The 109467-nt window shown below is 44.7% G+C and overlaps 1 protein-coding gene across 1 annotated transcript; it reads right to left on the bottom strand.

The window, feature by feature from the left end:
• Positions 1-29001: 29001 nt before the first annotated feature.
• Positions 29002-91946, bottom strand: LOC142791139 (gonadotropin-releasing hormone receptor-like). The gene is made up of 3 exons (XM_075885435.1): positions 91657-91946; positions 38668-39656; positions 29002-29822 (listed from the first exon to the last, which is right to left on the bottom strand). Exons 2-3 carry the CDS (start codon positions 39481-39483, stop codon positions 29439-29441), a joined length of 1200 nt encoding a protein of 399 aa, XP_075741550.1. The 5' UTR covers positions 39484-39656; positions 91657-91946; the 3' UTR covers positions 29002-29438.
• Between the last annotated feature and the right edge of the window lie 17521 nt (positions 91947-109467).

The following is a 109467-nucleotide window of genomic DNA, read 5'->3' as shown; positions in this document are numbered from 1 at the left end:
ATCAAGTATGATTTGATGGGTCCACCAGAATTTCCATATATGATAGTGAAAAAAAAAGCTTTGAGGGTTTCTCGCGGAACAGCCATCATAACATGTGAGTGGGATGGTGAAAATTTATGCGCTGAGCACGCTGACGCTTGACAAGGCCCCTAAACTGTCTGTTCGCTGCCAATTTTTTACCTTTGAGATGCATAAAATTTTACGTACATCTATGAACCGGATTTACAGCAAATGTGAACAGTGCGTGACATTAAAGTACATGTGCGATATACGTTTTACCAGGCTCAGCTGATGGGTCCGCCTGTGACCAAGTGAGAAAATGACAATGATCTTCAGAATATTGCCCATAATTACGACCAGCGGCCAGAAACAAATTGTTAGTCAGTAGTGATCCGCATTCTATTTGAACATTCTGCCTCATCCTGAGTACCGTCATGTTGTGTGGACAAAAACCTGAATGCTAAAGAAAATGTTTCGCCTAAATGGACAATGGAGCAATTAGCCATGAAAAAAAATGATGAGTGATTTTAAGGGAGAGTAGAGCAGATAGTGTCAGGGAACAAACAGGTGTTAAAGAAGCGTCTGCCGAGGTCAAGAAGAAATGGGCATAGGCAAGGCATGTAGAGCAAACGCAAGACAACCGCCGGTAATTAAGAGCAGCAGACTAGATTTCGAGGGAAGGCAGTCACGTTAGAGGGAGGTCGAAAGTTGGGAGTTAGGGGAATAGCGGGACCGGGGACCGCAGCGAGCACAAGACCAAGTAATTGGTGACGCATGAAAAAGGGTTTTGCGCACAGGGGGCGTAGTGAGTATTATGATGATGATGATGATGTCAAGCTTTAAAGTATATTGGGTCATGATATCGCACAGGAAACAAAGACTACAGTTCTTCGATCAACGCAGCTACTCGATTCATTGATTGATATGTGGAGATTAACGTCCCAAAACCACTATATGGTCATGAGAGACGCCGTATATAGTGGAGGGCTCCGGAAATTTTGACCACCTGGGGTTTTTAACGTGCACCCAAATCTGAGCACACGGGCCTACAACATTTCCGCCTTCATCGGAAATGCAGCCACTACAGTAGGGATTTGATCCCACGACCTGCGGGTCAGAAGACGAGTGCCTTAGCCACTAGACCTCCACGGCAGGGCGACGCAGCTATTTGAGCTTCTAGATCAGCGACAGAAAAGCAGAACGCAAACACCGGCAGTTCTGTTCCCAATTGTTTTTGCACCAAGTGCCTGTGCTTTTCGAGCCAATCTCTTTGAACTCTTGTGAATCCTTACGAACTCCCTGAACTTTTGATCATTTTATAATAAGCAAAAGCTATGCCATCTTGGTTCAACGGTCTGCCTATCTAAATCGAGAGCAGTCCAAACTCGAAAATGCGCACAATGATTGCATGAAATTCAACAAGCCTAGTAGAACTACCGCTCAATAGGCTGCGGATGTCTGATAAATTTTTATTCACGAAATGACGCAGACATCTTCAGCAAGCGCTTTTCCGTATGTGTTTCTGGGCTTGCCAAAAACACGGGCGTGGTATTTCGCCGATTCCTTAAACTCTTGAAAGTTAGAACTCCATGGCAGAACAGTTTATTATGCGGTGGAGGCCAACGAACCCGCCAGTGGCGTAAAAGACGTAAGGTTCAAGAAATGTTTGCTGCCAGTCATCAGGAATTTCAATATCTACGAATCGCTCCACCGAAAACAATTTCTCGCATATAAAGCTTTTTGTCATTTGAAATCGCGCTGACAAAATAACCGGAAGATTGATTTTTTAGCTCTAGCTACTTGTAAGACATTGCTTTAAAGATTAATCAGTAAAAAGATATTCTACGCATATATAGCTTGCTTTCAGATCGATACCGTGTATCTATTATGGTTGGAAAAGTTATATCAACCAAGGTAGCCACTAAGAATGAACATTTCTTTTATTAGAGAACATTAAGAACCAGATGAGACCCTCCTTCAGTGGTGACGGTGGTGCGTCAGAAAGCAGAGTCAATATATAGTCTCTTTTTTCCTTTTCTTCAATCAGAGGGGCTGGGGATTTAAAGCTTCACCCTAGTGACATGCCAAAGTCTATTGAAATAGATGCTTTGCAGAGCACCTGCAGACCCTGTTACCGGGTGTCGCCTACATATGCCAGGATTTCACAAAAAGCCGATTATATAGTGAGATTGGGCTCCAAGTCAACGAAGCGGGAGTTCTAAAAATCAATGCCATGGTCGTTCGCCTCTCTGTGCCCAGTTAGGGCACTCCTCCACTCGCATCATCTCGGGGTAGTCGACTCACTCAGACTCAGATAAAGCCATGAGTAACAGTATGGGTGAGCCCGAGTGAGTAATATTTTTGTGAGTTTGAGCTCGAGTAAGAAGGGCTGAGGAAACCTTTGATGAGTCTCAGTCCGAGGGAGCCCAAAGCGCGAGGTATATTTCTTCAGTTAGTCTCACCGAGTTCCACTTATGTTTGCCCACCCATTGTCTTTTCGACTCATCTTCAGCATAACTATAAGCATTACCTGGATCCATGTTTGTACTCCCCTCTACGCACAGGTATTCCAAAGCGGTATCGTTCAACACTATTTCAATATGTATTGATCAAAAGCCGTGAGGCAAGTTATCTTTTCATCCACTTATTTTTCTTCTTATTTTTACATTACATTGGTTCTAATATGTTTCCCTATATATTCCTTGGCATTATTGTCAGTTAGATTTCATTAATATATATATATATATATATATATATATATATATATATATATATATATATATATATATATATATATATTGTAATGAATCTCAATAACGGAAGCTTTGCTGTTACTGAAGAAGACGATGACGATCGGTGGCTGTAGTAGTAGCTCGTGCACGCTGGTAGCCAGACCTGCCTCATGAAGCACCTTTCGCCAAGCTGCGTCAGGACCTTTCTCGACGTACAACACCTCTATTTTAAGTTATGGAGGAGCCGGGGTTCCCATCAACTTGGAACTTCGTAATCAGACGCTACCCTCACCGTTCACCATGACTGATCCTGGTCCTTCTCAAGCGGCCCCACCAACGACAGTCTTCTGTACTGGCGTGCCTCGGCAACGCGACCCACCTATTTTTCGTGGCGACGATAAACAAAACGTTGAGGACTGGCTCGTCGAGTACGAAATTGTAAGCGCTTCCAACAAAGGAGACGCCTGCGACCAGATACCACGAACGTGCCCTTTTACCTCGATGATGTGGCCAGCCTCTGGTTCAAGAACCACGAAGGCGAAATCACCAACTGGTCCGCCTTCAAGACCACCATCGCCACGGTCTTCGGTCGTCCCGCCGTGCGCCGGCTTCGCGCGGAACATCGTCTGCATAGTCGAGTCCAGCGCAGGGACGGGACCTTTACAAGTTACATCAAAGATGTCTTGTCTCTTTGCAAGAGCGTCGATGAATCTCTAACCAAACATGACAAAATCAAGCACACCATCAAAGGAGTTGACAGTGACACATTCCAGATGCTCATCGCTAGGAACCCACAGACTGTCACCACGTTGTCCAGCTCTGTCAGGAGTACAACGAGTTGTGTAAGCAGCGTGTCTCGACGTGCAGGGCCGCTGAAGATACAGCTGAAGTTTGCGCCCTCGTGCACGACGTCGCTACTGATCACACCGTCTTACTGCCCCACATCAAACAATTATTTCATGAAGAAGTTGCGTGTCAACTTTCTCTTGTGGCCGAAGCATCCGAGCCAGTGACCTCGTTAGACCCACGTCTACGCCAGGTCATTGAGACACAGGTCACGCAGGCACTGCCTTCATCTCCATCTGTCCCTACGCCGCTGACCTACGCTGTCGTCATTGCTAGACCCCCAGCCCCACCTGTTTCTGGCGCATACCGGTGAACCGGGTACTCCTACTTTACGACGCTGCCTACATACAAAGCACCCCATCCTACTTCGCCCCCTGCACCTTCTGTCATTAACCCATGGCGCACCTTCGATAACAGACCAATCTGTTTTGCATGGGGTTTTGTGGGGCATACAGCACGCTACTGTCGCCATCGAAACTTCCAGCCTCCGGACCACGAGAATTCTGCAAAATACCAGGCTGCCCAGAATCCCCAGAGACCATCTTTCCTTATCGCCGACTCGTTGTCCCCAAGATGCCCTGTCCCACGACGCCCTGTCGACTACCGCCGGTCATTACCACCCCGTCGCCGATTTGTATCCCCGATGCTTCGGTGCACGAGCCCCGCTCGAGAGCAAAACTGACAGGAACAGTTCCGGAGGCAAGAACTGCGTCGTTGTCGAACTTTCCGAGACCTCCTCTTTGTCCGCCCAACGAAATTAATGTGCTAGTAGAAGGTGTTGCTGTACGTGAACTTGTCGAAACAGGTGCCGTCGTTTCTGTAATTAGAGAATAACTGTGTTGCCATTTCAGAAATGTTACAATGCCGCTTACGAATCTTGCTCTGCGTACAGCCACCTCCTATTTCATCGTACCGACGGCTCAGTGCACAGCACGTGTTCTTATTCAAAATGTTTGGTACGCCGTCAACTTTGTTGTTCTTCCACGTTCATCTTACGACGTCATACTAGGATGGGATTTCCTTTCTACCCATCACACCCTCATCGACTGCACTCGTGCTGAACTCACGTTGACAAATCCGTGCCTTGATATCGACCACCACAGTCCCCCGAAAGTGTTTGCGGAAGCTAATGTCCGCATCGCGCCTTTGTCCGCCATCCTAGTGCCTGTGTTTTCTTCTGCTGCCACTAACTCGACGCTCCTGTTCCAACCAACTATAGCTAGTGCGCACTACCAAACCATCATCATCCTGTTTGCCACCATCAACTTTTCGAATGGTTCAGTGGTACTTTATGCGTGCAACGTCTCTGCTTGTCCGTACATCCTGCTACGCGGCGAGTGTCTGAGGAGCCTCGAGACCTTAGATTGTATTTGCGGAGACCCGATGTATCCAAACAAGCCATTTCTCCCGACTTGTGCCGTTACACCCGCAACTGACGCCAAAGACCCTATGAATGTATTTCGCAAGTCTATTGATTGCGGCCTCACGCCTCAGCATCAGGAACAGATGATCAAGCTCCTCCAGCGTTTTCGAGCCTCGTTTGACCATAATCAGCCTCCTTTAGGTCGAGCGTCATTTGTTGTTCACCGTATAGATACGGGTCAAGAGACATTATTACGACAGCGTCCATATCGTGTGTCAACTGCCGAACGCCACGTCATCAACGAACAGGTTGAAGATGTGCTGAAACGTGGCATAATTGAACCGTCAAGCAGTCCCTGGGCCTTTCCGTTGTGCTGGTGAAGAAGAAGGACGGATACATTAGGTTCTGTGCGGACTACCGACGTTTCAATCGAGTCACGTGCAAGGATCTATCCGCTGCCACGCATTGACGATGCCTTGGACTGCCTACAGGGAGCCAAGTTTTTCTCATCTTTAGATCTGCGCTCTGGATATTGGCAGGTACTCATGGCAGAGGCCGATCGCGAAAAAACAGCTTTCATCACGCCCGACGGGCCTTATGAATTCACAGTCATGCCCTTCGGCCTCTGCGACGTGCCATCTACTTTCGAGTGAATAATGGTCTCTGTCCTTCGAGGCATTAAATGGAACGTTTCCCTTTGTTGTTTAGATGATATTGTCGTCTTTTCAACTGATTTCGCAACCCATTTAACCCGCCTCGAGAATTTCCTTACCTGTATCTCCGCCGTGGGGCTACAACTGAAATCTTAATAGGTGCCGTTTCGCCGCTCGAAAGCCCACGATCCTTAGCCACGTGGTTTCGAAGGACGGCATTCTTCCTGACCCTGCCAAACTTACAGCCGTTTCAGCGTTTCCCAAACCAACCACCATGAAACAGCTCCGGAGCTTCATAGGCCTTTGCTCCTACTTCCGGCGCTTCGTCCGTAATTTTGCGACGATCATCGCTCCTTTCACCAAGCTCCATGTCGGCTCTAGGGACCTTTCGGCCTGGTCTGCCACCTGTGACAATTTTTTCAATGAACTGCGCCACCTCCTCACGTCGCCGCCTATTCTGCGACACTATGACTCATCGGCACCCAGAGATATCCACAGTGACGCTAGTGGTGTCGTGTTAGGCGCTATTCTTGCGCAGCAGAAAGACAGCTTCCAAGAGTACGTGGTTGCCTACGCAAGCCGAACTCTTACTAAAGCCAAAATCAACCATTCCGTCACTGAAAAGGAATGCCTTGCCATTATTCGGGCGATAGACAAGTTTCGACCTTACGTGTACGGGTGCCCTTTTGACGTAGTGATCGACCACCACGCCCTTTGCTGGTTGTCGTCACTGAAGGATCCAAGTGGTCGCCTCGCCCGATGGGCGTTACGTCTTCAAGAGTATGACATTCGCGTAATATATCGCCCCGGCCGAAAACATTCGGACGCAGACGCCCTCTCCCGTTTGCCCCAACCCATTGACCCGGCCTGCTGCGAAAGTCTCGACTGTGATGCCACTGCGGTCACTATCGCCCACATGCCATCTGAGCAACGCAAGGACCCTTGGGTTTCTCTGATTCTAGACATCCTGGCTGGGCAGACGCCTTCTTGCCCTAGTCGCACGTTGCGTCGGCAAGTCGAGCACTTCGCCACTCGCGACAGCGTGCTGTACCGGGAACTACGCACCCAGTGGACGTCAGTGGCTACTCGTGATTTCACATAATCTGCGATTCGAAATTTGTTTTACGTTTCATGAAGACCCCCAATGTGGCCACGCAGGTTTCCTGAAGACTTATTCTCGCATACGGCTCCGATATTACTGTGGGGCATATACCACTTTATACGACAGTACGTTCGGGCTTGCTCGACGTGCTAGAGACAAAAGACTTCCTCTCATCATTACCCTTAATTATTACCCTTACCATGCCCATCCCAACCATTCGGCCGTGTCGGCATTGATATTTATGGTCCCGTTCCGAACACTGCAGAAGGTAACCGGTGGATCATAATTGCCGTCGATCACCTCACGTGGTATGCCGAAACTTCAACCCTTCCCTCGTCTACAGCAAAAGACGTTGCGACTTTCGTTCTTCACAACATAGTATTACGTCATGGAGCACCTCGAGAGTTACTGAGTGATTGTGGTCGCGTATTCTTGTCAGACGTCATCACAGCATTGCTGCGTGAGTGCCACGTCGTTCACCGCACTAAAAGCGCCCATAATTTTCAGACCAATGCAATGACAGAGCACTTCAACCGCACCCTAGGTGACATGATGTCTATGTACATCTCATCAGACAACTCCGATTGGGACCGAATGCTCCCGTTCATCACGTTCGCCTATGATACCGCCATTAAAAGCACTACTGGGTTTTCTCTTTTTTTGCTCCTTTACCTTCTTGCACTATGGACACCATTCTTTCGTACAAACCTGACTCCTCAGAGTCCACGACTCTGTCTCAAGCCGCTATATACGCTGAAGAATGCCGCCAACAGGCAAGATAATTCACAACCCAAGACCAAAGACGCCAAAAGCACCACCATGACGCATCAAATAGCACTACTTCCTACGATCCAGGTTCATTCGTCTGGCTGCATGTACCTTCTGCTACACCTGGCCTTTCTACCAAGTTGGTCTCTAAGTATCGCGGCCCATATCGCATACTACAAAAAACGTCACCGGTGAATTTCCTGATCGAGCCACTGGAACCATCTTTAACCAACGTCGTCGTGGCCAGGAAATCGTCCACGTGTCGAGACTTAAGCCCTGCTATGACCCTCCCGTGTTTACTTGCCATAGGTCGCCAGGATGGCTCCTTATTTCGCGTGGAGTAATTGTAATGCATCTGAATAACGGACGCTCTGTTGTTACTGAAGAAGACGATCACGATCGGTGGCAATAGTAGTAGCTCGCGCACACCGCTCGCCGGTAGCCAGGCCTGCCTCATAAAGCACCTTTCGCCAAGCTGCGTCAGAACCTTTCTAGACGTACAACACCTCTCTCTCTCTCTCTCTCTTTTTCTATATATATATATATATATATATATATATATATATATATATATATATATATATATATATATATATATATATATATATATATATATATATATATATATATTGTATTTTGTCAACTCACAAGCAACCACTCACACCTCGTATTCGAACGCATTAATTAGAAGGTGCCAAGAAGAGCACCGCTTACGTCAGATATTGTCATAAAAAAGCATTGAAACCATTTTGTACAAAACTAATTCTAGATTTTGACTGATCACTCGGCTCACTCACACTCACAAAGAATCAGATCGAGCCGTGAGTCTGAGTGAGTATTTTGGTCTGCTTCAGTCCGATTGAGTCTGAAGAAAATTTTTGTGAGCGTGAGTCCGAGTCCAGTTCGGCAAACATTTGACGAGTCTGAGTCCGAGTGAGTTATAAGCGCGAAACAAAATGTATTACATTCGTGAGTTTGAGTGTGCTCTACAATTTTCGCTGACCTATGCTCCCACGTATGAAGCTCCACAGGGCGCACAAGGAATGAACGGAATCCCTCCCTGCACTTCATTATTGCGTGGTTCGTCTTTTCGGCGCAAAAATAACCGGCCAAGAGTGGAAATGAGATTTTTTCCACATTAATTCCTTGGTTTGGTAGAAAACGTGTGAGTTCTTCACTGGTGCTTATATATAGAAAATGCAGACCCATACACTCTTGCGAAGTGGTGACTTCTGAAAGGGGTCAACGGGGATTAGCCTGGTGGCTTGCAACCCTTTCAAAGAAAGCGTTTGAGTAACTGTTCTTTATAAGGTCGGATCCAATCATTCGCTCTTGCTCCTTTCGCTTAGCCTCAGAAGAACCAACCTCCGGGTACGAGTGCAAAGAAAAATATCACAGCATGCTTTCTGGAGGAAAGTAAGGTTCGAAACAGCGTCGAGGCAGTGACCGGCGGATGTTGTCTCTCGGTGCACTTAGAAAGGGAGTGAACCCCCGATTTTTGTACCGACGACACCTAGGAACGGCAAGCAGTTCTTTTTTTCTGTTCCACGTTGAGGCCGGTCCATAGAGCTCAAATGGGCGGTGATTGCGTCGACGCACAAGCTTTAGGAAGCAGAAACACTAACCGACATACCACAAAAATATCTTCGGAGAGGGGGCGGCTGCCTGCAGGGCTCTTCTTTCATAACGAGGTTTGCTGTTTTCACACTTTGGCACTGTGGGCGCCATGGCCACTGCTCGCTGTACGTGTACGCGTGTGAAGAGGAAAACCGTGTCGAAGAAAACAAGATATTCTTCATCGCAATCAGACGTCGAAGAAAGGAGTGCCACAAAATTCAAGAAAACATGATTTCTTTTCAACAGCTCCCATTTCATTCCTACAGGGGGCTTGAATATCAATAAACACGAGAACATTTAAAGCAATGACTTTTACATCAAGTAAATTGCTCGTCTAACTGCCTCTATCAAGCACGTGTGCTGTTTACGTCTGTACCTTTTGTCTCAGTGTCTTATGCTATAACCGGTATAAACTATACCTCTTGCAATCCCAGCGCTCTGAAGTTTAAAAGTTAGAAAGCAGGAAAAAAATTGGGGAACTCTTGAGCTTCGCCTTTACGATTTGAACGCGATAGCGATATTCTGTCTTCCAACACTTAGTGCATACGTTTTACTGTACGATGTTGCTCGAGAAGAGAGAGATATAGTATGAAGAAAGGCAGGAAGGTTTACTGGAAAGCAAGTATCTGGTTCACTACCCCGCACTGGGGAAGGGGGAATGGAAGACAGAAATGTAAGAAAAAGGGAATGAGAGAAAGAGAGTGGGAGGGAGGGAAGCAAGCAAGCAAGCAAGCATGCAAGCACTAACGCACGCACTAACGCACGCACTAACGCACGCACTAACGCACGCACTAACACACACACACACACACACACACACACACACACACACACACACACACACACACACACACACACACACACACAATTGTTCGACGAGGCGCATCAACTGCAGAAACTTCGGGAGGGCCTCCGTCACTTTTCGGCGTGAAGCTGGATCTTTCCGGCATTACAGAATTATTCTTTCAGAGAGCGGCTGGTCGACAAAATGTATGAACACTGCTGACAGCTACTGTTTCCAACAGTTGTACTGAGGGCACTGACACAAAATATGTTCGATGGTTTAAGTTGTGGTTTACTACTACGTAACCAATAAAGTTGAAAGTGGTTTGCGTCATTGATGCTTTCGCATATGGCTTCATTTTATTTATTTATTTATTTATTTATTTATTTATTTATTTATTTATCATAGTACCACAGCGCCCAAGGGCATTACAGGTAGCATGATTTAAACCGCAAGCGATTATGCGTGTATCGTGAACTATAATAAATCTAGTTTACTATATATGATAAGGAAATGTTTTCGAACTTGCTATACACAAACTACGTTGTCTTAAAGGGGCCCTGCAACACTTTTCGAGCATGGTCAGAAAACGCTGCCGATCGGAAGTAGAGGCTCCCGACAACACGTGAGCCAAATATTACAGCGCAGCACGCCTGCTGGAATTCACAATAAATTATGAAAATCAGCTAAAAATTACTTTCACTTCTTTCGATAAATTACACAAGATGCCCAAGGTTTACACGTAAAAAGCCAATCCATCAGCCATTGACTGATGTGAACATGGCGCTCTTGGTATTTACATGAATCGCCGTGGGAGGCCGTGACTTGTCCACGCGTGCGCGCGCGATCACACTGAAAAAACCGCGCATTCGAAGAAAAAAATGCTCAAGGTCACGAGGCGCGGGTGACGTAGTATTTTGCCCCTGCCATTTCTCCCTGTTTAGCTTCCAGTGCTTTCGACGGGACGAGAGAAGAGAGAATGAAATTGCAGCGTGCGACAAATCTTTGTAAGTTCCCTCTCACTGGACGAATTCTTAAAATTTTCCCGGCGGTGAGTTCATGAGGCAATAAGTTCTTCCAGTGAATTCATTTCATGGTTACTTGAAAAAGTGTTTCAGGGCCCCTTTAAGAGAATGCACGCGCTAACGTGTGTGCCTTTTGTAATGGGTGGTGACTTTAAACCACGAGGTCATTATGACAATCACATGTTATGCCCGCCGATGGCAATGCGCGCTTGTACTACGCAATATCACTGCGATATTACTTCTGTTGTGAAGCCTGTATAGTACGCGTGTGTTTGAAATGTACGAGTTATATTTTCCAAGTGATATTTTCAATGTACGAGTTATATTTCGAAGCAAACACGATGCTGCATGGTAGAGCACCTGTTTGCCACGCAATCAACATGGTATCGATGTTCACTCAGAACCGGAAACATTTGTTATTGATTTAATTTTGTGACTTTATTAATTTATCAGTCCCGGGCAAGATGTTTTTTCGTAAAGGACCAACTACTCCAACGCCGCAATTCTACTTATTTCCCTTTATTTTTCCCACTTTATTTCTATCATCCCTGCGTTTACTAAGAGGACTATGCGAACATTTCCTCACATCTCCCATTCGCTCACTCGCAAATCCATTACTTCTTGTGAGGACAGTCTGTTGTGACGTTGACTGCGCCGACGATCCGAAATCAAAGTTCGCACGAACTATAAATGCTATTAAAAAAGTAGGTGAATTGAGTAGGCCTATGTATGTCGCTTTTAAATTGGTGAATACCCTAGTTAACATTCTTTCCGAAGAAGCTTGTTGCCACTGCACAGTCTGACTGAGGTGGCCTACTCATCGAACATTCCTGAGAAGCAAGAAAGTTTCCCGTATCCTCCTTCGATTAGGCACCAAAGTACATTTGTCTTTTCCTATTACTAGGTATGAAACCCGCACGTACAAAATACAAAAAGTAGAATAGACCAATAGCAAACTCACAACGGTTACTAAAAAGGCACACAACGTGTACCCAATATTTAGGAGGTAAACATCAGAAACAGAAGCCATTAGGAAACAGTTGACAGGTTCGCAACACGTTGATTGATTGATATATGGGGTTCAACGTCCCAAAATCACCATATGATTATGGAAGACGCCGTAGTGGAGGGCTCCGGAAATTTCGACCACCTGGGGTTCTGAAACGTGCGCCCAAATCTGAGCACACAAGCCTAGAGCATTTTCACCTCCATCAAAAATGCAGCCGCCGCAGCCGGGATTTGATCCCGCGCATTGCGGGATCCGCGCGAACTGTGGAAAAAAAAAAAGCGAGGCGCTCTGAGCCCCTACTGACACCTAGCGCCGATTCGAGCAGGTAAGGTGAATTTGTCGCCATGCTTCCATGACGGCTCTTTAAGAAAGAGGTGGCGACTCGGACGCTGCGTGCCTTACGCTTAACAAGAGCGGCACTGTAGGTCAGAAAAATAAAAGCAACAAAATGACGAAGTCGCGAGAGTGATGAGCCAGTAGAAATATTTGCTGAGAAATATGCAAACTTTCCCCCCGGAGGCTCTCTTTTTTACATATGGAGCATACGAACGTACGTTCATGGTTCGAATCACCTGTGAGTTGAAAATAATGTCATGGTGCTTCTCACGAATGGTATAACTAACTATATGGTTCTTTATAAAGCCTCTCTTTTTGCAACAAGCAGCGATTGAGCCTGGGCCAGTGCTGTTAGCTCAGCGAGAAACTCGCTTAATTTAGCGTGTTTTCTGTCATGCTATCGACAATTCTATTTCCTTAGAGTCTCAGTGGCGCTTTTCGGGGTTCAAAATTTTAGGTAGAGTGTTCTAAAACAGACATAGAAAATTAGTAAACTGTGAGAACAGTGAAGTGCTCGGAACGAGCTTAAAAAATGAGGTCAATTCATTCAGGATTAAGCAGCTAAGGGCGCGGCTATCTTTAGCGTGCAATGTGACCGTTCCAAGCACTCCCTCTGTTCAAGTTAGAGGTGGGCAAAGTGGCTCCGGACAGCTCATGTTACCTAAATTATTTGAACCGGCTCATTTGAACGGCTCATTGTTCACCGCAAACAGGTAAACCGCAGCTGCTCACCGGTTCCCAGTGGCACAGTCCAACTTCATTTGCCACGATATAAACTCATTTGAAATATTGAGTAAATGAAAGTAAAAAAAACGAAAACCTCGGGAAAATAGTTTAGCAGCTTTTCACTGAAACTGACCGCTTTTTCGGAAGCGTCCTGGTGACTTTGCCAAGAAAAAAAAAAAAACTAACACACTGCCGTATTCTATGGGCTGCCGAGGACTTACAATATATGACACATTGTTGCCAAATTGGTTGCCTGTCCGCTGAGTGACGCTATGAAGCATACAGCACGTCAATGGCGAAGAAGTGTTAATATGCACAGATGTGCAGCTGATTCGGTGAAACGTAAAAAGAAAACATAGAGAAATGGGTTTTGTATGTTGACTAGCACATGCATTGTGCCATAAGGCGCATAAATTGCCTCGATCAAATTATCTTGAACGATAAATCCACATTGAAAATGCCGCTGCTCGTAACAAATTTTTTCCCCAACGGGCGTGCTTGTCCGCGACTAAGCTAGATGGCGCCAAGGCATCTCTTCCTCAAGGAAAGTTTTCACATGCGCTGCGGGAATCAATACTTAACGACGAAGCTAATTATAGCACGTCATGCATCTTGCTGGAACGCCACAAGTGCTCTGTGCGAGAAAGCTTGAATCGTCATCAGTGCTTGTGATGGCTGTCGTCACGCCAGAGCTATAGGTGAGAGTGCTGATGAATGTCGTCCTCGGAGCCAGCTGTTATTCGACAGGTGCATGAACACACACGACAGGTTCATCGTTGGTCGAACACAGTGAATGCCAAGTACAGTGTACTACATACGTAAAACTAGCGTGGCAGTCGTGGATGTATGTGCGTGTACACAGGTGTCTGTTTGATTTTCGGCATACCGTTCTTTAAAAAGCCGGCTTAGAGCATTAAATAAAGCATTTGTAAAAACTGTCCCCACCTTATAGAAAAAAAAGAAAACATAACGTTCTAGACCTCGAATAAAAAATTAAAGAAGATGAATGATACGTGAAAACTTAAAGAAAAATAATAGAAAAAAGCAAATGGAAAGCTTAATTGTACGTCTTCTCGGGTCCTAAAAAGCGTGTTGCGCTATTCATTTTGAATAGAGTGTAATTTTTTTAGTTACTATATATTTCGTCTGCGTTCCCTTCCTCGTACGTTTTCTCTGCCCTGCCGAAGATCTGCACCCTCATTATTTCCTATGTCCTCTTGTGTGACTACTACCACTATTACTATTATGATTACCACTACCACCACCATGACAACTTGTACTACTACTATTACCACTACCACCATCACTACTACTACTAATAATAACATTATTATTAATAATTAGTTTTGCAAGGTTAGATCATTCAAGCTGTACTACAATATTGTTTCGTTCCGTTTCGTTTTCCTCTTCCATAGTGCAAATATTTAGCGAGAAATTTTATGTACTTATTTATAAACTTATTATTCAATCACCATCAAAACCCAACGCTGTTTTTTCACATTTAAAGTCTGAAAACATTGTCGAGAAGATACATTTATTCACTTTTTCCCAACTTCATTACAATGCTAAAGTTCCTGCCGGCGCCTTTCGGGCATCTGTGGATCAGGAAAGTACATGCATTAAAGGGGGAAGTGGCTCGACGTTTCATCCGGCATCACAATGATGGCAGCAATTTCAATTTCGTGCCGCCGACCCTAACGCCTAAAGGGACGCCGCTTTTCCTCTGACGCGGGCTATGTATAGTGCTATCGTGTTACAGTTATACTATTGAAGAACTGCAATTTTTTCCGGCTGCTCAAAATGGTTACTTTTTTTGCTTACGTTTCCGGAAACAGAGTGAAAGGAAATTTGTTTACATCATTTCCGAAAGCAGAAAAACAAGAAAGACTGCAGGAAAGTTATAATAAAGGCAGGAAAGTTAAAAGAAGTTAAAAAAGGAACACACACACACACGCACACAGGCACACACACACACACACACACACACACACACACACACACACACACACACACACACACACACACACACACACACACACACACACACAGGAAACAACTTTGCTTTGCATGCATTATTTTTTTTCTTTCCCTGAGGTAGCTTTCATACAGCTTACATACTTGCCCTTGCTTCCATTTTCAGAGAGGATACCGGAAACTTTCTTTTTCTTTTTTACAAAACGTCGGAACGTTCTCGATGGCTTCCGCAATACACGCGTATCGTCTCGGTTGTTTCCTCAAAAGCGTATTTTTTTGTTTAAATATTATTGTTGCGATATGCCAGGAACAAAAGATTTTGCTTGAAAGGTTCGCGTCACATGTGGCTATGCGTCATACAACGTGGGCGCACCGCGGACAGACCCGGCACTATGCTAGCTATTCATAAGCTATTTTCAGAAAGTCCATCACACGAATGCAGATTTCCTTATACCAACGGGAACGAGGGAACCTTTTCATCGCAAAGCCTGTGCACGCTGTAAACGTTTACAACGACTGCAACGCAGCGACTGAAATAAAAGAGTTTACAACTTCTTGAAATGTTTATAGCTGCTGCAGACGTCCGACGTTTATAACCTTGTTTAAATTATTCGCAGCTTTCGCCAGCGTTGATGCTGCGGAAGAACAGCGAGGAAGTTTCCGAGTATGATCGTCTAAAAAAAAGAAAAAAAAACTAGCTGTTGTGTCGTGTAAGAATACAACCAATGAGCGAAGCTCTTCAGAAATGCATCAGAAAGGACTATGAGCCTGCTCTCACTGCTGGCTTTCATGAAAATGGTGGGGCAGGAAGCGGGTTGGGAGAGCGTCCGATGCACTCGGTGAAGGGAACAACTTAGCGAGTGAGTGTGCGGTGCGGCGTGAGCCACGTGACGGAAGCTTGCACCTGTTGTTTTGATATGCATGCTTTCCCGGCGCAGTGAGCTTCGACGGTGGAGTGCAGTCCTAAAGAACTGTGATCCTCAAACCAATTGCCAGATATTCCATGCATCGTGGGAATCGGTTTCGTGTGAATCAGTCAGTAAAAAAAAACAATAAGAACAGTGCGTTCCATGATTTATACGACTTTACGCCACAAGAAGTCGTTCAACATGAAATGTGGCTGGAGTCAAGGTATCGACTAGTGGACTTGTCTTCGTTAAGGCAGCCAGTGCCCTAAGTAGGAGTGGTTCTGTGAACGTCTTGCTCACTCCCTCCCAGCACCCGCAACGGTGATCTAGTCGTTATAGCGCTTGAGCGTAAAGACGCGTGATTAGGCTCATGTGCTTATAATTGGGCGCACGTTAAAGAAACCCAGGTGGTCGAATTTTCCAAAACCCTCCATTACGGCGCCCCTCAAAGTTATATGGTGTTGGGTTACAAAATCAGCAATTATTCTTCCCCCTAACACGAGCTGAAAAGAAGAAAAGATCAATCTTTTTTTTTCTTTGATTACTTTCGCTTTCAAGGAGTCCAGCTTTTGACATACTGGTTTTTTTAGCCATGCTCCCAGTTCCATGATTTCTGCTTCCATCAAGCCTCAATGTTACCCTGAACCTTGCTTAAGTGCCGAGCACTAACTTGAGGGTGTGCCACCTTTAGCGCGCCAATTGTAAATAAAAAAAAATACCCGCCAGGACTGCACGAAAAACGTAGGACTGTCACGTCGAGAGCTGGAAGAGTGGCATTTATAGAACGCGTTGTAAAATCTTCTTCGAATACTAATACGAGTACGGTTGTGTTATAATTCAACAATTGTATACAAGTACATTCACGTGGTATTCCCCCACCCCCCGATGCGACGCAAATACTCAAGTTCCCTCCGTGAGAAGATGCTGGCAGCCATTTTTAATGACCCTAGTCTTCCTTGGGGACCTTTGACACAAAGAGTTTGGTCCGTCCATCCGTCCGTCCGTCCATCCGTCCGTCTGTCTGTCTGTCTGTCTGTCTGTCTGTCTGTCTGTCTGTCTGTCTGTCTGTCTGTCTGTCTGTCTGTCTGTCTGTCTGTCTGTCTGTCTGTCTGTCTGTCTGTCTGTCTGTCTGTCTGTCTGTCTGTCTGTCTGTCTGTCTGTCTGTCTGTCTGTCTGTCTGTCTGTCTGTCTGTCTGTCTGTCTGTCTGTCTGTCTGTCTGTCTGTCTGTCTGTCTGTCTGTCTGTCTGTCTGTCTGTCTGTCTGTCGGTACATTTGTCTGATTGTCCACCCTTAACGGTACCCTAAATGGCACCAAAGTGGCCCAATAATACTCCAAACGGCCGACCCCATCCATGGCGCACACCAATATTGCTCAAGATTCAGCGTTAATGCTTGTGCAATTGTCAATTAAAAAGCAATTATTGCGCATATCTGAGGCACCATAACGACACGTCAATATTTTGTATGTGTGTCTCTTTCTAGAAAAGGCGTACAAAAGTAATTCTAAGGACCGTAGTGTATATCACGTGGCACTCACCATGCAATGCTTGCACGAAAAGGCAAGTGTTCCCAACGCTTTGCTAAGACGACATGGTGGCGTCACCTACCCGTCGCCTTGCGTTCGACACCTTATCACCTCCGAGACGGGCGCACAGGGCGCACCCGCTTCGTTCAACAAGATAACTGCCAGATGGCGCTCATGTCTCACGGTTGACATGATGCGCTCGTTCGCCTCCGCTGCACGTTCGAGGCACTCTAAAGCAGCGCCCCCAGAATACCATTCACCAATTTTCTTGCCCAGAACATCAAATAAAGTTTTGTTCACTCTCGCCAGACGCAAGACCATCGTCTTTCAACGACCATTGCAGTGTAACACACATATACGGGGCCATTTTTTTTTCTTGTCCCTCGACTGCACCATCGGCCCGTCGAATGCGGGCTCTTTCCTGTTTCCCTTTTCGGAGCTCTTCTACAGTTGCCCATGGCATACCTATGTGGCTTCAGGAGAAACTGTAGCGCGTGCACTCGACGTAACTTTTGTGACGGGGACGACGACATCACTCACAACGCAGCCAACGGCGCACGTGCTTGGGTACGACGCTGCGAACGACGTAACTCATAACAGAGCCAATGGAGACACCACTGCAGGATAGATTTTTCCACGCTATGTACAGCTTTTGCTGAAAAAAAAACCCATCTGGTCAATGGAAAGACATTTGAAAGACTTTTTCTGAGAAAGTGCACAAATTCTCACGATTTTTTTTTTACTTTGAGGGGGTCATACAATAGGAATACAGAGTTGTTGCACAAAGAAAGCGAAGGCTCATTCGTATGTCATCCTGCATCCTCCGCCCTTCACCACGTTTCATGTTTGTGGAGCTGGGATGTCCTTCCCTACATGTCTTGCCCGATCCCAGATTAGTTGCTCGATCTCGGCTCGCCCGGCGGGCAGACTCGTTGCGGCGGCTGCGCAGACTGTCTCCGTTGGTGGGTGCGGGGTTTTTTTCGAACGCGGCGAAAAGCGCCATGCATTCTTTGGCTGGCGCTTTTGGCGAGAGCATCTATTCTGATGAATTAAGCCTGCTGAAATAATAAAATGGGGCAATTATCTGTAATATGGTGATGCGCGCGCAGTCTGACTAGATATATTTATTCCTTTCTGCATAGTGAACGTGAAAGTAGTTAGTTTAGTGCCTGTCCTGTGTCGTTGTCATTATGTATCTTCTTCCCTTTGCTCTGAGTTATATATCCGTCCCATTGGGTTAGCGTCAACTGTAGTTAGGAGCTATGCGCCGAGGTTTATTTATGTAGCAGCGTCCAGGGCTATCGTCCTCGCGAGCACTAGCGTTTCGTATCAGCTTACCGCTTTAGGTGTTGCTAATTTCCATGTTGCTGTTGGCATCGCTACGCAGCTGTAAAAAAAACTAGTTGTATGTCTCCGCGCGCATTTGTACATTTGGCTTTAGCGTCAATTCGTAGCGGTACACTCAATAAAAAATTACAACATAGTCACCTTCTCTCCGTATGATATCGATTCCCAAAGAATATGCTGGATTCCCAAAGAATCCCAAAGAATCCAAAATTCCCAAAGAATCCGTAGAATATGCTGGATTTCCCCCTAAATTATAGTCTTCCCAGCTCAGGCATGATTTCCAAACGATGCGCTCTGACTGGGCGCCAGAGAAGTGCTGGTTGGTAGGAATAACAACTAGAGAGAAGGCAGGGAGGTTAACCAGACACATGCCCGGTTTGCTGCCCTACGCTGGGGGAATGGGAAAGGTGAGTATATGCGTGAGAAATTGGGTAAAGAGAACGGAATGACAGAAAAAAATTAACACTACATTGGCTGACGCGTATGCAACGGTGGTACTATGCAAATGTCAAAGGCGTCCACATAGGCCCGTTGTCTCCAGAAAGCGCAAGAAGGCTTTGACTGCCTTGTGAGCCGACGAAAGGCGAGAACGGTGCTCCAGCAGCGTCGGCACAGAGAGTGGCCGATCGTCTAATTGTCGCAACCCATCAGAAATTTTTTGTCGCTCAGATCGGACGAACAATCACAGCCTTGGCGAGGCATTGGCTCTCTTTCTTGGTCGCCGCTGGTGTGATACCCTTGTTTAAGAAGCATATCTAGCACTTGATGTGATTAGTTATTGATGAAAGCCCTCCTAAATACAATATTTAAGACGTTGTTCGTTTATTTTAATCAGTTTTGGAGTATTGTTAGCTTTGTTGTAGGTTCGTACTGACCACTTAATTTTGAGCGCGATCCCGCCACACAATATTTATACATGTATACGGCAAGCCAGGCTCCTAAAGCACCCAAAATGCTTCGCACTTGAAACGTCCCGTTGATGGCGGCCTCCGAGTGGCTACAGCAGTGACCTGTTCCGCTAGAGCTAGCATTTTCGATTGCGTCAGCAGTGACGGCATTCGAATGAAAATAAAAAAGGTAAAGTTAAAAATAGCGCTTATGCTCCTAAATATAGGCTGGCGTTGAAAAAAAAGTATTTTCGAGGCCCACAGGGCTTGATGTCTCGTAATCGTATCACGGTGTTTGCATGCAAATTGATTAGGACCGAAAAGCACAGCGCATGCTAATGACTTTGTGGAAAAACGCATTTAGGTAATGCAACCTGAGTGTACCCTCACTCTCTTTGCTATAACCCCTATGCCCACGCATCCACGCTAGCTTTCTGTCAACGCGTTTAGTCCTCGAACTTCACATCCGCCCCTCTCGTTAGGCACGGCGCGCATCCGGCATACAGGCGCCAACTCCCGACCAAACACTCCTCTTGCCTTCCCGTCCCCTTCCTGTGCCTAACGAATAACGTTAGCGTTACATTCTCAGTCGTGCCGGAGAGCTCGCGATGGTGTTCCGCAGTTAAAAACGGGAGCCAGTAAACGGAGTGTCGGTGATTTATTTTGCATGCGGGCACCCCACGGCAGGATGAAAAGCCCAGGTCTGTGAAGAGGGCACAAGTGTGCAACATGTCAAGGCCCTACGCAGTGCACTCGCGTCTCGGCTCAATGTGGCAGGCGACTATTTCCGAGATTATTGCTCCGAGAATGGTTCGCTAAATATAGCACGTCATGCATCTAGCTGGCACGCCACAAATGCTCTGTGCAAGAAAGCTTGAATCGTCAGCGGGGCTCGTGATGACTGTGGTTACGCCAAAGCTATAGCTGAGAGTACTGATGAATGTCATCCTCGGAGCCAGCTGTTATTCGACTGGTGCATGAGCACCCTACGTCGTCGGTCGAACACGGTGAATGCCAAGAACAGTGTACAATATACGTAAAACTAGCGTGGCAGTCACAGATGTCTGTGCGTGTACCCGGGTGTCTGTTTGATTGATCTGTGGAGTTTAACGTCCCAAAACCACCATATGAACAGGAGAGACGCCTAGTGGAGGACTCCTGAAATTTCGACCACTTGGTGTTCTTTAACGTGCACCCAAATCTGAGCACACAGGGCTACAGCATTTTCTCCTCTATTGGAAATGCAGCCGCCGCAGCCGGGATTCGATCCCGCGACCTTCGAGTCAGCAGCCGAGTATACATCTCTGCCACTAGACCACCGCGGCATGCACAGGTATCTGTTTAGCCTCCACTTTATGGACACAAAAAAATATCTGGTTCTTTTGCACATCTCAAAACTGCCGCAGCGATCACAAGCAAGGAACTCCGGCGGCATTACGGCCACCGTGGTTTACACGACATGAGAGATCCTTCGCAAACTTATACGTGAAAATTTGCGAGGCTTCGTTTACAACGGACCTGCCATATGCCGAAGCGAAACGAATAGGCATGTTGGCTTTGGCGTAGGTATGTGCCGCGAAAATTGGACGGGCTCACTACCCAGCACTGCATCAGTAAAAATTGCGAAATGCGCGCGGGGAAAAGCGCATGTGACAGAGAAATTACGTAAACTCGAGTACTCACCACTGCTCCACTGAAGCGTTCCGAAGCGAAGAATGCGGCAGAAGCACGCATGCTGCCCCCAAGGGATCCTCAAGGCCATGCACCAGACAGGACGACACATGTTCCACCGAAAATGGCGCATGACACACTAAAGGAAAACTTTAGGGAGCGTGCGCTACATTCTTAGTGGTCTTCTTGTGCATTTCATGAAAATGCTGTGCCTTTCGGCACCTATCACCAAAATTGAATGTCAACTCCGCACCGTATGATACACTGCTTTGCAAGCCATCCAGCTTCACTGAATGGAACGGCTTCGTGATAAACCCAGTGATAACATACCGGGGCCGCCCATTGCAGCTGCGCTGTTCAACTATCTATTCAGGGCGAGTGGGTGGTTATTTATCTCGCTTCTTTCTTTTGTCCTGATGTCGATTCGGTCATCGCGCGAAACAGTTCGCGGGAGCTTAAGCGCATGAAAAAAAAAAGCCTCGTTGAAGAATTCCCGCTTGTAAAGTGAGCTGATAGGTGGCTTCCAATGGTGTCTGCGCAAGACCTTTCGCCTAACTAGAATAAAGGAGTTAAAGGAGTTGGAGTTGCGTTGTACAAGAAGTACTTGTTCTATTTCATTTTTCAAATGCCGATGTACGCGGGCAATAAATAAGAACTTCCTTAAGGGCTCCTCATCGAGAGCGCGAAGAGTCAGATGCAGATGTTGACACAACACGCCAAAGAAAATTGTTGGCAACAAATAGAAGGATATTCGGCCGTTGGTTTTTCAAAAAATTAGTGGCCAGGTTTTTCGTTCAACCTTCTATTTTTCCCGTCATAAATTTATACAAAATTATGTCGGGAAAAGCACCACCATGAGGCTTCAATTAACGCTACTTCTTACGATCCAGGTTAACTAGTCTGGCTGCATGCCTCTTCTGCCACACCAGGCCTTTCTACCAAACTGGTCCCCAAGTATCATGACCCATATCGTATACTTCAATAAACGTCACCGGTGAATTACCTCATCGAGCCACTGGAACCATCTTCTGACCAACGTCGTCGTGGCCAGGCAATGCGTCTGAACCTTTTTTGACGTACAAAACCTCTATTTTAGATAATTGGCAACGGCATTTCCCTAAATAATGCTTACACACACAGTTTTTTTTTTCTACGTAAACAGTTGGAGACTGGAATTCACTGCCCGAGGAGGTTTGCGCGAATGAAAAGTTTGCTACGTCACTGGATAACCATCTATTTGGTGTTTAGTGTTCAAATGTGCTTTAATCGTGTTGCTATTTACCAGAGACTTTGTCTCTTTAGGCGTGTCTATATGAGTGTTTTGAACGATTAATTCATGTTTACGTATTCTTGTTGTTACAATTCACTTTTGCCCTTCCTTGCTGGACCAAAATCTTGGTCCACAGTGTGTCCAAATAAACTAATAAATAAATAAATAAATAAATAAATAAATGGGTAACTAAATAAATAAATAAATAAATAAATAAATAAATAAATAAATAAATAAATAGAACCTGCACCACATAGCTAAGGCCCAAAAACAACCTTGAAGCAAACACATTCGTCTTTAGAAGCATCCAGTTTTCCTGTTTCCAGCCTTGCGTGGTCTTGTGCAAAGTCAGTCTGCTTTTATTTTTTCAAAGGTCCCGTATACGACTCGACATGAGCTGTGGGCAATATAAAAATGGCAATGTGCGTAGAGTGCAAATGGAACTGCAAGTCTAGATTTATGTAAGCTCCTCTACTTTGATATCACTATGAATGCATTGCTTTTGGACAATAACTGATTCACTGTTTGACAAGAATAGTTCTTAAGTGTTTCTCCCGTTTTTTGTAACGTTTTTCGGACAAAGAATAACATCACATTTGTTAGGTAATAATCTTTGGCAACTGTTACGTTAGAAGGAAACAAGACAAAAATAACTCTCAAGATGCTTTCGATGGGAGGCTTTCAAAAAATAAATGAAGAAAATTTCTGCCATGTAGATGGTGAGGCAAAGGTTTAGAAGTATTAGCCTTGAGGAGAATCCTTACGGTATGATGTGCACATAAATAACTTTTCTGAAGCAGCGAATTGTACGAAGGTGTCTGAAGCAAAATAAGTAAATAATAAAAATGTAGTCCTTCTGGCTTTTGCAACATTTGAATTTGTGATGTCTTTTTTTTTGGGGCGGGGGGGGGGAGAAAAACAGGTGGTGTCTGGTGCAGACCTTTTCATGGCTAGCTTTCTTTTTGTAATACGCTGCATCTGCGCTTTTTATGGGGAAGCGTGAGAGATTCTTCGTATGACATCGCGCAGTGGAAGTTTCAACTTTTCATATATGCGTGAATTGCAATGGTGCCAGATTTCAGAGAAAATGAGTGCGCGCCATTGTCTTCTTTCTTGATACCGGTACATGGTGTTGCAAGGTTGTTAGGACTCTGCGACGAAGCAAGAGACGATCTTTTGCGGCAGGAACATGCTTACGAATGGGAACATGACGCTGATCTGCGTGGTTGCGGGCTGGTAATGCATCGTACAATTAGGCTGTATGAATGAATATACGCTGGAGATCTACGCAGCGTCAGTATTTCGCCAGCATCGCTTTGTACACCGAAGCTGTATACCTTAGGTTAGTTGGAAAAGTTCGTGGTGTAAACAGAAACCGACAGGTTAAAGGGCCTGTAAAGCACCAACAGACGCTCACTTGCTCTTTTGCTATAGACCAGAGACCGCCTATCTCGCACCCAGACAGCCATCTTGTTGAAAAATGCCAAGACATGTACCTGTGGCGCCAAGTTAACCACACAAGCGGCTTTTTTAGAGCTTTAAAATACGAGAAATCGCCTACTCACGCCGCTACCGCTAACAAAAAGTTGTCTAGACACCACTGTGCCGTCTTCTGATGCGAAAACAGTCAGCGCAAGAGAAAGATATGACTCAGCACTGTCTGTGAAGATATCAACACGACGCGGGAATTGTACAAGTGTGGTGTTTTCAGATTGCTGAGACTTTCATCTCAACACACACACACACACACATACACACACACACACACACACACACACACACACACACAAAGAAATGGCGAGCTCCGCCCCCTGTGGATATTTGCGACCAACAGGAAATAAGTACAAGCGCAGTAAAAGTGTACAAGTACCCGTACCACGTTTATTGAAGGGCGACTCTAGCTGTTCCCCTTTACAGCAGTGATTTGAGTGCAGTATGCCTGTAGTATGTGACACCAAATCATTGTCGTACTCTTTCGCAGGTCGCATAACAACATTAAGATATATTATGATTCACGCGTAGATGCACGCACGAGCGCGTTTAGCACAATTGTAACAGCCCACTATAGACTCGCTAGCTGGATTCCATGCCGACCGGTTGTGCCCTCGCGATTTCCGACGACAGTGCAGCTCTCGCCGACTGAGTTTGTCCTACGCTCCTTCCTGGCGCCGGTCCCCGATGATGACGCAGCATAGCTTTGGCCGACTGGAGTAGGCGTACGCCATGTCCTGTTGCCGACAAGAGCTCTCGCCAGTGGTGCCCCGTCCTCGGACTCCTACAACCGTGTTCTTCTTTTCTGTCTTCTCATTACTTCCGTCGCTCCCTGTCCATGCGCCTATCACTCCCTTTATGTGCCTTTTAATCCTATCCCTTTAATCCCTCATTATCCCCACCCTAGTGGCTTTCGAGTCAGTGTGGCTTTCGAGTCAGTGTGGCTTTCGAGTCAGTCGAATTGCGACGCGCTTTGACTGTTGCTAGGCGAGTCTGTGCTTTCAGCCGGCGTCACAGTAGCGCTATAACATCTTGTTCTGACTGGCACCTTCGCACCGTGTGTTTGCTTTTGGTGCCTAGAATAACTGGGAAATGGTAAATACAAGCGATGCATGAGCGCAACTCGGAGCTGGATACTTGCGCTATATTGACGCCAGTTTACAGCACCAATTCTTCTTTGCCCCAGCCAAGGCACGATAAAGTTTGACTGAGTTGAAAGCAGCGCTTGTCTGTGCCTACAGATGGCCTGGGCTGCAACATCGATCACGTGATCCTATTTGGCCAATGGGTAGTGACTGTATGTGAAGTTCGAGCCTACTTCACCGTAACAGTCACGTGGGTGTTCCGTTCCCCGGTGCAAAAATTTCGGTGAATCGGAGAACGGGCCTTTTCGGATGACGTCGAAGAAACACGTAGTCGTCGTTACATTAGGTAATTTCACATTTGGCAGATGAGTGCTGCTATATATCGTACGCTGTTAAACCTCTCTATCGGGATGTGAATTTATAAGGACGTCAAACGTCGAATGCATTCATACAAAGCTTTCTTGTGAATGCATCTACCCTAGAAATGTTCGTTTAGTTGGTAAATGTAGAAAGTGGCAAGTCTAACGGCTCACGTGTTACCCCATGAAAAAACAATACGGATATGTTATGGGTACACGAACCCATGAATAAACTAGCGCTCAACAGACACTCGTATTTGAAAACTTTTCTTTTACTACCATGTACTCAATTTTAGAAATAAAAAAATCTATTTATTTCAGCGAGTGCTGCCAGGTTTTCCCGCTAGCTACATTTTTGATGTCAAAATTTGAGGATGAATTTACATTTATCAGTTCCTTTCACTAAGCAGTTCATTGACACTACTTTTCATTATGCTTACAGGCCTGTTTATCATTACGACGAGTCATCGTGACGCAGGCACGTCATTTACTTAAGCCACCCTGCCAGCGCTTAATTGCGCGCTTCACCGCCCTATCACATTAGAAGCAGGAGCGCACCAGACCAAACATACCCTCCTTTCATGCACGGCCTGTTTCAGAGAACAGCAATCATGACGGTGCGCAAGCGAGAATTATCGCTTGCTTTCGTAACTTTTGGGCTTTGTCTAGGGCGCAGAAAAAATGAGTACGTAATGCGTAGTCAAAACAATCACAAAAACACTTTGCGCTAAATATCTTCACGGCAAGAACTTTCAGCCAATCCTGACGCTAGACACATCGTCCCTGAAAGCTGCTGGCCAATGAAAACAAACACTTAGGAACGAAAAGTTCGTGAACTCAGTCACAGAAGCGGGTCATTAAATTGTTACATAGAACGCTGTGCAAGAGAGGCCGTAAGATGAACGAAAGGAAAGGCAGGAAGGTTAACTAAGACCGATATCTGGCCTTGCTGAGCAAGCAGCAAGAAGGGTGGAGGTGGTAGTGGTTAGAAGAAGAAGAAGACGCCTAATGACAGCAGCCCGGTTGGGAGCACGGCGCGGCGCCTGCGGGAAAGAGGAATGGGAGAAAAGTGAATAGAAGAGAAAAAGGTTTAGTGAACATTGGCGCAGACGTCTTCAGCGCGAACAGCAGTCCAGCAGCAAAGATAGTGGTGGCAAGGGTCCTGTTCTCAGCAGTTAGATAGATAGAGCACTCTATCCTGTCCCCGTTCTTCCTTCTTTCTGCTTGCACAGGAAATCTTTAGTTTGCAAATAAGTGTTGCTGCGATTCTCTGCCCTTGGTGATGCATCAAAAGAATAGACAGATAAGAACCGGAGAGACACAGATGGAGCATGTGCCCGACACTACTGTCCACAGAGCAGGATGACACCTGGCAGTGTAACAGCCTTTCATGCGGAGTCGTTTATAAGAATCGAAATAATTCTTTTACAACAGACTGCTGCAATGTCTTGTGAAGCTGTTATTAGAAGATTATTTCTTTTATAATGGCCTGTCTTCGCTGAGCACCAGCGAAGTCAAGAGCGTTTGTCTCTATGATTCAAACTCATTCAAGTGAAGGCATGTTCAAGTAACTGTAAAAGGCTAAGCAATGGACCACGACTGTTACCAGCCTTAGCCGTCAAAGCAAAGTAGCATCCAGTTAGCCAAACTATTTTGCTTGGTAGAGTTTTAGCTTTAGGTTAGTCATATCGTCCGCCATGGTGGTGTAGTAGTTATAGTGCTCTGCTGCTGATTGGAAGGTCACGTGTTCGAATTCGGCCCCGGTGATCGCTTTTAGATGGTAATTACCATAGAAGCCCTTGTATACTGTGCCATATTAGTGTATTCTCAAGAACACCAGATTGTCGAAATTTACGGAGCCATCCCCTCTGGTGTCGCTCATATTCATATCATGGTTTTGGGACATAAAATCCCAGATATTATTACATTATTAGTTCATCATTGGTGTGTAACAAAAAAAGAAAAAAAGAAGGAACCAAATGCAGCTTCCCTCGCTAAACCTAAAGAAGTGCGTATCATAGTCACGCTGCTATTTTCGTTCGTACAGTGCTGACTGCTTCGTTTATCAAGGTGTCAGTGACGTTAATGCTTGAGCGAAGCATGTAGGTTGACCCCAGCCCTATAATTTATAGAATCGTGTTGTATAGGGAGTTCGCACTCCTTTTTACTGTGCTTTATCTAGTTATCTAGTACCATCTACAGCGAGTTCTTTGAGGTTATTTCACCCTTTCAGACGTAGCGGAGAAGTACCCGCGAAGTGCAGGTGGGAGGAGCAATCGCCCGCTATGTGAGGCGGCGACCGAACGCATCTTATTCAAGTTAGTTATTCTAAATTAATATTGCCTTTATTAAATATTGCTGTTGACTATAGTATTTTAGACCTTCTTTGTTAATGTGAACTTGCTTTCGGGCACTGATACTCATGTTTAGGGAATGTATTGAACGCTTGCCTCTAAGCGCGACCATGCCAGATGAGATCTATGAATGATTGAACAGATTGCCCCTAAAGTGCTAAGTACTTAAAAGCATGGTCACTTTCATCACACAAGAGCTAAAAGACGTAGTTAATGTGGTCTTTCTAGGGTGGTTTTGGATACTGCAGGACCATGCTGGTAAACTATAAAATATTTTCTGTATTACCAACTATTTATTGATTCTATGCGATACTAGAAAAAGTCGTTTCAGGCAACTGTTGAAAGGAAAGCAGTTGAAATCACATAAATAACCTTGCTGTTCAGACGCAATACAATGAAAGAACTCGTTTTGCACAAATTCCGGCGTCGGCGTCGTTGCTTGTGAGTGAAAAATCATCATCTAGTGCGTGACCGAGAAACCGAGAAAGATGCAAGTAAAAACAATTTTGAAAGATTCCGGGTCCGAGCGGGGATCGAACTACGGTCGTTTCCGTGGCAAGCGGGTGTCCTGCCACAAATCCACGCGTATTTTTTTTTCTGCTTGTGAAAGTAACTTTCATGCTTTACAAACACGCACCTCCTGTGTACATGCTTCACAGTAGAACATAAAACATTGAACCAATATTGCGTGGTACAAGCGTATATTGTCATTAGGCATCAGGCGCCACGTGAATATCATAATGGCTTCGCAATTCAAAGGTGGTCACCCACTACAAAAGTCTCACACGTTACTGCGCATATTTGTTTGAAGCCACGTACTGGGTGAACGGCAAGTTCAAAAAGATTTCATGCACTGAGTGCTTAGTACGCAATAGGGACATGATAACGCTATCGCGTTCAGCTTTTAAATGCGAAGCTTATGTATTCGATTTTTTAAGTATACTTGCAGGCACATTTCTTCTACGTGGTCCTATATTGCAGGAGTTGCATGAAAATGTGTCATTACGATGAAGTTTAGAAACAACATAGAATATTGTTGTTTGTTTTCCGCGTTTAACACTTGGAACGAAAACAATTTCAGGAATCTAGTGGCGTTTGCGATGATATCGCTTCTTGATCAATGGTTCTGGTTGTGAAGAACTTTCTGAAGACCACAAAAAAGAGGTGATTTTCATTTATATACGTAGTTCGTTTTATTTTGTATCACTCTCACAAATACATTTAGTCCGAATTAAACAGATATTATTCCTCATCTGCGAAGTTCTCCCTCAGAGCTTTCACACGCAAGCCAAAGCCAAGCTCGTCTGTTCAGTAAAGTAACCTGAAAATCATGCCGTGCAATGTGAAACCTTGCAGTTTGCATACAACGCCCGCTAGAACACTCTTCAGTAGCATGTGTATTAAGACATTCTTGACGTTATTATGTAGAAAAAATAACAAATGCGGCGGTCCTTCTTTTTATTTTTTCACGTAGATTAAAAAAAAGTGGAAACCAAATGCTATAGAATGTGCAATAAAGTGCGTGAGCATTACACTGTCCAACAGATTGAACCAACCCGGCCACAGCCCAGTGGTTCGCTGGCGTTTCATGGTACAAAAGTGCTTTCACGTGAAGCTCCTTCCCGAATATGACTCGGAGTTCACCGTGGTTACCGTCCGTGAGTGGCGACCAGAGTAAGTGAAGGTCACTGTTGCCGCCTTCGCGATACCGTTGTCGGAGCGGGCGATGCAGCGCTGGAGGCAGGGAACATGCTTCAACAAGGATGTCAACATGCCTCGCCCTCTGCGTCTGTGACGTTTTTGGAAATACAGAAAAATGTACGGGTTGATGGCGCTGTTCGAAGCAGAAATCACTCCCGACAGAGCTACCACGTTGGCGTTCAAGATATCGGGGTTTCCGAACGCCAATATGACCTCCTGGACCATATAGGGCACGTTTGTCACGAGGAAGGCACCGAACACGACGGCAGTCATCTTGAGCGTCTTCACCTGCACAAAAAAAAAAAGATGAAAAGTGGATTCAGGAAATTCGAGCTGTTCAATGGAGGTCAACACACACTTGCTCGAAAGTACATTAAGCGTAGATAATTTTAATACGCATAAAAGGCAGAAGATCTTGTACATTTGGCACATAATATTCATGTAGAATGACCCTTACAGTTACGTATTATGATATTTACACTCTCCACCCACACAGAAAACAAGCCCTCCACACTTAGAATTTAATGATGAGAGAGAGCAAAAACGAGCCATTTTCAAACGGGCACAAATTTAGCCCACGATTGTACGGCCACATACCTAAAAAAACGAAGAAGCTTTTTCCTTACCAGGACAACGCGTACAAGCAAAGCTTTAGGGTTGCGTGACAGAGCTGCCATGTTTTCTTTCTTTCTTTTCTTCTTTCTTTCTTTATTTATTTTGTTACTTATTTCTTGCATAGGCCCTTTCTCACCCCGGCAAATGCGAGACGGCTCTCATTGGTTGCGAACATGACGTAAGGGCGAGCCTACGTAGTCGGCATTGTGTTTATTGACCCACGTTTCGGCGCCGGTGACGGAGTATGACGTCCTGCGTTCTTATACAGGTATCTGTGATCTGTGTGAACGTAAAACAGCACTGATTGACTAATATGTGGGGCTTAACGTCCCAAAACCAGCATATGATTATGAGAGATGCCGTAGTGGAGGGCTGCGGAAATTTCGACCACCTGGGGTTCTTTAACGTGCACCCAAATCTGAGCACACGGGCCTACACCGTTTCTACCTCCACCGGAAATGCAGCCACCACAGCCGGGATTCCATCCCGTGACCTGCGGGTTAGTAGCCGAGTACCTTAGCCACTAGACCACCACGGCGGGGCAACGTAAAATAGCAAGTGAGCTTGATGAGTTTTTAAAGAAAGAACGTACAAATGAGCACGTGACAGACGCACCTACGTGAGTCACATAACCAGTTTGTTCCAGCGCCAGGTTTTTCGCGTATGACAACGCCGCCACTAAGATCTGTACCTTCTGTAACCCTAACTAGACATCGCTTAATATGTCAGATTATCAGGGCTATGTTGAACACGAATTGACGCACAGAATATCGAAGAAAATTGAGAGAGAGAAACACTGTAGGCTTACTCGTTGCGAGTGCCTTGAAGTTTACCCCGCCCAAACAGTTCACCAACAGCTGGCATCAAGTGTGCTCGAATGACGTTGGCAGAATTTGTTTGCTCCAAGCTAAAATCAAACTTTGACAAGCTAGTATGTTCCATCAACGTCACCTCGGTATTGCCTTTACTCCGTATTGATTATTCAAGGCTCTCAAAGATCAGTCGAACGTGATATATGAGCATCATGGCTACGTGTGTCAACTTAGAGCATCGAAGGCCTTGTTTACAGGTATTAAAGCAAATGTTATCACAAGGCAATAAAATGAGCGCCATTCGTCACATGGCCACTGACGCAGCGATAGATAATAAAAGTCCTACGATGTTTCGTAGAAACTCGCCGAACGGGGCTCGAGTGTTTTTTTTAAAACCATGTTACGTATGGCTATAATATACTGCGGCTTTTTACCGCGACACCATGAGTCAGCGCAGGTGAGGGTGTCGGTGGTGTTTCCGTAAGGAAAACATTCGGCAGATCGCACGCTTTGCGAGAATCTGTTTCATGCGATGCAGTCGGCGAATAATCGCCTACGGTATACTTTTTTGTCTTTGAAAAAACTTTACAAGGTAGATCGACGTGTTTTTGTAAGTGTGGTGGTTGTGCATTCGTCGTGCGCTTACCGCTAACGTCGACTACACTAGCGTTTAGAGGGTAACTTATGACTTAACGCAATTCCGTCAGAGCAAGGAAGTGCACTTTGAGCTGCGATGATAATAACTTCATACGGAACTTTTGTTAGCGCTTATTTCGGGGCTCAAAAATAATTGAATAAAGGTTGCTGAATCATAAGAACATAAGTAAACTCATGGTCGGACTGCTATAGGAGTGGAGCCGCCACTAAAGCCACAACTCTCGTTTATCCGACATGACAGCTTTATTATTTGTAACGCGATCTTTCATTCATAGCATACATACGTAATGTTGTTGATTTTTATGAAACTAGATAGCCAGCACTTAATAGACAATCGACGTTGCACTGTCACTACCATTACGCCTGCATAGGGTCTTTATCTAAAGCAGCTTCAAAAGCTGGCGTCACTCTGCGATAAAAGCTGACTGCCCCGCAGAATGCTCGGGTTCTATTACTACTAGGATTCAAGTTTTTATACTTCACATACATAGGGTCGACACTGGAATTATCAGCTTTTCTTATCACTCGATCATTTAAAGTACCAAGGCCTGTCCTCACTGTTTTCGGACAGGCACAAAATGTCAGTTTCCTTCGGCGCATACCAGTCGTCACACCACACCGCGTGAATTGTGTGCCGAGTAAGTGGTTTAAAGCTGCCTGATGTCCATCAGTCACAAAGGACTCAGCAAATACGCCACCACCACCAACGTCCCCACCCTCATCATTATCAGAAATAACTTCAATTAAGTGCGCAGCTACGTAAGTATTTGCATCAGGATGAATACGTACGTACGCGCATTGCCTTTCAGATGTGGAATCGGCACTTCACTACTTCTCAAAAGGGTGACTTATGGCGTTGTATAGGCATACTTCACAACTGTGTACTTGCAGTAGCTGCATTAAGAGGGTTTACAATGGAAAATGCTACACGCACAGACTTTCTTATTCTCAGGGCACGCATAAGGTGCCCATCAGGGAGTGAAGCATGACAAGCGAAAGAGAAGGCGACACTACCTGGTGATGAAACGCCATCGCTCACTACTCTGAAATGCGAAACGCAAGCGTCCTCTCAATTTTCGATGTTCTCGCAGGACACATTAAAATCACTTCCGTGACAGTTCTTCTGATACACTTATTCAGGTAGAGTTAGGAAAAGCATTTTGCAACAGCTCACCTGCATCATGTGCGAAATCTCGGCTGCCCCCCTACTACCCTCACCCCAGAATGGAAAAAAAGAAGGTACGGAATGAAGGGCAAAAAAGAAATGATGGTGTCCACTTTAAACGAACATCGGAAAAGGGTGAAAGTGAAGTCACAATTTGTAACCGAACCGAATATTTCAACATGCCGCGTACGGTTCTCTATTCAACAGAACTAGAAAGGCGGCTCCGTGTTCAGTTTTTTGCGTATACTTGCGTAAATGTATTCCGAACCATGTTATGGGAGCGTTAGTCAACGTCACCCGCAGTGATATGTATCTGCGAATGTAGAGTAAGGTTATTAATGAGTGTGCACCTTGAAGTAAGACACAAAAGAGTCAGACCAAGTTCCCGAGATCCGTTATTGTGCGCCACCTGAAGAGGCATTGAATCCATCGCTGACTACTCAATTAATTTAATAAAAATTCAGGAAATCCATGAGTCCAAATTTATTGTTAGATTTGCGTTTCACATTTCTTTACTCTCGCATGCCGATTTCGGGACGCGGACGCTCGTTCGTGGTTACCGCGAAACGGTAAGTACGGAGGAAAATGGAATCATCGTTGGCTTGCTATTTGTCTACCCTGCCAATGGGAGACAGATGCTTTTCTATCTTTATTCGTTTGTTATGACGTTAAACAAATATATAATACGCCACACACTAAATGAGGTGCCCGCAATGCAGCGGCCGTTTGAAGGAGACTTGATTGGATTAAATGTAATTTCAAATTAAGAAGTACACGCTGTGCGCTCACTAGGCGTAGCCTCATTTGCATCTACATACTTTCTTATTTTGTCTGAATTAAAAATGAATATGAAAAATAAAGGCAGCCTCCAATGAACGAGATGTATTTATAGAAATACCCGAGGGCAAGGTAGCTTCGAGTGCAGAACGTTTTCGCTGTTTTGGTCGTTGAAAGATAAGTTAAAAGAAATAACCGACATAGTGGATTCCACTGGATAGAAAATCTTTTGGAGCTGCAAGAACTCGCAGAAATTTCCAAAAATACTTGATAGGACGGGACGTAGTTGTGCTGAAGTAACGTCGCCTGCAATCCATTTATTGGTCATATTACTGAGTACCAACGCGAAAGAGCTGACGTTTTTCCATCTAATTTATAATATATGGACGTCCAGTTTTGTTAACGGTAGATCTATTTCTATGAAAGCCCTCGTGGGATGCACGTGGGAACATTCAGTGGGGCGAAATTGGTGAATAAAGCTTGATGACATCTCGAAAATGGAATGCAAGACATGACGGGAAAACTTCAATCAGCCTTGTACAGTGCATGCTCGCCAATGGACTTATTTCTGCCCTACTACTTTTTTCTTGGCACTGCAGAGCTTATAGAAATAGAGTTTTTGTGTTCATATAGACCTGAGCATTTCTCCAACAAGACAGTTATAACGTAACGTAACACAAGACAACATAACATAACATAAAATAGCATAACATAACAGCGCAGCTATTTTACGAATAACTTCAGCGCTTGGTGGGCCTTGTCAATTCGTTATTACGAAACATCATCACCGCAGTTGTGTTTTCGGTGCTACCTCGAAGAACAGGCAAGTTCAATCTGCTTCCACCCTACGTGGTGGAGACATCAGTGCACTCCGTAAACGAGGCGCAGAAAACGCTCCCAAAGAAACTCACTCTTTATTACTTGTGAAATATTAGTGCATTTTTTGGACTAGTTAATTTTTCGAATAGATTTATCACCCATAGTCGTGAACTAGCCTTAAAAATTGACTTCATAATGCCGCTTGGCTCACAGACGAGCAGATTGAACCAGGTTTTTTGACAAAAACGAGTGCCGTCAGCGAAAAGTTTGTGCTAGCCGTAATCAATAAACTTGTTTCCATCCACCTGGCCATAATTCTCAGTTTTTTTCGTTTCGCACCTCTTGTACATTCCTTCGATCCCTTTGTGCTTATCAAATGATTGGAAGAAAATCTGCTACGCCACAGAACTACCTCGTGTCATATTTCGTGGGGCATAAAAATATGTTAGTTGAAAAAAAAAGAAAGAAGAGTCCAAGCAAATAGGGGCAAACGAAAACGCTGTTATCAAGAGTTCAATCACTCAAGTACGTGCGCTTCAAGTGCAGGTCAGCATGTTTATTTTCTTTCTTTTTTTCAAACGCCTGGCTGCAACTTGCAACTCAGTTATCCTTCAAACATCAGAAAGAAAACGCTTAATAAACAGATTCCCGGGTGCTTTTTGAGAAACTCATTGCAAATGGCTTATGGATTCAACAGAGTGACTAGACACGCATGGATTAAACGAATAGAAGGAACATAACACATGGCGCTCCTTGTCATCTGAAGTTTATCACAGGGAGACATATAAAAAACCGCAGTCATGTATATGGTCTGTTAACCTTAACATGGTTCCCCCCTTTTAGGAGCGAAGCTCTAGACTAACCTTGTCGCTAGTTACGCGTAACCGAGAGAAGAAGATACGAGAAAGAGAAATAGATGACCATTTCTCGTCTCGTTTCCTAGATGGCATTACTCTGCCGCGACTCTCCGAAGTGCCGGTACTCTCCGATTGGCTGCTGCGCGCGCTTTGCCTGAGCGCGCGAACGAGTGCATTCCTCAGTCTCCTGGATAGTCGCCGAACGAGGCGAATTTTTCGTGGGGCATGGACGGAGCAGAGTGGTGGGCGCGTTGAAGACGTTTGCGCTCGGCTTCCTTGGCTCGCGTCTCGTCCGTGTTACCCGCGCGTCACCTGTATTCTCGAACGCGATCGGACGCATGGACGCATGCACGGGTGGAAGGACACAGGTATGGATGGACGAACGAACGCCTCGCCCCAGTCATCATCATTACCTTCGTGGTTAAGCTGTTACTTTTCTTTTTTTTTATTCATGTCTAGTCGCGCTGTTGAAGACACAAACCGACACACTCTCGATCGATTTTACGAGATATTCTATATGGTTGTCATTGTTGCTTTTGGCCAAGAATTCACCACTGACATTTATATGACATGTTGACACATGTTTAAAGTGTTGATCACTCAACGTTAAACACATGAAAATCATAGCGGAGTTGCCGTAAGGTTGTTACCGTGGAATATGGTAGACTCTTAAGGTAGAAAAGATACAACATGCGAAATAGAAAAAGGCAAGGGCATCAACCAGTATATAAAAAAAACTGCCATATAACCCTACGCTGCCGGAAGCGATCAGGGACTACTAAAAAGAGCTAGAAACAAAGAGAGAAAAAGAAAAAAAAGAAAGGGGAATCATACAAACGAGCTGTACGAGCGTGAGCGCGAAGAAAATACAAGCGCTTAAAGGCTGACTCCGGCAATTTTTTGACCATGTAAAAATAATGGTGATTTTACGTTTTTGACACACTCCTGACACGGCTACGATGATAGAAATACTGAGCAAACTAGAAATTATTTTTTTAGTAAGTCATAAAACGCAACACCGATACCAAACCCCAATCTAACAGTACTGTTTTCCCGTAAGTTGTAAGACGATAAAATTAGAAACCATGTAAGGCATGTCAGTCCTACCAATGCGGAGTATGAAATCTGCAAAAGGACGCTCAGCGAAATGGTGACCACGTTGCAAAAGCCGCACCGTGTCTGTGACTGACCGTGCCATGCTCAGAAGCTCCTCGGAGCTGTTTGACAATGGCGGCTGTCACTCGAACATATTTGAATGTGCAGTAGAAACCACACTTCTTTTCAATGAAGTCGAACACTGTTGTTTTTTGATATGCTTGCCTGGTTTCACTTTGCATCACCATATGGCACCACCTGCATAAGCTTCTCATGCTGAAGTTTATGGCTGCTACAGTAAGGTAAAATGGGAACACTGCGAAGTTTGCGTACGATCTAAACATTTATATCAGTAGAGAGTTTTAGTACTGCGTACGCTGCGTACGTGGCGGCGTTGCGCACGTAAGGACGCCACGTTCTGCGTAGTGCGCATGCACAGACCACAACGCGCACGTATCGCGTTACGTACACATGAGATGCGTATGTATGAGGTGAATGCGCCGCTCTCGAACAAGTTCGCGACAGCGCGAGACTTTGTTTTGCAAAATGGTGGCATCGAAGGCGAGCACCGACCGGCTTTGTGGCTTAAAATATGGCAATAATCTGGCTATAACACTTGGATTGGCTCACATTGGCTGTCAACAGCACGTGCTTCTATTTTGATCTACCAGATGACGCAACATGCTTCACGCTCGTTATGTACGCGGGTACTACGGCGTACTAAATGCCGATTAGTGGCAAACGACGCCTCGTAACGCAAGGCACTTGCGTGATGCGTACCAGTCCGCAGTACTAAAACTCTCTAGTGATATGTTAAGAGTTCATAAGTTCGAGGATAGCGGTGATTTAGCATCTGATCGAAAGGATTGGTGGAATATATTACAATCCAGGTTAGCGCTACCTATCACATGATGTGCAGCTGCCGTATACAGATAGATGCATGCAGTCAGAGTATAGACACGGCATACCTTTAGCATAGCCATGGGGGGGATGGGGGGGGGAGTTCAAAATTTTGTTTGAAAATTTTCAATTTCGCGTGCACATAAATGCAGTCACATACACCAACGCACCCACAAAATACACGGGATATAGTTGAACCTTTCCCTCTCCCTCATCCTTTAAACATTTCTGGGTAAGCGGCAGCTTGTATCCGTTACGGAAAGTGTTTACGTATGGCAAAGTTCACGCATGTCCATTCTTCACCTGGTACAGCACTGCCGCACTGTAGTAAACTGGCATAGCTTCTTAAGGAACTTGAATACCGAGACAACACCTTATCATTAGCAGCGAGCATTTAGCGAATGTTTTCGCAATAATATGAAGATTCGTGCACAGCCTACAACTGAGATTCATACGCTGAATTAACGACGCACGGATAAACACACAAGATCGTTGCCTTGTGGACAGCAGACAATGTAGTGCACCTCAGTCTCATCGCTTATGTGGCTTCACTTTATATGACGTCACACACAATGTTGTCAATGACTGTGGTCTGCTGTGTGGGTAATTTGAGGCGATTAATAGTGTTCTCTTGCAAACGATCTGCACTCCAACCCCGCCCCCCGCACCTGTAGTTTGGCATAAATGACGAAAACTTCCGAAAGAAGGCACGGAGTGAACTTTATTGAAATCAGCTGACTTGAAGTAATCGGCACACATTGGCCTTTGGGCATAAGTGATGTCAAAGAATAGAGGGCGGGAACATGCAAAAATTTCCACATTAGGACACCTGAAATTTTCGTGACCAACAATCGCTTGTGGTTTTGCTGTCACAGGTTACGTTTTTTTCCCTTTAGCATTTTATATGCAACCATTCTATATTCGACCTCCTCACTAGACAAACGTGCTGTTATTGAGTATTGAACGCTTACTTCATGCCAGTTTTTAAGAGTTATTGCATACTCATGGCGGTAGCAAAGGGTACCTCAAATTCTTTTGGGCAAAATATGTCGAGCAATGTTTCGAATGGTTGAATGAATACGTAGAGAAGCGAGTTAAATATGTAAGTGGTTAGAAGTATTGACAGGTTACTTTCTGTTAAAACCATGTCAAACTATTGACCAAGAAATGTAATCGACCCTAAGTTTTCCCTAACTTTCAAGCGTGACAATGGCTTGTTAAGTATTTATTAACATAAAAATGAGCTTGTACAATTTTCGTTTTCCAAAGTCCGGGTGAGTTTCATTTGCATTTCATCAAGTAGTGCTTCGTTAGAACATGTCGAAGGAGCAATTACATGTCTAAGGAGCATGTCTAAGGAGCAAGGGAATCCATCAGAACTTTTAGAACATAAAACATATGCCAGTGCGAAGCATGCTCACGAATGGTCGACCCACCTTTGCTCTTGGCAGGGACGAAGCTGTTTGCTGACCGACTTTGCCGCTACTCGAACTGTGCTTCCACATGGCCCAGAGTATTCCCGTATAAAAGGACACGAGCAGGACGAGGGGAACCAAGAACACCGCGAAGAAAATGAATCCCATGTAGATCTGGCGGTGAAAGAGGGGCACGCCGCGGTCGTAGAATATGGACGCGCAAAAGCACTTTCCCGGCGTCACTTCGACGCTGTGGAACACGTACACGTTCGGCAGTGAAGGCACGCACGATGTAAGCCAAGTGACGGCCGCCAGCTTCCACGGATCGGGGCTGGGGGCCAAGGGAGTGGCGATGGCGATGTGCCTGTCCAAAGCAATGGTCACTAACATGTACGTCGACGAGACGAGGGCGAACGTCTGTAAGAACTTGAAGAGGCGGCAGAAGGCGTCTCCCGCAATCCACGCCCTGCCCATCACCTCCCACACGACCTGCGATGTCATCGTGACGCAGGCCACCGAGAGGTCCGCCATTGCCAGATTAAGAAAGAGCACTCTGGCCTTCGAAACGCGACGGCGACGACGCCTGACGACAAGTTTCCACAAGACAACGCTGTTGCCCACGACGGAGGTGACTATCATGATGATAATGATGATGATGCGTGTTTGCTTGTGGTATCGAGGACCCAGCACGTCTTCGGGGCTGAAGTTTGCTTCCGTTACGTTATCGACGATGAAGGTGGTGGTGGTACTGGACAAGTAGTCGTCATTCGTAACGAAAGCGTCGCTTACTGCAACTTCCATGGCTCTCCTAGCTTTTAAACAGACCTTGCAAGCCATATTTTAGCATTTCTGTCGGTAGCGTTGCGCAAATAATGTAACGGCAAGGCTTCTTGTTCAGGATGTCTGAAGTCATGGTGCGAGCACAGTAGGCTCTGGAATGCAGAGACCACTGTTGGAGGGTTCAGCAGATCTCCTCTCGTGAGTGAATCTTTATATATTTCCACTTGTTTCTGTAAGTAAAAGTGAGAGAAAGAGAAAATTATTTCTTGTTTAGACATGCATTTTACTAAGTACAACAAAAATAATAGTGTCTCATGTATTGGCTGGTTGTCGTCCTTAGGTGCCTTCCCTAGAATAAAAGCTGTCATCTCTCACCAGACACAAAGGGGCTTCCCACTGAAAAAGTACCAATGCCCGCTAAAAAAGAAAGCACATTTTTAGAGAGAAGAAAGGACCTTTCAACAATTTTTCAAATATATATGAAATGGCTTAATGGAAGGAGCTCAATGCCTCATGCGTCGACCGCCGCAGAAATGTTTAGAATTTGTCAGGCGCAAACGGAGTTGCAGAGATGTGTCCCGCACTGTAATTGCTTTCTCTCTTCTCTAGTCCATACAAACCATTTGAACCTAAGGAAGTAGAGATGGCACAGGTGAAAAAGATTTGTCACACGCACCTCATGACCTTGAGCACTTTTAATGTTTTTTTTATTTGAACCTAATGCAGACTCCCAGTGTTATCTCATGCACGCGGGGGGGGGGGCACATATGGTGACCTGTCGTGGTGGCTGTAGTAACTAGGACACCGTCATGCTGAGATCAGCCAGTGGTATGGAAGTTTAGTATATGACGCCGCAGTTTTTAAGTATATAAGACCAATAGTTGGGAAAAGAAGAAGTGCTTTTTAGCCGACTTTCGAAATTTATTGTAAATATCCACCCGCACACTTCGGTATAATTTTTGGCTGACGCGTTCTTGATTGATTTGATTGATTGATTGATTGATATGTAAGGTTTAACGTCCCAAAACCACCATATGATTAGAGAGACGCCGTAGTGGAGGACTCCGGAAATTTTGACCTCCTGGGGTTCTTTAACGTGCATCCAAATTTGAGCACATGGGCTTACAGCATTTCGTCTACATTGAAAATGCAGCCGCAGCAGCCGGGATTCGATCCCGCGACCTGCGGGTCAGGAGCCGAGTACCTTAGCCACCAGACCACCGCGATGGCGCAGCTCACGCGTTATTGGGAGTCTCGATTACCAATCAGCAGCGTTTTCTGATTATGCTGAAAAGATATTGCAGGGCGCCTTTAAATACAAATTTTTAAAGCCATTACTGCTTATTATAAGTGAATAATACCTGAAAATACAATATAATAAATGTGGCGTAAATAAATGAAGGTGGTAGTAAGATAGACGAACTATTTTAAAATGAATTTGTTTTTGGGGAGGAGGGTAATTCATCGTGCGTGATCACTTAGTATTACCACATTTTTATATAAACATAGCAGTCTTAGCAGTCTCCGTCTGCTAAGAGTGCACTGCAAATACTGGATGCACTGAATCCAGTTCTTGCTAACTTGATTGATATGTGGGGTTTAACGTCCCAAAACCACTATATGATTATGAGAGACGCCGTAGTGGAGGGCTCCGGAAATTTCGACCACCTGGGGTTCTTTAACGTGCACCCAAATCTGAGCACACGGGCCTACAACATTTCCGCCTCAATCGGAAATGCAGCCGCCGCAGCCGGGATTCGAACCCGCGCCCTGCGGGTCAGCAGCCGAGTACCATAGCCACTAGACCACCGCGGCGGGGCTTCTTGCTAACTTCGTATAAGCACAATGGCTCAACAAAATCTCATCTTCCGCACTAAAGTTAAAAGTGCGTCGATTTTTCAGTGGAATGCCAGAGGCATGAAGTCCCGTATCTCGGACTTTCGCCAATTTGTTCGGGCCAATCAATTCTCTATACTTGTCATATGTGAACCAAACGTATCAACGCCTTATAGATTGTCCGGTTATGAAGCTTTTTGTTCAGCCGCTTGTGAAGAACGAAGCAAAGTAATTGTTTACATTTGCACAGACTTGACTTATCTTTCGCACCCAATAAGTTCAAATGACGACAATCAGTACGTGTGTCTTCGTGGGAAGAAGAATGCAGTTTCGTTCACGCTTATTGGTGGATATATATCTCCGTCATCGCGATTTGACTGCGACAGATTAAAAGACATCCTAATGAGAACCGATGGGCCTTGGATCATCACCGGTGACTTCAATGCCCATCACATGCTTTGGGGAAGCACTAGGATGAATGCCAGGGGCCGGAACCTTGTTACATTCGCTTCCGATTACGACCTTTCCATCATGAACGATGGTACCCCCACATATCTGCGGGGTCTCACGTATGGCAGTTGCCTTGACCTGACATTGGTGTCACGGTGCTTCTCTCACAAAGTTAAGTGGTTTTGCGATATTGAGACTCATGGGAGTGATCACATACCCATCTACGTGACGATCGATGGTATCATAAAAAAATTCTCTTCCGGTGTTGCAATTGGCACTGACTGGTCGATGTTTGCATCGCGTGTTGAGAACGCTTGCCAAGAAGGCCTCGCCTGCAGCCTGGAAAATACCATAGTGGAAGCTATGCAAGCGTCCAAACGCAAATTACCATTTCCGTCTAAAGTAACACAGTTTTACATCGAACTGGAAAAATTACGAGCTATACGAAGGCGTGCGGAACGACGATACAGACGCACAAGATCAATTTACGATCTGAGGGAAGCAAGGCGGCTCCAGAAAAAGATTCAACGACGCATTTACAAACTGGAGAGCGAACGCTGGAAAGCATTCTGCGAATCTCTAGACCCCCATAAACCGCTGTCATATATCTGGAGAACAGTTCGTGGTCTTCGCTCCTCTCCACAACAACGGCACCCTTTTAAAGCTTTGGCACTCCATCATGGAACAACAGAACTCGAGGTGGCTGAAGAATTTTGCACGAGAGTTGCTGGGAATATTATGAATGAGAGCATCGACGCCGTGATCATTCCTGAGACGCGATTACCAGAAATGGACACTCCGTTCACCATGGAAGAACTGGAAGGTGCGTTAGTCGCTTCTAAGCGCATGCCATCGCCAGGTCCTGATGGTATTACTTATAGTGCGTTGGGACACCTTGGACAAAACCTAGAAAAGAACTTTTAACATGCTTCAACAACTCCTGGCTCAGCGGCAGTGTTCCCCGAGAATGGAAAATAAGTCGATTAATACCACTTTTGAAATCGGGAAAATCACCATTGGACTTGACAGCGTATCGCCCTATTGCCCTCGCAAGCTGCCTCGGAAAAGTGATGGAAAGAATGGTTCTATTTCGTCTCGAGTGGTACTTGGAACGATACACCAAATACCCTTCTTGCATGGCAGGCTTTCGTCGGGGCCGCTCCTCCATTGACTGTGTCATTGATTTATCGACATTTGTTCAACAAGAAAAAAGTCGCAAGCGCATATCAGTGGCACTCTTTCTTGACGTGAAGGGTGCATATGATAATGTAGCTCACGATTCCATCCTCACTTCTCTCGCAGCAATGGGCATTGGTGGACGAATGTTTCAATGGATAAAAGACTATATAACTGGCAGGGGTTTCTTTGTGCAAATAGATGAGGGTAAAACTGCTGAACATTATACCTACTGCGGAGTACCTCAGGGAGGTGTTTTAAGCCCCACATTGTTTAATGTGGCCCTCATTGGTCTGGTGAAGGTTCTGCCAAAGTCGGTGTGCCTATCCATATACGCCGATGATATTTGCCTCTGGAGTGCTGCAGTTACTCGCCCTCTGGTGCGTGCACGAATACAGCGGGCAGCAACCCTCACAACAGCCTACCTTCAGAAACAAGGCCTAAATATATCAACTGTGAAGTGCGCGTTGATGGCGTTTACACGCAAACCAATGACGCCATACCCTGTTTACATCAATGGGCAGAGTGTCAAATATGCACGGACGCATCATTTCCTGGGCATAATTATCGACAGAAGTCTTTCGTGGAGCCCACATTGTGCGTACTTGAAGAAGAGACTGCTATCTATTGTGGATATCATGAAATTCTTGTGCGGTAAAGCATGGGGAACTTCTGTGGCCTCCATGCTACAGCTGTACAGGGCCCTATTTCTGGGTCTATTGCGCTACAGCTTGCCGGTGCTGACTAACACTTGCAAATCGAATACTCATTCATTGGAGAGTTTGCAGGGTCAGGCACTGCGTATCTGCCTAGGACTGCCCCGATGCGCTTCTACTTATGCCACAATCATGCTTGCCAAAGACCATCCGGTCAGGACATATATAGTTGTGGATTGCCTCAGAGCGCACATTCGACATGCTAGCCGTGTCCCCGACCACCACTTGGCCCTTCTACCTTCCGGAAGACCACGTGCTACGTTTTCAGACGTCATAGCCAAGCACCTAAACAGCATTCCATCAGGATATACGCCAGCTGCGAGAACGGCATGCCCTTTGTGGTGCCTCGACCAGCCGCAAGTACGTCTAGAAATTCCGGGAATCAAAAAGAAAAGCAGTCACTCCAGAGTAGCATTGAAGCAAGCAACACTGCTATTATTACATGAGTTTTACTTAGACCGAACGCAGATATACACCGATGGGTCCGTCTCATCCAGCAGCTCATCAGGTGCCGCTGTAATTCCGGCTGCAGAAATGACAATCAAGTTTAAGTTGTCGCATATGACTACATCTACGGCATCAGAGCTTGCTGCTATAAGGGCTGCTTTACAATATCTCGTTCAAGAACGTCCAGGAAAATGGGTCATATTCTGTGATTCGAAGGCAGCGCTTCAGAGTTTGCAGTCTACCATGCGTAGGAGGAGCCATGACCAACTGGTAGAAGAAATAAGACATTGCCATCATGAAGCTCTAGCACGAGGGCATGATATTATATATCAATGGCTGCCTGGACATATCGGTATTACCGGAAATCAATTAGCCGATGATGCAGCCCGCTCAGCCCATGAAGAAACCCGTGTAGTCCCGATTCCTCTATCAAGGAATGATGCAGCAAGACAACTTTACCTGCTGGCTCGAGATCTCACACGCACGTTCTGGTCGTCTACCACCTTCCAAAGGTGTCAATTTTATGAACTGGATCCTTCGCTCAAGCTAAAGCTACCATCACACCTTTCCCGCTCCGATGCGACACTGTTATGCCGCCTTTGGTTGGGTGTTGCATTCACAAAGGCGTACTCCTTTCGCATTGGTATGGCAGACACTCCTACATGTGACTACTGCGGAGATGAAGAGACCATCGAACACGTCCTGTGCAGCTGCGCTTGCTACGACACACAGCGATGCCAGCTACGGATGGTTTTGAATCGACTTGACCCCGGACCATTTTGTGTGCAGAAGATACTAGGACCTTGGGCATCTGCCTCAGTTGCGCAGAAAGCAACTAAAGCACTGCTACTTTACCTTAAGTCAACAAACCTTAGCGACCGCCTGTAAACTGTGTGTGCTCCCCGAGTGTGCTCGTGATTGTGTGTACCTTCTCATCTTTCTGCAACCTCTTTTCTCCCCTTTATCCCTTCCCCAGTGCAGGGTAGCAAACCGGATGTGCGTCTGGTTAACCTCCCTGCCTTTCCTTGCATCTTTATCTCTCTCTCTCTATATATATATATAAACATAAAGACTGACGTGAAACACCCTTTTGCCGATAATCGGCTGTTTCCAATTGCTAATAGATTCTAGCGAGAGATGCTTTTCTCCCGACTAGTAAACTATTCAGGGCCCGCATTGACAAAAAATGTGTTACGCAGCAGTTGGTCGTGCAAAAAATTTCGGCCAATCCCGATGTTATACATATAATCATAGAAGGCAGCTGACCAGTTCCCCAGATTAGTGCAGCACATAAAGCACCATTTATCGTGTTTTCATTAACTTCTTCAATGAAATATACTCAACCAATCACTTGCACAAAAAAAACACTTTCGGTTATTTTGGTGTAATGTTTAGGTGGTTTGACTATACACGTTGCTCCGCCACGCTGGTCTAGTGGCTAAGGTACTCGGCTGCTGACCCGCAAGTCGTGGGATCAAATCCCGGCTGTGGCGGCTTTATTCTCGATGGAGGTGGAAATGCTGTAGGCAGGTGTGCTCAGATTTCTGTGCACGTTAAAGAACCCCAGATGGTCATTATTTCAGGATTCCTCCACTACGGCACGTCTTATAATCCTATGGTGGTTTTGAGACGTTCAACCCCGCATATCATTATTCTATACGGTGTTGCCAGAAACGTACTATAGCAGTGGTCTACGTGCGGAAATATTGAAATTATAAGTGATAGAACTTTTGGTAACGATGAAGTTACCTAAAAGCATGAAAATCTATAACTGAGTACGAGGGCAGAATTTGAGAGCTCTTAAGCGGCAGTTATGGCTGTAAATACCAGCGTCCAGTGCCTTTGTCGTGCCATGAGCCTGAGTGAGCGTGTGTACTAGTCATGTATGAGTTAAATCAGTGACAGGTAATGTAGGTGCCATGGGAGCCGTATCTTTCTTTACTATATATATCAGAAAGCAACACCTTCTCCTAGGAAGATGACGCCATTCTGGTCCGAGTTAGTGGAAAGCAAACTTTTTTTTGTGTGCACTTCTTGCTTCCATGATTCACGCAGCTCTCCTTCTGGCTTTTGTTCTTGAGACCGACAGACGATCACATGGGGCTAGGTGGATGGCGTTAGAAGTAAGGTCATTCATACAGCATCAACGACGAAAACGTGCTAATAAACACTATGCAGCTCACGTCTAGCTACAACGAGCAAAAATGTACAGCCACGGGGGAGGGAAGCGACACCCACACCACATTTGTTTTTATTATGCATGTGTGCCTTTAGTATACAAGCACGAACAAACAAATCCTTATACCTATCCCTCCCCCTCTCTTGCAGAAAAAATTTCTAGCGAAGCCTTTGAATATATACTATTGAGCAGCAATACCAACGCAATCTAAAGTAGACATGCTTTGAACCATTATTCCGGCGTTAACTTTTTAAATTCCTTGCTGTGATGTTTGAGGAATGCAAACGAGTTCTGCGGAGACCCTAAAGGTGGCGAAATGATTAAGAAATGAAAATAGGACTACCGCACGTTTCGGCAACTAAGAGTTTTTTTTCTGTGAAATCCATACGGATTTCTTCGTGTCTTCGGGCCACAAGCGGATGGTTGTACAATTTTCCTTTCTTGATGTTCGAAGAAAAGGTAAATTAACGGGCTATTCTTTTCGAACGTAAATCGTTGTAGTTTTTTTGTAAGATCAGCTTGTATTTCTTGTACATAGCCACCGATCGAAACAATATACCTTGACAGGAAGCAATCTGCGCTATTCCTAGGCAGATCCGCCTGTCTCGGTCAATTCCAGTACAAATTGCATTCCTGGGAACAATGCTCACGACATCGTTTCTTAAAATATCTGTCGTTTTATTCGAGCTCTACTTCTCGAGTGACACTGTCATGAGCAGCAGCATATTTCGAATTCTTCGTAACATTGGAGAGGTTGACGAGAGTTTCGGGGTTTTGGAAGTTTCGTGCTATACTTCGATTTCTTCTGTTCTAGCGATAAGCTTCTATGAAGAATAAGAATAAGGTGCCTTCAACCCCGCCACGTACTCGATCCATTTACTGGCGAAACGAAAGGAGAATGCTATTTGCGGGACGGCAATCTATGGTACATCCGTACGGCTCCGAATCGTGCTCCGGTTATGGTTGCTAAAAATAGCGATTTTTCTTTCTTTCAAGAATGAACTCAGACTGAGTGAAAGCTGCTACAAATATGCGCTCATATTCAAGATCATTTTCTTCAACACTGGTGTAATGCCATAACCACGGAATACATCGAGAAGTGATTGCTTTCACTAAAGTGTGGTCAGTCATTCATAATGCACGCCAGTGAAACTGTTGAAAAGTATTTTATTCCCCAAAAGAAATTTCACTGGAAGCAACCTTTATATGAGGGGACATGTATTCGACTGTGCAGAAATGTCTTTCATTATTGCGTACTTATGACCAGTAAGGTTATTCTCCTTATTTCAGTGTTGGAAGAACAAAGCCACCAAACACTAACATGTCAGAGAGGAATACAATGCAAGGGAAACACCTTACTGGTATTGTAGACATAAAAATATAGGAAGCCGGCCAAGCGTGTGTCAAAAATGTATTAAGAGACGTTTCAGCTTCCACACAGAAGCCTTGCTCACAAAGCTGACAAGCCGAATCTTCCAGCTTAAATGCACTAAAATAACCACCTGAGGCATCTTGCATACATCTGAAGTAAATTGCTGGCGTTGCGGTTAAGCGTTGTCTGGATAGTTGAAGATTCCAGATAGTGCCGTTTTGTTACTGATGTTGATGAACGTCATAAGGTATCAATAAAGGGGTTGTAATTTTAGTGTAACCAACCAGCAATTTCAGCAAAATAGTTCATCTTTACAGTATTAGTTTTCCCTGTGCCATTCTACGGAAGCGTCCCCATGATCATCTATCTGCTGGTCCGAACTTTCACTCTCCGGAATTTTACTTTTCGATACTGAATCACTTTTGAGATATTTCACCTCTGGTGCTTCTCCAAACTCTTAACAATAGGAACACTGAGACTTATAAACAAGCTTCCTGAGTGTGATCCACCCCGCCCTAATTACATACATACATACATACATACATACATACATACATACATACATACATACATACATACATACATACATACATACATACATACATACATACATACATACATACATACATACATACATACATACATACACAAACACACACACACACAGACAATCCACCCATCCCTCCATCCATTCATCCATCCTTCCATCGTTTGACGAATAAGACGCGCTGATTATGACATGAATAATGTCGCAATCTCATCACGTACGTCGTCAAACACTTTCCAAAAACAATGGCACATACACAGGGGTGGGTATGTGCCACTGGTATGTGGGTATGTGCCACAGATGATGGACATTTTATATCTACCCAGGAACCACGTAGCTATCGGGAGGCGTGGCGCTGATGTTTTGGAGAATGTACTAACAAAATATTTTCACCTGGCATGGAGACAATACCGTACACCACAAAGAAAACTAAGCCGACCTCAGGCTCTGATAGTCAGGCTTCTTCAGGTCGGGGCGTACCCTAACCCCAAGCTATTGAACAATATTTATCCCGGAATACAGGTAACTAATACATGATCCTTCTATGATGATTAAGCTAACTTAGAACATATGTTCTGGTGGTGCCCCACGTTATGCTGTGAGGAAGCAATCATGCCGTCCAAATGAGAGGGTGTTCTTACAAGCTCCGGAATCGAACAACAGTTATGGGCAGTCCAACTTCTGCGATGCAGCAGAGAGACTTGGTCTTTCTGTTCCAACATGGGAGCAGCCCGCAACGTGCTGAAGCTCGTCCCGAAAGGCCAAATAAAGTTCATCTATTCATCCCGGAACGGTGAAAACACACATGGGTATTTTTAATGCTTAAGCGTGAAAAAAAGCTAACATAGGTAGCGTTGACCGCACGAATGCAAAAAATAAATTAGTGTCCAAGCAGAAATCAAACCCTAGCATTCTGCGTGGCAATCAAGTATTATACCACAGAGCCACATCAAGTTTCAGAAATACTTTCCAAATATACCCTAATATTTGTGAAACGTCAGTTTTGGTTGCAGTACTGAATATTAAATTTTATAAACATTACACATTTACTCCTATAGCAGCTGCCATGTCAGGTCATCGCCAATTGTAGTTAGGCGACATCCGCTTAGGTTGACATGTGTAGTAGTGTTGAGGGCTACCATCCTCGTGAGCCCCAGGGCAAACACCAGCGCTTCATATCAGCTTATCGTTTCTGGTGTTGCTAATATTCATGTTGCTGTTGCCACCATTACACTACAGCAAACACTTGCTAATATAAAACATGTGAGGCTGTTTAACATATGTGTGTACGTGTACTTGTACATATATTGGGGACCACTTTATCAAGTCTAGCTCAAATAAAAAAAATTAAAACTCATTCATCGTACGCCCGCAAGCTCCGGATAACATGGATTACCGAGGTACGTGGAATCTGCTGAATTTTTCTTCTTGTTACTCAACACTTATGGTTCATCTCCACTGTTACTACCTGTCCTAACTAGACGCATTACTTTAAAACCTCCAGTGTCCCACCACCTATCGCAAATCGCTGTTCTCTGCCGAGGTTGTTGCACATGGCTTTAGTTTTGTGCATAATAATTTTCAGGCCCACCCTTCTAACTTGCGTGTCCAGTTCAGTAATCACGAGAAGTAATTCATTTCCTGATTTCAATGCAATATCATCAGCGAATTGCCACTTACAAAGATATTCTCCATCAATTTTCATCCCAAACTTTTCCCAATTTGGGGCCCTGAAAACCTCCCGTAAACACGCGGGGAATAGCACTGGTGAGATCATGTCGTATTTTCGCCTTGCACCCTTTTTATTGGGACTCCTTCAGCTTCTTTTTTGGTCTTTTTGGTGGAACAGAAACCTGGGGTCTTACAAAGAAAGTTCAACTCAAATTGAAGACTACGAAGAGAGCGACAGAAAGGAAAATTATAGGTCTAACCTTAAGAGACTGGAGGAGAGTAAAGTGGATCAAGGAACAAACGGGGGTCAAGGATATCATACTTGAAATGAAGAAGAAATGGTCCCGGTCTGGTCAAATAGCGCTTAGGCAGAATTACCCTTGGTCATTAAGGGTCTGTGACCAGATTCAAAGAGAAGGCGGAGGCGTGAGAGGCAGACAAAAAGTTAGGCAGGCAGATGAGGTTAAGAAGTTTGCAGGCACAACAGGCAGTAGAAAGCCCAGGATTGGGTTGATTGGCGGTACATGGGAAAGGCCTTTGCCCTACACTGGGCGTAATCAGGCTGGTGATGATAATGATGATGAATACTCCAAACACACCGACACATGCTTTAACATGACCCATATTTCAAAACGTTCTTGCACAATGAGAGATCGTGAAAAAAAAAGAACAAAAAGTATCTGACTCTAAAAGCGTTCGTAAGAGAAAACATTTAAGCCAATCACGATGTCGGACCTTCTATAAGTAAAGTCGGTCGACCAGTAAAAAAAAGTGCGACTTACGAAAGATAAGTTTCGTGACGTCATGCTGTGTTTTCCTCATCAACAATGATGATGGCAAAATAAAGCTGAACGTACAGAGTTAGGAGAGGATGCGATTGATGTGCGGGGTTTCGTAAGCCCAGAAAACATTCGCTTTCTAGGGCGCCAGCAATCGGATCACCCTTTCCGCAACGCGAGATTGGGTTCACTTCCGATGCAGCAAAAGACGGCGCTCCGCGGCTAAGAAAAGGAAGCGAAGCCAGATGTTGCCGGCAGCCAATCACTGCCACCACTGACACTGAACAAAGAGCGGAAACGTGGAGAGGCGCTTGCAACGGGGCGCGGAAAAGTAAACTTGTATGGCATCAATTCTTCGTCTTATGTAATTCGGGTAGCACGTGGTGCTGCATGTCGTGGTGGTAACCCTTGTCGAACGGATGTTATATACAACGGGACGAGTGGTTAAGAGAAGAAATGCCTGAGCAGAGATTTCTTTCTATTCTGCCATTACGGAATAGAAGAAGCAGCAGTCAGGTGCTCCGTGAACTGTCTAATTACGTTTGCGTATATAATCACGAAATAAGGGGGATCGATGAACGGCTATTTTTTATCTTTATATTTGGCGCAGCGTGAAGAATTCGACATACACTGAATCCAGGTGAGACATAGGGTACATTATATGTCGCTATCAAACTGCACTGTACCACTTATGATATAGGTGAAAATGAAAAAAAGCGGACAAAAACCACTTTTCGTTGGTAAGGACACAGGGTGAATGCACATAAGACGAAAACAGAGAAGATGCTTGACGTGCACGAGCTCCGGCTTACAACCGTATTTTATTGGGAAACAAGCAACCACAGTTATAGATTAAAAAAAAACTTAAACAAAGGACGTGTGTGTCATCTAAACAATATTTTTGTCATGACGCATGAAGCCTAACTCCTTCGTAAAAAGAGATCCGTTGTTTTGCAACAAATTTGCCTCCTAATCACTCACCTAATGCCGCCACAATATTCAGCGGGGTTAACTAATTTCCTCATCTGCTCACAGGTGAACGCTCATTGTACACCGTTACAGTTCAAGATGCACAGTGTGCATGCAAAAGCACGGCTCTTCATTTCAGGAACGTTGTGATTATGCTCCTGAAGTCTATAGTATCATTCACATTAAACAACATAATTCATACCATATGCCGAAGACCACTTGCAAACTGTAAATATTGTCCACTCAGTGGAAATATTGCATTCAGTCTTAGGAACACACGTGCTAGTCAAATTTCATGAAAATCTAAATTATATGGTCTCTGAAAAATCAACTTAATCTCTTACACGTTCAGGATACGTTTTAGCCCATGCAAAAAACCGCAAACGCATGGAATAGCGGAGAAGTAGTTCCCTGTGGTAACATGCGATTCAGAAGGCCTTCAGCAGCACTAACGACTACATTAGAGGGATACCCCTCTCCCGTAAGGCGAAGTGCCTGCTCATTAAAAGTGTTGCTCCTGAGTTTTGGGCAAGACCTATACGCAAAGAATACAACAGACATAACTTCGCAATACTTCGTTTTACCAACATCGAATGGGCTGAGTCATATAGAAATAAAGGCTTATTGGCACGCGGCTACAGTATTTACAGTGCACAGCTTGGTCGCAGAATGAAGTTTAATGCCAAGATAGCGTAACTCTCCGTTAGATAATAAGTGATTAGTTAAAACGAAGTGTTGTTAGTCATGACGAGAAAGCTGTGTGCGCGGTACCAGCGTTTTGAAGCAGTCAGACATGCAATCAGTGAAAACTTAAAAATGATCCACATACCGGGATGTCCTCGTGATGCTAATGTCATGAAGGTGACCCCGAAAGTTTCCATACAGTTCAGCTAGCAATAATTCACTGAAAATAGGGGCAATGCATGAGCAAATGCACATCCCTTCTTTCCGTTTGTGCGGCTTTCCTCCTCACTGAATAACAGTCGATAAAAGGTGAGATTGGCGTAAGAATACACCAGATACATACTCCCACATTTATTTATAAAAGCAACATTTCCGAACCTATCGATGCAAACTTGTACGCATAAAGCAAACAAGATAGAGGTAAATAGAAAGAAACATATGCTTTAAATTTATGGAAAACCCTAAATGGTTCTTGCACGAGGAAGACCACAGATTATTTAAGAATGTGTTAGAACAAGAAAGCGGTCGCCATTGAGGAGTAGACTTGCAGATTTTTGAAAATTAGGTCAATATAGTTCTCTCAAGTGCCGTTTTTATAAAAAATGTCTTCCAAACGGGCGTCAATATAATGTGTTTATCTCGAAAAAACACTTCGAGGTGGTTTTACTTTCTCACCTCCATACATTTAATATGGACACTGTCTAGTTTGAGCCTTGTACGCAGTTTTTTTTTGCTTCTGATATTTGTTAAGCAATAAAAAGGCTAAGGAAAGGAAGAGTGGCGTTTTTCACCACTTGTTAAGTTGTTTCCTACGAAGGGATTTGTTTGCTAGTGAAAAAAAAAGCTTGTTATCCTAAAAAAATAAGAAGGACCGTTCTAACAGGTACCTTTGAAACAGGAACCTTGTACCGGTATGAAGCGTACACTCTATGCGACACACACCGCACCAGGTCTTCCACACAAGCACGCTGAGACGCCTGTTGTCGAAGGTCAGAAGTTGCGGGGCTGTCCTACTCCTCCCGATGACGAACACTGAGAACAAGCTGAGCACCTGTTGAACATCACTGGGCAACCTAACTTGTTCATAGACGTGGAAGCTTTTCTTACTCTCTCGAGGCTGGACGTGAAGATAGCAGCGATGTTTTTTGAGGTGCAACTGCCCCGGATACACGGTGGTTTGTTTGAGCAGACTAAAACCAATCAGAGCCTCCTGCTGTCTGACGGGGCACTGACAGTATACTGGGTTGTATGACAAGACGCTGTCTGGTTAGCCAAGCAAGACCAAGCCACTGCGATAATTGAGTTCAGCAAATACGGCTGCCATGGTTCACTGATGGCAGGAACACTCCGAAAAACACACGAATACACTCAGGAAAAAATTAATGTGCTTTAAGCAGATGGAATGTTACCATGCTTTGCAAACGGCACGTGTGATGATCATAAGTTCATCGTTACCCATGGGCTATCGTGGCCTTCATAGCCAGCGCCGCATTCAAAGCGCGGTAACTTTCCTTCCGCATGTAGCATAATGTCTTCCCTCGTGATATCCATGCGCTCATCGGAAGGCCCCCGTCATCAGCGAACCATCACACCCGTATTTGCATGACTTGACGTTCAGAATGGCTTCGTCTTGCTCGGTTACACAGAAACATCCTTGTCGCAAAAATTAGCATTGTGGTGGTCACGTGAGACAGCACGGTGTCCTTGCGCTAGCTTCATATCAAGAAGCTTCGCTGGCATCTTCGGACAGGTCCTGAAAGTCCAAGAATAAAGTCGTTCTTCTCGAACAAGTTAGGTTACCCAATGACGTTCATCATGCGCTCAGCTTAAGCCCAAAGTTTGACGTTGAGAGGAGAAAGACAGCCCCAGAACTCCTGACATTAGACAAACGGGTACATCGGGCCTGTGTACTTCAGTGTGTGTGTGTGTGTGTGTGCGTGTGTGCGTGTGCGTGTGCGTGTGTGTGTGTGTGCGTGTGTGTGCGTGTGCGTGTGTGTGTGCGCGTGTGTGTGTGCGTGTGTGTGTGTTTGTGTGTGTGTGTGTGTGTGTGTGTGTGGGTGGGTGGGTGTGTTTGTGTGTGTGTGTGTGAGTGTGTGTGTGTTTGTGTGTGTGTGTGTGTGTGTGTGTGCGCGTGCGTGCCTGATAGCGCTGACGCTTTATATTGGTGCAAGGTTGCTGTGCTCAACGCACCTCCTAGGTAGGCTCTATCTGTTTCGAAGGATAACCATTTGACTTTTGCAGAAAAAAAAGACGTGTTGAAAAGTATTTCTTTGAGGGAAAAAATTTTGAAGTGACAAAAAGCCCTTTTTTCACTGCCAGAGGCCTTTCAGTTGCTACGTAAAAGTTGTTGTAGAGATGGGCAGCCGAGCTGCTATACGCAAAGAAACAACAGTGTCAGTTGCAGAATAAGTAAAGACCAGTGTTTATTCTTGGACCCCGCTTTTATAGGCACGCAGTTGCTTATTCGCTGCACGTTAGTCCAGCTGATGAAGTGTAGAGGAGGCAGTAGACGTTATCACATTTCTCTCCCCAAGGTCGGTTTCTTCAGTTATCTGCACTGAAGAAATTCATGAAGAACGTATCGATATGGCTCTCTCTGTGCACGCTGCCGTTTGCGCAGGGCTGATGGGGAATTAAAAAGCTCTTCCGCTGGCGTCTGGGGAAGTTCGTTTCATCGTAATCCACTGGCAGGGGGTCATTCCTGCTCTCCTGTTGGCAGCGGGACCACCATAGTTGTGTCATTGGGAAGATGTTCTGCCGTGTCCGCCTCCACATGCGCCTGCTGGGGCTTGGGGAGCTGCCCGATGACCTACAGAGTCCTCGGTCGAACGTCGTGTCAGGGCCTCTGTAGCAATGTTTGTTCCTGCATACTGGGAACAACTGCGTGAGCACGAATGGTCAACATGAACGTGCCAGACTGTGTTCTGAGTCTCTACCAGATAGGTTACAGGGCTAACTGCCCGAACCACTCACCCTTCCATTCACGATACCTTCTTTCGCCTGACAGTTTTCACGTATACCCAGTCTCCTTCTCTAAACAAACGGAAAGTCGACATGCATTCGTCATGCTGCCGTTTCACCGTTTCATACTTTCTCTGCATGCCGTCTCGAAACGATGGCCTCAGTATAAGGACAACTTTGTGTATGGCATTCGCTTGAGAAAGAATTCGGCGGGACACTTGCCTGTTGCTGTGCTAGGCACCATCTGATACGCTAGCAAAAAGTCGTCCGGTCTCTTCCTTAGCGGCCTGCTGTGACTCCCCTTGTCATGCACTACCTGCTTGAGAAGGCTTCCCTTAAAGGTTTGCACTGCCCTTTCAGCAGCCCCATTGGACTCCAGTGATACAATGGGCGGTAGGTGCGCCGGATACCACGGGTGTTGAGGAAGTCTCGGTACTCCTGAGAATAAAACTGGGGGCCATTGACGGAAACCCTTGTTTAGGGGAAGTAGTTTGCGATAATAAGCAAACAAGCTCCACAAGTGCTCAAAAGTCTTCACTGCTATAGTTTAGTACATAGGAAACACTTTGATCCACTTGGAAAATGATTCAATGCACAGCTGGAATGCTGTTTTTTGTTTTGTTTTTGAAGTCGAAACAATCCAGATGTCCTCTCGGCTAGCGTTGGGCGGGAAACGGCCATGGCTCCAGTGAGGGATGAGGAGCGCTGTTTTGCATCTCTTGACAAATGCCGCGCCTCTTTACAGCCCGTTCCATGTCTGCGTCGAACCTTGGTCACCATAGCACACTACGGGATGGTGTCTTCATGCGTAACGCACTGGAATGTTCTGCGTGCAGCAGTTTCAACATCGCGCCTTGCACTTTGTTGGCCTAATAACCCGACTGCTCCGCGGGACAACCTGTTTCCAACGGTAGTTCCCAACACCTATTATAGTTCGTCACGAGCGCCACCTCTTCGACTCGCGCTGGCCATCCTTACAAAGTATATTGATAACCCTTGTTAAGCGTTGGCGAGTACTTGCCAACGCATGGCTGCAGTCAGACGTAGTTCCTTTATCGATGTTGTTAGCAGTCAGTGCCGTTGTTTCAAAACAGCGAGGGTATCTGTGTGCTCTGTCTTGGTTCCACTTAAAATTGGCAGTGTCGACAGTGCATCTGGCACTTCCTTTTTAGATCCATTTCTATCTATATCTCAGGTCTAAACAATAAGAAGCCAAAATTAAAGCCCGTCATTGCACGCACGCGCCGCTGAAGAGGGAAATTACTTTGCTAGCCCTAAGGTGCCTATCAGTGGTTGGGGGTCCGTCAAAAAACATGAATGTCCTCTCATATAGATAATGGTGAGATTTCATGAGGCGAAATTATTTCTAAAGCTTCTCACTCGATCTGGGCATAACCACGTTCAACTTGCGAGAGTGTTCTGCATGAGAAAGCGACAGCTTTTTCTGTGCCATTTGAAAGTCCGTAGAAGAGAACTGTGCCGAGCTTATACTGCGACGCATCTCAGGTAAGAGCCAACGGCTTTTTTTGGATCACAAAAATTTAGTACTGGGTTGGGCGCAGTTGAAACACGTCTCAAACACTTAACACGGCTCAAACTAGACAGTGTCCTCAGAGGTATGAAGGTGAGCAAAGGAGATATTGCCACGAAGTGATTTTTAGTTTCAAAACACATAAGATTGACACCTGTTTTAAAGCTCCCTTTTTGAAAATGCCGAAAGGTAAAAGTCTATTGCATTATTTTCCCAAAACTTGCTGCAGGTATGCTTTTCATTGGCGGCCCCTTTCTAATAAAGAATCCTCACACTGTCTTAGATTACCTGGTGTCGTCCTACAGCACAAGAACCTGAGCAGTTTTTACATAAATAATAGATCTGTCTTACTTTTTACTCCAGTGCTTTCCCGCAGACAAAACTTGATCTTTAGGTTCATAAGTGTTACTTTTATAACGTGATGTGGTAAAAATTTGGAATTTCTCCATTGTTTCATTCTGTCCACTTGTATACAGAGAGGAGACCAGCCTACATACAGGAAGCAGTGACAACAAGAAGTGATATGCGTAGCTTCATGCCTTCCCATGCATTGAGCAGATGCTAATATCAATTAAATTCGCTAGATTACTGATGCAGATTTAATTGATAGATTAGGTGACCTATGTGCTCAGACAGCGTCAATTGCTCGCTCTAGGAAAGAGCAGTTTATTTCGTCATGATATAAATAAGGCGCACACAACGCACACGTATTGTGTCACGTTTTTGTAGCGATTGCTGTGGTTGCATGGTTGCACTAGTGTGTTTGGAAATCTTTTTTCTGGTTTCGTCTCCTGTGCAGTTTCCCTGTATCATGCCAAGCCAACGAGCCCCGATTGCGCTCTTTGTTGGTAAAGACCTAATATTCAGCCTTCGGCTCAAACCCGCAGCCCGGGGGTGGGAATGCTCTAGCACCCCCCCCCCCCTCCGATTTTCGAAAGGGGAGTGTTCTAACGAAAATATATTATCAAAATAGGTCTTTCTCTCATCAATCAAATAGGGCCATTTCCCGCACGATGAATATTAACGTAATCAATTATTCACCCTTCGCCTCTTTTATTAGTAGCTGCACACCGAAGGTCGAAAAAAAAAAACTAATGTATCTCAACGAACTGTTTTTTTATCACCTTTACGTCGTGATCTGCTGTCTGCCTCACCTAAAAATCATTCTAAGTTGATTTGCTGTTGCAATCTTTTTTTTCCATAATACTTTATTGTAATAGGAAACGCTAATTACCTTGAATTGAAAGCAGCAACAGAATATTATGCAGCTTCTGCAAGCTTTTGCCTATCTTGGTGGTTTCCTAATGCAGCTTGAAACATATTGTCTCAGCCTGAAATGGATGTGGGCATGACACAGTAGCTTGCATATCGAAATGAATCTCCTTATTTTCTCGTGCTACACAGGCTGAAGTGAACGCTGGCAGCGCAAGGAAGCTATTAGGCGATTATACAAAATGCAAGGCTCCTTTTTCTATTTCTCATAGGAGACGCAAGGAAGGCCTGAACATTATTTCTTCGAATTCCTTGTACTCTGAATATTGCACAAGGAATATATTATTACACGCGCTAGAAGCTTGACCGCTTGAGACATTACATCAGCCTTAAAACACTTTGACAGGAGAATAGGTAATCGATGCCAGCAGCCGGGTTGGCGAAAAAAAAATCACCCTTTTTTGAACCAGGAACGAAACAATACCAGTGAAAAACTGTGAAGGTGGTATGTAAAATTATCTTATAGCTCGAAACACACCCATAGATTTAAAAAAAACACAAGAAAAATCAACGTGATACGCAAATCAGAAAGAAGGACGGCCGTACGTTATTGTGCAGTAAAAACAGGTCGAGTTTCTTGGTCTCTATTACAAAAGTTTTGGTGTCAGGTGCTGTTGAAAAATAAAATAAAAAGCAAACAAAGCAAAGAAGACCTAAGCAAGAAACTCAAATAAAAATATAGAACATTGTTCTGTATACCCTGAAGATTGATGCTCCGGCGCCAGACGAAATAACGCAATGAAGTCCCGTAGAAAGTCATTTTGAACTTCTAAAGGACATCATTGATTTCTTATTTGAGCCTGCAAATTTTCCTTCCAGACTACCGCAAGGATTCTTTAGTGTCCGCTTTTTTCTGTTCATTAAAGAAGGCCACGCATGACGAAACTTCATTTAGTTTCGCTCCTTCTTTAGCAGTGTTTGGCAGCTCTTGAAGCTTTGCGGAGGTCTTTCTGTTAGTGGTTTGACCTATTGTCTTCGAGCAGATCACATGCACCCGTTATCCGAGTTATTCTGAGGCCATAACACGATCGTAGAATTGAGTGAATATGTACGCATCAACACACATACATGGACACACATGCAAGACGTTCAATTCAAAGCCGTTCTGAGAGGCTGCTCTAACGCTGGAAGTAAAATGGCTAATAAAACAAAGCAGGCTCATTCGATCATTTTCATTAGATGTGCAAGAAAGAAAACAAGGCATAACTTATGATCTCCTCCGGCCACTGGGAAGGCGTTAAGAATGCGCGGACTCTACTTGCATGTAACACAGAGACGCTGAGAGGGCGTTAACCAACCGTGACAACGGCAGGCATGGTCTAGTGCCGTAACATCGACAGAGTATCTGACGGCAAAAACTTCCAATCTGTTGGCCGTTGCTGTGAATCTGCCATGACACAAGAAACATTTCTAGCTGCCGAGAAGTTTAAACGGCCCTTAAGCAGCCTCCCAAAAAAAAACAGCGTGCTATTTTTTCCTTTACGGCATTTCCTGTTTTTACGGGTACAATTTGTGACGCCAGCAGTCTATATGGCATGACCTCTCAATGAGATAGAGAAAGAGATAAAGGAAAGACAGGGGCGTTAACCAGAGGAAGGCGCCGAGGACCCTGTGGTTGGGAAGGGGAATGGAATAAGTTCGTTGTCGATCATGCAATGCACGAAAAATGTCAGTTGTGAGATGCCACCCACCCTGCTTTGTCATGCATGAAGCACCGTTTAAAGGCAAATACTTATAAGAAGTGAAGAACCACACGAACATCAGCGATTTTATGCGGTGCGCAATAACGTGACTATGAAAAGCTACCGACCCGCCAAAGTAAGTACCCTCCTAAGTTACACTTGCCATGTAGTCGTGCGCGCCCTTTCTGCGTTGTCTCTCGTGGCCATCGTGTGCGATCGATTGATTTCATACCGTTTTGTGAATTTCCGAGTGCGAAATCTGAGATAGTGCTGTGTAGCTGAAAAGCCCGAAATCTTGATAGGCTCAGCGCTTACGTTAACCGAGATCTTGTACGAAGAAACATGTGGCAAGAGAGACATTTCGCCAGTAGGAATTGTAGGCAGGGAAAACAAGAAAAAAAAACACTCTCTCGCTTATGAAGAAATGGTGGTTCAAGGTACTTAAGGGACCACCATATGTTCTCGTGTGTCATGTCTAGCGTCGGCGTCAAGTAGGCCTCACGTTTGGATACATGCTAGCAATGCAGGCGGCGCTTCTGGAACGTCAGCGTTTGTTTGACCGCGAAAGCCCCCATCGCAAAAGGGTAAATTTTTCTGTCCGAGCTTGCGAAACGAAAGCGCCCGAACTCCGATACACCACGCGCACAGCAGCAGCAAACAGTGTAAGAATAGTATAAAGAAGAACACGAAACGTGCTGCAGATAATCGCAAAAGAAAATCAAATGATTACAAGAAAAGAACAGGAAAGAATAAAACAATATCCCGTTATCCCATGAAGAGAACAGTCGGGTAAACGCACGAAAACAACACAAAAAACAGAAGAGAGCGCATTAAATGCAAGAGAAACGAAGGCATGTCAGTGCTCCCTGGTTTGTACAGACTTCACATGGGGTATGATTTTTTCTTCTTTAGTTTTCGATGCTCTCACAAATGACTTCCGCAATTCACCAAAGCGACTGTAGTGCATTAAAACAACGACGTCTGTGAACTCATAGCAAATTGATGGCTTTAAAAAAGGCAGAGACGTGAGCGACGCTATAAGTATGGATAGGTCGGTTTATAATGCACCTACATGGTAGTGAAGAAGTCTATCAAGTTTTTGCGTTGGGTGATATGTTTTATAGCACGCACCGGTCTGAACAGACCGTCGCCTTAAGCTTGTAGGCCATGCGCTTGTTCTGCCTCGCAGGCATGATTTGTTTATATAGGCTGTGAGCAGCTTTTTTTATGCCCAGCATCCCTTTCACGGATTATTACGTTGCCGAAAATCTTATACGACATAAACTTAATACTTTCACGTTGGTCTCTGTTTTGCAGTGGTTTATTGTTTATGTTTAGCTGTATCACTATGCGGTAGCCAGTAATAATACTATAAACAAAACATTTATATCGACAAAGCTAAAAAAAATGAAGTAATACTGCATCTAGCGAATAGATGGAACTTTCTCAGCACGCACTGGGTAGGCAAGCACTATAGTTAGCTATAAGTAGTTGGCAAAACAAAGGAAAACAGAACGTGTAACTTGACACGCAATTGTGCAAGCCTTGTTCAGGTTTGCAGAGCTGCTGAAAATAGAGACCTGGGTGGGAGCCAGACGTCATTGGGGTTGTGTGGAAGTGACATAGAAATAGGCACCTATATTGGAGAAATTTCATTTAAAAACAAAATCACAATGGACCAGATTAGGAGATGGGATTAAGGTTATTAGCTGGTTAAACGCTGCGAGGCTGAGAACGAATCACTTAGATGACCATTAGCTAGTTTTTTTTTTCACTTAGTGTCATGTGCAAAGATCTGCGATAGCAAGAAGAGATTAGGGCAACTCATATGCTCAAATAGATGGCTTAAAATTTGTTCGTTTTTAGTAGCTGGCTTTCTTCCTGCCATACATGACTAGTGGGGAAGCGCTTCTTTGAGCCTAGTAATTCAAGCGTGATTCGCTCCCGCAGTTTTGGTGCATGGCTTTTACCACATGCGATTTTAGATATATCTTCACCCTTTTCATTCGTCACACATTTTGGCAAATTGGTGGAAGTATCTTGGAACGAAAAAAAATAGATCTTCTCAATCTCCTCAGTTATCCTCAAGCGGACTCACTCGGACTCAGACTAAGTATTTCCCGACCGGACTCACACAGACTCCAACTCACCGAACTATTACTCACTCTGACTTTTACTCATAGCGGGACTTGAGTCTGGTTGTGTCTGAGTTAGTCTACACATAAGCCTTTTAGTGTTTAGTAACGTTTTTATACCATGATTTCAATGCTATTTGACTCCAATTTATTAATTTATTTATTTATTTATTTATTTATTTATTTATTTATTTATTGATACTGTTAGCCCCAGTGGGGCCGTTACAGGGTGCTAGACAACAAAAGAAATAATACTAACAAAACTTATCAGCCCGATACAAAGACGCATTTTCGTAGACAAATCCAAGAGCAAATTTGAGCACAGATATCATTTGCACGCAGTGGCAAGCTATAGTGACAACAAAGACAAGCAACACGTGTTCAACAACCGAGGTCTCATCGGCCACGCACAGCATCCCCGCATACAAGCGGCGCAGCAAGTGTTCTGTAATGGAATGCGCAGGAATGGCACCAAGAAACACGTGTACAGCGCGCGCGCAAGACAGGAGCACAAGGGAATTCGAAGGAAATATCTTGTATTTAGTGGTTAACTGAGCGCTTTGTGGCATTAAACCTTGATATCCGAGTTATTACTGGTTGCAGTTAAGTTTATAACTGATTTCGATCCAGTTACCATTTTTTAAGGAGGATATGACTCACACGATACATTTTATCAACTTCCTGTCAAAGAGTTTGTACCATCCGTTACGCACGCTTCTGGTTAACAGATATTGAGTCTGTGTATGAACAAGCGTGCACGAGTATGAGGATATGAGGGAGTAGACGTCAGTATAAACTCAGGCCCACAGAAGGCTGGTATTATTACCGAAGTTGAGTAGATAGCAGTGAGAAAACTCACAGCATTGCTCCCCGGAACGCTTTCGATACACAGGGGCGTAATTCTGACAACATCAATGCTATACTCGAGGGAATGCCATCTCATGCTTCACTGCTGATGCCTAACTGATGTCGTAACAGACTGCTTAATTTGTTTGTCCAATATGATTTCTAAATTAAATGACAGTGACATAAGGTGTACCGATCTGGTTTGTCACACTACCATCTTACGAGGAAGGGTAAGCACTTGTATTGCCAATGTCTTACTTCAGATGCAAAGTGGACTTCACCGAAAACAGGCCGCTACCCTCTGCCGTTTAAGCGTAACTTTCACGAAGCCATTGATTTGCATGTCATAACGGCTTGCAAACCTTTTAGGGACATCTGTCCTAGCGAAGGCACATTGCAGCATACCTTGAGTGACAGTGTTTCATCACAATGCGCAGGGGTGCTCGCTCGCAATCGCTCCAGCTCGCCTTGTATTGTTGGCAGCCACCTTTGTCAGAATGTCGTCCTCAGAAGTTGTCGCGCATGAAGGCGACGAAGGCACTGTTAAAATTCTTGAAGACAACTTACTTGCACAGGCTTGCATAGATCAATAGTGATGGCGTAACTGCGAGTACGGCGGCATATTGTGTTTGTCCGCTCGTCTCTCTCTCTCTCTCTCCCTTCGTGTGTCTCATCCTCTGTGCACATTGGCAAACATGATGCGTTGCTCCCTGGTTTCTGTTGCTTCACTCTGTTTCTTCGATTCCCTAAGAGTTTTACTTGCAGTCGGATGCAACTTTATAAGCCTTCAAAGGCGCATGCCTGTATCAACGTGCGCGCACTCCACGCCGATCTCATGGGCCAGGCGGCAGCTGAGCGCACCTTTCGGAGAACGCTGCCGGGTGCATAAGCAGCACTACTTTTTTTAGTCGCAGATGATGGTCACCTGCCACGCTTCAGTCGTCTGGCCACGGTGCCTTTCCGGACTGCTTGTGTTGCGAAATCCTACTATAGGAAAATACAAAAAAAGATAACGCGCTACCTGACACGCACGTAAAAGCCAGACACGCACAAGCTCAGACTTGTCACTCACTTTTATTTTACTTGTAAGTACACTTCGCAGATGAGAGGGTTGAGTAAAGGTGTTTAACGATTTAGAGTACTTGGTACTCTACTATGGGAGAAAATAAAGCGGCATCGTGGGCCTCAATTGATGAGGCTGTGGTGACAAAAATCACGCCGTGTACGAGTTCACGACGCAAATTGTGAATAACAGATCACCGTGTATGCGTGTTTAAGATGTGATTTGCGGAGCATATCACATTAAGTGGAAGGAAAACAAATGCGTCAGTGATATATTGGTGTTTTTGCTCAGATAAGGTTTGTCGAAGAGCATTGTTAAAATGACGCCTCATGGCTTTTAGGATTTTTTTTATGTGATGATACCGTTCTGAAGCGCGCATGCTCAGCGATAGATCGTGCGAAATGCATTTATAGATAGGCTGTCTTAAATAAAAGTTAGTTGCAAATCTGCGCTTGTGTGTTAGTCGGGTTTTCACTAGTGTGTCAGGTACGCAGTAAATTTCTTTTTTTTGTGTTTAGACGCACCAACTCGTCACTCAACAAGTTCTTCTTAATGATATAACGGTATATAAGTAAATCCTAGTGAACATTCGAAACAAATGAAGTGAAACTTCGGGTCGGCAGTTATTTCACCTGTGATCGCATTCGGTATAGAGCATGAGGGGGGGGGGGACAGAGATAAATCGAGAAGAGAAAAAAAAAGATGGCAGAAGAAACGGCTAACAGGTGAGCTAAGCGCTATAAAAGTGCAGATTTTGCAAGTCAATAACGGTAAATATTCAAGGCAATGGTTGAAATGTGAGCATCTAATTACAATATATATATATATATATATATATATATATATATATATATATATATATATATATATATATATATATATATATATATATAAGGGAAAGAGGTGTATACCTAAGGGCTCGTTTTTCCGTGTTTTAACACAATATTAATGAGATATAACAGACAGTAATGCCAAGGAATGTACAGGGGAAGTTATTAAACCCAATGGAATGTAAATAAGAAGAAAGAAAAGTGGATGAAAAAATTACCAACTGTGAGCAGGAATCGAACCTACGACCTTCGAATTACGCGTTCGAAGAGCATCGAACGCGTAATTCGAAGGTCGTAGGTTCGATTCCTGCTCACAGTTGGTAATTTTTTCATCCACTTTTCTTTCTTCTTATTTACATTCCATTGGGTTTAATAACTTCCCCTGTACATTCCTTGGCATTACTGTCTGTTATATCTCATATATATATTGTAAGGCAACGTTTTTGCTGCAAGACAGTTCTTTTACTAGCCGAGCCGCTGCCCCACAACACAGGTCAGACTGATGATGATGAGTATGTACATATGATAAGATGACGCGCATGAATAATGCTCACACTTATTTCCCCACCACGCTTGAGCGGCCAGCCCGGACGCGTCTTAGGCGGAAACGGAACGTCGAACGAATGGCTTCAGACGCGATACGTGAACAATCTCCGAGCCACGACAGCGACGATCCGAAGAAAGGTCGCTGGGAGTGACACGGTAGTTCACTGGTGATGTTTGTTCGTTGATTGTATAGGGTCCAATGAAGCGTGACTGAAATTTATCGCACAATCCTGGAGTACGAATGGGCGTCCAAAGCAACACTTCATCCCCCGGACTGAAGGAGATGTCGCGATGAGAGCTGTCGTAGCGTTGCTTGCGATCTTGCTGATTGGCTTCTGTATTGAGGCGAGCCCGTCGCCGACATTCCTCGAGCCTTATGATGAACTGCTCTGATACGGTTGCCGAGGAGTCAGTTGGAACATTTAGAAAAGAGACGTCGATGGTGAATGTCGGTGTACGGCCCTACACGAGGTAGAAAGGCGAGTAGTCAGTAGTTCTTTGAACAGCGGTGTTATGGTCAAACGCCACAAAAGGCAAAATCATATCCCAGTTGTCGTGGTATGGTGCGATGTACATTGATAGCATGTCTATTAGTGTCCGATGAAATCTCTCTGTCAGCCCATTAGTTTGGGGGTGGTAGGCTGACGCAGTCATATGTACTGTACCACACGTTGTGAGCAGGGTTTCGATGTTGGTGGACAGGAACGTCTTGCCGCGATCACTCAGAAGGACGCGAGGTGCACCGTGACGCAATACAATGGCGTTGAGAAAGAAGTCTGCAACGTCTGGAGCCGAACTTGTGCGTAGTGCAGCAGTCTCTGTGTACCGTGTCAAGTGATCGACAGCAGTCACAATCCAACGATTACCTGCTGGCGTGATGGGGAGAGGTCTCAGTAGGTCTATGCCAACGATGGCGAAAGGTGTTTCGGGACACGAGATGGGTTGCAGAAGGCCAGCAGGAGACGAAGTTGGTCGCTTCCGCCGTTGACACAGATGGCAAGATGCAACGTACTTGGCCACAAAAGTAGAGATGCCAGGCCAGAAGAAACGTTTCCTGGTGCGGCTTTGTGTTTTGTGAAATCCCAAGTGGCCTGCACATGGGTTGTCGTGAAAGGCTTCGAGGACTTGGTGACGTAGAGAACGCGGAAGTACTGGAACCCAGCGGTGTCAATCAGTAGTGTAAACGTAACGATAGAGCACATTATTATCGAGCTTAAATTGCTGTATTTGTCGGCGCAATCTAGCATTAGGAGTAGGTGATATACCATTTAGGCGTTGAATAATACTATTGCAATACGGATCATCACGCTGGCGTGTGGCGAACTCGGTGTAGCGATTTGAAGCTGGCGTGTCGATAACCGCAAGTTGTGATTATGTGAGGGGTGACGCAGTGTTTTGCCCACCAGACGAGCAATAACCTGACGTACTCGATGGTGACAGTGGAAGGGGGCAGCGAGAGAGAGCATCTGCATCTCGGTGTCTTTTGCCAGACTTATAGATGACGTCAAAATCGTACTCTTGTAGGCGGAGCACTTAACGACCGAGGCGACCAGACAAGTTTTTCAGTGACGATAGCCAGCACAAGGCGTGATGGTCTGTAATAACTGTGAAGTGGCGTCCGTAATGATATGGTCGAAATTTTTGTACGGCCTAGACGACAGCAAGGCACTCCTGCTCAGTTATGGAGTAGTTTTGTTCAGCAGCTGTAAGAGCACAACTAGCATACGCAACAACTCTTTCCCGTGAAGTGGCATCCCGCTGTAGAAGAACTGCACCAATGCATTGGCCACTCGCGTCGGTGTGGAGACATGTAGGTGCGTTCTCGTCGAAATGACACAGAACAGGGTCGGATGTGAAAGCATGCTTGAGGGCTTGAAAGGTACGCTCGCAGTCGTCGTTCCAAGCGAAAGTTGATCCGGATGTCAGCAGCTTATGCAGTGGTGACGCGATGGCAGCAAAATGGCTAATGAAGCGGCGGAAGTAGGACGCCAGGCCCAGGAAACTTCGTAGGTGTTTCTGATTTTCTGGCCGACGGAAGCGTATCATAGCAGCAAGCTTGTCAGGATCCGGGCGAACGCCATCTTTGCTGACAAGGTGGCCCAGCACCTTGATGTTCTTGTAGGCGAAGTGGCATTTCTTGGTGTTTAGCTGAAGTCCAGCATTAGAAATACACGTCAAAACTTCGTCTAAACGATCAAGATGCTGACGAAAAGAAGAGGAGAAAATGACAATGTCATCTAGATAACAGAGACATGTTTTCCATTTTAGAACGCGTAGAACTATGTCAATCATGCGTTCAAACGTGGCAGGAGCATTACATAAACCAAATGGCATCACGTTGAATTCTTACAGCCCGTCTGGTGTTGCAAAGGCGTCAGGCGTTGCATATATATATATATATATATATATATATATATATAGTTATAAACTTCGAGAATAGTGCAGTATAGGAAACAAAACAATAAAATATTTATTTAATCCTAACAGTTTCGGCTGGTGGACCAGCCTCCTCCGAAGAAGGCTGGTCCACCAGCCGAAACTGTTAGGATTAAATAAATATTTTATTGTTTTGTTTCCTATACTGCACTATTCTCGAAGTTTATAACTTTTATTACGGTAGCCGGAAGAAACTCTGATCATCTATTTCATCTATATATATATATATATATATATATATATATATATATATATATATATTCATCCAATTTTATTTTATTTTTTATTTTTTAGTGCTGTCTTATAAACCTGCTTCGATGCACACAATTTACCATGTATGTAAGATATGCCATATGACTATTGTGAAATGTCACGAGTATTTCATACAATCACATCTATCGATTCACTTGTATTCTTGATCTGCAACTTAGCATGAAAATCGAAAAATGACGCATGCTCGTGATACTGGAGCCAGCCGCCCAAATAGGCCCTGCGCGGCCTCTCATCATTTACTCCGACGAAGGCAGGCCCACCTGCCGAAACGTTAGTAGTAAAAACTGCGTTTCGTACGTTTGTCGTCTTCCTTTTTTCGACTGCATTTCCTACCGGAACCATTGGATTTATTTCTCGCCTATATATATATATATATATATATATATATATATATATATATATATATATATATATATATATATATATTGCAGACTCTCTCGAAGAGCATAGGTAGGTTATAGGCAGGAAAACAAAGAAAAAAACACATGGCATAAAAAATGCACCACATCACAGCCGGGTCAACAAGAGAGGGAACACATATTGTAACCACCTTACTGAACATAAGAGACTGTTTCGCGCTGCTGCCTAACGTATTTGCGTTGTGTTTTGTTCTTTTTTGAGAGTGTTCTTTTAATGTTCATGTTTTTTAAGTAGAGACATTAACGGTGCAATTTAAACCAGATAAAAATTCCTTTTTCTATATATGTATACATTGTTGTAGGAGAAAGGACACGGAAGATGAAAAAAAGAAAGAATAACATTATATCGAAGTGCCCTCACGTACCCGTGAGTTCAGTTTGAAACTGATCAATGAATCCTGGGAGATATAAGTGCCTTCGCTGACAGTAGCGTTCAAGGGTCGTGTTCCTGAAAAAACGATCAATCCTCTACCAATCGAACGGCCTTAAAAAAAAGCCCTAGATGCCGTGACTTAGACGAAAACATGAGTGTTTTGACCGTTTTCTCCTATCTACACAAACCACGCCTTACACAGCTCTGAAAACCAGCCCGACGAGAAACGCACGTAAACGCTCCTAGAGATGACCTAGTTATATAGCAACGAACTTTGCAAACGACGTATACGGACTGCATGGAAAGCAAGTTGCTCTTGAAATAACCCGTATTTTCTTTGAATTGTCGTCTTCACTCACTCGATACGTCTTTCAAGATGCCGCTTACACCTAATTGTCCGTACCCCTAAATTATACCTGGCCAACTGATATTTTTCACAAGCTGCGCCTCTTAGTCAACTCTTACTGCAAACACGTTGTCTATTTTACTAAACTAGTTATTTCTATTCTTTAAAATAAAAAGTGCCCATTTAGGTTGAAATTAAAAAAAAATATCTCAATGCGGCCTTCCGTCCCTAGCAAGAACCAATTCGTATTATTTACGCAAGATTGTGTTCAGAAAGACTCTCTGATTCCGCAAACTTTTGTTGCGCATTTCCCCCCAATGTATATAAGGTGAGGCTGCAGTGCCAATGCGTCGCACAAGCAGCTTCTTTTTTTCTTGGTCAGTATCTCTTTTGAGCTACGGCTCTGACACAGCTACCTGTCCTTCGTTTGAAAAAAAAAAGCTTTCTGCAGCATACATCTACTGAAAGAACAAGAAAAAGAAAGGGGGGAATTTCTCCATCTATATCGCTTCCATATTCTCAACAACGCGCTGAGCTAATACTGTTTTACAACTCGAATCGCAAGGCCAGCAACAACGGGCTGTAGCACTTGTATAACTCTTTATCCCAATAAATTTTACAGTGATAGGTAAGAAAAAAACAAAAAAAGTGTGCCCAAAATATATTTTGGTAACGTTAAAACAGGTATGCTGACGAAAATAATTATCCCAAAAACTAGGGGCAAATTCTAAAAAAAAATTGTTTTCATGGACTATACCTGCCATCGTCCACTCGGCTCGATGATGATGTACCTAGCTTTAGGATTAAGTTTTCTGCGAAAGAACCAGTGATGATGTCACTCGCAAAAATATTCTTGGTCCTTTACCAAGTCAACAGATAGATTGGGGCTGCCCAGAAGCGTCAACGCATTGAATTTTGTATGTAACGCTAATGCAACGTAGGGAACGCTGTCGTATTGCCAATTACGCCGCTTACGTTCTTACAAACGTCTTCACGGCTAGTTTACCTGCAGATAAAAAGCCTGGAGGTTACAAAGAAGGTTCAACTTAAACTGAGAACGAGGCAATGAGCGTTGGAAAGGCAAACGTTAGGTGTAACCTTAAGAGATGGAAATAGAGCAGAATGGTTCAGGGGAAAAAACGGGAGTTAAGGACATTCTAGTTGATATCAAAAAGAAGAAATAGACATGGGTCGGCCACGTAACATGTAGGCGAGATAACCGCTGGTCATCATAAATGACTTCAAGAACTCTAACAGAGGGCAAACACGTGAGAGGGAGACATAAGGCTATCTGGGCAGATAAAATTAAGAAGTTGGCAGGTATATTGTGGAAACAGAAAGCACACAGGACCAGATTGTTTGGTGAAACATGATAGAACCCTTTGCTCTGGAGTGGGCGTATTAGTCGGGCGATGATGACGATAACGCTGAAAAATATTTTTGTGGCAGAGTGTGCGAAGGTGTGCCAGTTTTGTTAGCACGGCATTAAGATTGGGAACCACAAAATTTGCCGCAAGATGTGCTACAGCAGGCAGATTGCGTTATAAGCATTCGTATGCGCCGACATGGTAGATTTATTCTGTCACTTTTCTATGTATCGTGGACTGTTCAGTTCATGGTCCAGATGTCATTTACTATACAGTCGACTATTATCGTAAGAGCTACAGCGAAAGTGTGGTCTCATTGTCGTAATAATCATAGTAATACGTGTATGAACAACCAAAGTATATAGTTGATGATAATGCCCAGCTTCTCTGACAAAAGATCTGCTTTGCAATATTTACCAGGTTAAAAATGATTCTCACGGTACGAATGCCACTGAAAACTTCTAGTTTGCAGTAAAACTATTTTTACCAAACGTTTGGGAAGTGTCACTTTAGAAATAAGAAACAGAAACACCGGAATAATACTAAGTGCAAAACGATGGTACTGCCTTTACCATGACGCAGAAACTATTACAAGAATGATCTACAGCACGATGATTGAAATTGTTTCTGCTTGCACAGAATCAATTACTGTAAATAACGAGACACCGAGACAGCACTAGTTCTTGGGTGCTGTCTATGACACTCATGAAGTGACATTACTGAAACTAGCGAAAAGCTTCTGATCGCGAAGAAACAAACCAAACAAACAGAAGACATACAAAGAAAGAAAACCCTTAAAATTGAGAAAGCACAGCTGTGTCCCCGCAATATATAGAACCAAACTCACGCATTCTTTTTAAGTGCGCTTTTCCTAAACTGGTCGGGTTTAGTATTGCGTACAGCTTCAAGATATAGACAGAAGTATTCTCTTGCAAAGATTTTGTTCGCAAGAAGACGTTTTTCTAAATACGGACTCTGCTATTCTTACTCAGCTGAGCAAGCTACGCCTCAGTTTAGATAGTCCCAAAATTTGGTGGTGGAGCCTTTCTAAAATTGAGCAGGTGCCTGGGGTGGCAATATTTCACACTGCACAGATGTTGCGCTACGCACTGACGTTGCATATAATGCTCTTTCGAAAGTTCTGAAACGAGTTCGCTTTCAGTTTAGCATGAAAAGTGACGAGTGATTTTATTGTGTCACAGCACACCACTTCATAGTTGCGAGGTTCTTTTTCTTTAAAAACAAAAAAGAAAAGATGTGGGTTCATGTCGCTGGTTCAACACGTGAAGCAAGCACATGGTCCCTTTGCAAGTGTGGCACGACACAGAGGTGGTGCACAGTTACTGTTTATAAGGGTGGGAAAAAGCTGCGTGTGAAAAATGAATGAAGAAATTTCAACAGGTTTGTATGAATTGCCCTGCGCAATGGGAAAACATTAAGCCGCAGACACTGCATACTGCCACGTTCCATTTCTCAAGTTTTGTTATCGCCCCAATACACTACACAATTCTCATCGCGAACCGCGCCTGCAGTTTTCAAGAAGCTTCAGAACTGTAGTAGATCATTTTGATAAGATCACGCCCATTCTGCGGACTGTACAGATTATTCTAGAACCTACGTCACCACCAGCGATAACGCTAGAGCATTTGATGGCAAGAGTATAAATGCCGACGCACTTCACCGCTTGTCAGTAGTTGATCGACGGCCGACGCTCCGTTTACTGCTATCTGTGCAAGACTGATACTGTAGTCGGACTTTCCTTTTACCGGTCACAGATTCGCCTAAATAAACAGTTAAATCTCAACACAAAGTCTCCTGTCTTCGGCCACGTCACGACCCCGTGATAATACTGTCATTGCAAAATTTGTGTGAAATCACGTATTGCGAAAAAATGCACTCGGGCAAAACAGCTTTTTATTAACATTGTGCAGGTAAGATTTTTCTTGTGGTTCCCTGGTATGCTACGAAGGAACAACAATGAAAGAGCATTTTGTCAATATTGCCACGTTCCATTTTCCAAGTTTTTGTTATCGTCCCAAAACACCACACGACTCTCAGCTCAAACCGCGCCTGCAGTTTTCGAGAAGGTTCCGGACTGTAGTAGATCATTTTGATAAGATCACGCCCACTGTGCGAACGGTACAGATTGTTCTGGAACCTACGCCACCCCCAGCGATAACGCTAGAATAATCGACGGCAAGAGTATAAATGCCGACGCTCTTCGCCGCTTGTCAGTTGTTGATCGAAGGCCGACGCTCCGTTCGCCGCTATCAGTCCGAGACTGCTATCTGTGCGAGACTGCTGCTGTAATTGGACTTTCCGTTTACCGGGCACAGGTTCGCCCAAATAAACAGTTAAATCCCAACACGAAGTCTCCTGTCTTCAGCCACGTCACGACCCCGTGACAATATGTTTATGTTCATCTAGGGTCTGTTTTCAGTGAACCAGCGTTACACAAGCAAGCTAACTTTTCTTTTCCTTTTTTTTCTGCTTGGCACCTTGGTTTGACAGTTCTCGTCTGTAGCTGACCGATGGAGGAATGTAGCCAGGGCAACGGTTTCCGAGGCTTTCGCATTATATAAGGACCATTCAGCTCGACCCCACACACGTGAGCGCGATATGTGCTATGAATGCGGTAGTATTACTATCGCAGAGATTCTCTCAGGAGGCCATGTCGAAATAAAGCGGTGATAACACGCAACATGCAGACGTGGATTGATCGGAAGTAGTTCAAGATAGTGGGAGTCATTGTTTGCATATTCACCTAATCAGCCTCGTATATAACCATGACTACACAAACTTACAAGTAATGTAACTTTCTTGTGTTGATTTTGAAGAGACATGTTAAGCATCGAAGTGCGTGATACATTATCTTGAATTCAGATATACCATAAAACACAACATTATCGAGGCCATAATTGTCCGTTCTGTGTCACAACTATGGCAACGGTGGTGCTTCCGAGTAGGAAATGCTTAAAACGGTTCAGCGGTTGTCGTTCAGTATATGTATTTATTATGACGACAAAGAAAGCGCTTGACGCATATCGCTTCTTCGGCCCGTTATAAGAGTCTGGAGTGATCATCTCCGCACAGCTATTACTAACTGCAGCCGAGTTAGGCAATATAAATTAGGGGAAATATCTCTTGTCCTGACCATGTGCACCAATAATTCAAAAAAGCAAAGTGAACATCACTGCAGCACTTCATGTTCACGAATCTTTGCGTCCATTTATATGCACCGCCTATATATGGCGTGCGCTACGCGGGTCCCCTATATTACATCTCTATTTCTCTGTCTTCAGCTCTCTCTGCTTCAATATGCACCTTTACTTATATGAAAAAGTAGCAAAGTGATTGAGAGTCTCCCTAGGCGGCTCTTTTTCCTTTCTTCGTAAAGATTGAAAGTTGAGCAAGTTGGTACTGATTCAATACCGTTTCATTTATCTCGCTTCTCGTTCTCTCCCTGAATCGCTGAAGGATCTCCGAGGTGAAAAAATCACAGGTTGACGATGTCACTATAATAAAGTATCATGCCACACTGAACTCGTAAGCCTACAGGTAAAACTATTTATGCTACGACAGTAACAGAATAGTGACGTGTCCGGGCCCCTTGATGTATACCATATCCAGGCGGCTGGTTGATGCATGCCGTCTACATTCTATTGAGAGTGATAATGACTAGAGACGCTGAAACCGAACAAGTGATGATGATGACGATGATGAAGATGATGATTTATTTATTACAGTGCCTATTTAATAATTACTGTAGGCCAATAATTGTGTGGCAGAAGGTGTATGACAAAACTTCTTTAAGCTAAGGTAACAAATACCCTGAAAGAAGTAAAACAACGAATAAATAATCTGATAAACAATAAGCACTCATACAGATGCAAAGTAGAAAATATTTTGTTCTATCTCTTATATACACGAGCTGTTTTATACAAGCCGCCAAAGAACTGTTTTGAGTTTGGTGCACTCTAGGGTGCCGGGCTACGTATGCTGTGATCGTGCGCTGTGATTGCGTGCTATGATTGCATTCTATAATTGTGTGCTGTGATCATGTGCTGTGATCGCGTGTTGTGATCGCATGCTGTGATCGTGTGCCGTGATCGTGTGCTGTGAGTACGCTAGGACCGTATGTTGTGATCGTGTGCTCCCGTTGTCGGTTGGCGTTACGCAGACAAAACCCCATAAAGCGTAGCAACACGTAGCGCGCGCTCGCGCCAGAAAAAAAAAAGTATTCTTCCTCTTGTTTTTCTAGCACTTTGATGATGATATTAAGCGTGCAGACTCTAAATAAAACCACGCATAAGAATTTTTAAAGAAAGGAAGCAAGCAAGAAATAGGAAGAGACAGAAAGACAAAAGGATATAAAAAATGGAAATGAATACAAATAAAAAACAAAACACAATAGACAAAAAATACAAAAAAAGAAACAGAAAACTGAAAAGATACTAACAATGCCACCTTCCGCACTTCCTACAGGCTGGAGCCCTGTAGTGCTCAGCGGCCTTAATTTTTGTTTTCAGTGAAAAGTCTCGCATACTCCAACACACCTACGCACAGCAATTTTATAATAAAAGGGAACGTAAAGATCGGCAAAAGACACTATGCACTGAACTGATTTCACCCAACCAATTGAAGAACAAGAAGAGATGTTTCCTTCCTCAAATGTGTGCGACACCAACAAGTCCAATTCACTGCAGTACTGCAGTGATGTTGTTTCCTCTGCGCGCGTGCTATAGGCCGGTCGTCTTTCTTGGACGCGGTTTTGAGTATTCGTAATTATAGCGTCGCTAGAGAAAGCGCGAGAGAAGGATAGCGGCACCATTTTGCCGCCACGCTAGCTTATTAGTGGGTTGACGCCTTACTACATTAAGCTCGAGGCCGCGCATGTGGTTACAGGCCGCACTGGGTTCATTAGGATGGAGGTAGACTGCAATAACACCCGAGCGCTTAGGTTTAGTCGTAAGTTATTACACAACCACAGGGGGTCTAAATTATTCCTCATTCCTAGCAAGCCTAATAATCATTTTTCTTGTTTAGGAACGTAAAAACGCTGTAATTATTGTTACAATAACAATCGTATGGACACGGTCGGCGGGTTTTCGCCATCGTAATCACCGTGATGTCTCGTGAAGTTCAAATCGATAATATCGCCCCACGTAATGTGTGTTATACGCGCGAGTAAATAAGCTAGAGTGCTGGCGATGAACGCAGATAAAGCAGATATTACGGCTCAAGCAAAAACAGTGAACTTTGATCAAAATTCCATGGTCCCGAGAGTTGGCGCCCACGATATACTGCTCAACATTATCAGTAGATGGCTCGTATTCCCTTGCGCGTGCTGGGCTGTCACTGCTCCCTTCACTTCGACACGACCTTCGGCAAGAAAACTCTGACAGATAGATATGTCCCTTACACCAGCTTTCATTGTAGTTTATCGAGATCGCATCCGGAGGAGTTAGTTGCTAGCCCTACTTCGTATAACATATCAATGTGTTGCCATCGCATTCGTTGCTTCGCCCGTACGACCAAACTGCGACAACAATGGCGCCGTACTTTTGCAATAAAGCAAAAGCCATTCTATTCGTCGCTGCTACATCACCACTTCCTTCGGCCTGCACGTCATTTGAGCGATCCCCCCCCCCCCCCCCTGACGTCATGCTCTCAAAATTCGCTGCCATGCGAAACACCTGAACAGCTTCGAAGTAGTTTATTTTTGCTCTTTTGAAAATTAACACGCTCACGTTCTCAGGACCTTTCTTTGTATACTAATCAGCACTTACTCGGAGAAATAGCACCTTTTGTTATAGCTTGCCGATTTGTAGTCATGCGCTCGGCAAAAGGCCATTGCCTTGCGCTCACTTCGCCGTACCTGAATCTGCGTCATCGAATACCTTTTGATGAGATCAATGCCGTGCAGTAAGCGACGCCTTGCTCAATGACGCTCGGGCGAAGTGCACGCCCGTTTGCGTGACGCATGCGCTTCGCTCTCGAGCCTTTGTGCTAGATGTAAATTTAAAATGGATCGTGATAGATAGTGCTGTTGCGGAGAGTAAGAGAGATAGAAGTGCCGAGGAAAGGCAGGGAGGTTAACCAAGCTTTGGCTCGGTTGGTTACCCTGCTCTTAGAGTGTGGAAAATGGGGAATAACAGAAAACAAAACTACAGAGAAAAAAGAAGAGTAAGAAAGAGATGCGCAAATAGTCAGCTTGAGACAACAAAGCATGGTCTCGCGCTGTTTGTTGATAAGCGCTCGTGAAGTCAGGTGGTTCTTGTTGAGGAAAACTTCGACGCTATAAAGGGAAGTAAGAATGATGCATAATAACTGTCTTTCCTTATACCTACGCTAACTACAGTTTTAACTGAGAACGCTATTAGGCAGAGAAGAAAATCAATACCGGCAACTTAAATGTAATAAGTTGCGCGTGCGAGCAGCAACATTTCCGTTGAAATCAGCAGTTTTCATCCGGGGCCAAACAAAGAATAAAAGTTATTCTAAAATTTCAGACAGTGTTGGGAAATCCCGTGACCCGTTTTGAGAAAAGTCTACGCGATATTTTTGCACGAAACGCTGTTGCTTGCGAGAAGTTCAGTAGAATTCACTTTGCCAGTTACCAGGTGCAGTTTGTGCAACCCGACTAATTAGACTTGGGTCGATGACGCGACGAAATAACGTCAATACAGATTACGCATATTTCCAACTGATGTTGATATTGCCGTAGCTGCTCTGTCTAAACAGAGGGTTAGCATTGAAATGAATATTTATTTGACTATTTGGTGGCATCAGAGGGCCGTGAATGTGCTTAGATATTATAGATTGTTTTAGTTATGGGCTATAAGGATTAATTTTTGTGGAAAAATGTAAAGAAAAAAAAGAGAAAACCGGAAGGTTAACCAAAAAGGTGTCCAGTTGGCTAACCTACAATGGTGGAATAGAAAATGGGAATGTAAATAAAGAGTGAGGAGAGATAGGAAAGAGGGTCACGAGAATTTATGAGATGTTGACGCACAAATAAGACCCCCGCCCCTACTTAGCTTTTAGAGAGGTCGAAAGACAGGGAGGTTAGTCTGGGCTGAGCATGGTAGGCTACCTGTTCTAGGGAAAGGGGGAATGGAAAGTTATAGAGGAGAGAAGACAAGTAAGTGTTTCCGCCGACGTAACAGTACCCGAATTGCATATCCGTATTGCGTTCTCCCAATAACACTAGAACGCAACAAATACGCAGCCCATACAAAATACAAGTTGAAAAACACCATGAATTCACAGCTGGCACCTTCGCTGACACGCTTTTGTTGATTGTGAAGGTATCGGCGCTGTTGTGATGTTCGTTCCGCGAATCTACCTTCGATGAAGAAGGTGACGCTGTGTTCCGGGACCAGCTTATGCGCAGCATCGGATATCACCTGGCTGCCGCCGGTAGTCGGTAACGTCGACAGACAGCCACCGTCCACGCACGACAGACGAAAGGACACCGTAAGCATTGTACCACCACGCTTTGCTGGCAGGGAGCCACGTGACGACCAAGAAGGCTACTTAAGCGAGCAGAACTTTGCCACCGTGGGATTTCGAGCCGGCACCTTCGCCGACAGTCGACTCACGCTTTTGCTGCTTGGGCAGGTTAGTCGAAACTGTCCAGTTACGGCTCGTAAATTTCTACAAGATGTGCTGGCTCCATGCACTCTGGCAAGTGTGACGTTTCCTTTTTACAAGTGGGTCTATGGGAGAGGTGGGAAAAGTTGTTCTTTTTTCTTAAGCAGAATGCTGTATCTTGTGTTGTTGTTGTTGATATTAGGCAACGTTGAGCTAAATCCTGACCATTGTGACACAGATAACTTGCTGAAAAACACCCAGGATGGCCAAACTGCCTTTTTGAGTAAACTAGACTCCATCGATGCAAGACGTACAAAACATGAAACTTTAATGACAGAAATGAACAAACACTTAAATGACACTCAACGACAATTGCAAGATGTTAATAAATTCGTCTCAGGAGAAGCCGATGGAATTAAATCTCTCTTCGATAAAGTAAAGACATTAGAACTGAAGGTTGTGGATTTAGAAAATCAAAGCCATAGAAGAAACATTGTATTCTACGGTGTCGAGGATAATGATTAGTTTAAACCGGGGGACAAATCGGAGCAGTTCATTAATGATATTTGTAACTTTTATCTGGCCGTTAAGCTTAAATCTGTTGAAAGAGCACATAGCGTGGGTCCGCAACCAATCAGGACGGCTGACTGCTCTCCCATAGTTCAGTACGAAGTACTCGCAATCGTTACACACTTTTTCTGAACACACTTTGCTAAGGCACGTTGCCGGGCTAGTTGGTTGAGATCCATCATTTTCACTGGTATAGCGCACCACGACAAGGACACACACAAAGGAGAGATGCACACACACACAGCGCTAACTTGCAACTAATGTTTTATTTGCGATCACACACGCTGTTTATACAACAGTAGACCGATAAAACCTGGATAATGTCACGTCAAGATTACAGCACAGCCCATGCACGTGTCATCACCGATAGCGACAATCTGCACTAGCCCGTCAAAGTGAAGATTCTAGATACTTATTTTCTTTAGATGATAATGCCATGGAAGCCACACTCACACATATTTCTTTCATTTTGTCTATTTCAAGAGCTTCAATAATTTCACGTGTGGTTCTGTCACGGGCGCTGTGTGTGTGTGCATCTCTCCTTTGTGTGTGTCCTTGTTGTGGTGCGCTATACCAGTGAAAATGATGAGGCTAAACACATGTTATGACAGCAAAGCAAGACGGCCAATTATTGTAAGTCTTTCATTTTTTAAGGAAAAACAATTATTTCTGTCAAACACCAGGAAACTTAAAGAGACCGCGTACGGTATCGATGAAGATTACTCACCTGAAATGCGTGCTATCAGAACAAAGCAATGGCAATACGCTTAACTTAAGAAAGCCGACAAAAAATAAGGTTAAACTGAGTTTTGATAAGCTCATCGTGAATGGTAGAGCATTTCATTGGGATAGAGAAAAGGAGAAGTTTGTCCCGTTTTCAAAAACATGACCAATAAATACAAGTAAAGCTCAAAAACACAAAGACATTGTTGTCTTATTATTTAATTGCAGAAGTGTAACAAATAAAGTAGACCAGCTTGCTGGATTGATGGAATCAGTGGAAGCAGATATTGTAATGGGCACTGAATTTCGGCTCAAACCAACTGCCGGAGATAGCGAAGTGTTTCCACAAGATTACGTGGTTTATCGGAAAAATTGGCCGAGCCTCGGAGGGGGCGCTTTTCTGTTTGTTCATACGACACTGCAATATAGAGCTCCAGATATCTACCACGAAGCTATTTAAACAGTCTGGTGTAAAATTGTGTTGCCTAACAACTCTAGTTTGATTGTTGGCTCGGTTTACCATGCGCCGAACTCTGATCCGAGTGCAGTTTGTGCCTTGCCTGAGATTATCTCAGAAGTGTCTAGTGAAGTGATATTGTTCGGTGGTGATTTTAATCTGCCGGACTTGTGTTGGCAGGAGGAATATTGTAACTTTGTTGCTTGGTGTGCTGCGAATTCTGAAACGAAAAAACGTGGTAGACACATATGGTGTTGTACAATACGTAACAAAACCAACACGTGGAGGTAATGTCCTAGATTTGTTGTTTTCAAGCTCACCTAATGTAGTAAGCTCGATAGCAGTCGTGCCAGGAATTAGCGACCATACCGCTACTGATTGATTGATATGTGGGGTTTAACGTCCCAAAACCACAACATGATTATGAAAGACGCCGTAGTGGAGGGCTACGGAAATTTAGACCACCTGGGGTTCTTTAACGTGCACCCAAATCTGAGCACACGGGCCTACAACATTTCCGCCTCCATCGGAAATGCAGCCGCCGCAGCCGGGATACGAACCATACCACTACTGTTGCGACCGCCCAACTAAAATTCATCAATTCAGTTCTTGTGAGAACAGAAAGATACTTTTTTATAATAAAGGGAATTATGAAGGCATTAACCAAAAACTGCTTCAATACCTGCCAACTTTTTAACGCTTGGCGGACGATTGTAACATTCATGAACTGTGGAATACGTTTAAAGTGAAATAGGGTGAGCTTGTGAATGAACATATACCAAACGTAGATTCTTCAAAACAATAAAAGAAAACGTAGAAATCTTTGGGTTACGTCATCCATTATTCGAATTAAACAAAACAGAAACGAATTTTTGCACAGTGTAAGAAAAAGAAGAGCAAGGCTCATTATGAGAGATTGCCACAAATATTGCTTGATTACAAGCTCACAAAAGAAAATTACTTCAAAAGGAAATTACTTCAAGAGACTAAATAAAAGGTTGAAAACGAATCTTAAGCTTTTTTTAAAAGTATTTAAAGGGGTGCAGATCAAGTGAGCTGGACATTTCAGAAATCGTTTGAAATAACCAAGTTGTCACGGATGACGAAGCAAAGGCAACGTATCTAAATGACTTCTTCCATTCAGTATTTCTTCTAGCGAAGCCCGGCACTATAACGACAGCTGCTAGCAATGTGCAGCTATTACGCAGGTGGAACTCAGCGTGTCCGGTATCAAAAAATTGGCAGATCCAACACACAGTGGGAATCGATGATATGCGAAGCACGAATGAGAAATGTTGATATGTCACTTTAAAATCAGCACAATGTTACAAGGTGGAGGTAAAGGATGCCATACATGACTTTCGTGTCATGAATGTTATGTTTGGATGTGTTGTTCACGTCACGTGATACCAAATTTGGAATATGTGGAGCTAGCAAAATGGCCGCGAGCATGCTATGAGCGTGGTATGTTGTCATGTTCTTACACGACACGCGTGTCAGGATTATCATGTTTGCACCAGTCATATAGCTCGTTATCCATTGACGTCACGTAACACCGAATTTGGTATATGTGGAGCTAGCAAAACGACCGCAAGTGTATCATGAAGGGCTCATTATACACCTTTTCACAGGAAGGAAAAAAAAAAACACCGCCATGATGGGCTGTGCGCGGGAGTACAAAGGCTAAGGGCGCAGCGTTGTCAGTGCATTTTCGAGGGGACGCGCTAATTTGCACAGCCAAAGGAGGGCTATGGCGGCGCCCAGGGAGGCGTTTATGAAAAGGTGAATACTCCAATGTAGTGTTGAGGCGCGCGCACACTGGGCACAGCAACGCTACGTTAGTGAAACGCGAGATATATAGTCCGACGCCAGGCGCGACCAGCATTTGTCGGCGCGGCCCGACAGCAACCGGCATGAACTGGGACATGCTGCATTTCATGCCGATGAGTTACCCCGTCACCCCCGGAAGCTTTTCAGGCCTGCGCGTCACGTGACGTGACGTCGACGACGTCACATCGCGCCGGCCGGCCGGCCGCCCTTCGCTGGGTGGCTGCGCCAGCCGCGAGCGCCCTTCACGCCTACCGACTCGGGCGAGGTTCCTTGACACCATGTCCGCACGATTTATCAAGGTATCCATTGATTGTATGGTTTAACGCGCCGACGCAATGCAGGCGATGAAGCGCGCCGTAGGGGAGAGCTCAGGATCAAGTTTTACTACCTGGGAATCTTTATTGTGTGCCGAAATCTCGTACACACGGGCGTTTTTGCTTTTCGCCTCCATCAGAAATGCGGCCGCCGCAGCCGGGTATCGAAACTGCGCCCTAGTGCTCAGCAGCGCTACGCCTTAGCCACTGAGCCACCGTTGCGGGGGAACTTATCAAGGTATCAAGAAATAATGAATATCGTGAATGGAATAATGCGTATTTATTTATCACAGCCAGACGCCGTCTGTACAAATATCACAGTGCACATTGTTCTCGGTCCAGGCAGACGACAGGCAACACAAGATGTTGCCCTTAATGCTGAAAATATGCCAAAAGTACAAAACACAATATCTTGCCACATAAAACTCAGAAAACAAAACAGATTGTAACAGCAAAAACATCCCCGAGCTTTGGAACAGAAAAAGCACACTTTCATTTAAATTGTAGGTTAGAGGAAAACATACCATTCGTTTATCATAGTAGCAGTAGCAACACAAGGTATCAGGTTCAAACACTTGCCAAAAAATACAATACAAAAGAACACTGGTGACTAAATTGTGGTCCACAGCATGATAAATGACAGAAAGAAAAGTAATTGTACTGCCACAGGTAGGTGCATGTCCTAGGGAAAAAATCAAACAAAAATCTAAGAAAAAAACAAATCACAGTGCACAACATGTCTGTACACAGAGTGCACAAGGAAAGTGTACACAGCTTAGGTACCAAAACGGACTGTACAACTGCTACAGTGGGCACCGAGGCAGTTCGAGTTAAAAAAAAAGAAAAAAGTACAGCACCTTAAAAGCTAACAACTTGTAAAGAGATACAAAACTGGAAACAAGGCTCAAACAAGGGAATGTATTGCTTGAGCCAGGTGGCAATAAGTGCAGCGCTCCTCAGACAGCATCGACAGGTTGTTCAAAATTTCCAACAAGGAACTTACTTTTTGAACTGAGTCTGGTACAACAGCGCTACCAAGGTTCTTGATTGGTGAACCTTGATAGCAGGCAAAGACTTCAAGGTTTGCAAACACGGTCAATGACGCATTCAAACAAGGTTCACGATAGTCGATAATGTTCAAAAACATGGAGCACTCTTCTTTATGAATCACAGTCCACTTTGGAGACACTGACACCCCTTGCAGGCGAGCCCTTAGTTCTTCGAGGGACGAAAACCGGTCTCGTTTTTGCTCCGCTTCATATGACGCCAGCGACTTTTCTACAGCACGGGCGAGTTGGGAGGCTTCTTGTCGGCTCATCTTGGCGTCAGGGGTTTCTCTCGTGCTCTGGTCTCGTACTGATAGGTAGGACGGACAGCCGGAAAATACCGTTGGGACAGATCCAGGACGCAACCGTGGTACTGGGAGTGCAACTTCAATAACTCTCCCTGTCCTTGGATCCGTCTACGATGTCGTCTTCTCAATGCATGAAGCGTCGAAATGATTCGCGCACACCTGCAAAAACGTTTCAAGAACGTCTGAGACGCCACTTCTCAAAAGAAAAAAATGCGCTCCCGTTTGCATGACCGCGTTTACAGTCCGTGTAGCTAAAACAAAGTCTACCTACGTTTCGCAAGCATCTAAATAAAAGCGCTGCGCTAAGCGGTACAAGCAACATGAAAGGAAACACGGGAGCGTGATGTCACCGCACTCCACGAAGCGCTTCCACCGAGAGCTTGCAAGAATGGACGACACCACGGCACTGTTAGTGAACAAAGCGCAGCTGACCATCCTTGCTGCGAACGCTGCTGGCGTCAGCGCTTCGCGAGGCCCGGCGGCCACACGCTCAAGTATTTCCCATCATAGGTGATTTCTACCCGAACAAGCAACGACAAGCTAAGAACAGGAGCATCTCAAATTCTTACCTTAGTGCACGAAGTCGGCACGAAGTCCTTCCTAGGAATGGCGCGTAGCCATTGTTTGAGAGCGTCGGCGTCTTTAGGGAAGGAAAACACTTGTATCTTCTTTCCTGTTTTGTAGTTGCCGGTGCATCCGGGTACACAACACTTATTCGGCATTGTCGCATCACTCCAGCATCACGCACGGAAACGAAATTGCCGCAAAACAACAACGGAAAGCAACAAACGTGAAACACCGTCAACACCACGCCGCCGAACCGTCACCACCGCCGCCCGCGCTGCGCTCGCAGCCGCTGCGGCTTCCCCGAGAGTCGGCCGGCCGGAAATGACGTCAAATTGCTGGGCGCAGGCCTGAAAAGATTTTCCGGGGGTGACGGTTACCCAGATAACACTGCCTCTCCCTCTTTTTCGTGACGGAGGGACGCCGAACGTGCTGAAACGCGCATGCGTCAAAGCAACGCAGCGCGGCACGCGCCTGCGAGTACATGGCAGGACCGGCGCGTGGTGTGGCAACACTGGAGTGACGCGACGAAATGAACGCCGGCGAGCACGCGCACTGTGTCACGTCAAAATGTATTGGCACCTTGACTGTGGCATGTAGCCATGTTCTCACATGACACGCATCTCATGATTATCATGTGTGCACCAGTCACATACTTTCGTCATCTATTGGCGTCACGTAAAACCAAATTTGGCATATGTGAAGCTAGCGAAACGGTCGCGAGTGCATCAGCGTGGCATGTAGTCATGCTGTTACATGACACGCATGTTATGATTTTGATGTTAGGGTCTGTCGCTTGTGTTCACCATGCAATCATGCCATACCATACCAATTTCGCAACATGCCGTGTGCACAAAACCACCGCAAGAGCTGCAGGATCATGAAAAATGTAAATCATGACATTCATGGCATACATGTCATGATTTTCATGTTATGACTAGTCAAATATGTTCTTCGTACAGTCATGTTATGCCATACCAAGTTTGGTAACGATACCATTATCGAAACGGCCAGGAGAGCTAAATGTCGTACGCGGATAGATAGATAGATAGATAGATAGATAGATAGATAGATAGATAGATAGATAGATAGATAGATAGATAGATAGATAGATAGATAGATAGATAGATAGATAGATAGATAGATACGCTCAAAGTCCCCGAAGTTCGCTAAGAAATGCTTCGCATTTAAAAGTTGTTGGAGCAATCGGACGAAACCACCGTGCAAGAATAGTAGAATATTTTAGGTGAGTGAACGACGCGAAGCGAGCGCTTGACGGGAGGGACCGATTATGTTCTCGTTTGCGGCGTGCCGATAGATGGTTCGCTGGACTGAGGACCGTGTCGCTGGCGGATTCCGCAAAGCACATGCAGCACATGAGAAATGGTTTCAAAATATGAGAAAACTGGGTAGTGGTGTGATGTCAACCATGCGACACGCAAAGCACCGCCGCGAAACAGAGGTTGATAAAGGAGGAGGTTGACGGTGTCGCAAGGGTGTTGTGGCGATGGTAAATGAGCCCTGCCACTTTCCTACATCACCGGGCTTTCCTACACCGAGAAGGGGGGAGAGAAAGCCGGGGCAAAGTTTGTAGCGCCATTTTAGCACACGTTGTGCCGATTCATAAAGGGGGTTCGAGAAAAGATGTCCAGAATTGTTTTTGTTGTTTTTGTGGGGTTTAACGTTCTAAAACCACGATATGATTATGAGAGACACCGTAGTGGAGGGCTCCGGAAATTCAGACCACCTGGGGTTTTTTAACGCGCACCCAAATCTGAGCGCACGGTGTCCAGTATTATAGGCCCGTCTCTCTGACATGTATTGTATGCAAATTAATGGAACTTATAATTTATTCCGCTATCATGAGTCACCTCACGGAGAACAATATCGTAATTAAAGAACAGCACGGTTTCCACATGGGCTTGTCCTGCACTACAGAATTTGTAGAATTATATCACAATTAAGTAAGTGAAATGGATGCTTGTTAGATAGATTGTTAGTTTTTAAAACTTTGAAAAGCTTTCGACACGGTTACGCATTCACTTCTTATTTACAACTACGGCAAATAGGTATACATAAAGATGTCATCAAATGGATGGAAAATTTCTTATTGGAGCGCAGCCAGTGTGCCGTTGTTCATGGCAAAATATCGAGTTATGTAAGTGTCACCTCCTGAGTCCCACATGGCTCTGTATTGGGACCTATATTATTTTTTATATGCATAAATGTTATAAATTTGGGTATTATGTCCTTCTTGCGACTGTTCGCAGATGACTGTGTGGTGTACTGAAGTATATCTTGCGATGAAGATGTGACAGCGTTACAGAGAGACTTGAACAGAACATATGTAAACAGTGGAACAAGTGCTTAAACGAGAAAAAGTGCAACCCTATGAGTTTTACTAAAAATAAAAAAAAAACATTGATAAATAAATATTGTATAAATAAGGCGTTCCTTACCACAGTAACGTCTCCAAGTACCTAGGCGTCGTGTTTTCTGCTGATATTTCATGGAATGCGCACATCAGTGAGACAGTAGGTAAGGCTGGACGGGCGCTGAACTGTGTTCAACGAAACCTGAGATGTCGCGAACTTGAATTAAAACGGAATGCGTTCACTACATGTGTAAGATCAATAGTAGAGTACGCCTGCAAACTGTGGGATCCATCGGAAGCCAGTCTCACTTCTCAGATAGAATGTATTCAAAACGGAGCAGTCAGGTACGTCCTGGGCAGGTACCGTAGAACGGACAGTGTCGCAATGATGAAGCAAGAATTCAATTGCGAATTGTTGCATTCGCGACGACAGAAGTTAATGCTAAAACAGTTTTTTTCAATTACATAACAACAAGGTAAGCATAAACAAGAATAGTTATTTAATTACACCTCATTATGTTTCTATGCGTAATGATCACAAACACAAAATTCGTGAATACTGGCCCAGGACTTCCGCGAATGCGAATTCTTTTCTTCCGAAGTGTGTAGCCGAATGGAACAAGCTTGCTGAGCATACTGTATGTTGTGCGAATGAAGACCTATTTGTAACTCTGTTGTAAACCCCCCTCATGTAACGCCCATGGGCAATGCGGGGCAATTCTTGAATAAAGACTAAAGAAAATGGTCCGCCACGGTGAATCACTGGTTACAGTGCTCGGCTGCTGACCCAAAAGTTGCGGGTTTGAGCCCGGCCATGGCGGTCGCATTTTGGTGGAGGCGAAATTTTAGAGGCCCGGGGACTGCGCGATGTGAGTGCACGTTAAATGCATACTAAAGGCAAAAAATTTACCTCACAGTGGAACATCAATGTTTGAGAATGTCCAAATTATTAGTATTATCAACATCACTGGTCTATACTAAACGAGAAATGCTGGTAAATGTACGTCACAATATGCGCCACCAGTCCCCACCAGCTGCGGAGCAACTGACCACGGCGGTGGTCAGATCTGCAAAGCAGCAGAGGGTGCTAGGAATCTCTGGATACGGACAGGCCACGATTGGAACTTGAACTTAGCAACGTTTAACGTTAGAACGTTATCTAGTGAGGGAAGTCTAGCTGTATTATTCGAGGAGCTAGAAGGCATTAAATGGGATATAATAGGGCTGAGTGAGGTTAGGAGGACAGATGAGGCCTATACTGTGCTACAGAATGGGCACGTCATTTGCTATCGGGGCTTGGCAGACAGAAGAGAACTGGGAGTAGGGTTCCTAATTCACAGATACATAGCTGGCAACATAGAGGATTACTATAGCATTAATGAAAGGGTGGTAGGCATTGTAATTAAACTGAATAAAAGATACAAAATGAAGGTAGTACAGGCTTACGCGCCTACATCCAGCCATGATGACGCTTCAGTTGAAAGCTTCTATGAAGACGTGGAATCGGCAATGAGTAAGGTGAAAACACAGTATACTATAGTAATGGGCGACTTTAATGCAAAGGTAGGGAAGAAGCAGGCTGGAGACCAGGCAGTAGGAGATTATGGCATCAGCACTATAAACGCCAGAGGAGAGCTACTAGTAGAATTCGCAGAACGCAATAATCTGCGCATTTTGAATACCTTCTACCGAAAACGAGAAAACCGCAAGTGGACATGGAGGAGCCCTAGTGGTGTAAATAAGAACGAAATAGACTTTATAATGACTGCACACCCAGGAGTCGTGCAGGATGTGGAAGTGGTTGGCAAGGTAAGATGCAGTGACCATAGAATGGTACGGGCTCGAATCCGCCTAGACTTGAAGAAGGAACGACAGAAACTGATACGCAAGAAGCCAATCAGTGAGCTAGCACTGAGAGGGAAAGTACAGGAATTCAGAGTGTCACTGCAGAACAGGTACTCTGCTCTTAGCGAGGAAACCAACCTTAACGTAGATACAATGAATGATAATCTGACGAGTATCATCACGGAGTGTGCAGTGGAAGTTGGAGGCAGGGTAGCTAGACAGGACACCGGCAAGCTTTCCCAGGAAACGAAGAACCTAATTAAGAAGCGTCAAATCATGAAAGTGTCAAGTACAACAGACAAAATAGAACTGGCAGAGCTTTCGAAGTTGATTAATAGACGTAAAGTATGCGATGTAAGAAGGTATAACATGGAGAGAATTGAGCACGCTCTGAAAAACGGAGGAAGCGTCAAAGCTGTGAAGAGGAAACTTGGGATAGGCAAAAGGCGGATGTATGCACTAAGGGACAAAGAAGGCAAAAGAACTACCAATATGGATAGGATAGTTAAAATAGCCGAGGAGTTTTACAGAGATCTGTACAGTAGCCGAGACAACGACGACCTTAATACTATAAGAACTAGCAGTAACCCAGACGACACCCCACCGGTAATGATAGAAGAAGTCAGAAAAGCTTTGGAGAGCATGCACAGAGGCAAAGCTGCTGGTGAGGATCGGGTAACATCAGATCTGCTGAAAGATGGAGGACAGATTGTGTTAGAAAAACTAGCCACTCTATTTACGAGGTGTCTCCTGACGGGAAAAGTACCAGAGTCTTGGAAGAACGCTAACATCATCTTAATACATAAGAAAGGAGATGACAAGGACTTGAAGAATTACAGGCCGATCAGCTTGCTCTCTGTAGTATACAAGCTATTTACAAAGGTAATTGCTAGCAGAGTAAAGAAAACATTAGAATTCAATCAACCAAAGGAACAAGGAGGATTTAGAACAGGCTACTCAACAATTGACCACATTCATACTATCAATCAGGTAATAGAGAGATGCTCAGAGTATAACACCCCTCTATACATAGCCTTCATAGATTACGAGAAGGCGCTTGATTCAGTAGAAATATCAGCCGTCATGCAGACACTGCGGAATCAGGGCGTAGATGAAATATATATAAACATTCTGGAAGAAATCTACAGGGGATCAACTGCTACCATAGTGCTTCATAAAGAAAGCAACAGAATACCAATAAAGAAGGGTGTAAGGCAGGGGGACACAATCTCCCCAATGCAATTCACTGCGTGCTTACAGGACGTTTTAAGAAGCCTAGAATGGGAACAGTTAGGGATAAGAGTTAATGGAGAGTACCTCAGTAACCTGCGCTTCGCCGATGACATTGCATTGCTGAGTAACTCAGGGGACGAATTGCAACTCATAATTACGGAGTTAGACAAGGAGAGCAGAAAGGTGGGTCTTAAAATTAATCTGCAGAAAACGAAAGTAATGTACAACAACCTCGGAAAGGAGCAGCGCTTTGCGATAGGTAATAGTGCACTTGAAGTTGTAAAAGACTATGTCTACTTAGGGCAGGTAATAACCGCAGAGCCTAACCACGAGATTGAAGTAACTAGAAGAATAAGAATGGGGTGGAGCACATTCGGCAGGCACTCTCAAATTATGACAAGTAGATTGCCACTGTCCCTCAAGAGGAAGGTATATAACAGCCGTATCTTGCCAGTACTTAGCTACGGAGCAGAAACCTGGAGACTCACAAAGAGGGTTCAACTTAAATTGAGGACGACGCAGCGAGCAATGGAAAGAAAAATGGTAGGTGTAACCTTAAGAGACAAGAAGAGAGCAGAGTGGATTAGGGGACAAACGGTAGTTAAGGATATCATAGCTACAATAAAGAAGAGGAAATGGACATGGGCCGGGCATGTAGCACGTAGACATGATAACCACTGGTCATTAAGGGTCACCAACTGGATTCCCAGAGAAGGGAAGCGGGGTAGGGGGAGACAGAAGGTTAGGTGGGCAGATGAGATTAAGAAGTTTGCGGGTATCAATTGGCAACAGCAAGCACAGGACCGGGTTAACTGGCGGAACATGGGAGAGGCCTTTGTCCTGCAGTGGACGTAAACAGGCTGATGATGATGATGATGATGATGATGATGATGATGATATGCGCCACACCCGGAATATTTTAGAAGGGCTCCAGATGATGTCGAAAGTGTCGTGTAGAATTGATCACTAGCAACGAACTCATTTGATAAAAAAAATTCGGCAGATCCCACGTACCTGGGAATCAACTTCATGCGAAGCACGCGGAGGGAAGGTGACCGTGTTGCATTTTTTTATCGAGTGACACGTCATGAAATGACGCGTAATATATGTACAAATGTTGCCCACAAAGACATATGTGGAAGAGAACATATGTGTGGAAGGGTTGCAGGTGTTTATATAACCAGTTTTCCACTTGCACAACGATGTCAGCTGCAAATGTGTTTTAGCAACACCAGAAGCTGATATGAACAGCTGATGCTCGCGAAGATGATGGCCCTTGGCAGTGCTACATAAATCAATTTCAGAGCATGGCACCTCACCACAATTGACGTTAACCCAACGTGATGGCTGTATGAAAGGAGTACATATGTACTGTTTATAAAATTGGGTAGGCAGCACTGCAACCACTATTGACGTTTCACAAAGATTAGCATCTATTTAAAAAATGGTTTGAAGACCTGACGTAGCTCTGTGGTAGAATGCTTGACTGCCACTCAGAATGCTTGGGTTCAATTCCTGCTGGTACCCTGAAATTTATTATTTATCTCATCGGGTGGCCAACGTTGCCTATTTCAGGATTTTCTTAACACTGACATTTATTCTATGCCTTCGTTGGGTCAACGCTACCGATGTCGGGTATTGCTTAACGCTCACGCGTTAAAATTGCCCATGTGTGTTCTCGTCGTTGCTGGGTAGATACCGAGTGTCAATCACCTGTGGCACATCACCTGTGGGCGGGTATGTGCCGCTGTCTGGCGGGAAGTGTTTGACGATGTACGTGACGGGATTGTGACATAATTTTTGTCTTGACCAGTGCGTCATATTTGACAAACCATCTTACCCTCCTATGCTAAATTTGGTTCACGCCAAGTTAAGGGCGTGACCACGAGAACATCCAAACGTAAGCGGCTAGATAGACAGACAGATAGATAGATGCGCTCAAAGTCGCTGAAGTTCGCTAAGAAATGCTTCGCATTTAAAATGAAACAATCTTATGTACATTACTACAAGCAATGAAATGCTGCTTGTCCATTTCCGTTTGATTCATGGAAAAAAGAACCGGTTGGCGCTACCAGGGGAACGGCGCAGGTGGTTCAAAAGTTTCGCTGAACTATGCTTCGCTCACGTGGTCATAATGCTATAGTATTGAAGAAAACTGAAGATGTGACAATTCTCGTCCTTCATTCTTTCCTGGTAGGCGACTGCACAAATGAACTAAGACGTTAATTTGAGTGAGATAAAGTTCAGCTATCAAACTCACAAAGCTTATTGTCCGTGAGCTAATGAAACCGTCCAGCATCCTGATCGCCTGAAATTTCTTCTTGCGGACAATTCTGAAGTAATCGCATTTAGTTCACACCGCAGCGTCAATCGCTTAACAGGGCAATTACTATATAACGAATGCCACAATGGGCCAGAAGTGAAGCGAGAATTTTAGCACAGTAGAATAGAAACAACGACTCACCCAAGTTGGCGTCACTCTAATCCAACAGGCATGCTGCGCCCGGGACGGTCCTGGCGCTGAATGCGGAGTGGCGAAACGGGAACCGCAGAAGCGTGTTCTCGCGCGGCCGCCGGCAGACGGTAGGTGTCGCTACCGGCGGCGGGCGCTTTGCTCCTTTCCTCTCCCACCGACTCCTTTTCGTCCTTCTCCTCTGACATCGCCACCTACTACTTTACTTTGCGCTGCGTTCTTCGCCAACGGCAGCTTTCCGGAACGCGCGACAAAACGGGGAATGCTCGTCAGCCTGGGCAAAAAAGCCGTATTCAATGCGATGGACCTGAAACAAGACAAAGAAGAAAGAAGCACTAGTTCTTTCAGGAGGGCGTGCGCTGTTCCTCGAGCCGTAGGAGATGTCATGTCGTGTGGGCTTCTTTCAATAAGCGCGGCATCTCGCCTTGCCCTTGCCCAAGATCTAGTGCGAAGGATCCGAGAGCTAAAGGCTATTAAGGACGCTAAAAGGGGTGACGCTCACATTTTTTTATATTTTTTTAGATACTGATCGATGGTCAGGCGACCTTCTTTTGTTCCACTGACATTTCTATGGTGTTTGTTGGCAGTAAAGCGGGCCTTGACACGCTCTTACAGCTTGATACGTCGTATGCGGTAGCACGTAAGAGGAGGAAAAACAAGAAAACTAAGTGCGCGTGTTTCCAACAACGTTGATAGGCTTTACATACAACCAAACGGCGTGTTGTCGAGAGAGATGCGTGAGTTTATTGGCGCCTAATGTCTAGAACCCTGACTTTTTAAAAACGTTTACTAGAACTGGCTGACACTCGCGCAAAACATATAATACCCAACTTGATGACAATAGCTGGCGTAAATCGTATCTATTTCTTCTAGAATGGTCGCACGTTTGAAAATATATATATGGCGGAAAGTTGAATTAGAGCCACTGAAAGTCATTACGCATATTCGTGATACAAATATAATTTAGTTTAGCCGCTTAAACGCTCTTTCAGGTACAGACATAACAATAGAGTATGACATAACAGGCATAGCGAGAGACGTTTGGTGTAGTTAAATTTAGTTCCGCAAATTTATTACGACAAAAATCTTACCAAATTGTAAATAAAAATTTTCCATGTGACGCCATGGGAATATCATGACATTTTAATGCGTGAATGTTATTGTCTCGCTTTTTTCATACCCTCGTACCAGTTTGATGTTAAATGATAAACAAAAGCAGAATGATGGAGAAATAATTAAAATAGTGTTGAGCCACACGGTGAAGGGAGAGACCCAAGTCTGACAGTCCTCTGAGTAAAAGGTCGTGCCTCTCCCCCCCCCCCTTCCCTGCAACAACAACAACAAAAAAGACATTTCGGAGACGATTCAATCACATAACGGCTTAAAACAATAGTTCTGAGGTGATGCTTTCTTCGAGGCCCTTGTTAGCTCAAGATATGACAGGCATATGACAATTCGAGGAACGTATACCTCTCCAATGATTGTATGCGCATTCCAACGCTCATATTCAGAATAGCGAAGTCAGATGACGTTTGCAATCCGTATTTCGAAATGAAGAAAGAAAAAGAAAGTTTGGTGTCCACAAAGACATCGTACGCTGGACTAGGACTTGCACACTACATGGCAGCTGACGAGTGCCGCTCTAGAGTTCAGCAATACTATTTACGGAGAGTCTTGAGAAGCGCGACTCACTCAAGAGATTCGATGGTACCTTAATGATAGTAATGTATATGCAACAATTGATAATTCACCAAAAATAGTAGCAGGTATTTGTATTTTTCTTAGAGTGCACTGCGATCAGTGCTCTGCGTCGACGAAGACTTGTTAGCCGTTTTGGATGGTGCGAGAATCTCACGTTGCCGCTTTTCCTAGTTTTGCTAGTTCTATGTAAGTACTCTCTTTTTCGCCCTCAAAGCACCTGCAGTGTTGTTAGTGGACACGTAATATGCGACTGGCCAGTACCACTTGCGGGTTAGGTCGCGGTTGATGTCTGTCAGCAAGGCTGCACTAAGTGTGAGCTGTACGGTGAGTACGCCTTCCCTGCCTCAGCAGAGCACGCCACTGCATTCGAGTCACGTTTCTGCACACTCGCCTGATTTCTTTTACGTGAAGCCAAATTGTGTGCCCGTGCATTGTATAGATACCACTGTCAAAACAGCAGGATTATTTACTCAGACACCTTAACAAGGTACCACGTACGCGTGCACACATCATCCTAGCTACTAACAACCAGTAACTTTATCATCTCACCAGGCTATGTATATAAAGTGTTTAGACGCTAATGCATAATATTAGTATAGCATCTCAAGGCAGCACAGTGGGTACTTAAAGACCTAGTAGGAAGCAGATGGCTCGGCCGTGACTCTAGTTATTTCGTAACCCGGGCCACCCTTCTAAAAGGGAAGTGTGCTTCATGTTCAACTGCATGTGTACAATCCGTGAACAGCAGGCTTCAGCACCAACGCATCATCTCCCTTCAGCAGCAGATTGGTGTAAGGCTTAGGTACTGTTTAATTCATGTGCACACCAGTGCTTACCATGTACCGTGTCTTACCAAGTATATACTACTTCGATGATTTACGTGAAAACGGCAATAGAAAAACGACGGCATCATCCACCCAAAGCAGCCGATCCACATTGTGGAGCGACGCGATGCAAATGAGAACAATGCATATCCAGTGTCAGACGAATCGCGCGTGTAAGCGGATCTAACGCTCGTTACGTGTCTCTCGTTCCATCCACGCCAACGGACTAAGATCCCGTGCTACGGTCCGGAGTGCAGGAGCAAGGGCTCATTATTCCAGTTGTTAGCGGGCGAATGTTTGTTCGCCGCCGGTGCTTAGAGCGACAGTGCGAGCCGATTCGTGTTGCCTACGAAAGCGTGCAGCATAACGAGAACACGCACACTGTCTCACACAACGGAACTCTTTGCGGTGACGACAGGGCTGAGGCGAATGCCGTGTTTCTTGAGTAATGCGTGTAATGCGACACCAACTCGTCCAGATCCTTTAAGCTGGGTGAGAGCCTGCAATTACGCGTCAGTTGGTGCCACCGACATTTGGAGGACTGCAGCCGTCAACCGCATAGACAGTTCCCGACGGCCTCTTCGCTGCCTGGATGGATGTATGCACTTATGATGAATTTTATCTCGCTCACTTATAGCCTCACTCGGCTATGAAAACGTGTAACTCACCGATTTTATATGCGTCACTCAAATGTTGAATGTGCACCGTTATCGTATCATTAGCCTCATTTTAGCTCGTTGTCTCGGTCTGAACGAGAAATTTGGTTCTATTTTCACTAATCATGCATTCTCGTTTGTGTTTGGCAGGATGTCTTCAATGCGAAGCATATCTTAGTGGAACAAAGGCCCGTTTACCGTTCCCATCTCTAGTCTAGCCGCCTACGTCTTGGCCTTCTCGTGGTAGTCTCCCGTAGTGATACACGCACAGCAGAACTTCAGTCTACGACGAACCCCATGCGCATGTCACAACACGAATGACGCAGCTTGCCGGTCGCGTGAGTGGTGCAATGTTTTCCACACAGCACGTGCAGCATTAGAAGCAAACCCATTGTGTGTGGGTATGCGCCACAGGTGATGCACAGTCGACGTCAACACAGATATAGAAATCTCAACACCCCCGAGTGAACGAGCTTGTCTAGCAGAAAGGCGCCAATGTCGTAATTGTCGGTGGGTGAAATATCCCAACGAAAACATGGGATAAAAATCCCGGCTCCAGCAAGAATCAATCTCAGGAGATCTGCATAGCTGTCGGGTACTGCACCGCAGAGCCCCTTTTTCAAACATCTTTAAGATGAGGCTTTGAACAAGCGTTATGTCAGGACAATGCCAGTCGCAGCTGCAGAGTTGGATATTCAATGTTATATCAATGTACGAAGCATTGCACACATACACACATGACTCCACAAACGAGGAGTCATATTTTCTACCGCGCTTTCAAAAGCTAAAAAAAAGAAATCCGTAATAAAACTTTTGCTTTGATGCTGCTCATAAATACGCTTAAATTTTAGAGCATAATTAGTTGTACTAAAATGTAACAAAGCCAACAAATCCATTCTCAAGCTCCAGTTCCTTTTAACGAGTTCTGCAATATTCTGAATGCCGTCTTTGCTGCACACTTTCATGAGAGCACCCCTCTAATAATCATGCATTTAACAAGCATCAATATTTTTCTTAAGGACTCCATTGTCACCGATGCAGTTGGTAACGAAAAGCCGGTTGGCAATTTGAAGGTTAAACAATGTTGAAGCATACGCAAATGTTTTCTTCTTTCATATTTCTAAACTTCTTGAAGAGTCGTTACATGCGCCCACAATTCAATCGACTGGAAGGCTGGGTGACAATGCATAAATGTGGTAATGTAATTTTTCCTTATAGTTATGATTCAATATCATTAACATATATCCCAGTAAAGATCTTATAGTATGTAATGTACTCGCACCTAATCGACTTCCTTTAGTTGAATTCATTTTTCAGTACTTATCAGCACGGTTTTCATAAAGCAGTTTTGTGCGAGACGCAGTTGACCCCAGTGTATACTTTCATGGATTGAAGAATTCCTCTCTAACCCTTGCCTGTACGTAACAGCTAACAATATTACTTTACCTAACTCCACTGTAATGTCTGGTGTATGACAGGCTCTGTTTAGGACTCATTGATTTTCCTAATTCATTATTACGATCTTATCACTTTTGATTCTTTCTCAACTGACTTTTCACTGACGATGGCGTACTCAGCTAGAAAATTACTGAATTTACAGATCAACTTAACCTCTAACATAATCCAGATAAAATATTCGAATGGTTCAAGAAATAGCTGAACGCTTGATTTATGAAAGGGTGTATTCTCTTAGAGCAAACGGAAATATACTTTGTGAAGAACAGTTCGGCTTTCAGCCAGGTAGACCAACCCAGAGAGAGAGAGAGATAAAGATGCAAGGAAAGGCAGGGAGGTTAACCAGACGCACATCCGGTTTGCTACCCTGCACTGGGGAAGGGATGAAGGGGAGAAAAAAGGTTGCAGAGAGATGAGAAGGTACACACAATCACGAGCACACTCGGGGAGTACACACAGTCTACAGGCGGTCGCTCAGGTTTGCTGACTTTAAGTAAAGTAGCAGTGCTTTAGTCGCTTTCTGCGCAACTGAGGCAGATGCCCAAGGTCCTAGTATCTTCTGCACACAAAATGGTCCGGGGTCAAGTTGATTCAAAACCATCCGGAGCTGGCATCGCTGTGTGTCGTAGCAAGCGCAGCTGCACAAGACGTGTTCGATGGTCTCTTCAGCTCCGCACTAGTCGCATGTAGGAGTGTCTGCCATACCAATGAGAAAGGAGTACACCTTTGTAAATGCAATACCCAACCAAAGGCGGCATAACAGTGTCGCATCGGAGCGGGAAAGTTGTGATGGTAGGTCCAGCTTGAGCGAAGGATCCAGTTCATAAAATTGACACCTTTGGAAGCTGGTAGACGACCAGAACGTGCATGTGAGATCTCGAGCCAGCAGGTAAAGTTGTCTTGCTGCATCATTCCTTGATAGAGGAATCGGGACTACACGGGTTCCTTCATGGGCTGAGCGGGCTGCATCATCGGCTAATTGATTTCCGGTAATACCGATATGTCCAGGCAGCCATTGATATATAATATCATGCCCTCGTGCTAGAGCTTAATGATGGCAACGTCTTTTCTTGTACCAATTGTTCATGACTCCTCCTACGCATGGCAGACTGCAAACTCTGAAGCGCTGCCTACGAATCACAGAATATGACCCATTTTTCCTGGACGTTCTTGAACGAGATATTGTAAAGCAGCCCTTATAGCAGCAAGCTCGGATGCCGTAGATGTAGTCATATGCAACAACTTAAACTTGATTGTCATTGCTGCAGCCGGAATTACAGCGGCACCTGATGAGCTGCTGGACGAGACGGATCCATCAGTGTATATCTGCGTTCGGTCTAAGTACAACTCATGTAATAATAGCAGTGTTGCTTGCTTCAATGCTACTCTGGAGTGATTGCTTTACTTTTTGATTCAATGTGCGCTCTGAGGCAATCCACAACTCTATATGTCCTGACCGGATGGTCTTTGGCAAGCATGATTGTGGCATAAGTAGAAGCGCATCGGGGCAGTCCTAGGCAGATACGCAGTGCCTGACCCTGCAAACTCTCCAATGAATGAGTATTGGATTTGCAAGTGTTAGTAAGTACAGGCAAGCTGTAGCGCAATAACCCAGAAATAGGGCCCTGTACAGCTGTAGCATGGAGGCCACAGAAGTTCCCCATGCTTTCCCGCACATGAATTTCATTATATGACTGCCCTATACTACGTATTAAGGACAGCCTACTTCAAAACTTTGAAAAGAAGCTTTACACTGTAGGAATACTTCTCGACTTCCGCAAGACTTTTGATTCAATAAAGCATGACATATTAATTAAAAAGTTACATATGTATGGAATACGTGGGATTGCTCTTGACCTAATGAAAAGATACCTCTGGGCAAGAAAACAATATGTGCAGCTTCATAATTTTTAATCTGACTTAGGAATAGTTAAATATGGGGTTCCGCAAGGATCAATACTGGGTCCTTTACTTTTTATATTGTACATCAACGACATCGTAAGCATTCCTTCTTCACCAAACATAGTGATGTACGCCAATGATACCAATGTATTCATTTCTGATTTACATCTTTCCGATATTGAGACAACTGCAAAGTCCTGGTTGGATGAACTAAAATTATGACTTGCAGCGACCAGTTAGAATTAAATATGGCCCCGCCACGGTGGTCTAGTGGCTAAGGTACTCGGCTGCTGACTCGCAGGTCGCGGGTTCGATTCCCGGCTGCGGCGGCTGCATTTCCGATGGAGGCGGAAATGTTGTAGGCCCGTGTACTCAGATTTGGGTGCACGTTAAAGAACCCCAGGTGGTCAAAATTTCCGGAGCCCTCCACTACGGCGTCTCTCATAATCAAATGGTGGTTTTGGGACGTTAAACCCCACAAATCAATCAATCAATCAATCATTAAATATGAAAAAAACTTAGTTTATGCTCATCAAGCAGAAAAATGAACCCGAAGATTGTACTATTTCTTTAATTTTCAATGGTGAGAGTATTTTTCAGGTGAACAAAATTCAAGTCCTGGGCGTATGTTTTCAAAGCGACCTTAGTTGGTCGGAGCATGTGGATAGCCTTCGATTGAAGATATCAAGGTCTATCAGTTTGATTCGAGGATTGCAGCATGCACTTCCCGGGAGAGTGAAATAGCAGTTGTACTTTTCTTTTATCCACTTGCTAATCATGCATTGTATTCTAGTCTGGGGTACGTGTAACAAAGTAAACAGTGACAGTATTATTCTTCTCCAAAAACGTGCACTACGTCTGCTAATTACCTCGGTCCCTTTAAATACGCTCCTTTTTCGTGTGCACAACATGATACCATTCCCAGAGTTCTACAAGGTACAACTAGCCATGTTAACCTATAAAAAAATTAAGAACAACTTTCAGAGTTTTTTTTTATACATACCTAAGCACAGATCTTGCATACAATCGTCCCTGAAGCTAGCACTCTATACAAAACCTTGGTTCGTCCGGAAGTAGAATACACATGCGCCATATGGAATCCTACCTCCACCATTTTCATTCATACTCTCGAAGCCATTCAGAATCACACAGCACGTGTCATCTAATCAAATTATTTCCGCCGTTCCAGTGTCACATCCATAAAAAGCACCCTCAACTTGCCTGACGTTTCCCTGCACGGCAAATTGTCTGCGCCTCAACTTTTGTCATGAAATTCATAATAAGAACCATTTGAAGGGCGCCCTATGCCCCACCGCGGTGGTCTAGTGGCTAAGGTACTCGGCTGCTGACCCGCAGGTCGCGGGATCGAATCCCGGCTGCGGCGACTGCATTTCCGATGCAGGCGGAAATGTTGTAGGCCCGTGTGCTCAGATTTGGGTGCACGTTAAAGAACCCCAGGTGGTCGAAATTTCCGGAGCCCTGCACTACGGCGTCTCTCATAATCATATGGTGGTTTTAGGACGTTAAACCACACATATCTATCTACCCATATAGGTGGACCCAGTGGAATCAAAACCCGTCAGCATCTCGAAGCCAATGGCTAGAAATTGATCAATGGTCGTTGCTGCTGCTATGGCTCCCCCTGCTTTCGTTCTACTGCTACCATAGAGTTTCCCAAAATTAACTAGAGGGCAATCTGGCACTGCAATCGTTCAGCGACCATGGGAATGATGGGTAGTACTCACATTTCCTAGTCTTCGTATTTGCGGGCGGCGAATCGTACTTGCGGCTTCGTTTATTGCTGGTTACAGTTTCGTTTTGAAAGAAAGAGTGAACCCTTTTGAACTTAGTGACTCTATTCGAAATGGTAAGCCTAAAAGAATAAGGTTGTGAAGTGCAAACGTTGAAGATTTCCTAATTTATGTTTTCGTAAAAAAACAGCTCCAAGCCACACGAACACACACGGAGCCAGAAGCAAGCCAGAAGTACGAAAATTAGACAAATGTGTGCACTACCCATCATTCCCATGCTCGCTGAAGCACCGTGTGTTGCAGCTCCCATAGACACTAGCGCCAGAGTTTCCTCTAGTGTATATAAAGAAACTCTATGGCTGCTACTAGCGTCAGCGGCCTTGCAATAAAACCTGGCAACTATGTGCACGGCAACAGTGACGTGAGGTGGTCCACTTCTCGAGGCAGGTAATTTAAAGTGCACTAACCCGATGCGAACCACTAATGGTGAATTCAACTGGGAGAGCAGGAGCCGCATCAAATGACGCCAAACGATACCCCAAACGGCAGACTCCATCCGCAGCTCCCACCAATATTGCTCGAGAATTGGCGTTCATACTTGTGCGATTGTCACTTAAAAAACAATTATTGCGCATATCTGAGGCACCGTAACAACCCGTCAATATTCTGTATGTGTGCCTTTATACTAGAAAAGGCTTACATAAGTAATTTCAAAGACCGTAGCGTTTATCACGCTGCACTGATAATGCAACGCTTGCACGAAAAGGCAAGTGTTTGCAACGCTTTGCTCAAACACGGTGGCGGCGTCTACCCGTTACCTTGCGTACTACACATTCTCGCCGCCAAGACGGGCGCGCACGCCGCGCGCATCGTTTTCCAATATAACTGCCAAATAGCCCTCATGTCCCACGTGTGACGTGACTCGACGCGCTCCTTCGCCTCCCCTGCAACCTCAAGGCACTCTCACGCAGCGCCTCCAGAATACCATTTACCGATTTTCATGCGCGAAACGTCAAATAAACGTTTTCTCTCTCTCCAGACGCAAGACTATCGTCTTTCGTCGAGATTTGCAGTGTAAGATGTAGATATGGGGCCAATCTTTTTTAATGCCTTCTTGTCTGCCTCTTCTTCTTCTGTATCTCTATATTTTTCTTTAGAGTCAGCGCTTTTCCGTCTCTCATCCTTTCCTTCTCCCTCATCGTAACATCTCTCCTCATCCTTACTTCCTTTTCTCACTCACTTGCTGTACTATAATATACTATAAGTGCTCTGCTCTGCTAGTGTATCTGTGTAGCTGAAAGCGTTCTGATGCTTTCTGTACTCATTCTCTCGGCGCTCTTCCCAAGCCGGACGAATCGGTGCACATGTTCTGAAAGCAAAGCAGAAAATGAAGACGAGGAAGCATGAGAAAAGGACGAAGAGGGCACGTGCGGGTTCGTGATAATCCTAGTTTTTTGTAGACGGCTAATGGTGCAACAAAAGCTATCAAGGAGTTATAAGTATAAGGTTTAGGAAACTGATTTAACTTAGTTAGTTTGTTGATTAATTAGCAGCCGTGATAAGATGTGCACACGAGTGATATATACCCAATTAACACAGAGTTCGTTTTTGACATACTAACTTAGCATCGATCATTTCGTGAGTTAGATGCAAACGCTTATGCGCAATATACTCGAACTATCGCGAGTACGGAGGAGGCGAGAGATTAAGCAAGCGCTTCGCCACCGTGGCACGCTGTTTTCAGGGTACAAACCACAACAGCGTGAAATGATGGATAGCCTGTTCACGCTTTTCGGATAGTAACTTCTCGAAAGTTCTCCACATTCCAGGGTACACAGGCTTCCGATTCATGCCTTTTACTGTAATTTTTTTTCACTCCTTCCCTTCTTATAGCTACTTTCCACAGTTTTATTTTTTGCGTCCTCCCTAAAGGTTAGGAAAGCATTGTTCCCTTTCGGGTGTCCGTTGTCAGCTTGCTGTGCCCTGTTTTGGTTTTCCTCCTTGTGTATTTGTGTATGCGTGTCTATTATATCCACCCACAGGAAAACGGTTAAGCGGGAGTCACAGAAGGCCAGGCTATTCCTTTTTTATTTTTGCTTCACTGCACATATATTAGAATACAAAAAGAGATGTTAAAAAACACACTCTCTCCGAAGTCGCAACCCTTGGCCATTATTTCTATGTTGTTGCGTCAGCGAAAGAGAGAGAAGAAAAAATGTCAGAAAGGTAGAGAGGTTACCTAGACTAAGTCCACTTTGCTACCCTACACGGGGGAGAGGGAGTGAGAGAGGAAAGAGAGGAGGAGGTTGAGAAGGAGGAGGAGGAGGAGGAGGCAGACAACAGACACAGACAACAGCAAACAAGTGGACAGACAGACAGACAAAAACTTTCGCGTCGGAGGTCCTCAAGAAAGACTATCATCTTTAAAAAACCTGGAAGATGATCCAGCATCACTTTCGACGCTTTATCGCAATCGGCTGCTGTTCGCTTCGCTTTCTACCATGACGCAAAGACATCATCATTTGTGCGCGTAACAGTGACCGTTTGAAATATTCTTAAATTGCGCACTGTGTGTACATAAGAGAGGGAATGTCTGTAAGTTTTAATTCATACTGCAAGTGCAATGGCAGAGTGCGCACTGCACCATAATTCCTCTTTTTCATTATTGTAAATTACATCCGTACGCCTCAATAAGGTGCCACGAGCACTTGTGCAGCTGCACATTTTGCAATAAGTGCGCAGCTTTAAATTCCCCCACTCGTCATGTACGTACTTCACTTGTTTCGACGACTTGTGCGATTCAACGCTTCTTTCCCCGCCGCGGTGGTCTAGTGGCTAAGGTAGTCGGCTGCTGACCCGCAGTTCGCACGGGATCAAATCCCGCCTTTGGAGGCTGCATTTTCGATGGAGGCGAAAATGCCGTAGGCCCCTGTGCTCAGATTTAGGGGCACGTTAAAGAACCCCAGGTGGTTAAAATTTTCGGAGCCCTCCACTACGGCGTCTCTCATAATCATATATATGGTGGTTTTGGGACGTTAAACCTCACATAATAATTATCAATCATTTTACGCTTCTTGCAGGTGATCTTACATGTATTAGGGAGATTTCTCCCATTAAGCACCACGGCTCTGTGATAGGACACCTGCTTGCTACGTGAAAAGCGTGCATTCAATTCTGACTCATACCGAAGTTTCTTTTTATTTATTTATTTGCATCTATCTCAAATACTCGCTCCTGGACAACGCCGACTTTCCGCTCGCATCCACCACCGACAACATCGAAATTTCTGCTCAAAGCCCTCGTGCGGTTTTGGAAGACTATGGGGCTGGGCTGTATGAACGCCATTAACTTTTGTGTAGTGCCACCGCTGTATGCGCATCAGCCCATTTCCTGGCAATTTTTTGCCTCTTTCTTTCCACTTTCCTCCCTCTTTTTCTTGTTCATATTCCTCTTTCCTCTTACCCCAGCGTAAGGTAGTAGTCTGGGCAGGAGCCTAGTCGATCTCCTTGTCTTCTCTCTTGTTGTTCTTCTCCCCTCTTTCTTTTGCGAAGCGAGCTCATCAAGACTTTCACGTTATTAAAAATAATCCAAGAAGGCCACTCAGCTTCAGATTTTTTCGGGCTTAGTAGGACTAAAGTGGTTTTACATTCAGTTTTTTTTCTTCTTCTTAGCGTAGTACTATTGAAACAAGACAGAAAAAACACGGCGTGACATCACCACCCTGTGTTGTGTTTGGAGCAGCACGCCATTGTTTTGAAACAGCAAGTCGAGTGACAAGGGTCTTTCCTAATCTCTCAACCATTTCTGCGACGTGGCGTATAATACTGGAAGAGAAATAGTGAAAGAGAGAGAGAGGAGGTTCATTCTCGTCAATTGTCACTGATATAGCCAACCGGCACGAAATGGGACTTTTTGTGATAAAAGAAATTCATCAAACGACAAAACGGAAGACGTCGTTTCTCGATGACAAAGTGAATGAGAAGAATGGTGGCTAAAGTTGATAAGAGTGGTGGAGGAACGGCACACAGCTTGTCATTTGTCAAAGATTTATAAAAGGTAATTTTGCTGCTTCATGTAGTCTGGCGAAATATCAACACTTCATGGTCAGGTCAAGTATGCCAAGATATCTTTGTTTCTTTGTGTGCTTATTCGTTTGTCTGTTTCTTTGTCTTGTGCAAACGACCGTTCTTGGCAAATCGCTGTTAAGAACAGAAATGGCTTGTTCAGCTGCCTTTGCCTGGCCCTGAAACGTGTACACTCCTACAGAATGCCACGTAAAAATAAATAAATAAATAAATAAATAAATAAATAAATAAATAAATAAATAAATAAATAAATAAATAAAAGTCCTGCCTTTGATAGTACCAATGTTAGGCAGTTTCAGTGTCAGTGTGAAAATAAGTCGAGTAATCTGCCTCTTCTATTTTCCCGTGTGGTCCTCATTTTTTTAGGGCTTCTGTAGGGACCGGCACAAGCGCTATTGTCATAACGCAAGCCTCCAAGATTAAGGGACGGTTCGCTACTACACCTCCAGGGGGAGGGAGCATACATAGCATCGTGAAAACGAGGGATTGACTTCTTGAACAAACGTGCCAAAAGCTCGAAATGAAGCAGTGGGACCAATATTTCTAAAGGTTTTATTTATTTTTCAAACTTAATCTTTCTTCTCTTGAATGTGTCCAGTCATTGCCAGAGTCAGTTGCACAAGTGAGACACGTGTCTTGCATTCCTATACATAATAGCCCCTCGCAGAACTCCGCTTTCCTTTAACAAAGAAAGCGCCGTCTCTTCTATGTTGATCCCTCGTTTTACGCACCGTTTTAGGATGGAATCCACGAGACATCTCCCCGTCGGCGGTGGGATGGTCAACAGTGCCATACGTCTGGTGAAGAGGTACTTCTGCGCATTCTGCGCTCATGGTCTTGCCTGTTACAGTACACAGACGATCTCTGGCAAGTGCGATAACTCGTCTTGCTCACAAACGACCCTGTTATGTCCGCCTCGTAAACTCGGAATGTCGGCCTCATAAGGCCGGGCAGCTGTTAAACGAAACCAGGGCCCTGTACAAGCAGTTGTCGTCTGTTGATTAATAATAGATACATTGTTGTGTACTGCGATAGCGAGCGATGATCGTAACTAACACTGATCGTGTGTTAACAGTCTTTGTGTCTCTGTGCTTTTTTTCCGCTCGCTTGGCGATTCGGCCTCATTCTCCAGTGTAGCGTTACAACCCGGGAAGTGCGCTCCAGTAAGTATAAGGCCTTCTTTCTTTCAACCCTGTATTTTTTCCTTTGTCTACTTTGAAAGCGTCTGAGCGCGAAAAGATAAAACACGCCTTCACGCGTGCGGTCGATGTTATCGCGTTGCCTTCGTTACTTTGACTGACAATGGCAGATGAATAGCCGGTGGCGTTTGGCATTTGTTCTTATCCTTCGAAAGCTATAGCAGTGACCCATAAAGCTCTGCGGGATCTATAGCATCTGGCGCCAAAGAGCTTCTTAACAGCTCTTTTCGCCACTTCTTTGTGCCCGACTTGACGCGGCCCTTGGTAGTCACTGTCTCTTCGCTTCTCCATGACGCTTCTTTGTTCATCTTCGTTGCAGGAGTACTGTTAACAGAAACAAAAACCCCAGACTCTCTGGAGACATGAAAAAAAAATTGCCCGCAGCTTCCCTCGGGGGAACACTGAGGAGGATGCGGAGCATATAATTGGTTAACGGGGTGTTAAAGTGCGACTTACTTGGGTCGATGGCTAAATTGGTTAACGTGGTTGTGAAATGGGGTGTTAAATTGCGACTTACTTGGGTCGATGGCTAAATTGGTTAACGTGGTTGTAGGAGGGGGTGTTAAATGAGTGAACACGTACACACGTATGCGAAAGGGCGGCGCTGGTCGAAGGGACGTCGATCATTGTGTTTGTGGATTCGTTGGAATTCATTTCACCGCGACCTTGGACGTCGACGCGCCGTACAAACCAACCGACGAGCGGCAACTGAGCGAGCGAGCGCCGACCTTGAGTATATATACAGCACGACGGCGCATGCACTGTCAGCTGTTGAATGTTCTCGAAGCGCGACGCCACATGCGCGTCCACTGGAGAATCAGGAGAATTGTAGATGTCGAACGCGGTGTGTAGAGGAGGAAGGGTGCACAGATGGTGGAGGAGTGAAGCGCGCGCGGTGTGTAGAGGAGGAAGGGATGCACAGATGGTGGAAGAGTGGGCGACGGCGCGACGGCGCATGCGCGCGCGTCAGCTGTCGAATGTTCGAGAAGCGGTGTGGACGGCGCGGACGGCGCACTACAAGGCGCGAGTATAAGATGCTCCGCATCTAAAACGAGCTTGTAAGTGGACCGAACGTTGGTATAACGTGCTTTGTTGCTTCGTTCACACGCGCGTGAATAAAAAGTTGGCGCTGGTGGAAAGACAAAGAAGGTGACGTTACTAGCCATGTGATGTGGGTATTTGCGTACGTCCTTCGCTTGATATTCATCAATGGGCGTTGCCCATGCTGTCCCTCATTAACTTAACTTAACATCGATCTCAGGCATAGAATCTAATGAATTCATATTACTTACCTTCAGTCACTCAGTATCGATGAACAAGTGCTGAGCGAGCGAAAACAAAAGCAGAACGCGTCCGACGGGCAACAGCGTGTCGTGAAATACCGAATGCCGTGGCGATGAGCAGTCGAGCGCCAGTGGCATTAAATGTCACAACATCGATAAATCTATTATCTTCAAAACGTTTGCTGCGGAATACCTACATCAATCAATCAATCAATCAATCAATCAATCAATCAATCAATCAACCAATCATCTTACCGCCATATACAGAGCATGACACGGGAAAAAGCTTTAGAGGTCTTTTGCCTAGGATTCCCAGCACATTGCGAAACTGCAGCATGCAGTATTCTCCGGTAGCAGCAAAAATACTTTTGATCGTTTCATGTCAGTTTGGTCGCCTAGAAGTGTAGCTAGAACAGCGAGAGGAAGAGCTGATTGTGAATTTGTTGAAGGGAAATATAGTAAATGATGCACGATCTCTTGTTCACCTCCCATTACGTCGACCAGTTACTGGTGCCTAGTGCTCTCTAACACACGTCTGGCAAACGAGAATAATGTAAGTAACCTGTCGATGTGACATAAATGAAGTCCTATCTTTTTTCCGCTTCACTCTGTGTTATGATTACTTGTCACGTAGAACAGCTGAGGCATGCGCAGGCATGCTACGCAATCGTGCGCTTGCTTTTTTGCGCAACAGTCCCTCCTATTCCCGTAGAGATACGCTCAAACTTGCGGAACCGAAATGCCACTCTTGTCGGGGGACGTTGCAACCAGTCTTCCGAGGTTAGCAAACGTCAGTAGTCTTCGCTGTTTGCTTCCTGACCGTCTGCTTGCGTGAGTTAACGCATGTTGCTTATTGGGAAAAATGCGGATATCGGCCCGAGCCTAGTTGGCGACGCCCTAAACAACTAGACGTGCATTCCTGCGCAGTACGGCTCTGTACGACCAGCTTTCTGGCGACAAACACTAACTATGCTCTTAATGAGCTCTGATTGATTGATTGATATGTGGGGTTTAACGTCCCAAAACCACTATATGATTATGAGAGACGCCGTATATAGTGGAGGGCTCCGGAAATTTTGACCACCTGGGTTTCTTTAACGTGCACCCAAATCTGAGCACACGGGCCTACAACATTTCCGCCTCCATCGGAAATGTAGCCGCCGCAGCCGGGATTTGAACCCGCGACCTGCGGGTCAGCAGCCGAGTATCTTAGCCACTAGACCACCACGGCGGGGCCTTACTGAGCTCTGGCCTTGTAGTACCATCATGGTAGGCAAGTAAGATCACGGAAATATTGAGAGCTGTTCGCATTACGTTAGAAGGAGCCGCTGTTCAGTGGTGTCAGAACAAGTCTCGTTTCAGATTATTCTCTGAGCAAGAGCACAATTCTGGGCTTGCTGAGCAAACAATCGGAGAACCCCTATTCTTGGCCTTGAAAAGTTGAACGCGATAGTGATATTATGTTCCTAGTGCGGACTTGTTCCTAGTGCGGAGTGTATTAAATCTTTTCGAGCTTGCTATGCCCCCACGTGACTTTAAGGTTGTAGTGACGTGTGTGCATTTTGTAGTGGGTGACTGGCTTTAAACTATGAAGTCATTATGATAACCCCGTGTTCTCACGCCCGTCGGCATTGCACGCTTGTACCAGGAATTAGTGTGGCAATAATCTACAAGATATTCTACAAGCGCGTTTTCTTGCTTGTCAAGCATCTTCTCGTGGTAATAGTGGTGTCTTCGGGATCGCGAAATAGTATTTCAATAATGGTGAAAACTTCGTTTTGATTTTTAGTGCAGTTTAACTTGATTAAAGAGCTTAAGTTGGGATATTGTAGTCACAACCTGAATACTTCTGGAATAGCGAAAAGAATACATTTTTTAAGTAGTGTTGCTGCGAAATGTTATTCTTTCATTTTAAAACGTACCGTGGCTTCTTTTTATTAAGTGCATCATAGGTAACTGTAAATGCCATAGTGATTCTACATTATACTAAAAAGAAGTTGTTACTAATTCCAGTGCCGAGGTGGTAAGAGGGAACAGGAAGAGAAACCTACTACAAATGAATTAGTTCTTTGTTGTTTGAATTGTTGTTTGTTGAATGAATTCGTTCTTCGGCCGACAAGGTGATTCATTTTGCGACGGCAACGTGACTTAATTGGCGGACCTCATCACTTTAAGTACATTGTGTCGTCAATGAAAAGTGAGGCGCATTGGATGCTTATCGGTTTTTAACGTAACGCACTGAAAATATAATATTTATATTTAGGGTCTTTAATAATTCCACTTAGTGATTTAAGATCCCATAAAAAGTAGATAGAAAAGGTGAACGATACTTAAAGAAAGCTTTCTGTAGCCTCTTACTGGAGAGCGGTTACCCCAAAGAATTTAACGGTGTAATTAACGAACAACTATGGTGACCGCAATTCTTCGCCTAGTGCTGTCGAAATACCGACACGATGAGTGAACTTAAAGTAATAGCACACGAAGAAAGGAAACTATTGGTATTCGTTGTAAATGGAACTTCGCCTTGAGATGGCGCAATTCGGTCCTGGAATGGCGCAAGCTTGTGTTCACTCGTTCAGAAAAAAAAAGAAATAAACAATGATACCTGCAGATTTAACTTATTCAGCCGAACATAAATAAATGCCTTTAAAAGTGTAATAAACATGGTTTCATGGTCACCAATATCGCCTTTATTCTTTCTTTCCTTTGATATTCCTTTTTTCTATCTCTTCCATCTCGCCGAAAGAGTAAGCAGGTGCGGCGACTCCCTAAGTGACCTGCTTTCTCACTGTTACCTGAGTGACCTCGAGTATTTGAGCAAACGTAAAAAGTAATGATAGGTAATAAACACCATTATGAGGCACAATGTGCCTCAACGAACGCAGTTTCTCTCGACTGTCACCCAGTCAAGGAAGCACTGGCTACTCGCAGAAAACAAAGGAGCAA

The sequence above is a fragment of the Rhipicephalus microplus genome, unplaced genomic scaffold, assembly GCF_043290135.1.
Source record: "Rhipicephalus microplus isolate Deutch F79 unplaced genomic scaffold, USDA_Rmic scaffold_145, whole genome shotgun sequence".
NCBI lineage: Eukaryota > Metazoa > Arthropoda > Arachnida > Ixodida > Ixodidae > Rhipicephalus > Rhipicephalus microplus.
Note: the sequence above shows the minus strand (reverse complement) of the source record. Positions and strands in the feature narration are given on the sequence as shown.

Coding starts and splice junctions, on each gene's coding strand:
- LOC142791139 (XM_075885435.1), bottom strand. CDS start 39,483: ATGGCTTGCAAGGTCTGTTTAAAAGCTAGGAGAGCCATGGAAGTTGCA. Junction 29,823..38,667: donor CGTCCCTGCCAAGAGCAAAG/GTGGGTCGACCA, acceptor TTTTTTGTGCAG/GTGAAGACGCTCAAGATGAC.